Source organism: Triticum urartu, chromosome 1A, assembly GCF_056163025.1.
Source record: "Triticum urartu cultivar PI428250 chromosome 1A, HENAU_Tu73, whole genome shotgun sequence".
NCBI lineage: Eukaryota > Viridiplantae > Streptophyta > Magnoliopsida > Poales > Poaceae > Triticum > Triticum urartu.
The window spans coordinates 581,581,327-581,724,519 of NC_141873.1; the positions used below are offsets into that span (position 1 = coordinate 581,581,327).

The following is a 143,193-nucleotide window of genomic DNA, read 5'->3' on the forward strand; positions in this document are numbered from 1 at the left end:
TAACATCAAACCATAAAACCTAGGCTCGGATGCCACTGTTGGGTTTCGTAGTAATTTCAAAAAATTTCCTACGCACACGCAAGATCATGTGATGCATAGCAACGAGGTGGGAGAGTGTTGTCTACGTACCCAACGCAGACCGACTGCGGAAGCGATGACACAACGTAGAGGAAGTAGTCGTACGTCTTCACGATCCAACCGATCAAGCACCGAAACTACGGCACCTCCGAGTTCGAGCACACGTTCAGCTCGATGACGATCCCCGGACTCCGATCCAGAAAAGTGTCGGGGAAGAGTTCCGTCAGCACGACGGCGTGGTGAGGATCTTGATGAACTACAGCAGCAGGGCTTCGCCTAAACTCCGCTACAGTATTATCGAGGAATATGGTGGCAGGGGGCACCGCACACGGCTAAGGAATAGATCACGTGGATCAACTTGTGTGTGTAGAGGTGCCCCCTGCCTCCATATATAAAGGAGTAGAGGGGGGAGGCTGGCCGGCCAAGCTTGGTGCGCCAGGAGAGTCCTACTCCCTCTGGGAGTAGGATTCCCCCCAATCCTAGTTGGAATAGGATTCGCGGAGGGGGAAAAGAGGAGGAGGGGGCCGGCCACCTCTCCTAGTCCTAATAGGACTAGGGGAAGGGGGGAGGCGCGCAGCCCATCTAGGGCAGCCCCTTCTCTTTTCCACTAAGGCCCACTATGGCCCATATAGCTCCCGGGGGGTTCCGGTAACCCTCCCGGTACTCCGGTAAAATCCCGATTTCACCCGGAACACTTCCGATATCCAAATATAGGCTTCCAATATATCAATCTTTACGTCTCGACCATTTCGAGACTCCTCGTCATGTCCGTGATCACATCCGGGACTCCGAACAACCTTCGGTACATCAAAATGCATAAACTCATAATATAACTGTCATCGTAACCTTAAGCGTGCGGACCCTACGGGTTCGAGAACAATGTAGACATGACCGAGACACGTCTCCGGTCAATAACCAATAGCGGGACCTGGATGCCCATATTGGCTCCTACTATTCTACGAAGATCTTTATCGGTCAGACCGCATAACAACATACGTTGTTCCCTTTGTCATCGGTATGTTACTTGCCCGAGATTTGATCGTCGGTATCCAATACCTAGTTCAATCTCGTTACCGGCAAGTCTCTTTACTCGTTCCGTAATACATCATCTCGCAACTAACTAATTAGTTGCAATGCTTGCAAGGCTTATGTGATGTGCATTACCGAGAGGGCCCAGAGATACCTCTCCGACAATCGGAGTGACAAATCCTAATCTCGAAATACGCCAACCCAACATCTACCTTTGGAGACACCTGTAATGCTCCTTTATAATCACCCAGTTACGTTGTGACGTTTGGTAGCACCCAAAGTGTTCCTCCGGCAAACGGGAGTTGCATAATCTCATAGTCATAGGAACATGTATAAGTCATGAAGGAAGCAATAGCAATATACTAAACGATCGTGTGCTAAGCTAATGGAATGGGTCATGTCAATCAGATCATTCAACTAATGATGTGACTTCGTTAATCAAATAACAACACTTTGTTCATGGTTAGGAAACATAACCATCTTTGATTAACGAGCTAGTCAAGTAGAGGCATACTAGTGACACTCTGTTTGTCTGTGTATTCACACATGTATTATGTTTCCGGTTAATACAATTCTAGCATGAATAATAAACATTTATCATGAAATAAGGAAATAAATAATAACTTTATTATTGCCTCTAGGGCATATTTCCTTCAGCCCACACATCCGTTTTACCACACGAAGGGGCCGGTGTGTGGGCGTTTAGCAGTTCGCCCACACACCAGTTTTCAGTCACGCACAAGGGCTGGTGTGTGGGCGTTTGCCATCTCGCCCACACGCCCGCCTCCTCTCCCACACCCAAGCTGCCAGTTGCCATGCGTTTTGCAGTGTACATGGCAACTGCCCTAGTGTGATTGCAAGCAGATGGCAACTCTCTTTTTTACCCGAACATGTCAGTTGCCATATGTTTGGCATGGTACATGGCAAACTGCCCTAGCGTGCACGTAAGCAGATGGCAACTCTTTCTTTTTAAATGGCAACTGCCCTAGTGTGCTTGTGAGCACATGGCAACTCTCTCTTTTACCCGAACATGTTTTTTGTCATGCCTTTTTTTGTAGCGCTATATGGCAACTGCCTAGTGTTAGTATGTGGCAACTCCTAAAGTTTTGAAATCATGGCAACTGCAGTAGAACAGACCACACATGGCAACAGCCGTAGTTGTCCAAAAAATGGCAATCTGGAACTTTGACCTGAGATGGCAACTGCAGTTGAGCAAACATGGCAACTGTAGTTGTCCGACATGGCAACCGTAGTTCAGCGACATGGCAACTGCACTTAAACGAACATGGACAAGGGTCCGGCCCATGGCAACTGCGGGGCGCGCGTTAAAGTGTCACGCGGGGCGTCCGGGACCACGAGGTACGAGGTCTGACGTACCGGGCGTGTGGGCGTTATCTATTTCGCCCACACGCACGCGTGTAAGAGGGATCGGGAGAAAAAAAAAGAGGCGTGTGGGCGCTAATTGTTTTGCCCACACACAGACGTGTTGGCTGGTCCTTTTAGGCACCACACAGAACGTGTGGGCAGATTCCTTAACGCCCACACGTGTGGCAGTTAGCGGCGTCCTTATTTTTAAACTTCAAAATATGATTTTTCGCAAAAAAAGAAAAGAGATACCTGTCGTACTACATGACTGCCGGAGATTTATATCTTCATATGCTCTCACACATTTTGACCTGCATGGTAAATTATATTTGCAAATACCTTCATGCGTATGAACTAAGGTTTCTTTTGATATAAAACTTCAAACTTCAAAACATGATTTTCACAAAAGAAAATGCGGTACGAAGCTGATCGCGCCTCGGAGATTTGAAGTCGTTTTTTGCTTTCCGGACGGTGGGTGTGCAAGTGTATGTGTGCATGCGTTGGGTGGCGGACCAAGTACAGTACTGCTCTTTCCTGCCGGGCGGTGAGTCTGTCCCCCCACCGCACCCCCCTAACCCCAAGAGCATCTATTCGCCTAATTTAACTTAAGTACTCCTTATAGTATGCATTTCTGGCCCCTCGGGCATATACTCTCTTCGTACAAAAATACTTAAAAAAATGAATGTATCTAGACATATTTTAATTTAACATATATTTATTTTTATCTATTTCTCCGGCAGTATTTCAGGACAGAGGAACTACTATAAATGGTTCAACATTTTTAAGGGGTAACACGTCTTATGAATTGACGTGTCTAGTTTAAAAAGTTAGCTCGACGGATATTAGAGCATCTACAACTGAACTTGGCAAATCCAACCACTCAAGCGCCTGCGGACGCGACCAGGCGGGTCCGCGGACAATGACCGGTCACGCCTTATATACTTGATTCTATAATCGGACACCTCAGATTATAAACCTCAAATCCATATTATTACATTCAACGTAAATCGATCTTTGAGCGGACCTCGTGTGGCTTCGCCGTTCCCACGTCCGGCGGCCGACTGCGCTCCCTAGAGTGTTGGTCTAGTCGCCGGCAAGGTAGAGTAAGGCATGGGACACGAGCTGGCTCACGGGACTCAAGGCGCCGCCGTCTCCCATGCCCTACTCTTCATTGTCGGAGCACATAACCCTAACGGTGCCGGTGGACGTCAGGTCGATGATGGATCCGTCTTGGGACGAGCCGGCGACATCCACCACGACACACTTTGCGGCGCCCAGACTGGTGCACCATACGGGGTGCCAGGAGAATGTGACTTTGCCTCACCGATGTCCACTCCCGCGCCCGCTGCCTCGCACGATGGGCACGTCGCGCCATGTTTTCGTCGGACGATGCCCATGGTACGTCCATGGCCTCGTCGTGCCAATGGAGGGGTTGTGCGGCCGCTACCGCTCGGACGCCAGACGGACTGCACCGCCTCCGGTGAGGCAGCGACGCACACGTAGCACCGGATCCATGCACCATTTGAGCGGATGCAATGGATTCCCAACGGAAGCAATCCGAGCGCTGCCTCGCACGGGCCTCCTCCCGGGAGCAGCGACGCGCAAGATGGACGACCATCTCCTCCTCGGGGCTGCGTGGATGAGCTCGGGGTCGGTGGATCTGGAGGTGAAGGACTCGATCCGTTGCAGCCGTGCCGAAGATCGCCGGACGGGGCTTGGGTGATAGAGAGGAGTGGAGTGAAGTGGTTAGGGTTTGCTCCGGCGAGCGAATGAGGAGAAATATGTGTGGGGTCGGGCGGACCGGCGTGGGCCGGGTCCGACACAGCGGATGCGCTCGGGCGTACTCGGGAGCCTAATATCTGCTCCATATTTGGGCTGGATATGAGAGATGCATGTCAGTCTGAGAGTTTGAGGCCCGTTTGGGGCGCCTGTGCTGGTCGAATTTTCTTGACCGATCAATGATTGTGTCATTCATTTCGGCGTTTGAGGCGGGTTTGAGATACCCGACTATAGATGCTCTTATGGACTGCTGTAACAGAGTACATGATGCTATATAGTACAATATAATCATATACTACTTCATATCCCTCGCATGCGTGAGTTGCCTCTTGTGGCTAGCAGAACCAAACTAGTCCGTCCACTGCCCCCAGAGAGGTTTCAGTTTCGAATGTTCTTTTTTCTACTTGCAGACCGAATAAATATTGCAGCGTACACTCTTTCTCTTTTTGTTTTATAGTTTGCATGCTTCTTTTATGGTTTGCTGACCGAATAAACATTGCAGTGTCAATTCGTATGGCACGACGCATAATAAAAAACGTAAAAAAAATGGCGTGTCTGGAAATCATCAATTCATACGACGCGTCACACGTAACTTCAAATAAATTCACAAATGTCAATTCGTATGGCGCGACACACAGTCACAAACGTCAATAGAAATTGGCGTGACTGAAAAACGTCAATTCATATAACACGACACATACCCAATAACGTCAAAATGAATTGGCCTGACTCGAAAACGTCAATTCGTATTGGCGTGACTCACACACCATCGAGAAAAAGAAGACCATCGTTGAGGTTGCCATTGAGCATCATCTCATCAATCCTCCACGAGTGAGCGACTCCAACTTCATCCTAGACGGCCATTGACGAAGCCGTCAGTAGCTGCAACAGATGTTAGAGCAAATGTCGATCCATGTCAAACAGTTGACCACTCACGCCAACGGCCAGACAACTCCGGCTCTAGTGATGAACACTGTAGGAGAAAAAAGCAGAGCTCGTGCCGACCAGGCCCCGCAGCCTGCCATCCATCTCATGTCATCGTCACCACAAAGGCCCCTCCACGACAACTCCAACTTCACGACGATGCAACAACGCACGGGGTACCTCTCAAACACGTCGGAGAGAATCGACTATCAAAACTCTGCAAGTATCCAGCTCCGCACGTCACTGCCATCGTTGCCAAACAAACCACCACGCCAACAGATCGAGGGTCACCACCCCCAACATCCCCACACCAAGCAAGCAGCCACCAACGTCGACAAGCCGGCACTGAAACGATGCCTTCAAGAAGGGCCACGCTGCAAAGTGTGTCGCCATCATCCGTTCTAAGAGATGGAACATTTCCTCGATGCCCGGAAGGGGTGGACAGAAGCATCCCAACAACAACGCCTCCAGGGAGGTTCGCATCGGCCAAGGACGTCACGTTGCCGGCTCCGGCCAAGCTGGAGCTAGTTTTTCACCCCCAAGATGCCAAAACTTCCACCCCACAACAACGGTGGAAGACAACTGCAGCCTGCTTACTCGCCACCGAGCCAACTCTCATGAGCCAAAGAACCAGACCGCTGCCGCCTGCCGCCACCAACAGCACGCCAAGTTGACGAGTAGAGCCATGCGAGAGGCCCTCGCCGGTGCCAGATCCAGCCGCACCCAGCCAGTTCTGGCATCACTCACACGCCACAACACCCAAACTCCAGAGCAAAAAGATGCAGACAAGCGCCGCCGCCAAGCCGTAGGAGCTGCCGCCCGCAGCCGAAGCCTGCACATATCAGGATGCAGTGAGAGGGCGGGTTCGCCTTGAGTCGCCTTCAATGTGGAGCGGCGCGCTCTACAACGGCATGAATGCGGCCAGCTGTCGCCGGGCTGGAAGCGCGTGCGGGAGGGGGGAGCGAGTTTTTGTGGCCAGGGCGGTCTGAAGCGGGTCTATGATCGGTTCTCCTGCAAACCTCCTCACGTTTATCCTTGTTTGCAGGAGAAAACACGTCTAAATTACGCAGCGTTGGATGACTTTCACGGTCTCTACAGCGTGGTCTAAACGGTAGCGAACAAAATTAACTATGCTCACCAGTAGGGTGGACCAGTAGCAGTAGTGGTGGCAGGTAGGGTCGGCATGCACGAAGGAAAGGACAATGGCTACTGAATGCATGAGTGGCGCACTTCAGTTCGGTCGCATCATCGACACGGACAGCCGGATGGACGGACCATATTATACGGGTAATTGGATTGGACGTACGTGATTAGCCGGACTATTAGTAGTAAAACCCTATCTCCATCTTGCCTAATTAAAAAAAAAACCTATGTCCATCTCTTCCTCCTCCTCCCCCGCCGTCGCCGCACACGCTCTTCTCGTTTTCTCTTGTTCGTTCTGGTTCAGGCTCACCGGCCGATTCGTCCATGGCTGTTGATCTCTCCCACCGGTATAGCAAGCTCACCTTGCTCAGGCTCAGGTATGGCAAGTTTTCTGTCTTCCCCTCGACCGATTGATTCCCTTACCCGGCCGCATCGTTGCCGATTACTTAACGTGTGTTCTACTAGATCTGATTACTAGACGACCTATGAAGCTGCTGAGTGCCTCGATTTGCTCTGCTTATAGTCACCTGGTGACCGGCCGGCCGTGTATTGTTCTCATCTCGCGGCCGGCCGGCCGGCAGATGTTTCCTCCTGATCTTCCGATGGTGCACCGAGGTATGCTGCACATCCTGGGTTCTTGTTCCCCCCTCTGTTAATTACTACCGTAACTTCTGACTGGTTTTCCCTTGGATCTGTCTCATGCCCAGCCTCAGCTGGGCGGCGCCCTGATCCATCCATGGATATATGTCCGTCTTCTCCGGATGGATGGCGATGCACGCGCTAGCCTTGCTGCCCAACAGCTGGTGCCGTGCCCTTGCTTGTTGCCATCTCGCGGCCGGCGGTGGCTGATGTTTCCTTCTCATCTCCGACGGTGCACAGAGCATCCACATGACAAGGTATGCCGCATCTCTTAGTTTTTTGATTTTTTTTCCTCTGTTCATTACCATAACCTCGATCTGCTTGTACTAGTCACTCACGATCCATCTATGGATCACCTGTCTCGTGTCTCCACTCTCAATCACAGTCAAGCAATCTTAAATGTACTTATGTTAGGCTAAATTCCCATATTACTCCGTCCACCCCCATTCCTAGGGTGTAATCTTCCAGTTGCGCCACCTCTCTGCTCAATCTGTTTCTAGTCAGTCAAGATCCACCTACGGAGAGTCCAGGAGCGAGAATCATTTCAATGCTGCCAAGGGTCCATACCTCCCTCTGTCTAGTAGAGCCTAAGGGTCTCTTTGATTCAAAGGATCTTTATAGGATTTTCGAAGGATTGGAATCCTTAGGAATTTTTCCTACGTTGGTCGTTTGATTCGTAGGATTGAATCTTGTAGGATTTTTTCCTAAGGATTTATTTGTACTGCATTTCACAGGAATTCTAACATCCACTCCAACCTCTTGGAAGAAATCCTTTGCTTTCCCCATGCCACAATCAAACAAACTCAAATCCTATAGGGATCCAATGGACATGCCATTTCAATCCTATGTTTTTCCTATTCCAGTGTTTTTGCAATCCTACGAATTAAAGAGGCCCTAACACATGAAACCGTGTAGAGACATTGGTTTGGCACAATACAAGGTTAATTTAACTGGTTATTATGTAATTCTTCGTATTAAGTTTGCAGTTTGCACTGTTGATACTCTTTAGTACATCATGCTGCTATATTCATACTCTTTAGTAAGTATGAACGAGTCCCAGCTCTAATGTGTGATGCTCCTGTAGTAGCCACTGAAAAAAATAGCGCACTATAGCGCCTCTAATAGCACACTGTAGGCGTGTAGAGAATTGTCTCGCTAAATAAATCAGTGTATAGTTTCTTGTTAATAGCGTGCTAATTGAGAAATTCAGAGGGGGCAATTTTGCATAGCATGCTATATTTTCTCTTGTTAGTAGCACGGCCACACGATCACCCCCTTCGCCATATACAACGCCGCCTGCATATGAAAAGGGCATCTGCATCTCTCCTTGCTCTTTCCTGTCTCCTTGCGCTCTTCTCGGTTCACTCCCAGCCAGGGTTTTGGCCCTTCCCTGCTGTATATATCTGTAGCTAGTTTCCTTCCCTAGTGGGGTTTGATGTTAGAATCCCATAACCAGATTCTATCCAGTGTGTCCGGTGGTATACACTGGTTCTTGGCTCTCTACATCAGGCTATCTTTGTCTTGTCCCCTAGGGTTCCCTCCCTCCCTCCCCCGCCGCCACCCGCGAGGCGCAGGGGAAGGCCCCAAATCTCCGCCGTCGAACTCCCCTCCGCCTCCCTCCTCCTCCCTCCCCGCCGCCAAAGGGCACGGTCGTCGCCGGCGGCGGCGGGGCCTTCTCGTCCCCCACGCGTGGGGGTTGGCACGAACCCGATCTCGTGGGCGGGACGCTGCGCTCGGTGTCAGGCGTGGTGGCGCGGCGGCGCCCCGGAGCAGGCTGGCGATGGTGGCATGGCGTCGGGCGGCAGATGGCATGGTGGTGGTGCAGGCTGGTGTGGCATCGGCGGCGGTGTTTCTGGCAGCGCATCGGCGTCGCGTCCGGCGCCGTGGGTTTGCGGCTGACCTGGTCGCGGGCGGCCTCTCACCATGGTCTTTGGTGGGGGACGGCGCGGCAGCGGAGGTGGTGAGCTGCTCCCTCCCAGTCGGGCCCTCGCGGCTGGGTGGCGACGCTCTGCTCGGGCGGGTCCCCCTGGTGGCGTCTCTGGGCGGCGGCGGCGACAGCTCGGCCACCCTCCCTCTCCGGCCTCTGGCGGCGGCCGGTGCCTCCCGGTGCCCTGGGCCTTCGACGCGGGGGCGGTACTCGGTTTCAGGGGAGGAGCTGGAGCGGACAAGGCGTCGGTCGTGCCCATGGGCGGGGCGGCGGTCCTGGCGGTGGGAGTCGTGCGTTGGTCGTGGGCGGGCTGCGCGGCTCGGATGCGGGCAGGCAACCATGGCTGCTTGGGCGGCATGGCTGCGGGTGTTGACGGACCGGGGCGGCAGAAGAGGTGAAGCACCGGGGTACATCACCTACCTAGTCTGTGTACTGGTCGACGGTGACGGCGTCCATGGACGTCGTGTCCTCCTTGCAGGCTCCGTCGTGGTGCTTCTACCCCTTCCATCTTACTCCGGGTGAAAACTCGATCCTCGGATCGGACGGCAGCGACATTCATGGTCGTGCCCTTCCTGGAGTCACCGTCTTGGAGTCCTCGGTCTGGCATGTCCGTTACACATCCTCCCGGACGATCGCTCCTCGTGGTGGTGTTCTCCGTCGGCTCGAAGCGGATTCGTTTCTCATCTTTTAGGTGCTTTGTAGTCGTTGTGGTTGTGTGTCGGTGCCCGGCATTTTTGTATCTTGCCTTGAGTGTGTGGTGTGCGTTTGTATGGATGCTTTGTTGTTGTGGTTCATGCTTTATAATATAAAGCGGGGAAACCCTTTTTCTTATACACTGTGGTTCTAGCCCTGTCTCATTCCCTTTTCTTGCACTTATACAACAACAACAAAGCTTTTAGTCCCAAACAAATTGGGATAGACTAGAGGTAAAACCGTCTCGTTCCCTTTTCTTGCACTTATATGTGGCTGAATTCCAACATTGCTCCGTCCATCCCCATTCCTAGGGTGTAATCTTCTACTTGCGCCGTCCACCAAGGGGAGAACATGAGCGAAAATCGTTTCCCATGTTACCCAAGAAAAATCCCATGTAGCAAATCTCGCTCGAGGAGATTGCCTCCTTGTTCATGTTTGGATGCCACGCCCTCCATTGCCTTTGCGTCCTCCCACGGGCCAGAAATGTTCCCAAAGGCAACGCAAAAAGTTGTCCCGCCACCGACCAATCATCATGTCTAGCAGGATCAGCGAATGCAACAAGTTTCCAAGGAGGGGTGACGTCTTGATTTATTGGCGGGTAACGGCATTGTGCGCACATCGCTGGAGTTCCACATGTGACGCACCATTGCTGGGACCCACGTGTACGATGGAACCAACCAAAACCCTAATTTACTGGATGTACAAAGATACAAGAAGTCTTGTCTGTTTGACCAAGCGACGGCATCATTGGCTATCCATGTCTCCTCTGCCCCCCCCCCCCCCCCCCCCCCCCCCAGTAGTGCCCTAAGGCCCAACAAAAATCTGTGCACACCACATAATCCAAGACACGGGTAGTGTAGATAAAACAACATTCTTTTTTCTTACTCACTTTCCTTTACTACGACCCCTTTTCAAATAAGATCGTGTTGGAGTTACGTACGTCATTCTTAGTCTGCATATTAGATATCCTAGAAGTCAAACTTTGTAAACTTTGACCAAAGTTATATTAAAATTTATCAAGATCTACTATACCAAATAAATATAATATGAAAATATATTCTATGATGGATGTAATGATATTGATTTTGCATTATGAATATCAATATTTTTATATAAACATGGTCGAACTTCAAAGACTTTGAGTTCAGACAAATCTAATACTTGGAGTAAAAAGGAATGAAGTGAGTACCAATTGCCATGGTTAGGGTTGGGCTGGAAGAACATGTTGCTTAGGCTGCATTGGGCATCGAATGTTGATCCTAGGATGGCATTGGCGATGTTCAGGAAGAGCTGGAAGGGATGGAGTAGACCATGTGATAGGCCTATGTCGGAGCATCGGAAAGGTGGGCAACACATTGCCTGGCGCTGGGTGGGTGAGGAGAAGCCATGGACCGCGCCCCCCCCCCCCCCTCGTTGCCTTTTCTTTTGCACTTATATGTGGCTAAATTCCGACATTGCTCCGTCCGTCCCCATTCATAGGGTGTAAGAGCATCTCTAGTAGATCCCGCAAATCGTGGTCCTGCAATTTTCGTTTACTCTGTACCATTAACGGTATACAGGATGCCGAGACAAAACAGATACCATAAACAAACTCAAACACATACGACATATTCAAACTAGCAGCTCGCGCCACTTAAACATCACCGAAGTTCATACTAGCATAAACGAAAATTAAACTAGATCTACTTGTCATCACCATCACCGGACTTGTATATGCTGAGGTGGTGCTCCATAAGTGAGTTGGAGAGCATGAAGGCGAGGTCGCATTCCTTCCTCAACGCCGGCACTCGCGTCGTTGTAGCTTCGTCCCTGGCGGCGGCCGCCTTCTTCGCGTCAAACCACGCGCGCTCCGCCGCCCGGAGTCGCTGGATTATGGGGGAGAAGGTCCGGTTGAGGCGATCGAATTTGGTCCTGCGACGGTGTACGTACTGCTCCTGATGAACAATCCAGAATATCGGGGAGCACCAAAAGAACGCTAAAGAGAACCTCCAAGCCGTGTCTTGACAAACAATGCTCCCAAAAGAGGAATGATCGACAAACGACGATCACCTCCAAAGAGCAACAACTCCGAACGACTATCCTTGTCGACGCACCAACCTTCCTCGAGTGCCTAAAAAGAGTTGGCAGGTGGATGGCATGACTCGGACAACCCCGAGAAAGTCATCATTTTGGACTCACCTGCGACGGTGTACGTATTGCTCCTAATGAACAATCCAGAACATCGGGGAGCACCAAAGGAATGCTAAAGCCGTGTCTCGACAAACAATGCTCCCAAAAGAGGAACGATCGACAAACGACGATCACCTCCAAAGAGCAACAACTCCAAACGACTATCCTTGCTGACACACCAACCCTCCTCTAGTGCCTAAAAAGAGTTGGGACTCACCTGCGGCGGTGTACATAGCGCTCCCGATGAACAATCCAGAACATCGGGGAGCACCAAAGGAATGCTACATAGAACCTCCAAGCCGTGTCTCCACAAACAATGCTCCCAAAAGAAGAAGGACGCTGGCATCGGCTATCCGTAACTGGACCTAGGCTTTTGCCCGGAGGCAACCAACCAACCAACCAAGTAATAGAGAGCGAGGAGCGGACACACCATAGCGACGCCTCCAAGGAGGGGAACGACACATGGGGGCTGGCACCGACCGGTCAGCGTATTAATTTGTAGTCCCTCCATTCCTAAATATAAGTCTTGTTTAGAAATTCCATTCCAGTATAGACTACATACGGAGCAAAACAAGTTTTAAAAATATGTCTGTATACATCCGTATGTATCCATGTTGAAATCTCTAGAAAGACTTATATTTAGAAACAGAGGGAGTATTAAGCATGGTTAAACTTGTCAAATGATAAGTGTGGCACGAAGCATTCAAGCCCTGACATTTTTTACAAATAGAAGTTGCCATCCGAAAAGAAGAAGAAAACAAACGTATGTTACTTTCACTATGGGTAGCCTCGTCCTCCTCCTCCTCCAAGAAAGAAAGCTAGGGTTTCTGCCTCTCGCCGGCGCCGCTGCAGGTCCGCCTGGTCTCCTGTGGCCCTAGGGCCGTGGGGCGCGGTGGATCCTGCCAAGGGCCGGCGGGAGGGCTCCGTTTTCAGTCGTTTTTTCCTTATCTTGTTAAGGTTTGTGTCCTGCTTAGGAAGGCGAGGCGGCGGCGGCTCCCTGAAGATGGAATAAAGGTCTCCCCGCCTAGCCCCCGTTCCGGCGGTGCATCTAGCATCGTTTGTGGGCGTGTGGAGATGTGTCTCCGGCGGATCTATCTTTGGTGGATTTGCTCGGATCTCGTCGTTGTTGGTCTACGTTCGTGTGTCTTCGGGTTGAATCCTTCCAACCTATGTTATTCTTCATCGGCGGCGGTTGCTGTTCTGGTGCGCTGGTCCTATGGGGCCTTATCACGATGACTTCCCGCTGTCTACTACAACAAGTTGTGCCCTACTCCAGCGATGGAGGGGTGATGATGGCGGCGCGCCTTCGGCTTGCTTCAGTGCTTGTAATCGTCGCTAGGTGGTCTACGGAATACATGCCTATATACGGAATACATGCCTATATTACATTGATGAATTGGAGCTATTATGTATCGCTCTAGGTTGTGACTATTACATGGTGAATGTCATCCAATACAATTATCCATCACCGATCCAATGCTTACGATTCTCTCATATTGGTTTTTACTAAGTTATTATTGTTGTTGCAATCGCTATAAAACTGCTACTATTACTGTTACCGTTACTATTGCTAATCTTACCATTGCTATCAAACCATCATACTACTGTGCTATTGATCACTCTGCTGTAGATATTTAGTTCTCCAGGTGTGGTTGAATTAACAACTCAACTGCTAATACTTGCGAACATTCTTTGGATCCCCTTGTGTCAAATCAATAAATTTGGGTTGAATACTCTACCCTCAAAAACTGTTGTGATCCCCTAAACTTGTGGATTATCAGATATTTTGATGTTGGGTTAGTAAGTGGAACAAATTTGAAGTGTTAGTGGTTGTTATGAAGAGTACTAATTAACGAGTGAACTTGCATGCCTAAGCTTACAATGCGTGCTTCATTTGTTTATAGTATTGAATTTCTTAAATTGGTTTTATGCAAAATGCAGCCACGGCAGCAAAATTGTTGTCGTGGTTACAATTTTTTAATTTGCATGCCTAAGCTTTTAGTGGAGGGTGGTTTAATACACCCGCCACTGCAACAAAAATAAACAATGGCGGGCACATGCATGTTGCCCACCACTATAGAGACTCTATCAGTGGCGAGCGCCGTCCGCCACTGATGCGATTATAGTAGTGGCAGGCGCTCCTGGCAGCCTGGACCGCCACTGCTGGCATTTTTGCGGCCGCTACTGCTAGGCGTTCCTGTAGTAGCGGCAGGCAAACAAATAGATTTTGTTTTCAAGGCCTTAAGCCATAGGGATTCTGCCACAACGACCTTGCGTACCTAGCTTGTTTCGTACCTTTGCTCCAAGGAAAAAAACTTTATAGGTCAACCATAAAGAATACTCTCCATCAGCTACCAGACTCAAAATGAAGTAATTTTTTCTTTAGATAAGGAAGAATATTGATGAACCAAAGATAAATAAAAATCTGCGAGAGCTCCAAAAAAGGATAGCCTCTGCCGTAGAACACAATTTCGCTCGCCGTACCCGAGAAAAGGAGAAAAGTGATGCTCAATTTCTCGAGCACTACAACCAGCCAGTCATCTACTCCCTCCGTTCCACAATAGATGACCCAACTTTATACTAACTTTAGTACAAAGTTGGGTCATCTATTTTGGAACGGAGGGAGTATGATGCATGCAAGTAACTCGCATTAGATAAGTTCGGACAAGAGAGTAACTTGCATGCTGATACTAGATTTGTTCTGGCGGTAGTGACCAAAATGGTTACGAATAAAGATGAGCTAGCATTTCTTTATTCTTTTATTATATGAACTTGAATTGGTTGTGACCCCTTGTTAGTTGGGCTTTTTTCTTTTTTTTTGCCGGTGCTTGTTAGTCGGTTTGTTGTTGACAGAACAAGTCTAAACTCCATAGCACGATGCGATGCTAGAAGTCATGGTGTGCCATCTACAGTAGTAGTTACGAGAGTAGATATTTTGTGTAGAATACGGTGTCATGGCCATGGGGGTCATACGAAAAGTTTGAGATAGTCTACAGGGCATATTTCTGATTCCATTTTGCGCCGCACCCTCTTGTTTCTATGCCAGGGCCAATTAAAAGTGTTTTGCACATCCATGTCATATTCTTCTCTTTAATCATTCTTTCAAGATTTGATCCATCATGGCTCAACTCTTTAGCCCAAGCATGACAACCTCTGAGATCCTCCAGTGAACTCCATCTTGATCATAGTTGATTCAATCTTAATGCATAACTAGAATATTGATGAACCAAAGAGGAGGCAGAATATTGATGAACCAAAGAACGAAAAATTCTGCGAGGGCTCCAAAAAGGGATAGCCTCTGCCACAGAAAACAATTTCGCTCCTTGTACCTGAGAAAAGGAGAAAATTGATGCACTACAACCAGCCAGCCATCTATGATAAAAGTATCTAGCTTTGCATCACCGAACTTGAATCAAGTCGCGGCCATAGAAAACACAAGTTCCTCCTTAGATGTGTATGTTTCAAAAGGCGTCTTGATTGTAGAAGACATAGTGCATCTTGATTGTGCTAACAAAATTTGTCTAGTTTGCTCCTGTCTGCTCCCTTCTCACGTTGCCTAACACCCCTCCTACAATCTTCAATCCTTGCTAGGCAAGCCAGAAAAAATCCAACAATAGTACCTCTATTTGTGCCAAAGCTCATCGAATCTTGTGAGCGAACTTCTTTTTCTCCGAGAGCACACAAATCGTGTGCCTTGGATTTATGGAAGACAGGGGGTAAAATAATAGAAATTTAGGCAAGTTCCCACCACGCCCCGATGAGAAGCAAACACCACTCCAACTCGGAACACACACAATACAACTCCAAGGCACAAGGTCATGTCCTACACCTACCAACAAAGCCGCTTCTCAACAAACGGCGATCACCTTCAAAGAGCAACAACTCCAAACAACTATCCTTGCTGACACACCAACCCTCCTCTAGTGCCTAAAAAGAGTTGGACTCATCTGCGGCGGTGTACATAGTGCTCCTGATGAACAATCCAGAACATCGGAGAGCACCAAAGGAAAGCTAAAGCCGTGTCTCGACAAACAATGCTCCCAAAAGAGGAACGATCGACAAACGACGATCACCTCCAAAGAGCAACAACTCCAAACGACTATCCTTGCTGACACACCAACCCTCCTCTAGTGCCTAAAAAGAGTTGGACTCACCTGCGGCGGTGTACATAGCGCTCCCGATGAACAATCCAGAACATCGGGGAGCACCAAAGGAATGCTACATAGAACCTCCAAGCCGTGTCTCCACAAACAATGCTCCCAAAAGAGGAAGGACGCTGGCATCGGCTATCCGTAACTGGACCTAGGCTTTTTCCCGGAGGCAACCAACCAACCAACCAAGTAATAGAGAGCGAGGAGCGGACACACCATAGCGACGCCTCCAAGGAGGGGAACGACACATGGGGGCTGGCACCGACCGGTCAGCGTATTAATTTGTAGTCCCTCCATTCCTAAATATAAGTCTTGTTTAGAAATTCCATTCCAGTATAGACTACATACGGAGCAAAACAAGTTTTAAAAATATGTCTGTATACATCCGTATGTATCCATGTTGAAATCTCTAGAAAGACTTATATTTAGAAACAGAGGGAGTATTAAGCATGGTTAAACTTGTCAAATGATAAGTGTGGCACGAAGCATTCAGGCCCTGACATTTTTTACAAATAGAAGTTGCCATCCGAAAAGAAGAAGAAAACAAACGTATGTTACTTTCACTATGGGTAGCCTCGTCCTCCTCCTCCTCCAAGAAAGAAAGCTAGGGTTTCTGCCTCTCGCCGGCGCCGTTGCAGGTCCGCCTGGTCTCCTGTGGCCCTAGGGCCATGGGGGCGCGGTGGATCCTGCCAAGGGCCGGCGGGCCTGTCTTGTTAAGGTTTGTGTCCTGCTCAGGAAGGCGAGGCGGCGGCGGCTCCCTGAAGATGGAATAAAGGTCTCCCCGCCTAGCCCCCGTTCCGGCGGTGCATCTAGCATCCTTTGTGGGCGTGTGGAGATGTGTCTCCGGCGGATCTATCTTTGGTGGATTTGCTCGGATCTCGTCGTTGTTGGTCTACGTTCGTGTGTCTTCGGGTTGAATCCTTCCAACCTACGTTATTCTTCATCGGCGGCGGTTGCAGTTCTGGTGCACTGATCCTATGGGGCCTTATCACGATGACTTCCCGCTGTCTACTACAACAAGTTGTGCCCTACTCCAGCGATGGAGGGGTGATGACGGCGGCGCGCCTTCGGCTCGCTTCCGTGCTTGTAATCGTCGCTAGGTGGTCTACGGATCTGGATGTAATTTTTATTTCTGGTGTTCGTTGTACTGCCATGATTGAAGATGAATAGATTGAAAGTTTTTCAAAAAAAAAGAAAAACTCAAAGATGAATAAATAATTTTTTATTTTGAGCGAAGAAGGCACATCCTTTGTCGAGAAGAGAAGAAGCATGAAGTGGTGGGCTTTAAAGTGGATGATGGGCCGGTGGGCGATAAAAAGAATGAATAGCTCGTCCGCTTCAGTGTGGTGAGCGTTGGTGGCGGCGGCGCAGGGAAAGGGAAAGGGAGCAAGGAAGAAGGGAAGGGCGACGAACCCTAGCTCTGGTCAGTTTTCTGGTCCTCTAGCTAGATCCACAGGCAAGATGCGTCTGCTTGGTGCAGATGCAGGCCAACTCACTCTGACACCGCTCCGAATCTCCCCTCCCTCTTTTGCAGGCAGGTGAAGCTGATGGCTGCTGTGCTCCGATCCGCGGCGAGGCGGTTGGCCGGCGAGCTGCCGGCGGCTGAGATGGGGCTCCACCGCCTCCCTCTGCACTCCCAGTCCCAGGTAGGGCTCCAAAATCCCCATCCCCTGCTGTGACTGTGAAATGGACGGCTGATTTCTGTTGGATTGGTCGCTTGCACTGGTCAATCAGCTCACCCTTTTGCCCAATGGAAGCTCGGTTCTGAGTCCTCTTGTGCTGCAGGTCAATGTTTGGAGCGCCTCATCTGCTCCTGGCTCTGCCCCCTCTTCTCTGACCAAGGCAAGTCAGACACTTGAATTGTCTGGACTATCTTGAGCATCTTGTTAAACATGCACCACTAAAGTAGTGATCTTTCTTCTTATTGTTGGACACTAGTAGTAGTAGTTAAACACCACTGATCTTCGTTTTGTTTTATTTGTGGTCTTGATGCTGCCTGCTTATCTTAGATGTAGCAGTAATATCTTGAACATCTTGTTACATGTAGCATTCAAGTAATCATCTTTTGTTCTTATTACTCTTGACGAAACAGACCAAGGCGGTGATCAAGAGCACCCTTCTACCACAACTCATCCCGCGCCGCACAATGTCCTCCTCCTCCGGTCGCGCCGCCTCTCAACCAGCCGACAAGGTAACTAACATGATGCCCATGCTCAACTGTACAATGTAGTTTTGGTGCTGGCTAGCTGTGTTTGGCTTGACTGCATGCATTTTCAAAACTTGATACGGTTGCCTGTTGCTACGCGAGCCAGTGCCCAGGTTTTGTGCTTCCTGCTCATCCAGCAGAGTGCTACAACATGTAAACCACTACTAACATGCTTGATCCGAGGATCGTAGACCCCGCCGAACCTCTTTCATCTTATCTTCATTGGATTTTGTGAGAAACCGTGCTGAACATCCTGTTAGATGTACTGTAGCAGTTAAACACTGGCCTTTGCTTTGATTGTTGACAAACCAGACTAAGGCGGTGATGAAAGCGCCTTCTGTTTTAATTGTGGTTTTGATGTTGGCTGGTTATGTTATACTATTCGTGTTCAATGCGTGTTATATAGGGGCATGGTCTCATGGATGGATTGATATGCTTGCCCTGTTGTTATGCTAGCCTAGGGCCCGTCTTTTGTTCTTGCTGCTCATCTACAAGAGTGCCGTATCATGTAAATCACTAAGTTGCTTGATCTGAGGCCCTGCCAAACCTCTTTTAGCTTATGTCGTATTGATTGCTTTTACAAACCCTGCTGAACTGTGTTAGATAGATGCCTATGAATATCGTTTCTGCATCTTTGTGTGCAGTGCATTGCTTGCTTAAAATTGGACTGTTGTAAACTGCTGACACCGTTATTTTTAATTTTGTCTTCAGTTTTGGCTTGAGATAGTGGGTCACAGGATGAAAGGTCCGCAGAATCCGTGCCCGATGATTTTCAGAAAGCGAATCAGTGGTGTGGATGCCGACAAGGCTGAAGCAGTCTTCCTGTGAGTATACATCAAGGACCGAGCTGAACTGATGTTAGGTTCTTTTCTGTTTTCCCTGATTGTATTTACTTATGTGTCCATGTAGCGACGTGATGATGATGGCTAAATATGATGGGAATGTTCCACCAAATATGGTATATTCAACTCTGTTTTCTCCTTCTCATTTTGAATGCTTTCATATTCATTTTGCTAACCGCTGTTATGCACCCTTGATGTAGATGAGTAGTCCCGTTCGAGCATTGCTCCGGAAGGCGCTTATCCGATACATGAAAATTAAGTGGTTTATTAAAGAAATTGCTCTATCTCTCAAGATACGTGTCGTTTTTAAGCTGGGCAAGTTAAACTTTGTTGTCATCTGCGTGTTGCTTTACGTGACATACGGGAGGCCCCTATCTCTGCTCCGGAGGTTCTGGAAGATCCTAAATTCTCAAGGAGGCGATGACTCAGAGTAATCAAGCAGAGAATGCGACTATTGCAACAATGTAATAGTGATGTTGTGACTAAGACAAACATGCTTTTTTTTGTTATATTTGCCATTGTTGTGTAGTACATGGTTAAACGACCCGTAAATTTTCTGTTGGTGTTATGTCTGTTGTGATTATGATTTCTTGCATGATTGCTTCTGTTCTTTGGGATTCCCTTTATATACATTTCAGTTTAACTTTTTGTGGGAACCAAACACGGGTTAAGCGAGGTAATTCTTTTCTGTTAGTATCGAAATTTACTGACAAGCTGAATGTTGAAATTTTGGTCAATCTGATTGTTTAGAGTGAGATTTTCTGTATCTTTAAACTGAAAGTTCTGATCACTCTGAATGTTGAATTACAGACATTGACAGAGTTCTAAAGGTTGAGATTTTCTGTATCTTTTTTTAGAGTGAAATTTACTAACAAGTTGAATGTTGAAATTTTGGTCAGTCTGAATGTTTCAATTGAATGTTTAGAGTGAGATTTTCTGTATCTTTGAACTGAAAGTTTTGGTCATTCTGAATGTTTTAGTCTAACTTTTGTATAGATTCAGTACTATCAAATGTTCCTGTTGCATCATCAATACAAAACTGAATTTTGTACTCCATTCTTGATTTTGACCAAAATGTTCCTACTGCATCATCTATACGAAACTGAACTCTGTACTCCATTCTTGATTTTGACCAAAATGTTCCTGCTGCAACATTTCTTGATTTGTCAAACTGAATGTTCCTGCTGCAACATTCAGATTTTGTATATTTTTTTACGGAGCATAGTTTACAGTATACAGATTTTGTAAACTAATTTAGACAAATGTTTTGGTCATCTCTGAACGTTGAATGTTTTGGTCAATGTCATGCTGCCCCATTTCTTGATTTGACATTGACAGAGTAGACTGAATTTTGATCCTGTAAACTGACAGTAAACAGATTGATCCTGTAAACAGGGACATTGCCAAGTTTGTTTCTGAACATTTATAACCTAGCAAATTTTAGGGGTGTCAGATGTTCTGAAAATTTCTTTGAATGTGTGGCGTACACTGCATATTCTGAACATGACACAAATTTCTTTGAATGTGTGGCATACACTGCAAATAGGCAGACTCTATACTGCATCTAGCTGGCAGGATAATCTGTTGCATGACAAATGGCCAATCAGCATCTGGACACATAGCATAGACAAATAGTGGCGTGGACACGTAGAATAGACAAATCACAGTTGACATTGATCCTGACAAAATAAGATTACAGTGCCTTGTGAGCTGTGTTGGGCTGCATCTTTTGATGCCATGTGGATCAGATCATGGGTTCTAGTGACTTATCCTATTGGACCACACAAAATCAAGCAATATGTTACTGTCTTTTGTACTGTACTTGTGGATCAGATCATACGTTACTGTATTTGTTTTCTAGTTTTGCTTGCCCATCTTGAATGAGATCGTAATAATTATAATTCCAGTAACACCATCAGCTCACTACATTAGGACCCTAATTCTAGTTTTCCTTCTCCATCTTGTTTGCCTTCTCTTTTGCAACATCAAAGCAGTTACTCCAGCTTGGATAAAGGGGATAAGTAATACTCCCTCCGTAAACTAATATAAACGCTCTTATATTAGTTTATAGAGGGAGTACTGAATTACTGAAGTGTCACCGCCTGGTGAACGAACGACTATGTGTCTCTGATTGTGACTGTGTATGCTAACAGAAGACACACACCATCTTTTGTGCATATACAAGTCTTGAGATGAGAACAATATTCTCGTGAGGATAATTTGTTTTGCTCACTCGCCTTCCTTTTTTGCTAATCTCACGGCCGACCATACTACAGCTAGTGAAGCGAATGAAGGCCATCATTGTGGTTACCAGCCATGAATGTCTTGTTTCCATCAAGCAGCTCATAACACATGCTTGAAGCTCTTCGCCAGAGAGGACAGTCGGCGCGCCGCCGCGCTGTCCGTCGTTGCGCAGGGTTTTATTAATCTTTCAACCGCGCCCCTATTCACATACCGTGTTCCATGAGAGAAGGCGTAAGCCAGGAGTACACGTTAGACGTCAGCATCGTTTTTCATTTCAGAAAAAAGAATATTATGAAGAGCGGGTGAGCATTATATTATGTAACTTAACCTTGGCTCCAACCGGGGTGGCCGACGACGCGCTCAAGACCACCTGCGCATCCGACGGCATCCACTCGCCCGCTCCAGGCGCTCCTTCCTTGAGCTCTCTCGCTCGCTCTAGCCGATCGACAGCCATGGCCGAGCGGATCGTGGCGCCGCCGAGGCTAGCTGAGTGGCAGCGACGGCAGAGCTCGAGGGCGACACGGTGGCCGACATGATGGTGTCCTCCGAGTTGGGCAAGCAGTTCGGGAACATGCCGCCGGGCGCTGCTCTGCGCCGTCTCTGCGTTGGGAACCCAGCCTCCAGTGAGTCGTTCGAGCTGCCGCACCGCTGTCGTCTGCCCCGTGCTGCTACGAAGCTGCTCTTCGACACCCCATCTGCGCCTTGGCCAAGCTCACCCTGCCGAGACATTGTCGGCCCTGCTGGCCGTCGCCACCGCGTACGCGCCGAACCGTCCTCGGCCCTACTGGCCAAGCCGATGCGTGTACATGCTTGATGGCCGGGTGATCCTTCCTGATGGGTGATGGCCGGGAGAGCAGCATGGCCCATGCGAGCGGCATGCACAACACATGTTTGATATTTTGTCTCAATGGAGTTAACATAAGTGCTGCGTGTGTTTTTCTTTTCTTTTCTTTGTACCTAAAAGCTTGGCCTCATGTCATTTGGACCGGGCAAAACCATGGCGAGTCAGCCTAGATACCGCTCGAGGGATAAAATTAGTTTGCTTTTAAGGGTTGGGGGTGCAAGTTGTTCGGTTTCGTAGTTGAGGAACCAAAGACTTCACCAAGATTTGAGGGAGGAAATCTCTATGAGAATCAACATAATGTGACCCCTGGTAATGCAAAACAACGTAGCTTGTCAAATAAAGAGAATTCACTAGTAGAAAACCGGCCTTTTGTCCTGGTTCATAAGGGCCTTTAGTCCCGGTTCATGAACCGGGACTAAAGGGTCGTTACTAATACCTCCCCCTTTAGTCCCGGTTCAAACCAGAACCGGGACAGATGGGGCTCCACGTGGCCGCTGCCGGCAGCCCAGGCAGGGGGGCCTTTGGTCCTGGTTCATGACATAAACCGGGACCAAAAGGCTTCCACGCGTCAGCAGCTGGCTGGAGCTGAGGTTTTTCTTTTTTTTTAAAAAAAAAGTGGTTGTTTTAGGGGTTTAGGGGGTTATTTTTAGGTTGTTATTAGCTAGCTAATAGAGAGAAGTATCATCTCTTATATCTTCATCCTTGGTTTACCAACGCTACTGCTATATGTTCATTTCACCCGCAGATATATAATAACTCATGCATGCTCTCGCATCATACATCATCATATATAATAACAAGTCCTACTAATCAAGCATCATCATACAACTTCTACTCGTTATTAATTAATAATAAGTCATACGATCATCATCCTCATAGTCATCGAACCCAACCCTACATAATTGTTCTTAGCACATGATCATTAGTATCAGGTAGGACCTAAACACACTTAAGGTAAAATAGCATAAAACAATATAGACCCTGACTCTCCATTATGAAGAATGGAGATCATCCTGTCTCCAATTCTTGCGCCTCGCTTCCTTTTGCTTCCAAGAAGCTCATTACGACTGTCCATACATTTTTTCCATTCTTTGATTGTCATGTCTCCACTTCTTTTAGAAATCCGGTATGGACAGTTGAGATTCGTAGGATGACCTGGATAAATGTTCAAAACATGAAGGCTGCCGCCATTCTGATACATCAAATGAGGCACACAATCCTCTGAGATTCTCTGTTGAAAAACATAGTAATAACTTCGTAGTTAGCAATGATGTACTAGTTTTAGAAGTATGCAAAAAGATGCACGGATGTCGTAATAGTAAAAAATCTTACCAGGGTATCTCCATGGTAGTTACCGTAGTTCAACACGTGCACTAGTGGCACGTATTGACCATAATGTTGAGGAGTTCGATTGTAGATATTGTAATTCTCAAGATCATTACAAAATCCAACCAGATGAGTTTTCTCCTTGTAAGTTAACTCAGAGCCATCGGTGTAGTAAGTTCTATCTACCATCTTCTGCACATTCTTTGATACTTCAAAATAAGCTGTCAATGGAAATAAGCTGTCAACTATTTTGAAATGAACAATATAAATTAGTTAATAATTAACTATGTTTGAGAAACTCACATAGCGGTAGAACTGGAGGAGTATCAACAAGGACCCAAATGTCCATATTGTCTTGCTCGATTTCAGGATCACCAAGATCCATGGTGACAAGCATACCCTCATCAAAACCATACAATTTGTAAAATGCTTCCCAATTTTTGCAACCAAAATGGGTTACGCTCTCAGCATTATACAACTTTACTTCAAAATCCACATCATGATGGGTCCTTAGGTGAATTTTCTTCGTTTCAAAATTTCATGGTCTTCAAAATCCATCCTCTCCAAGACATAGCGTCTTGCATGGCATGGGATAAACTATACTCGAATTGTAAAAGATGAAAATTACACGTTGAAATAGTTGAAGTCATGCTTAATTATGAAAAAAAAACACTTGTCGTCGTTGCGTACCGTTTCAACTTCGAAGGTCTCCTCGAGCTTAATGCTGAAGCGCCGACCATCGTCCAGGTGAGGCCTGTCGCACTGACCTCGATCGTCGTGGCACCAGTCGCACTCCCCCGGGAGACTTTCGTCGTCCGATGATGACATTTCCTATACGTTCGTAATTCAAAGACTAAATTAGATCATTCAATTCGAGCATTCAATAAGAAAAATCAAATCGCAAAATAAAGTAGTATTCAAATTAGGATGCCTTCAATTATAAGAAAAACTACATCATCTCCATGTGTCCGTACATCGAATATTATCATTAATACACGTCGAATACTATATATCATACATATCGCCAGTACAGCTAGAACCGTAGCGCCCGACGGGTATCGGCGCGGGCGGTGGACACCCAAAGGGAAGGAACCATCACAGGATCATAGTGTTGGGGAACGTTGCAGAAAACAAAAATTTTCCTACGGTTTCACCAAGATCCATCTAGGAGTTCATCTAGCAACGAGTATTCAGATTGCATCTACATACCTTTGTAGATCGCGAGCGGAAGCGTTCACTAGAACGTGGATGATGGAGTCGTACTCGCCGTGATCCAAATCACCGATGACCAAGCACCGAACGGACGGCACCTCCGCGTTCAACACACGTACGGTCAGCGTGACGTCTCCTCCTTCTTGATCCAGCAAGGAGGAAGGAGAGGTTGAGGAAGATAGCTCCAGCAGCAGCACGATGGCGTGGTGATGGTGGAGCAGCAGTACTCCGGCAGGGCTTCGCCAAGCTCGTGACGGAGGAGAAGAGGTGTTGCAGGGGAGAGGGAGGCGCCAAAGCTTAAGGGTGCGGCTGCCCCCTCCCTCCCCCCTTTATATAGGCCCCCTTGGGGGGGGGGGCGGCCCTTGGAGATCTGATCTCCCAGGGGGGGCGGCGGCCAGGGGGGTGGAGTACCCCCCAAGGCAAGTGGGGCGCCCCCCCACCCTAGGGTTTCCAACCCTAGGCGCAGGGGGTGGGCCAAGGGGGGCGCACCAGCCCACTATGGGCTGGTTCCCCCTCCCACTTCAGCCCATGGGGCCCTCCGGGATGGGTGGCCCCACCCGGTGGACCCCCGGGACCCATCCGGTGGTCCCAGTACAATACCGGTGACCCCCGAAACTTTCCCGATGGCCGAAACTGCACTTCCTATATATAATTCTTTACCTCCGGACCATTCCGGAACTCCTCGTGACGTCCGGGATCTCATCCGGGACTCCAAAAAACTTTCGGATTACTGCATATTCATATCCTTACAACCCTAGCGTCACCGAACCTTAAGTGTGTAGACCCTACGGGTTCGGGAGACATGCGGACATGACCGAGACACCTCTTCGGCCAATAACCAACAGCGGGATCTGGATACCCATGTTGGCTCCCACATACTCCTCGATGATCTCATCGGATGAACCACGATGTCGAGGATTCAATCAATCCCGTATGCGATTCCCTTTGTCAATCGGTATTTTACTTGCCCGAGATTCGATCGTCGGTATCCCAATACCTCGTTCAATCTCGTTACCGGCAAGTCACTTTACTCGTACCGTAATGCATGATCCCGTGATCAAACACTTTGATCACATTGAGCTCATTATGATGATGCATTACCGAGTGGGCCCGGTGATACCTCTCCGTCATACGGAGTGACAAATCCCAGTCTCGATCCGTGTCAACTCAACAGACACTTTCGGAGATACCCGTAGTATACCTTTATAGTCACCCAGTTACGTTGTGACGTTTGGCACACCCAAAGCACTCCTACGGTATCCGGGAGTTACACGATCTCATGGTCTAAGGAAAAGATACTCGACATTGGAAAAGCTCTAGCAAACGAACTATACGATCTTGTGCTATGCTCAGGATTGGGTCTTGTCCATCACATCATTCTCCTAATGATGTGATCTCGTTATCAATGACATCCAATGTCCATAGTCAGGAAACCATGACTATCAGTTGATCAACGAGCTAGTCAACTAGAGGCTTACTAGGGACATGTTGGTGTCTATGTATTCACACATGTATTACGATTTCCGGATAACACAATTATAGCATGAATAAAAGACAATTATCATGAACAAGGAAATATAATAATAATGCTTTTATTATTGCCTCTAGGGCATATTTCCAACAGTCTCCCACTTGCACCAGAGTCAATAATCTAGTTACATTGTGATGAATCGAACACCCATAGAGTTCCGGTGTTGATCATGTTTTGTTCTAGGGAGAGGTTTAGTCAACGGATCTGCGACATTCAGATCCGTATGCACTTTGCAAATTTCTATGTCTCCATCTTGAACATTTTCACGAATGGAGTTGAAGCGATGCTTGATGTGCCTGGTCTTCTTGTGAAACCTGGGCTCCTTGGCAAGTGCAATAGCTCCAGTGTTGTCACAGAAGAGTTTGATCGGCCCCGACGCATTGGGTATGACTCCTAGGTCGGTGATGAACTCCTTCACCCAAATTGCTTCATGCGCTGCCTCTGAGGCTGCCATGTACTCCGCTTCACATGTAGATCCCGCCACGACACTCTGCTTGCAGCTGCACCAGCTTACTGCTCCACCATTCAACATATACACGTATCCGGTTTGTGACTTAGAGTAATCCAGATCTGTGTCGAAGCTAGCGTCAACGTAACCCTTTACGACGAGCTCTTCGTCACCTCCATAAACGAGAAACATGTCCTTAGTCCTTTTCAGGTACTTCAGGATACTCTTGACCGCTGTCCAGTGTTCCTTGCCGGGATTACTTTGGTACCTTCCTACCAAACTTACGGCAAGGTTTACATCAGGTCTGGTACACAGCATGGCATACATAATAGACCCTATGGCCGAGGCATAGGGGATGACACTCATCTCTTCTATATCTTCTGCCGTGGTCGGGCATTGAGCTGAGCTCAATTTCACACCTTGCAACACAGGCAAGAACCCCTTCTTGGACTGATCCATATTGAACTTCTTCAATATCTTTTCAAGGTTCTGCTTTGTGAAAGACCTATGAGGCATCTTGACCTATCTCTATAGATCTTGATGCCTAATATATAAGCAGCTTCTCCAAGGTCCTTCATTGAAAAACTCTTATTCAAGTAGGCCTTAATGTTGTCCAAAAGTTCTATATCATTTCCCATCAAAAGTATGTCATCTACATATAATATGAGAAATGCTACAGAGCTCCCACTCACTTTCTTGTAAACGCAGGCTTCTCCATAAGTCTGCATAAACCCAAACGCTTTGATCATCTCATCAAAGCGAATATTCCAACTCCGAGATGCTTGCACCAGCCCATAAATGGATCGCTGGAGCTTGCATACCTTGTTAGCATTCTTAGGGTCGACAAAACCTTCCGGCTGCATCATATACAGTTCTTCCTTAAGATAGCCATTAAGGAATGCCGTTTTGACGTCCATTTGCCATATCTCATAATCATAGTATGCAGCAATTGCTAACATGATTCGGACGGACTTCAGCTTCGCTACGGGAGAGAAAGTCTCATCATAGTCAACCCCTTGAACTTACTGATAACCCTTAGCGACAAGTCGAGCTTTATAGATGGTGACATTACCATCCGCGTCCGTCTTCTTCTTAAAGATCCATTTGTTTTCTATCGCTCGTCGATCATCGGGCAAGTCTGTCAAAGTCCATACTTTGTTTTCATACATGGATCCTATCTCGGATTGCATGGCCTCTAGCCATTTGTTGGAATCTGGGCCTGCCATCGCTTCTTCATAGTTCGAAGGTTCACTATTGTCTAACAACATGATTTCCAGGACAGGGTTGCCGTACCATTCTGGTGCGGAACGTGTCCTTGTGGACCTACGAAGTTCAGTAGTAACTTGATCCAAAGTTTCATGATCATCATCATTAACCTCCTCTCTAACTGGTGGAGGCACCACAGAAACATTTTCTTAAGCTGCGCTACTCTCCGGTTCAAGAGGTAATACTTCATCAAGTTCCACTTTCCTCCCACTTACTTCTTTCGAGAGAAACTCTTTCTCCAGAAAGGATCCGTTCTTGGCATATTTCCAACACATAGCTCCAGTGAGATCCCTGAAGAAACTGCCAGGTATTCTCGAACCTGCCCTCCAACGCAACCATGTAGCGACGGACGTGCTCGTCCTCCTCGCTGACACGGTGACGTACCACCTCCGCGGTGTCCGGAAGCCTCGGCACCGTCACTGGCCCACGCGACCGCCACCAAACAAGGATCGGGTCAACGACGGGCTGGCTCCTCACCAAGCTACGCCCCCCGGAAGGTAGCGCCTCCCAGTACCACCCCGGGGGAGCCCAGTCCCGGACATGGCCCATCTGGTCAAGCAGGTGTCGTCCGCCGCCGACTCGACGACGAGGATGCGGGATAGGCATCGTCCACGTCGATGCGGGAATAATTGCTTTAACTAAAAAAATAAACTAGTTCTATTAATTTTCTTGCTAAAAATAAACTACTTCTATAGTAAAATAAACCAGTTTTATTAAATCAACTAGTTCAACTACTAAGCACTTACTATAAATAGAATAATTTAGTACTTACTAAAAATAAACAAGTTTACCTAGTTCTAACTAATTCCATTAAACACTTTCTAAGTAGTACTAATTACTAAAAGTTATCGGGGAGGGGGGGTATGTCGACAACGACATACCCGATAACAAAAAATAAGAAGAGGAAGAAGAAGAAAAAAAGAGGAGAAGAAGAAAGGAAAAGGAGAAGAAAAAAAAGAAAAAAAAAGGAGAAGAAGAAGGAATAATAGAGGAGAAGAAGAAGAAGAATTCTTCTTCTTCTCCTCTATTCCTTCTTCTTCTCCTCTTTTTTTTCTTCTTTTTCATCTTCTTATTTATTTCTCCTGTTATTTCTCTCCTCTTCTTCTTCTCCTTCTTCCTCTTCTTATTTTCCTTTTTTCTCTCCTTCTTTTTCTTCTAAATATGAACATATACATAAATGACTTTGATCATACATAATTTTCAGATTCCTACACAATATGAACAAGATTACAACAGAAAAAATAATAAAAATTCTATGAACAAAATTACAACAAAAAAATCATAAAAATTCTATGAAAAAATTGACATATTATTTGCATATATATGAACACACTAACTTTTGCATATGCAACAATAATATCACCAAAAAAATGTATGAACAGAAAAAAATTCTAACTTTTGCATCTAAACTATACATCTAAATTAAGTACAACTAAATTAACTATACATCCTAACTATACAACTAAATTAACTATACATTCTAAATTAGGAAATTACGCAAGTCGGGGCGGCGATCGACGAGGAGGGGCACGGCGTCGGCGGCGAGGAGGCAGGGGGGCACGGGGCGGCGACGGCGAGGCACGGGCGACGGCGACGGCTCGGTGGGGGGCGATGGCAGGGGCGGCGGACGGCGACGGTAAGGGGCACGGCGTCGGCGGCGAGGAGGCAGGGGGGCACGGGGCGGCGACGGCGACGGCGAGGCACGGGCGACGGCGACGGCGCGATCGGGGGCGGCGGACGGCGTCGGGGCAGCCTGGCGGCGTCGATGTGCTCGGCGTCGTCGGGGGCAACTGCGAGGGAAATGTGAAAATTTCCCAAGTCTTTGCTTATATAGCAAAGCCATTGGTTCCGGTTCGTGGCACAAACCGGGACCAATGAACCCCTTTAGTCCCGGTTTGTGCCACGAACCGGGACCAAAGGCCACTTTTCGGCAGCCCAAAGGGCGGGAAGCGGCGGCCTTTAGTACCTATTGGTGCCACGAACCGGGACCAAAGGCCCCCTTTCATCCCGGTTGGTGCCACCAACCGGGACCAAAGGGCATGTACTGGAACTGCCGCGGTGCGTTGGGATGTTTAGTCCCACCTCGCTAGCCGAGAGGGGCTCGGAGTGGTTTATAAGCCCTGCGGAGCCGACCACTTCGAGCTCCTCTCTACTGCAGGCTTACGGGCCTAAATCCACTCTCTGTGCCTGTGGGCCTACTGGGCCTACTGTGGGCCTGCATCCTGGCCCAACTAGCGGGTTTCTAGTCATATGCAGGCTGTGGTGGCCCAGTAGGCGGCATTTTAGAAAAAAAATCCAGTTTTTTGTTTTTTACTAACAAATTATAAACTTTCTGTTAGTGCCATTAATTTTCCAATTTGAATTGTTTAAATTTGAATTCTTTGAAATTTATGTGAATCGCTAGTTTGTAACAAAAGAAATATTTATGATAATTCTTTTTGCTATTAAAGTTTCTTTTTGCTTATAATGTTTTGAACAGAAAATACTTTGATAATTTTATTCTTTGTTGCTTTTTTTTATTTTTTTCTACTTATAACAAAATATTTATTGTTAATATAAGTATTTTTTTCCAGATTTTTTGTTTTGTTTTCTGCATTATTCATTTTCTTTTGTTTTTTGCTTTATTTTTTAATTCTTTATGCTTTTAGTTTTAGAAAAATTATAAACTTTTTGTTAATGCCATTAGTTTTCAAATTTGAAAACACACTTTTTCTTTGTTTTCTTTGTTGCTTTATTTATTTTATTTTGTTTTTCTACTTATAACAAAATACTTATTGTTAATATAAGTATTTTTTTCCAGATTTTTTGTCGACGGCACAGTGGATCTCTCAATGAAAGCACCACAGCCGGTGTCAAAACCGGCACATCTCGAGTAGGGGGCCCCGAACTGTGCGTCTAGGATCGATGGTAACAGGAGACGAGGGACACGATGTTTACCCGGGGGGGGGGATCTAGGGTTACATGGAGTCAGTTAAACCTTCCCATTTTTTATTTTAGGTCACAAAATTTGTTTATGAATAGTTTAAATTTGAATTTTTTAAGATTTATGTGAATCACTAGTTTATGAATAAATTTACTATTTATTTTTTCATTTCTACTTAGAACTAAATACTTATAGTTTTTTAGTCATTTCTTTTTTCTTTTAGGTCACAAAAAATAAAAACTTCTCTGTTAGTGAAGATAGATGCACTTATAGATAAAATTAAACATAAATTCATAATTAATTTCTATTTATGAATTTAGGTCCAATTTCCTCTATAGGTGCATCTATTTTCACTTTGAGAGGAGTTCAACAACGCAGAGAGGGACGGGCTTATAAACAGGTGCGGGCGCCCTTCGGTTGGCGAGGTGGGACTAAACTCTGGGCCAACCCTTTAGTCCCGGTTCGTGGCATGAACCGGGACTAAAGGGGAGCCTTTGGTCCCGGTTGGTGGCATGAACCGGGACCAATAGTGGTGGCCCAGGAGCGAGGCCCATTGGTCCCGGTTCGTCCCACCAACCGGGACCAAAAGATCCAGACGAACCGGGACCAATGGTCCACGTGGCCCGGCCGGCCCCCTGGGCTCACGAACCGGGACCAATGCCCCCATTGGTCCCGGTTCTGGTCTGAACCGGGACTAATGCACTAGTAGAAAACAGGGCTATGGTCCAGGCCGGCTCAGCCCATTAGTCCCGGTTCAGTCTAGAACCGGGACCAATGTGGGCATTGGTCCCGGTTCGTGAGCCCAGGGGGCCGGCCGGGCCACGTGGGCCATTGGTCCCGGTTCGTCTGGACCTTTTGGTCCCGGTTGGTGGGACGAACCGGGACCAATGGGCCTCTCTCCTGGCCCACCACCATTGGTCCCGGTTGGTGGCTTGAACCGGGACCAAAGGCTCCCCTTTAGTCCCGGCTCATGTCACCAACCGGGACCAATGAGGTGCCTATATATACCCCCTCGCGCAAGAGCAGAGCACAGTGCTCTGTTTTTTCTGGCCGAGGGGGAGAGGGCTTTGTGGTGCTCTAGCTCACCTCCTATGCACATGAGGTGTTCGATGGAATGCCCGAGCCACACTACTTAAGCTTTCTCCTCTCGAAGCTCGACCTCCAAGCTCCATTTTCCTCGAGATTTGTCTAGATTTAGCGGTCCGTCACGCCCCGTCCCCGTCTTCACCGGCGTCGATCACCCGCGCCGATCTCATCACCGACACCACCGTGGTGAGCCTCTTGTTCTTATCTTCTTTCTGAAAGGAAAAATATTCTTACTTGTATGTTTAGATAGATACTTGTATCATTTTCTTACATTTATTATTGCATCTTATATAGTGCGATGGTTCTGGTATCCGCCCCCGTCAGCCCTCGTCCTGTCTATGATTCGGATTTGGTATGTATATTATCTTTATAACTATTGGTTCATTTATTGTTTATGAAAATTATGCCGACCAACGTGACATAGATTTTATTTATCTAGGATGTATGTGAATCGAAAATGCCAACCGACCCTATTGTCGAGAGGTTAAATTTAGTTGAAGAAGAAAACAATTTGTTGAAGGAAAAAATAAAAAAAATTGAGGAGGAGAAGATGATATTGGAGTTTCATGTTGCGGATGTCGTCGATGATCACAAGATCAAGATGGATGCAATGCGCTTGAAGATTAGAAAGATTAGAAAATATGCCATTCATACCGAGGCTTGGTATCATTATGCCGTTGGATCAATTGTTACCTGGGTTGTGATTATGATCGCATTTGTTTTCGCATTGAAATGTTTTACATAGTTTCAATGTATGGTTTAATTAATTAGATGCTCTGGAGAGCTATATGTTGTTAGATGAGAACTATGTATGCACTTTGGTTTTAATGTGATGATGAACTTCTATTAATTTGGACACTTAATTATATATAATGCACGCAGATGAACCGGCAATGGATGTACGGTGACAGACACACCCGCGGGTACATTAAGGGCGTGCATGAGTTTCTCGATGCGGCTGAGGCAAACAAGCAGAATGGTTTTATGTGTTGTCCATGCACTGAATGTGGGAATACGAGGTCTTACTCTAACCGGAAAATCATTCACTCCCACCTGCTTTACAAGGGTTTCATGCCACACTATAATGTTTGGACGAGGCACGGAGAAATAGGGGTTATGATGGAAGACGGCGAAGAAGAAGAGTACGATGACAACTATGTGCCCCCTGAATACGGTGATGCTGCAACGGGGGGAGCTGGTGAAGATCAAGAGGAACCAGACGATGTGCCCAATGATGCTGCCACGGGTGAAGCTGCTGAAGATCAAGAGGAACCAGACGATGTGCCCGATGATGATGATCTCTGCCGGGTCATTGTCGATGCAAGGACGCAATGCATTAGTCAAAAGGAGAAGCTGAAGTTCGATCGCATGTTAGAGGATCACAAAAAAGGGTTATACCCCAATTGCGAAGATGGCAACACAAAGCTCGGTACCGTACTGGAATTGCTGCAGTGGAAGGCAGAGAATGCTGTGGCTGACAAAGGATTTGAGAAGCTACTGAAAATATTGAAGAAGAAGCTTCCAAAGGATAACGAATTGCCCGACAGTACATACGCAGCAAAGAAGATCGTATGCCCTCTAGGATTGGAGGTGGAGAAGATACATGCATGCCCTAATGACTGCATCCTCTACCGCGGTGCATACAAGGATCTGAACGCATGCCCGGTATGCGGTGCGTTACGGTATAAGATCAGATGAGATGACCCTGGTGATGTAGACGGCGAGCACCTCAGGAAGAGGGTTCCTGCGAAGGTGATGTGGTATGCTCCTATAATACCACGGTTGAAACGTCTGTTCAGAAACGAAGAGCATGCCAAGTTGATGCGATGGCACAGTGAGAACCGAAAGAAAGATGGGAAGTTGAGAGCACCCGCTGACGGGTCGCAGTGGAGAAAAATCGAGAGAAAGTACTGGGATGAGTTTGCAAAGGACCCAAGGAATGTATGGTTTGCTTTAAGCGCGGATGGCATTAATCCTTTCGGGGAGCAGAGCAGCAATCACAGCACCTGGCCCGTGACTCTATGTATGTATAACCTTCCTCCTTGGATGTGCATGAAGCGGAAGTTCATTATGATGCCAGTTCTCATCCAAGGCCCTAAGCAACCCGGCAACGAAATTGATGTGTACCTAAGGCCATTAGTTGAAGAACTTTTACAGCTGTGGAATGGAAACGGTGTACGTACGTGGGATGAGCACAGACAGGAGGAATTTAACCTTAAGGCATTGCTGTTCCTGACCATCAACGATTGGCCCGCTCTCAGTAACCTTTCAGGACAGACAAACAAAGGATACCACGCATGCACGCACTGTTTAGATGACACTGAAAGTATATACCTGGACAAATGTAGGAAGAATGTGTACCTGGGCCATCGTCGATTTCTTCCGACCAACCATCAATGTCGAAAGAAAGGCAAGCATTTCAAAGGCGAGGCAGATCACCGGAAGAAGCCCGCCATGCGCACCTGTGATCACGTGCTTGCTATGGTCAATGATTTACACTACGTAATCTTTGGAAAGGGTCCCGGTGGACTAGCTGTTCCGAATGACGCTGAGGGACACGCATCCATGTGGAAGAAGAAATCTATATTTTGGGACCTACCCTACTGGAAAGACCTAGAGGTCCGCTCCTCAATCGACATGATGCACGTGACGAAGAACCTTTGCGTGAACCTGCTAGGCTTCTTGGGCGTGTATGGGAAGACAAAAGATACACCTGAGGCACGGGAGGACCTGCAACGTTTGCACGAAAAAGACGGCATGCCTTCGAAGCAGTATAAAGGTCCTGCCAGCTACGCTCTTACGAAAGAAGAGAAAGAAATCTTCTTTGAATGTCTGCTCAGTATGAAGGTCACGACTGGCTTCTCGTCAAATATAAAGGGAATAATAAATATGCCAGAGAAAAAGTTTCAGAACCTAAAGTCTCATGACTGCCACGTGATTATGACGCAACTGCTTCCGGTTGCATTGAGGGGGCTTCTACCGGAAAACGTCCGATTAGCCATTGTGAAGCTATGTGCATTCCTCAATGCAATCTCTCAGAAGGTGATCGATCCAGAAATCGTACCAAGGCTAAGGAGTGATGTGGCGCAATGTCTTGTCAGTTTCGAGCTGGTGTTCCCACCATCCTTCTTCAATATCATGACGCACGTCCTAGTTCATCTAGTCGACGAGATTGTCATCCTGGGGCCCGTATTTCTACACAATATGTTCCCCTTTGAGAGGTTCATGGGAGTCCTAAAGAAATATGTCCGTAATCGCGCTAGGCCAGAAGGAAGCATCTCCATGGGCCATCAAACAGAGGATGTTATCGGGTTTTGTGTTGACTTCATTCCTGGCCTTAACAAGATAGGTCTCCATAAATCGCGGTATGAGGGGAGACTGACTGGAAAAGGCACTCTTGGAAGAGACTCAATAATATGCAGGGACGGATATTCTTGGTCTCAAGCACACTACACAGTTCTACAGAACTCTACCTTGGTGACCCCGTATGTCGATGAACACAAGAACAGTCTGCGCTCCAAACACCCGGAGCAATGCGACGACTGGATTACATGTGAACACATCAGGACTTTCAGCAGTTGGTTGGAAACACGTCTCAGAGGTGACAACACTGTTTGTGATGAGTTGTACTTGTTGTCCAGGGGACCATCCTTGACTGTATTGACTTACAAAGGATACGAGATAAATGGGAATACATTTTACACGATCGCCCAAGACCAAAAGAGCACCAACCAAAACAGCGGTGTTCGCTTTGATGCAGCAACCGAGAGAGGAAAGGACACATATTATGGTTACATAGTGGACATATGGGAACTTGACTACGGACCTGATTTTAAGGTCCCTTTGTTTAAGTGCAAATGGGTTAATCTGTTAGGCGGCAGGGTACAGGTAGACCCACAGTACGGAATGACAACAGTGGATCTGAAAAATCTTGGGTACACTGACGAACCGTTCGTCCTAGCCAATGATGTGGCACAGGTTATCTATGTGAAGGACATGTCTACCAAACCGAGAAAAAGAAAAGATAAGGAAGCGAATACATCATACGATGAGCCAAAGCGCCACATAGTTCTTTCAGGAAAAAGGGACATCCTGGGAGTGGACGGCAAGACAGACATGTCTGAAGATTATGAAAAGTTTCATGAAATTCCTCCCTTCAATGTCAAGGCTGACCCAAGCATCCTGATAAACAATGAAGATTATCCATGGTTACGGCACAATAAGCAAATGACACAAGCGAAGAAAAAGTGAAGACTTTCTCCCGCAACTATTATGATGATACCATGCCAAATTTGTAACAGACGAACATGCTACCATTGTCCGTTTTGTACATGCACATGCTATGTGGGTGAAATTATGATACCATCCCAACTTTCAACTTTTTCAGAGTTCATTTGAAATGCTTTCATGTCTTATGGTTTGAAACTTTGATACTTCGAAAGTGATTGTCCATTTTGTACACGAAGTACATCAAGTTTTTGTCGCAACCCTCTCTACTTTTTGGAACATGCTATGTGGGTGAAATGATGATACCATGCCAACTTTCAACCTTTTCAGAGTTCATTTTGAAATGCTTTCCAATTTCAGAGTCATTTAGCTCAAAGAATGAATTAATAGCAAACAGAATAAACTACAAAACTTTTATGAAAATAAAAACAATCAATTAAAATATTATGTTATGATCAACTAAAATAAAACTATAATATTCTTCAATAGCAAAAAGAATATAATTTTTGTGACCTAAAATCAAACTATAAGTATTTAATTGTAAGTATAAATAAAAAATAAATAGCAAAGAAGAAAAAAAATTCTATTTTTATAGTAAAGTTATTCATAAACTAGTGATTCACACAAATTTTATAAAATTCAAATTTAAACTATTCAAAATTTTAAAACTAATGGCACTAATAGAAAGTTTATAATTTTTGTGACCTAAAATCAAAAAGAAATCACTAAAAAACTATAAGTATTTAGTTGTAAGTATAAATAAAAAATAAATAGAAAAAATTCTATTTTTATAGTAAAGTTATTCATAAACTAGTGATTCACACAAATTTTTAAAAATTCAAATTTAAACTATTCAAAATTTAAAACTAATGGCACTAACAGAAAGTTTATAATTTTTGTGACCTAAAAGCAAAAAGAAATCACTAAAAAACTGTAAGTATTTAGTTTTAAGTAGAAATAAAAAAAATAAAAAACCAAAAGAATGTAGAAATAAAAAAGAAAAAACCAAAAAAATGCCTCCCACTGGGCCTCCGCGGCCTGAATACGACTAGAAACCCTACATGGGCTAGGATTCAGGCCCGCAGAAGGCCCAATAGGCCCACAGGCAGTAGCAAGTTTAGGCCCGAAAGCCTGCATTAGAGAGGAGCTCGAATGGGGAGGAAGACCAGCGCTTATAAACCAGTGCCGGCGCCCTTCAGCTAGCGATGTGGGACAAAACTTTTGGGCGCGGGGCAGCACAAGGCCATTGGTCCCGGTTGGTGGCACCAACCGGGACTAAAGGGGGCCGCTTCCCGCCCTTTGGGCTACTGAAAAGAGGCCTTTGGTCCCGGTTGGTGGCACCAACCGGGACTAAAGGGGGGCATTGATCACGGTTGGTGCCACGAACCGTGACCAATGCTCCGTCTATATATACAGCACTTGTGAAAATTTTGGTTCAGTTCTTCAATCCCACCCCGACGACGCCCCCAGGCTGCCCCTCTGCTCGCCTCGCCGTCGCCGCCGTTGCCCCTGCCCCGCCCCCGAGCGCGCCCTGCCTCGCCGTCGTCGCCGACCGCCCGTCCACCGCTCCCGAGCACCCCCTGCGCCGCCGAGCCCATCCGCCGCCCCCGAGCACCCTCTGCGCCTCGTCGTCGCCGACGTTGCCCCTGCCCCGCCCCCGAGCGCGCCCTACCTCGCCGTCGTCGCCGGCCGCCCGTCCGCCGCCGCCGAGCGCGCCCCGCCGTCGCCCTCGCCCTCGCCGACCCCGAGCCCGTCCTCGTCGCCGTCGCCCCCGACGCCAGCCGCCCGCGTCTCCTCCCCTATCTCTCCGGGAGAGGTAGCTACCGCCCCATCCTCCCCCTTCCTTCCTTCCCTGCTCCTTAATTTGCAAAATATTGATATGATGTAGGTGTATGTATGTATGTATGTATGAGTTGGGGAGAAAGTTTATAATTTTTGTTCATATATACTGTAGATGTATGTATGATGAATTTTGATATTTTTTGTTCATATATAATGTAGATGTATATGTATGTATGGAATGATATCGATGGATGTATCTATATAGAACATTCGTAGAAAATATGACGAATCCGATATGACCAATATCCCCCTCCGGTTCACTCGGGAACACTAACTATCTCGGAGAAAAAAATGTTATCGGGGAAAAAAATGTTATCGGGGTCGAGGGTCGTCGATCATGAGAGGAAGAAGAGGATAAAAAAGAAGAGGAAGAAGAAAAAAAAGAGGAGAAGAAAGAATAGAGGAGCTTCTCCTCTATTCTTTCTTCTCCTCTTTTTTATCTTCTTATTCATCTTTTTTTTATCGGGAACGAGGGTCGTCGAGGGTCGCAGAGTGGTAGAGGAAGAAGAGGATAAAAAAGAAGAGGAAGAAAAAAAGAGATTTCTTCTCCTCTATTCTTTCTTCTCCTCTTGTTTTCTTCTTCTTCCTCTTTTTTTATCGGGAGCGAGGGTCGTCGAGGGTCGCCGAGGGGTCGAGGGTCGAGAGGGGGTCGAGGGTCGGCTAGGGGTCGAGGGTCGAGAGGGGGTCTAGGGTCGCCGAGAGGGGAGAGGAAGACGAGGAGAAATAAATAAGAACAAGAAAAAAGAAGAAAAAGAAGAGGAGAAGAAGAAAGGAATAGAGGAGAAGAAGAGAAAAATAGAATATATATTCTCTTTTCTCTTTTCTCCTCTATTCCTTTCTTCTTCTCCTCTTTTTTTTTCTTCTTTTTTTTCTTCGACACGTGCAGGGGGGTCGAGAACGCCGGACATTCATGAGAGAGGCGAGGAAGAAGGGGAAGAAGAGGGAGAAGAAGAGGAGAGGAAGAAGAGGAAGTCTTCTCCTCTATTCTTTCTTCTCCTCTTTTTTTTCTTCTTCTTCCTCTTTATTTTATCGGGAACGAGGGTCGTCGAGGGTCGCCGAGCAGTAGAGGAGAAATAAATAAGAAGAAGAAAAAAGAAGAAAAAGAAGAGGAGAAGAAGAAAGGAATAGTGGAGAAGAAGAGAAAATAGAATATATTCTATTTTCTCTTCTTCTCCACTATTCCTTTCTTCTTCTCCTCTTTTTTTCTTCTTTTTTTCTTCGATCTTCTCCTCTAGCTATTCCTTTCTTCTTCTCCTCTATTTTCTTCTTCTTCTTCTTCTTCTTCTTCTTAATTTTTATCGGGAACGAGGGTGTCGAGGATCGCCGAGGGGTCGAGGGTCGGGAACTAGGGTAGAGGGTCGAGGGTCGTTAAGGGGTCAAGGGTCGAGGGTTTCAGGGTCGAGGGTTCGAGGGTTCTATAGGGTCGAGGGTCGAGGGTTCCAGCAGGGTCGTCTAGGGGTCGAGGGTTCCAGGGTCGTCGAGGGTTCGAGGGGTCGAGGATCGCCGAGGGGTCGAGAGAGGTTTCCTAGTGTCAAAGTATTGAAGAAATCCATGCCTTCATCATTAGCCGGAAGTAACCAGGGCATGTTGGTACGAAGTTCTGCAAAGTTGTTCTGGAATGGAGTCCCGGATAGAATAATCCGCCTTTTGGTACGAATTCAGCAAAGGCCTTCCAAATGGCGATATTCGGAAGGCTCTTTCTGAACTTTGTACCAAAAAGCGAATTATCCTATCTGGGACTCCGTTCCAGAACAACTTTGAAGAGCTTCGTACCATCATGCACATGTTACTTTCGCCTAATGATGAAGACATGGTTTTGTTGAATCCTTTGACACTAGGCAACCTCCCGACCCCTCGGCGATCCTCTCGAACATGAGAGGAAGAAGAGGATAAAAAAGAAGAGGAAGAAGAAAAAAAGAGGAGAAGAAAGAATAGAGGAGTTCTTCTCCTCTATTCTTTCTTCTCCTCTTTTTTTTCTTCTTCTTCCTCTTTTTTTTATCGGGAACGAGGGTCGTCGAGGGACATAGATGTAGTGTCGTCGTTGTCGATATATACCCCCTCCCGATATCTTACTATGATTAGGTAGCTAGTTCTACGTTTGGCACTAATATATCCATCTGTCATGTTTGAATAATAATTGCCATGTTGTAAATATTTGTAGAAACTATGGACACCGCCCTAGACGAAGCAACAAAAGAAGCGTTGTTGAGGGACATAATCACAGAAGGAAGTGATGCCATCTCGTTGTTTCTCAACGAAACCGATGGTCTGGAAGGAGAGGGTGGACAAGCTGGCTACGGTGACCTAATGCCGGTGCAAGAAGAAGAACATGAGGACGGCTCTGGTGACCCAATGCCGGTGCAAGAAGGAGACCGTGATGACGGCTCCGGTGACCGAACCGAGTCCGGCCAGGTATATATATTAGTTAAGCCTATGCTGACTAGCTGATTGATGCATTCATTGTTTTGGTATGTACACATATTAATTAAGTCTTTGTTCTTTTTTCTAGCCCTCCGGATCGAGCACAACTTCAGTAAATAGACGAGGCCTGAAGAAAAAGTTGAGCTCGGATGAAAAGTTTGAGATCATAGCAATCGCGCCCGACGGCCAACCTATTGAACCCCTCCGGACAAAGAGCGCATTTGTTGCTCAGTGCGGGGTTCTGGTTAGGGACAAGTTCCCGATAAGCATCCAACAATGGTTTAAGCCGGCTACAGAAGACCCTGAGGTGTCTTATGTCAATGATATGCAGAAAAATAATCTTTGGACTGAGCTGAAGTCAAATTTCACCCTACCGCCAGAGGATAATCCAGAGAACCCAGTTAAAGAGAAATTAATCAAGTCTTTTGCTCTGAAGAGGATGGCAGAACTATTCAGGAGGTGGAAGAAAGAGCTGAATAAGTTTGTCGAAAATAATGAGACACCAGAATTCAAGGGCAGATATGAGAAGATCAGAGATCACTGGCCCGCATTTGTGGCCCACAAGACATCGGAAAAGAGTAAGAAGATGTCGGCGACAAACAAGCAAAATGCTGCGAAGAAGAAGCTTCACCATCGCACGGGGTCAGGTGGCTACCTCGTAGCCCGGCCTAAGTGGTCCAAGACTGAGAATGATCTGGTTCATAAAGGGATCGAACCAGAGACAATTAACTGGCCAGACCGTTGCCGGACTTGGTTCTTCGGGGCTGGCGGAACCTTGGACCCTGTAACAGGGAAGTGCATTTGGACGAACGATCAAATGGACATACCAGTCAGTAAGCTTAAGTAGTATATCGAAGCAGCGCAGGAAGGGACGTTCTTTCCAGACAGAGAGAACGACGAGCTCACAATGGCCCTCGGGAATCCTGAGCACCCTGGACGGACACGAGGCACGCCAGGCTCCATTCCGTGGAAGGTTGGGTTTCCGGACGCAGGCGGTTACAAATCCCATGAGAGGAGGAAAAAAGTGCAGCAGACCCAAATGCAGGCGCTGCAAGCAAGGGTAGACGCGATAGAGGAACGAGAAGCAAATCGCAGCAAACGTACTGCCGAAGCCTCCCCCGAAGCTACCCCGCCATCTCAGCGCAGAAGCAGCGTGGCTTCCACCGAGCTGCTTCAGCCGGAGCATGCCTTGATGGCTCCTGCCAGCTATCCCGTGGATGCTATCACGGAGTCTCAAAATTGCCACCTTATGACGCAATGGATGAATTTGAAGGTCAAGGCGGCTGTTGGCTCTGTTTATCCTACTGAACCCGGCGCAACTTTTCACTGCCGGCCGATTCCAGAAGGATATGCTAGGGTGATGGTGGATGAGATAACGGAGGGATTTGAGGACCTCCAACTTGACCACCCTACCGGTGAAGGGGAGACTCGGCTGGGGTCTGCTCTGAAGACTCCATGCCTATGGCGGAAGGAGCTCATCAACCTTCCGAACTGGACTCATTCGCCTCCTCCTCCTCCTCCGGCGAGTCAGGGCACTCCGCCTCCTCCACCGCCTCCTCCTCCGGCGAGTGACGATCAGGGCCCTCGGCCGGCTCCTTCTCCGGCGCGTGGCGGCACTCCGCCTCCTTCTCCGCCTACGCCGACGCACCCGAGCAGCCAGCCTCCTCCTTCTCCGCCTTGTCAGCAAGGGCGGAAGAGACCTGCCGCCGCTCCAGCTGCTCCGGCGCGTCGTAGTCCTTCTCCTCCGCCTCTTAAGCAAGTAAAGAAGACAACCGCTCCGTCTGCTCGGTCGGCGTCTAGCAGTACAACGAGAGGCGGGAGGACATACAGATTCGGTCCTTCTCTGAAGACTCCAGAGAAGTTACCATACGAGAGGACCTAGGAGGAGAACACCGAGATCGCGCGAGAAGATGTGAGGAAATTCTTTGAAGGGGTGAAAGCAAAGAAACATCCACCTCCGGAGGAGAAGGTAGATCGGGTGAAAGTGAAGCGCACTCTGGCTGCCCTGACAAAACCACCGAAGTCTGATCCGCCGAAAGGAAACTATGATCGCATTATTGGAAAGGAATTTGCCGAAGCGGAGCGGTCGGGAAGTACTGTCAGTGATCAAAGGCTGAAAGAACGACGAGCTGGGAAACAAATTGCCCAGCTCGGCGAACAAGCGAAGCAATCGTGCCCCCCGCTCAAGGTGCCTAGCCACAACGACGCTAATGATCCGAGGATGGTGCCCGGTTATAGCAATCTTGCAGATTACCTGCCCGACGAAGTACATTATGAACCCATGGACATGCAGATACAAAGATACGAGTACGGGAAGCCTCTCGTCAAAGGTGAAAGATCTCTATCAACGATGATGCGAAGATTGCATGTTTGGTACTTGAAAATCTGTAGAGACTCTGGGGGGAGGAGTACTTTGTATGTGAAAGTTAAAAAGGAGCATGACCTTGTTGGAATTGATCTTTTGCCTGTTCCATTTGAGGAGTTCTATCAGTTTTTCAATCAATTGGCCCTCGATAAAACAACGGTCACCTGCTACTGTCTGTAAGTAGTACTACTTCTGTCATTAAGTTTCTCTATATAGCTTAGCTCTTTCATTGCATGTATTTATAATCATCCTCACTATATTATGCAGATTGAAGATCGCCGAATTGAAGAAAAGACAAGTCGGTGATATTGGGTTCATTAACACATATCTCATAGATGCAACTGAGGTTAAACTTCATGCCGCAGCTACCGAGGCCAACTTGCTACAATCATTCGTAATAAATGAAAACAAAGATATAATACTCTTTCCTTACAACTTCAAGTGAGTGTTACTGTCTTGTGCGTATTCGGTTTCCCTTATATATTAGTCAAGGTTATAGTAATGTAATTGATGAGTTATGCATGCGTGTGCAGTTTCCACTATATTCTCCTAGAGATTAAGCTTGAGCAGGGACTAGTAACCGTCTTAGACTCAAGACGAAAAGATCCCCAGGACTATGCAGACATGACTCAAATACTCGAGAAGTATGTTAAATCGATCATTATCCACCATATCAGCAACTTTGTTCATTTCCTGATATATCAAGTAATTGTTTTCTTTGTCCGGCAGGGTTTGGAGAAAGTTCACCAGAAAAGCTCCGGGACTGCCGAAGGAGCTGCAATTTAGACACCCGAAAGTAAGTACTATAGTAGCATTTTAAGCGCATCTACTAGTCATTCAAGCGCTAGTTTCATCAATACCATTTGGCATTCTTACTTATCAGTTTGATTAACCTCTATTTCTTGTAAAGTGGTTGTGGCAGGAACAAGGGCATGATTTCTGTGGATACTATGTTTGCGAGTCCATCCGCCACACGACCTAGGCTCATCGAAACAGAGTGAGGCATTTTGGCTCCTAGGCTCATCTACACCTGCGCTGAATAAAAAATTCAAAACAAATAGCATGGTAGATAATTTGGTACGCAATGTCTGCTCCAAATTGCAAATCATTTGGACATTTGAGTAGTTCTCGGCAAAAAAAACAAATTTGCAGTCTGTTAAAAAGTGTACTATTTATATACTGTTCTGTTCCAATTTATCTTTTTTACTGAGAGCTACTCAGGTGTCCAAATGCTCTGAAATTTTCAGCGAACCTCACGCACCCCAGGAGGAAACATTTCACGTAGAGCGAAAAAAAATTGCTCTGAATCTACACATGGCGTGGACGAATAAAAAGAAATGCCGAGTGAAAAAAGAACTGTGTCCAAAATTCAACGACGCAACGTGGTTGGGTGAAAAAAGAACTGTGTCGATCATTGTGTGGGCTGTGCATGATGTAAGTTTTTTGGGACTTGATGAGCGGCAAGTGCTGATGCCTTGCCCAGGAACGCACCGACCAAGAGGAAGAAGCCATAGCTAGAGCTGTGTTTGAGTTGGGGATGGCTGGTATGCAATGCATCTGTGCTATAAATAGACAGGCTGCCATTGGCAACGGCATGAAATCTAAACGATCGGCTCAAACGGCTCTCTGCTTCGCACAGGAACATAACGACCGGGTCAATCCCATGTACTTAACCTGGCATCTTCGCTATGAACATGTGTGGCCGTTTGATGGCAACTGTGCGCGCTCCCCTGTGCCGAGTCCTCTAAACGAGATGTCACTGTTTATTTAATCGAGCTTGCTAAAACTCATCTCAGTCGACTGAGATTTAACAAAGCCTCAGTCAACCTTGCAACATTTTGTCCCATCATTTGCAATATTTCTACCTACTGGCTGGAGCATTTGTCTGGTCTTGTTGGTTGTAGCATGTCGTCTCTCATAGATTGCAGCACGTCATCTTACCAGTCGCAACATCCTCCATTAACGGTTGTAGCATTTTAATCAGGACGGTTAAAGCATATGTTGTCATTGTTTGCAGTACCGTCGCGATATTCTTCATCTTCGTTTGTAGTATCCAGCCGTGCTGATCGTAGCACCAAAACTATGCTGACGTCACTCGAGTGAGTTCTAGACACATCTTTTATTTAATTGCAATACAGGAGAGTAGAAAAAGCTTGTCGCTGAAATACGGCAAATACATGCATGCGTGACGCTGACCAACAAAACGCGTGACGGCACAGATAGCGCCTCCAGACGGTTGTATAAGGGCAGGTCACCAAAGGCATTTTATTCCTTGTCACGGATGTATAAGGGCATCTCATATGGCGCCAAATTTCCTCCCCATCCTACTGCGAGCGCGGGGATCGGTCCGCGGACACGGATACGGAGGCCGTCATCCTATGTTACCCGCATACATTTCAAACACTTTTTCAATAAACCGGATGAAATTCATGCAGACACATCAGATTTCATATTGACCAGACAAAATTCATTACAGTTTGGACATATTTTAACTAAAAAGAGCTAAAACTAGGTGCATGTTCGGCTGCGCGGAGCTTCATTCCCACGACACGGCTACACTACACCAGTCTACGGCCGGCCGCGGCGGATCCCTTCATCTTCCCCATGTCCGGCAGCCCGTTCGTCGGACTACCTTGACCCCTAGAGGTATATTCTTCCCCATATCTTCCTTATGTCTGGCTGCGCCGCTTATCAGAGTGGCAAAGGGGGTGCTTCGGCCGGAGGGGAAGGGGGGCTCCGCTTCCATGAAGCTGAGGCAGGGGTTGACGATGGTCTGCGTTGAACCGTGCAAGACACTGGCTGTGTACGTTGGCGTCGCCTCGGCGGTGGCCTTCATGGGACCCAAGCAGCAACGGCCTCCCATGTTCTACTTCTCCTCGATGATGGCGGCACGCGCAAACATGCTGTTCTCCGTGTCGTCGACCTCCGCCGGCAGGGCGCGGTCATGGACACATTCACGGCAGATGGCATGGTCACTAGCACGGGAGGAGCGGTGCGACACGGCGTCGTCCATGGCAACGAGGCAACGACGATGCCTGTGCCGTCGTGGTCTGCCGCGTGCCAGCCTGGAGCAACACGCCACTCCTCGGCAAGCTGACTCGGAGCGGCGAGTTACTGAACGATGGCCTGGCTTGGAGCTTCTGTCTCCGCGAGCTGGCCTCCAGCCGCCTGGACCGTCGATGGAGGCGGGACAGAGAGTTGCCTGGCTCGTATCTAGCGGGCTCGACAGACCACCCAGCCAGCTTGTATGCCAAAGAACTCGGCTTCCTGCTCGCCGGATGCCATGGAGCTAGTGGAGAAAATGGCGTGCAAGAAGGAGATGGGAGCGGAGTGTGATGCGATTTTTGGCCGGCATCTAGCATCGTTTAAATAGCGGGGGAACGGCCGGACCAACCGGCTTGTGCTTAATGGCGGGTGGCTCGCAAACGGACTTGTGGCCGGAGTAGGTTTCTCAGCGCATGCATGGGTTTTAATTGAGGACGGCGGGCAGTCTGTGGCCGTTTGAATGCTGCGAGGAGGCGTGTTCAGCCGAGTGAGCAGCGGGCGGCGCTCTCTCGGTCGACGCACCTCTTCAATGCTGTCAGTGAGAGGTTCGTCCGTCTGCACAGCCCTCCTATCCGGTCAAATCGTGGGCATCAATGCTGGTCGCTGCATGCTCTGGGCCGACATAATGGGAGGGGCGGTGGGTGGGTCAGGACGGTCAGACGCGGGCATGACAGCAGTCCGGGCGCTCGCAAAGCCCCAGGTTTTTCTCCGGTTTACAGGAGAAAGTGCGTCCGGACCGTCTCGTGGACTGATACATGCCTATGTTAAATCGTTTCCACGATTCAAACGTGTGCGGGCGGTCTAAGGATCGCCATTGGAGATGCCCTAAGAAAGTTGTGAGTGAGTACTAGAAGTGCCACACACCCTGTTTTCTAAACAAGACTACAAATGGATTTAGGGCCGTGTCAATTGCCCGCGAGTTGAAGGTTCGATTTATACTTTTTTCTCTTTATATACGAAAAAAGAAAATGTGGTTGGGTTGAGGCCCGACGAAGTTGATGTTCCCCTCCCTAGCGACCCCGACGAAGGGCAAGAGCCCGTCGACGAGCGACGCTCACGCTGGCCGCTGGCGTGTTGTACGTCCCCGAATCTACTCCGACGGCCAGTTCGATGAGGGGTTGAGGCACCTACAAGACTCTCTCCGCCGTCGTCGCCGTGACGCGCATGATCTATTCTACGCCCGCCTTCCTCGTACTCGTAGGGTGGGCCGCCTACGTCGCGCGCACACGGGAACGGGATCACGCCGGCGCTCTACTGGATCCAGCCGGCCGCGTACTTCCATTCCATGGGCGCTCGCTCATTGTCTCTTGCGCCAACGACGGTGACAGACGCAGACCGCCTCTCAGACCCAGCGCGCTCCCGTCGGTCCGGTCGTGGCCGGAGCACCCGGGCTACCTGTTGCGCTGGACATGGTGCGTCATCTGTCTCGGCGCTGCACGAGTACAACAAGCAAAACATGCCGGAGCCCCACGCAGTTCGACCACGTCGCCGTCGGGGCGGTCGTGCCCAACGAGGCATCTCCATCGAGCCCTGATCTGTTCCGGCGCCACGACGCGACGGGATACGTGGAGTGGCTGGACATGAAGCCGGCACGGTCCTTGCATTGGTTGGTGTAGAAAGCAGGGGCGGAGCTAAGAGCAACTCTAGCTAGATCCCTTAAAACCGCGACCCTTATAAGCGGGATAAGGGCCGAGAAAATCACGTTTTCAAGATCGAAACCAGCTGCGGCGGAACAGAGCCCGCAAATCCGAGTAGTAAAAAAGAATATACCCTCATACCGTAAAAGCACACAAATCAATTGACCGTAATTTTAAACAAATAAAACATAAATGCCGTGAATTCAAACATGATTTTGTCACCACCACACAGTTTTGGCGACATTTGAACATAGTTTCCGCACCACAACCCAAAAGGCATCACATCCATCATCATCATCATCATCATCATCACAAGATGAAATCTTCACCGCCACCATTCCCACCATCACTTGCCGAACCACCATTCTCACCGAACCTTGGCACCGCATGGCCTCTCCCGGCTAGCCTCCTCCTCTCCAAGATCTCCATCCTTGCCATGTCATGCCATTCTTCGGTGACCTCGTCCATCTCATTTTGGTTCATCATCATGATCTTGTTCCCTCTAGGAGTTTGGCCATGGCTTTGTTCTCGTCGGCCATGGCTCTTCTCTCCTCAATGGCGGCCTTGCGCATGGTCTTCTCCTTGAGTCTTCTCTTGAGGCTTCTTCTCGGCCAACTCCATGCTCACCGATCGGGGCTTGATCGATGTCGACGGTGTTGTCGTCCAACATTTGCATGAAGTCGGCAGTCGCATCATGCAAACCGGCATTGCAATTTCGCTCGTCAAGTCACGAACACGCACAATGCACAAAAGTGAAAAGAATTTGCAAGCAAATCGTAGCATCATACCTCGAGGCCATTCCGTGAACACCTCGGGGGCGGGGGCAGCAGCGCCATCGGCGGGCATCCTCGGGGCAGTTCTTGTCGGAGCTATCGGGGGAGGTGTTGGCGGGGTCGCTGTTGTGACGGTCTTCTTGCGCTTGACACCGGCAACCTTCCCTTTCTTCACTGGCGCGGGAGGCATCGGTTTCGCAGCGACAGGGGCAGCGGGCGCGCGTGTCTTTCCGGCGGGGCCTGCGGGAGCGCCGCCTTGAACTACTATGTCGCCCTGCCGCTTGCGGGGTGGCGCCGCGGAGCCTTGAACGGCGACGGGCGCGACATCGCCGGTGACGAGATCTGCTGACGGGACTGGCTCGGGGATGGCATCCGTGGTGACAGCCGACAGATGGGAGGTTTCCATGGCGGCAGAGGGAAGCCGGGGAAGGTGCTCCGAAGCGGGCGGAGGAAGGTGGTTGGCGGCGGAAGGGGAGGGAGGAATGAACTGTCGTGCGGAAATGTCTCTCCCGCCAAATCTCGTAGCGGATAGGGGTCAAGCTCGGGTCGGCCTACCACCCCATGAATCTAAAGGTTGAGGGCGAAGTTTTTCCGAGCCCCGCAAGTTTTTTTGCAGGTCGCGGGCCGATACGGTGTCTGCTTGCGTCACTTTTCTGCGAGAAACCATAAACAGGCGGTTATTTTACGGGTCGGTGCGTTTTAAGGGGTGTGCTAGAATTGCTCTAAGGGGGGGCAAGCGGGGGGCACTCCCGTAGCCTCCCCCCCCCCCCCCCCCCCTAATGGTTGTGGGGCCATGGTTGTGTCGCACGTTGTTTTTTTTTTGAGGGGTTGTCGCATGTTAGTTATGCAGGTAGCTTTTTTTTATATTTGAGATTAGGCTACATTGAATTGATTTAGGACCAATCAGGCCCCCTCAAGCGTGCCTCAAGGCTTGAAGCCCAGGAACATCACAAGTGAAAGCCCATGTAAGCCCACTAGGGGAAACAAAAAGCCATGTAGATGTAGTAGCTCTGAAAGCAGAGGAGGCCACGATCGATCGAGGGCATCGTCTATCTGGGCGCCGAGCCGCCGACGCACCACACGCACGCACGTTCGCTCCGCTCAGCCGCCTAGGGAAGTTTGACGAGGGCATCCGCACAAGCACAATGGATCAACGCCGGCGCGGCAGAATAATCCTGCGGTGTGTCTCTCCTTGATTCTTTCGTTGATTTATACTGTGAAATACAGATGAACAGGTCTGCATCTAGGTCTACAAGACCATTTTCCTTTTTTTGCTTCAGATGGAATTAATTAGGGATAGCAATTTCCCGTTTTATTCTCAAATATAGCTACTGTAAATTAGACATGCACTGATTCTATCATCTGGGTTTGTAGTTCAGGAAGATTAGAAATCGACATACTAGTTTGTATACATGATAGATTAAGTGTGAAATTAGTTGATATACAAATTATCAATCAAGTATTCTGGCACGAGTAAAATTTACACAATTAGCAAGAAGCGAAAGCGCACCATATAGGATTATCAACTTTGTTCTATGTGTTTTAAGCATAATTAAGAGCCACATTCAAACTAATGAAAAGCCTACAATTTTTCTAATTGAAGAAAACATACTATCTTGGACTCCTCTTTGTATGATCATTATATAAAAAATGTTCATTGTCTTTTCCGCCTTCCCTGTTGCCAAATCATGGCTCCGCGTGCCCCTGCGGGAAGGAGGCGACCGACCGGCCGTACCTTTGGGTGTGGATGTGGGTGGCGCGCAAGGGCGGGCGCGGTGGAGCGAGGCGAGCTGCAGCGGTGCCCAGAAAGTTGCCGGCGGCGGGGGATGGGGAAGCGAGTTGGTGGTCATAGCTTGATGGAGACCCATTTGGCCATTCGCTAAACTCGTTTGCAGAAAAACCGCTACTAGTCGTTTTTCGTAAAGCTCGATTTATCTGATTTACGAAAACCATTCTGGAATTTGCTACGCTAACCATACACGGTTTTAGGGGGAAAAACCTAGTATTTTGTTTGTACAATCGAATAATATAATAGTATACTCTTACTTACTTATCCAAGCAACCCCTTTAAGGTGTGTTGGTGTTTATGTATCAGCGATCAGAATTTGTAGGATACACACAACTCGCTCTTCTTATTAACATGGAAAAACTCGCCTCTTTTATAAGTAAGTAATATACAGTTGAGATGGACACCAGTAGTGGTGACTATCATTCATATTCAGGACGATGAAAAAAAAAATCATTTGGGAAAGTCAAATGCACGTTTCCCTTTTTTGTTTTTCGGTTCCGATCATTTTGTTTCTGTTTCACTTAATTGCTTGGTTTCTTCATTCATGGATCAGCACCGGTTGGTAACTGGTATCATCTGACATTGGAACAAGCTAGGAATGGGTGGGTAGCTCCAGCACATAGAGATATTGTCCGTCCGATTGTTCAGATACCGTTATAACCTCGTTAGGGTGAACTCAAAGTTAGGGTGGACATGGAGTACATTAAAAGGTCAACACATAAGTGGCTCAAAGTTTCGTTAATTTCAGCAACAGCCGAGATATAGCTAGGCACCCTCCTTGTCACAGCAAAGAAACTAAGAATCAAATCTTACGAAACCAATTAAACTTTGCAAGTTTCTTAGCCCTGCTAGGCTTGTCATGACCCCCACCGTTTCAAGGCTTAGAACATATCCTCTACAGGATTCTTCTCGAAAGGGGTCTTCTCCTCTCCAGGTCCAGGGGGTGGTGCGTGTTGGCCTCTTGACAGCTTCCAGTCTGAGGACTCCCCCAGGCCGGCAAGCAGTAAGCCACCAGGAATTAAAACCCAAGCCTTGTTTGAAAGGTGATCTTGGAGGTTCTCCAACTTCTGGACCCATGGCAGATTTTGTACCTTTTCCCATTCCTCATCGTATCTGGACTTCATATTTATGTATTCCATCTGCCGTGCACAGTGCACACAGATTACAGCAAGTAAAAACAAGTAACAGAAATATTTGGCACACTGCAGAACTACTACAAGTATTCAAGCGCGGAAGGGTGGGGAAGAAACAAATAAGTACCTCCTTTGCACGCTGAACCTCATTCTTCTTTACCACACTCATGAAATACCTACAGAAAACAAAAAACATGTGAAATAATGAAAAATAATAAAACAACGGAAAACATCCCAAAATAATCCAGCTTGGAGGTTACAGCCTCACCAGAAATCATTCAAACATTCTTCTTCACTTCTCACGAGAATTATCGTGCTAAGTACTTTTGAGCCTGGTTCTTGCATAGCTGTCATCCTCGCGCCCCTCAGGTAAAAGCAAAACTGTAGAACAAAATAAAGGACATATTAATGGAATCCAACACAGTTCAGCAGGTTTTGTCAAAAATTCGACGGGGTCTACGATCCCCAAATCAAGCATGTTAGATGAGCAGCAAGCGCAAACCATAGCCATGAATCCATGCCACTATATAAGAAGCTTTGAACACAAAAATAACATGACCAACCAGCATCAAAACCATAACATACAGTTCAGCATTGGCATCGGGGTCTGTGTTTGCATATACCTTGTCGGCTGGTTGATGAGCATCAAAATCAGTTCAGCAACTTAGTGATTTACATGATACGGCACTCTTGTAGATGAGCAGCAAGAACAAAAGACGGGCCCTAGGCTAGCATAACAACAGGGCAAGCATATCAATCCATCCATGAGACCATGCCCCTATATAACACGCATTGAACACGAATAGTATAACATAACCAGCCAACATCAAAACCACAATTAAAACAGAAGGCGCTTTCATCACCGCCTTAGTCTGGTTTGTCAACAATCAAAGCAAAGGCCAGTGTTTAACTGCTACAGTACATCTAACAGGATGTTCAGCACGGTTTCTCACAAAATCCAATGAAGATAAGATGAAAGAGGTTCGGCGGGGTCTACGATCCTCGGATCAAGCATGTTAGTAGTGGTTTACATGTTGTAGCACTCTGCTGGATGAGCAGGAAGCACAAAACCTGGGCACTGGCTCGCGTAGCAACAGGCAACCGTATCAAGTTTTGAAAATGCATGCAGTCAAGCCAAACACAGCTAGCCAGCACCAAAACTACATTGTACAGTTGAGCATGGGCATCATGTTAGTTACCTTGTCGGCTGGTTGAGAGGCGGCGCGACCGGAGGAGGAGGACATTGTGCGGCGCGGGATGAGTTGTGGTAGAAGGGTGCTCTTGATCACCGCCTTGGTCTGTTTCGTCAAGAGTAATAAGAACAAAAGATGATTACTTGAATGCTACATGTAACAAGATGTTCAAGATATTACTGCTACATCTAAGATAAGCAGGCAGCATCAAGACCACAAATAAAACAAAACGAAGATCAGTGGTGTTTAACTACTACTACTAGTGTCCAACAATAAGAAGAAAGATCACTACTTTAGTGGTGCATGTTTAACAAGATGCTCAAGATAGTCCAGACAATTCAAGTGTCTGACTTGCCTTGGTCAGAGAAGAGGGGGCAGAGCCAGGAGCAGATGAGGCGCTCCAAACATTGACCTGCAGCACAAGAGGACTCAGAACCGAGCTTCCATTGGGCAAAAGGGTGAGCTGATTGACCAGTGCAAGCGACCAATCCAACAGAAATCAGCCGTCCATTTCACAGTCACAGCAGGGGATGGGGATTTTGGAGCCCTACCTGGGACTGGGAGTGCAGAGGGAGGCGGTGGAGCCCCATCTCAGCCGCCGGCAGCTCGCCGGCCAACCGCCTCGCCGCGGATCGGAGCACAGCAGCCATCAGCTTCACCTGCCTGCAAAAGAGGGAGGGGAGATTCGGAGCGGTGTCAGAGTGAGTTGGCCTGCATCTGCACCAAGCAGACGCATCTTGCCTGTGGATCTAGCTAGAGGACCAGAAAACTGACCAGAGCTAGGGTTCGTCGCCCTTCCCTTCTTCCTTGCTCCCTTTCCCTTTCCCTGCGCCGCCGCCACCAACGCTCACCACACTGAAGCGGACGAGCTATTCATTCTTTTTATCGCCCACCGGCCCATCATCCACTTTAAAGCCCACCACTTCATGCTTCTTCTCTTCTCGACAAAGGATGTGCCTTCTTCGCTCAAAATAAAAAATTATTTATTCATCTTTGAGTTTTTCTTTTTTTTTGAAAAACTTTCAATCTATTCATCTTCAATCATGGCAGTACAACGAACACCAGAAATAAAAATTACATCCAGATCCGTAGACCACCTAGCGACGATTACAAGCACGGAAGCGAGCCGAAGGCGCGCCGCCGTCATCACCCCTCCATCGCTGGAGTAGGGCACAACTTGTTGTAGTAGACAGCGGGAAGTCATCGTGATAAGGCCCCATAGGATCAGTGCACCAGAACTGCAACCGCCGCCGATGAAGAATAACGTAGGTTGGAAGGATTCAACCCGAAGACACACGAACGTAGACCAACAACGACGAGATCCGAGCAAATCCACCAAAGATAGATCCGCCGGAGACACATCTCCACACGCCCACAAAGGATGCTAGATGCACCGCCGGAACGGGGGCTAGGCGGGGAGACCTTTATTCCATCTTCAGGGAGCCGCCGCCGCCTCGCCTTCCTGAGCAGGACACAAACCTTAACAAGACAGGCCCGCCGGCCCTTGGCAGGATCCACCGCGCCCCCATGGCCCTAGGGCCACAGGAGACCAGGCGGACCTGCAACGGCGCCGGCGAGAGGCAGAAACCCTAGCTTTCTTTCTTGGAGGAGGAGGAGGACGAGGCTACCCATAGTGAAAGTAACATACGTTTGTTTTCTTCTTCTTTTCGGATGGCAACTTCTATTTGTAAAAAATGTCAGGGCCTGAATGCTTCGTGCCACACTTATCATTTGACAAGTTTAACCATGCTTAATACTCCCTCTGTTTCTAAATATAAGTCTTTCTAGAGATTTCAACATGGATACATACGGATGTATACAGACATATTTTTAAAACTTGTTTTGCTCCGTATGTAGTCTATACTGGAATGGAATTTCTAAACAAGACTTATATTTAGGAATGGAGGGACTACAAATTAATATGCTGACCGGTCGGTGCCAGCCCCCATGTGTCGTTCCCCTCCTTGGAGGCGTCGCTATGGTGTGTCCGCTCCTCGCTCTCTATTACTTGGTTGGTTGGTTGGTTGCCTCCGGGAAAAAGCCTAGGTCCAGTTACGGATAGCCGATGCCAGCGTCCTTCCTCTTTTGGGAGCATTGTTTGTGGAGACACGGCTTGGAGGTTCTATGTAGCATTCCTTTGGTGCTCCCCGATGTTCTGGATTGTTCATCGGGAGCGCTATGTACACCGCCGCAGGTGAGTCCAACTCTTTTTAGGCACTAGAGGAGGGTTGGTGTGTCAGCAAGGATAGTCGTTTGGAGTTGTTGCTCTTTGGAGGTGATCGTCGTTTGTCGATCGTTCCTCTTTTGGGAGCATTGTTTGTCGAGACACGGCTTTAGCATTCCTTTGGTGCTCCCCGATGTTCTGGATTGTTCATTAGGAGCAATACGTACACCGTCGCAGGTGAGTCCAAAACGATGACTTTCTCGGGGTTGTCCGAGTCACGCCATTCACCTGCCAACTCTTTTTAGGCACTCGAGGATGGTTGGTGCCTCGACAAGGATAGTCGTTCGGAGTTGTCGCTCTTTGGAGGTGATCGTGGTTTGTCGATCGTTCCTCTCTTGGGAGCATTGTTTGTCGAGACACGGCTTTAGCATTCCTTTGGTGCTCCCCGATGTTTTGGATTGTTCATCAGGAGCGCTATGTACACCGTCACAGGTGAGTCCAAGACGATGACTTTCTCGGGGCTGTCTGAGTCACAACATCCACCCGCCAACTCCTTTTAGGCCCTCGAGGATGGTTGTTGCGTCGACAAGGATAGTTGTTTGGAGTTGTTGCTCTTTGGAGGTGACCGTTGTTTGTCGATCGTTCCTCTTTTGGGAGCATTGTTTGTCGAGACACGGCTTTAGCATTCCTTTGGTGCTCCCCGATGTTCTGGATTGTTAATTAGGAGCGCTATGTACACCGTCGCAGGTGAGTCCAAGACGATGACTTTCTCGGGGCTGTCTGGGTCACGACATCCACCTGCCAACTCCTTTTAGGCCCTCGAGGATGGTTGTTGCGTCGACAAGGACAGTCGTTTGGAGTTGTTGCTCTTTGGAGGTGATCGTTGTTTGTCGATCGTTCCTCTTTTGGGAGCATTGTTTGTCGAGACACGGCTTTAGCATTCCTTTGGTGCTCTCCGATGTTCTGGATTGTTCATCAGGAGCACTATGTACACCGCCGCAGGTGAGTCCAACTCTTTTTAGGCACTAGAGGAGGGTTGGTGTGTCAGCAAGGATAGTTGTTTGGAGTTGTTGCTCTTTGAAGGTGATTGCCGTTTGTCGAGAAGCGGCTTTGTTGGTAGGTGTAGGACATGACCTTGTGCCTTGGAGTTGTATTGTGTGTGTTCCGAGTTGGAGTGGTGTTTGCTTCTCATCGGGGCGTGGTGGGAACTTGCCTAAATTTCTTTTATTTTACCCCCTGTCTTCCATAAATCCAAGGCACACGATTTGTGTGCTCTCGGAGAAAAAGAAGTTCGCTCACAAGATTCGATGAGCTTTGGCACAAATAGAGGTACTATTGTTGGATTTTTTCTAGCTTGCCTAGCAAGGATTGAAGATTGTAGGAGGGGTGTTAGGCAACGTGAGAAGGGAGCAGACAGGAGCAAACTAGACAAATTTTGTTAGCACAATCAAGATGCACTATGTCTTCTACAATCAAGACGCCTTTTGAAACATACACATCTAAGGAGGAACTTGTGTTTTCTATGGCCGCGACTTGATTCAAGTTCGGTGATGCAAAGCTAGATACTTTTATCATAGATGGCTGGCTGGTTGTAGTGCATCAATTTTCTCCTTTTCTCATGTACAAGGAGCGAAATTGTTTTCTGTGGCAGAGGCTATCCCTTTTTGGAGCCCTCGCAGAATTTTTCGTTCTTTGGTTCATCAATATTCTGCCTCCTCTTTGGTTCATCAATATTCTAGTTATGCATTAAGATTGAATCAACTATGATCAAGATGGAGTTCACTGGAGGATCTCAGAGGTTGTCATGCTTGGGCTAAAGAGTTGAGCCATGATGGATCAAATCTTGAAAGAATGATTAAAGAGAAGAATATGACATGGATGTGCAAAACACTTTTAATTGGCCCTGGCATAGAAACAAGAGGGTGCGGCGCAAAATGGAATCAGAAATATGCCCTGTAGACTATCTCAAACTTTTCGTATGACCCCCATGGCCATGACACCGTATTCTACACAAAATATCTACTCTCGTAACTACTACTGTAGATGGCACACCATGACTTCTAGCATCGCATCGTGCTATGGAGTTTAGACTTGTTCTGTCAACAACAAACCGACTAACAAGCACCGGCAAAAAAAAAGAAAAAAGCCCAACTAACAAGGGGTCACAACCAATTCAAGTTCATATAATAAAAGAATAAAGAAATGCTAGCTCATCTTTATTCGTAACCATTTTGGTCACTACCGCCAGAACAAATCTAGTATCAGCATGCAAGTTACTCTCTTGTCCGAACTTATCTAATGCGAGTTACTTGCATGCATCATACTCCCTCCGTTCCAAAATAGATGACACAACTTTGTACTAAAGTTAGTATAAAGTTGGGTCATCTATTGTGGAACGGAGGGAGTAGATGATTGGCTGGTTGTAGTGCTCGAGAAATTGAGCATCACTTTTCTCCTTTTCTCGGGTACGGTGAGCGAAATTGTGTTCTACGGTAGAGGCTATCCTTTTTTGGAGCTCTCGTGGATTTTTATTTATCTTTGGTTCATCAATATTCTTCCTTATCTAAAGAAAAAATTACTTCATTTTGAGTCTGGTAGCTGATGGAGAGTGTTCTTTATGGTTGACCTATAAATTTTTTTTTCCTTGGAGCAAAGGTACGAAATAAGCTAGGTACGCAAGGTCGTTGTGGCAGAATCCCTATGGCCTAAGGCCTTGAAAACAAAATCTATTTGTTTGCCTGCCGCTACTACAGGAACGCCTAGCAGTAGCGGCTGCAAAAATGCCAGCAGTGGCGGGCCAGGCTGCCAGGAGCGCCTGCCACTACTATAATCGCATCAGTGGCGGACGGCGCCCGCCACTGATAGAGTCTCTATAGTGGTGGGCAACATGCATGTGCCCGCCATTGTTTATTTTTGTTGCAGTGGCGGGTGTATTAAAGCACCCTCCACTGAAAGCTTAGGCATGCAAATTAAAAAATTATAACCACGACAACAGTTCTGCTGCCGTGGCTGCATTTTGCATAAAACCAATTTAAGAAATTCAATACTATAAACAAATGAAGCACACATTGTAAGCTTAGGCATGCAAGTTCACTGGTTAATTAGTACTCTTCATAACAACCACTAACACTTCAAATTTGTTCCACTTACTAACCCAACATCAAAATATCTGATAATCCACAAGTTTAGGGGATCACAACAGTTTTTGAGGGTAGAGTATTCAACCCAAATTTATTGATTTGACACAAGGGGAGCCAAAGAATGTTCACAAGTATTAGCAGTTGAGTTGTTAATTCAACCACACCTGGAGAACTAAATATCTGCAGCAGAGTGATCAATAGCACAGTAGTATGATGGTTTGATAGCAATGGTAAGATTAGCAATAGTAACGGTAACAGTAATAGTAGCAGTTTTATAGCGATTGCAACAACAATAATAACTTAGTAAAAACCAATATGAGAGAATCGTAAGCATTGGATCGGTGATGGATAATTGTATTGGATGACATTCACCATGTAATAGTCACAACCTAGAGCGATACATAATAGCTCCAATTCATCAATGTAATATAGGCATGTATTCCGTATATAGTCATACGTGCCTATAATAAGAACTTGCATGACATCTTTTGTCCTACCCTCTCGTGGCAGCGGGGTCCTTAAGGAAACTAAGGGATATTAAGATGATTTATATAGTTTCATTCAATTTGACACATCTCAGCTTCACAATGGAATAATAAATTTTATCATTTTTGTACATGTTGCAGAGGATTTCCCAGCTATAAGTAGATAGGAAATAGACATTATATTAAATTTCACTTGTTATCTGCACTGAAATTGATTTGGATAAGACCAGTTAAAGTACAGCTCATACAGTAGTGGTTTCTGCATTGTGTTTAATATACAGTAGTGGTTTCTGCACAAGAAATTGATTTGGATAAGACCAGTTAAAGTACAGCTCATACAGTAGTGCAAGTGGTTTCTGTGGCTCATCCAATCATCTTTAAATCACCAACCTAAATGTTGTTCCTCCCCTGTTGTTGCATTGCTTAGGTTCCTGTTGGAAAGGCTTATTAATATTCCAATGAGCAACTACTTAAGCAGAGGCAAAAACAAGATATTCATCATAACTTGGTTTAAATCAACTTTCTTAATGGTCACATTCATCGCACATACCTTGGCAAGGGAATCAAGTTCACTTATGGATCTGCTGATGTAATTCTCCCCAGCTCGCAAAGACATCAACCAAGACGTGCTTATGAAGTCATAAGCTCATGTCGCGACACATCTCACTCTGAGTTGTCCTTGAACTTAGTAAATGTGGTGTACCAAGGAGAAGAGCTTAATGGATGTGCTGTAACAATACAATTCCTGTCAATAGAAGCATCCCCACCACTTCTCTCTTGTTGTAGGTTTTAGACACTAGACACCAATTGATATTGCTTTGTTAAACAAGATGTGATATTATCATTTTTTGCTTCATTTCTAATCATTGTGTCTCGGCTTATCATTTTATTTTCTGTAGATTCGGTGGGTCTTGGCTCTAGCTAATTGATCTTTGACACGGGTTTCATTGCATGCTAATTTTCCTTCCAAATTCCTCACTGATGGCATACCATGCACCAGAATTCATATCTTGATAAATAAGGTACATAGTTATGGTGTTTGCTGTCTTTTGGTTATGTTTCAAATTTGAATTTGTCAAGTTGAGTTGTTTTCTACATGAGATTGCAAGGTAGGGTTGCATATTTAAGTTTGTAGAGCATGAATATTGCGATTATGAGCTTAATTTAGTCATCTTGCCCATGAAATTTGCATATTATAATATAATCATATATATTATAACATAAAGTTGCTTGCTATAAGAAATGCTAATGGTACCTTCTGTTGTTGATACATTCTAAAGTCTCGCTGAACAGGGGCTTCCTTTAATGTCCTGTCACCTCCTTTCTACAGTTACAGTATCCTGATTTTATGAAACAAACAAATGAACATGGTAGTTGCATCAATAGAAAATATGGTCCTTCCAATTTCAAGTACACAAGAACAACAGAAAACAGAAAGATACAGATGTGCTCGAAAGCAGATTACTAAGCTCAACACTTCATGTAGGAAGGATATACATATAAACACATAACTGAAGGCATCGAGGTCCTCGACCACGATTGAACAAGGAACATGGAAGCATGACGGCTCTAGAGAGGGAATGAAGATGCACTGTCAAGGCATGCCATCACCAAACACTAAGGCCCTTGGCACGACACATCCATCCAAGTAAGTCTCTGAAGGAGGCCACAACCTCCTTGCCTGGATCGCAAGGCACCACACCGTCGGAAGATCAAAAAGTTCCCCAAGAACATGGATGGGTGGTCACTTAGATCGGATCAGGACACATCAAATGTGCCGAGGCTCTCCAAGAGCATGACGAATGCCACACAACCCACGGCCAGAACATGGCGGAGAAAAAGCACAAGTTTCGGCGCCACAATCCCGCCTGCACCTCTCCTGTGGCGGTGAGGAGGGAGGGTTACACTGGCGGGAGGGGCGACGCGTGGGAGGGGGGCTGTGTCCACATGTGGTGCTAAGTTATTTGTGGGTTGCACTGAAGCTTATCCTGTTCCTTAGTTGATTTAGACATCAAATATATAAGCTTTGTTTTTTGCAGCAAATAGGTGAACTAATAAAGGAAGACTTCTTACAGAAATAGTAATACATTTACTATGTAGATGATTTTGACAAGTAATCAAACAAGTCAGCATCTCACTTTATTATTTTACATAAATAGTAGTACATTTTCTTGAATCGCTCGATCGTTCAATCTATTTGTTGTTGCCATACAATGATTTTCTATTCTCTTTGTGGTGCAATCTTCGTTGATTCAGAAAGATGGCCTTGCTCATCGGGCTCAAGCAGCGGCGAGCAAGGCCAGCGACAACGGAAATGTTGTGGCTGGTGCCCATGCACCCCTACCCGACTTCAATGCAGCTTGGTGTTTTGTGAGTATATATTGTAATAATACGCAGATTCAGTTATCTATATGCAGAAAGTTTCCTTGCTTTCTTTTAGTAATTACGGAGAACATTAATATTCAATATTAGATGACACATTGGCCACATCATCTAGTAAATGTGTTAATCATAATAAATCATGGATGGTTGGTGATATCGGATATTCATAGAATGCTAATAAGTTACGTCCTTGAGTAATCTGAGAGTGTTTAGACTTTGGTGGAGCTAAACTATACAACATGATGCACAAATTCTTGTTGATTGCAGCATTTTAAAATGTCAACATTTCCCAGGTTTGCATTTATTTGGTAGTGTGCCTGAGGAACTTTGTGAGAACTTGAGTATTACGAGTATACCATTTTTGTAGGTAACCATTTTCCAACAATCTGAAGGTCTGTGCAGACCATCAGGTATGTAATAGCAATATCTTAGTATTTTAATATTCTTTAGGAACCATCTTTAAAGAATACAAGATATACTTATTGTTAATTCTTCGTTGACACCTACTGTTCTTACTGAACCGTAATTGTTAAGAATATGTACTACTGTAGGATCAATGGATAGAAGGTTCTGTTGTCCGGTTGATGCTACTAATTTTGGCCCTACCAAAGTATCTCTTCTGCAAGATATCTGCTTAAATATGAAAATGAGGAAGCCAGTATCTCGACAGCATGCAGGCAACTTAGCCAATGATGTAGGAGGATCCAGTTCTTTTGGACTCAATTTTTTGGATTGGTAGTGTATATTCTGCATTATTTTGTAAACAAATATGAGGAGTGGGAGAAGTCTGCAGTTGCAAAATTTACTTGTGCAGGTGGAGGTTCTGTTTTCAAGATCGGATTGTTATTTATTATTTTCCGCTATAATTGTTTACTAATTATGACATGCTTTTTTATTTCTTCTGGGTATGAACTACTATTTTTGGATTCACTGGAACAAGATGGAAGAGCTAATAGTTGTTTTACACCAGTACAAATGCTCTTGAGAGGTGGAGCACTTAGAAGGTGGGGGCATTAAAGAGCAGATCAAGTGGGCTGAGGCCCTCGTGGCTGCTCTGGAAGTTGAGAACAACAAGGCGATGGGGATGAATGGAGCGGTCTTAAAGGAGAAACTACAACATTTTGCTATCATTTTTTTACTGATTTGATGAAATGTTAAAATGTGGATGTTGTAAGTCCATGATATGAAGTTTGTGTTTGAGTCAAGTACTATTGTGCGCATGGATCTTCTTATGCTGACCATCTTGAAATGGAGAATGCAGGCCATGTCTCGGTTTACTTTCGTCATCACCTACTTCCCAAAGAAGTTTGGTGATGGAAGCCATCGAGTTTTGTACTAATCTTATGTGCGGAGATCATTGTTCTTACTCAGAAGTTCCATTAACTTTATATATGTTATTTAATCCATTGTTTTATTCATACTATTACATTGTTTCCCTTTAATGTTTTAGCTTTTGGGACATACTGTAGCCGGTGAATGTCAACACTGAGCGAGGAAGAGGAGAGCGTGTGTGTGTGTGAGAGAGAGGGGAGGGGGGAGGGGAGAGGGGGAGGGAGAGAGAGAGGTGGAGCGAGAAACATATATGCAATGTATTTATAGGTGTAATCGAGAAAACAAATTAAAAGGCCTGTGGCAATGCACGGGCATTCTACTAGTAACATATATTGATGGCGTCATATTAGTGTCATCGGAGGCACCTTGCCGCTAATTATTTTGTTGGCACATCATTACTAAGCAATCTTGGCCCCGCCCACAATCTTTTTGGTAAGCATCCCTGTAGTAGAATTAGAGAAAAAACTCTATATGAGACAACAATTGCTGCTTGTTTCAAGGGGGAAATTAGAGCAACTCCAACTCGCCGACCCAAAAGGACGCGCTTTGTTTGTTTGGGTCGGCCAGCCGCTGCTCGTCCGCCCTCTTTTGTGTTTGGGTCGGCAGTGCACCCAACACGCAGACCCATTTTCTCCCTCGGGACCGGCTTGCCATGGGTTTTCAAACATAATTCAAACAAAATACAAACATTTTACATAGTTTCACAAGCAAACAAATATATCATAGTTCACAAGCCAAATAAACATATCATAGTTTACAAATCAAATAAAAATAAAATTGTCTCAAATATATTTTAAAAAAGATACATCTATTGGTTGCCAATGTGCGCCCAATATATGCTCAACCAAATCATCTTGCAGTTGAATGTGAGTTTTCCAATCACGCATTTGATGATGAAATTGGATGAATTGTGCAAACTTTGTCGCTCCTCCATGCTCAAGCACAACATTGTCACCCTGAAACTGAAACCCTTGATCGTAGATACGTTCCAGACGCTCATCCTCTACGATCATATTGTGCAATCACACAAGAAGTCATCACCTCCCACAACTTCTTGGTGCTCCTAATTCTAGTAGGATACCGAACGGTGCCCCATCGAGATTGCAGAACACCAAAGGCACGCTCCACATCCTTCTTAGCACTCTCTTGCTCTTGTGCAAATCTCCTCCTCTTCTCTCCTACAGGATTAGAGATTGTCTTGACAATAGTAGTCCACTGAGGATAGATACCGTCAGCTAGGTAGTATCCTTTATTGTTGTGATCGTTGATGTTAACATTCACCGGCGGGCAATTGCCTTCAGCAAACCTTGCAAACACCGGAGAGCGTTGAAGCACGTTGATATCATTGTGTGATCCGGCCATGCAGAAGAAAGAGTGCCAGATCCAGAGATCTTGTGAGGTCACGGCCTCAAGTACGACAGTGCAAGCCTTGACATGCCCTCTATACTACCCCTGCCAAGTAGAAGAGCAGTTCTTCCACTCCCAGTGCATACAGTCTATGCTACCAAGCATCCCCGGGAATCCCCTGCTAGCATTCATCACCAACAAGCGGGCTGTATCTTCAGCATTTGACTCTCTCAAATACTCATGGCCAAACACTGCAATCACAACCTTGCAGAACTTGTACATGGATTCTAGGCACGCAAACTCGTGTTGGAAATATGCCCTAGAGGCAATAATAAATTAGTTATTATTATATTTCCTTGTTCATGATAATCGTTTATTATCCATGCTAGAATTGTATTGATAGGAAACTCAGATACATGTGTGGATACATAGACAACACCATGTCCCTAGTAAGCCTCTAGTTGACTAGCTCGTTGATCAATACATGGTTACGGTTTCCTGACCATGGACATTGGATGTCGTTGATAACGGGATCACATCATTAGGAGAATGATGTGATGGACAAGACCCAATCCTAAGCCTAGCACAAAGATCGTGTAGTTCGTTTGCTAAAACTTTTCTAATGTCAAGTATCATTTCCTTAGACCATGAGATTGTGCAACTCCCGGATACCGTAGGAATGCTTTGGGTGTGCCAAACGTCACAACGTAACTGGGTGGCTATAAAGGTACACTACGGGTATCTCCGAAAGTGTCTGTTGGGTTGGCACGAATCGAGACTGGGATTTATCACTCCGTGTGACGGAGAGGTATCTCTGGGCCCACTCGGTAGGACATCATCATATGCGCAATGTGACCAAGGAGTTGATCACGGGATGATGTGTTACGGAACGAGTAAAGAGACTTGCTGGTAACGAGATTGAACAAGGTATCGAGATACCGACGATCGAATCTCGGGCAAGTACAATACCGCTAGACAAAGGGAATTGAATACGGGATTTATTGAATCCTTGACATCGTGGTTCATCCGATGAGATCATTGTGGAACATGTGGGAGCCAACATGAGTATCCAGATCCCGCTGTTGGTTATTGGCCGGAGAGGTGTCTCGGTCATGTCTGCATGGTTCCCGAACCCGTAGGGTCTACACACTTAAGGTTCGATGACGCTAGGGTTATAGGGAAAGTATGTACGTGGTTACCAAATGTTGTTCGGAGTCCCGGATGAGATCCCTGACGTCACGAGGAGTTCCGGAATGGTCCGGAGGTAAAGATTTATATATGGGAAGTCCTGTTTTGGTCACCGGAAAAGTTTTGGGTGCTATCGGTAACGTACCGGGACCACCGGGAGGGTCCCGGGGGTCCACCAGGTGGGGCTACCTGCCCCAGAGGGCTGCGTGGGCCAAGTGTGAGAGGGGACCAGCCCCAGGTGGGCTGGTGCGCCCCCACTAGGGCCCAAGGCCAAGAGAGAAGGGAAAAGGGGGAAACCCTAGGCTCAGATGGGCCTAAGGCCCACCTAGTGGTGCGCCCCCTCTCTCCCCCCTTGGCCGCCCCCTAGATGGGATCTAGGGCTGGCCGCCACCCCTAGGGGTGGAAACCTAGGTGGGGGCGCAGCCCCTCCCATTCCCCTATATATAGTGGGGGTTTTGGGCTGCCATACACACGAGAATATCTCCTTCTTGGCGCAGCCCTACCCCTCTCCCTCCTCGTCTCTTGTGGTGCTTGGCGAAGCCCTGCTGGAGTACCACGCTCCTCCACCACCACCACACCGTCATGCTGCTGCTGGACGGAGTCTTCCCCAACCTCTCCTTCTCCCCTTGCTGGATCAAGGCGTGGGAGACGTCATCGGGCTGTACGTGTGTTGAACGCGGAGGTGCCGTCTGTTCGGCACTAGGATCATCGGTGATTTGGATCACGGCGAGTACGACTCCATCAACCCCGTTCACTTGAACGCTTCCGCTTAGAGATCTACAAGGGTATGTAGATGCACTCTTCTTCCCCTCATTGCTAGCTTACTCCATAGATTGATCATGGTGATGCGTAGAAAATTTTGAATTTCTGCTACGTTCCCCAACAACTCGCTCATACAGACGTACTAGATCACCGGGAACTCCGTATGCAAGCATCCGGATAGCTGCAATGCATTTCTGATAAGAGGAGAAGCCAATTTTTCCAAGGGCATCCTCCTTGCACTCGAAATACTTATCGTACCCGACAACTCCCTCGCGGATACGATTGAAAACATGCTTAGCCATATGAAAACGGCGTCGAAATCGGCGGTGTTTGAAGAGCAGGTTGGGTGTCTCGAAGTAGTCCTTCCAAAGAAGGAAATGACCGCTCTCTCGGTTGCAATTCGACGCCGGAGTGTGCCCTTGGATCGAGCCCCGGAACAGCGGCCGCTGCCTACTAAGGTGGTCATGGACGACCAACACAGCAGCCACCATCTCCTCATTGTCAATGAAGAATCATCCGAGTTGCAAAGAAATTGTGAAAAAAACTCGTCGGCGGAGTCCATTTGTACCTTGCTGGCAAACTGTCGAGCAGCTTGCGGGCCTCATCGAAGAAGTAGGCCGGCGAAGATACGCGCGCCTCCCCTGGACTAGGTAGCTATCCTGGCGGCGTCAGACGAGCGTGCCGCCGTTCTCGAAGGAGCTGGCTGGGAGCACGGGGGCAGAGGTGGTGCTCGCGCCGACGTGTGGGTGAAGCTGCGCTGCCCCGGCGGTGAGGCGGTGGTGGCTGTGACGTGGGAAGGTAGCTTGCTGCGGGGGAGGTATGTGGGTGCGGGCTGCTGGCGAGGGCACCGGAACTGGGAGGTGATGACGACGGGCTGAGGGGCAGTCGGGGGCTAGCTGTCGAAGGGATGAAGAGTGTGGCCTATGTGCCACCCACTAGCGGGCCAGGGGGAGGAGTAGGCGGGCGTCTCGCGCGTCCGCCTCATGTCTACGCTAGTGCAAATGAGGTCCAAATTTGGGCCAGGAATAAGTCACTCAACGGACGAAAAGCGGACGCGCATTCTTTTTAGGTCAGCATGTTGGCCCACTTTTATGTCCGTTTTAATTCAAATAGAATGGATGAGCGCGTTGGAGTTGCTCTTACTTTGTACAAATACAGTCGTGGAGCTGTAATTTCTTTTGTTTTTGTAGCAATCAACCCCCGTTCCTGCAAATCACCCGGAACAAGAGTTGAAAAGATCCGCCCGGAAGCTGTGGCCCCCAAATGCACAGAGTAACATCACTTGCGATGCACTTTGAATGGACACGGTGCACGGTGCACCTGGCGCGCATCGAGCGCTCCGCCGCACGCTGCGTCTGTACACCGGGTGTAGCCACCACCTACTAGCTCACACGCTGCAGCCTTCTCTAGCCCGGGGAGCGTGGGTGGCCTGGGATGGGATGGGAATCGACCCAGCCTCACCCGAGACATTGACCACTGGGCCCATGGTGTGCGGGTCCCAACTGTCGGCGAGCCATAGTAGAAGCGCAAGCTGTCATACTCGATCACGCACTCGTACGCGTCCGACGCAAAAGCAGTCTGCCCTGCTGCTTAAGGCTGGCAGGGGAGACGGGACTGGGCGATCGTAGGCTGCAGCAGGCGGAGAAGAGAAGGGGCAGCAAAGAAACAGAGAAGCTCCCTCTCCTGCCCTCGGTAATGGCCGCCGCATCTATTCTTAGGGTTCTATGTTTGGATCCCCCTGCTCTTCTTGTTCCCTCTGCCTGGATTTTCATTTGTTTATCTTCTTCCCGCGGATTAGCTTCCGTTCGGCCCTGTTCCCCTCTTCTCTTCTTGGTGGAAGAACAGGGTGCAAACGGTTCTTGTTTTTCATGTTACTCTTCCGGAATCTCTCCTTCTCCTCGAATAATTTTTCTACGGTTGTTGGGTGTAGTAGGGTTCTTAGTTAGCTTGCTGCGTGCATGTGCGAGTTTGAAGAAACCCAGGAAAAAAGCTTCTCTTGTTTTTTTTTTCATCTGCTGGGAAAAAGAAGAGATTTGATTTCCCATCTGCTGTCTTCTTTTTCATTTCGGTTCGTTCTGTTGTTGGGTACCGAGGACTTGGTGCCATCGTTGCTTCCTTTTAGGAGGTATATAAATCTCCTCTGTTCCATGGATGGAATGGAACCAACAAAAGGCATGCCTTTTTTTTTGTGTGTGTGTGTGTGTGACTGTCCATGTCGATCTGATCTTCCTGCAAACTTATTTTAGGAACGGTTCATATATTCCTGCCCTTCAATAGTTGCTAGATGACTTACTTCACTTGTTTATGTGCATATTTGGGTTCCTACACTACAAAACATGTATGTATACTCTGTTACCACGCTTGTACTTACTGTTTTATTATTTGTGCTCTGAGTGGAGTTCTTCCATATTGGTAGAGATGGAAGGCTTGAGTAGGGTTCGTGATGTGCATTCTCTTTGATTGTTAATATATTTGGGTACCGTTCTTGATGATGGAGTGCCAGCATTGCTGTTACCTTGTGACTTGTTGCTTATCACCTCTGTTTCCATGGAGGATTACTTTTTTGTGCCCTTGTTCGTTGATTTCAAGTTATTTGTCAAACTCTCTCTTTGTTAGTTTACTTAGTTGTAGAATATATTACTTTTGTACTCCCCACTTATACTACTGTTGGCTGACTTACTTGATGTTTTTGTGTGCAGATTTGTGTTGTGGTTTGGCAGCTTTGGGCCAGTTTCCCGGTTACCAGAGTAAGTAAACTCTGTTTTCATGTCTTGTGCTGCTTTCATTATTGTTCTCTTGGTATGGTTATGCTGTTAATATATCTCATGCCTAGGAGATGATAGGCTTGGTGAGTTTGTGAAACATGTTCTTTTCTCTTGTGAGATTGTTGTTGTGAAATTTGCATGCTTGGTTATTTCCTCTATGTAAAGATTCACTTATGTACGAGTTTACTGAGTCCCTCACAAACATCTTCTTTTCTCTTAGGCGATTGTTGTTGTGAAATTTGCATGCTTGGTTATTTCCCCTATGTAAAGATTCACTTACGTGCGAGTTTACTGAGTCCCTCACTGGAGTATCTTGTTTCTTTCCATACTCAGAAGGATGTAGTTTTTGCCCCTTCCGAAAAGTCTTACCAGTCAGTGCTTAATTTGCTTAAGATAATTATTAACAATAATTAACCAGCTAAGATTCTAACTAAGAATAAAGTTGGTAGGCCTTCCTTGTTTGTCTATCGATTTACTTATGACTACTTTTTTTTGGTCTATTGATTACTATGTGGACTGTGGTTTCTCAAACCATAGGTCCACCCGTCTGCTTATCATCTTTGTTTCCATGGAGTAAATAAAAAAAAATGGTTTCCCTCTGCGTTTATGTCTGGATTTGATGTTATTGGCCAAAAAACAATTCCTTGCTGTACTCGGTCTGTAGATTTCTATGTCGATTGAGGTTACTAGAGTCTTGCTAGGTCTATTCATCATCTCTATATCTATGGGGCGAATGAGAAAATGGTTGCCCTCTGTGCGTTTATTTATGGATTAAATTTCCCTGCTGTGATCGGTCTGTAGATTTGTATGCCGATAGTGGTTTCTAGATTTACTTATAATCTCAGTAAATAAAAAAAGAGAAAAGTATATTTTTCATCCCTCAACTTTTTCGATAGTATAGAAATAATCCATCAACTTCAAAACCAGCAAATCTAGGTCCCTCAACTTCTCAAACCAGATAAGTTTAGTCCCTCATACCGCTTTTTGTGGTTTTCATTCTAGTGGACATGGTTTTGACTAAAACTTGACAAGTCATTGGGGTTTGACTGCCACGTTACGGAGCTGCGATGGCACCCCACACTGTGTAAGTGCTCGGCTGTGGTGGCACTACATGCAGAGCACGGTGGCCTAGCTAACGGGATGCTCGACTTTCGCCATGCTCGCCGTTCAAGTCATGCGGCCGGCAGCGGCAGGGGTGCAGGCGCCGTGGCGGTTTTGATTGACGTACACAGCAAACTGGCTTTGGATTCTCACGTGAAAAGCTAGCTAACTCATCTGGCTAGACACGCACGTACTTGACGCTGTTCCCTTTGATTTGTACTGTACCGGCTAGAACACGCGAGTAATACACGTGTTCATGGTGCACGTAGTTGTGGTTGACCCACGGTGGTGACCCTCGACACGCTTGCTGAAGGAGTTAGTCCGCACGGACTAGCGGTGAGAAGGCAACGAGCAGCAGCGAGAGCACGCGCGAATGGGTGTTCGTGCACGTCACGTCCACGACGTGCTTGTGCCGTCCATGCAGGCGAGCATCCGTAGCTCCGACTTCTGATCATCCGGGACAAGGTATTCCACCATCCTGTGGCCGCTGCATACATACGCCTCCTTCTTCATGCGCGCGGTACACGACGGCGAACATCGGCCGGACAATGACGGTCCTGGTCATGCTCCACACAGGTCATGGCGGCATGCATGGTGCTGAAGTGGAAAGTTATGTGCCAGTCAAACCCGAATGACATATCAAATTTTTAGTCAAAACCGTGTCCACATCGGATGAAAACCACCAAAAGTGGTATAAGGGACTAAACTTATCTGGTTTGAAAAGTTAAGGGACCAAGGTTTACCAGTTTAGAAGTTTAGGGACCATTTGTATATTTTGGAAAGAGTAGAGGGACAAAAAATATACTTATCCCATAAAAAAATGGTTTCCTTCTGTGTGTTTGTTTCTGGATTTCATGTTATTGGCCAAAAGGTTTCCTTGTTGTAGTCCAGGTTGTGCTCGCTTATTAGTTATTACACAATAAACTTATTCATTTAGTAATGATAATGTTATGCGTTCCAACAGTAACCTTTAGAACTTTCAGCTTGCGCCATGGCAGAGAGGCACAATAAACTTATTCATTTAGTTATGATAATGTTATGCGTTCCAACAGTAACCTTTAGAACTTTCAGCTTGCGTCATGGCAGAGAGGCATAACCAGCCAGGTGTTCTTGAGAAATTCTTTCTCGCGGGAGGAGTTTCAGTGATATCAAAGTCTGCTGCGGCTCCATTCGAAAGGGTGAAGCTCCTGCTGCAATACCAAGAGGAACTTGTGAGGCTTGGTATTCTTCCTGAGCCATTCAAGGGGATTACAGACTGTTGCAAACGCCTTGTCAAGACTGAAGGTCTCCGGTCCCTCTGGAGAGGAAATCTTGCTAATGTGATGCGTTATTTTCCTCAGCAGGTAGCCCTGAACTTGTACTGAATTTGTAGCCTTATTTTCCTCCATGTTTCAATATTTTTCATTTGGCTACAATGTCTTGATTGGTGCTTTATTTTCTTTCTGACATAGTCCCTGGTCTTCTCCCTGAATGAGTACTACAACGCCGTTGTTCTTCCGGCTGTTTGGGGCAGGGCCCCGCCTAACAGTGAGGATCGATACTCCACACGGTTCTTTTGGCATGCTGGGTGTGGGAGCGCTGCAGGAGCCATGTCCCTGCTGTTGTTTTATCCATTGGAGGTCTCAAGGACCAAGCTTGCCAATGATCTTAAGATGAAAGGCAAATGGGAATTCGATGGTCACCTGGATGTTTATCGTCGTATATTGGGACCCAGAGCACACGTGGAGGATCTATACAGGGGGTATCTCGTCTCCTCGTATGGAGCAGGGATATACCGTGGCCTGTACTTTGGACTTTATGGCGCCCTCAAGTCTATTGTTCTCACTGGCAGTAGCAAGGTAAGGCAGTCACATTGCTTGTCAAAACTTGACAGTGTGAATATGATCACCTTTGCCCGAATTAATTCTCTTTGATTTGATATGTCTGCAGCAGGATGATTTCCTAGCCAATTTTGCATTAGCATGGATGACAACCAACATGTCGGCCTTTGCAACATACCCAATTGATACAATTAGGAGAAGAATGATGATGAATGGGTTTAGCTTCTCTGAGGTGTTGCTGGATGTGGGTGCCACCCCAAGGTTGCTGTACAAGGGAGCTGGTGCGAACATTCTTCGGTCAGGTGTTGCGGGAGCCTTTATGTTGGCTGGATATGATCAAGTGCAGGCATCTCTCACCAGCAGGGGGAAGGTCTGAACTGCATTCATGCTGATCTGATGTAGCAGCAGCAGCAGTTTCGAATCAGTATCTATATATCTCCAAACCAAAGCCAGTGTTTCTTGCTTATTACTCCTAGACTAGATGGTGGCAACCTCCTAATTAAACTACATGCATGTTTATTATTATTATCATGATGATTTTGAATCCAAACTGCCACGCATGAAGGCGTTGGATGTTTACTAGTTATGTCTGGAGTTTGTTCCAGTATATCTTATCTTTGGTGTTGTCTTTTATGTATGACCAGTTCATCATATTTGTTGGCACAAGTGTTGTTGCAAGCACAGGCGTGCGTGCGTGCACCTGTTTGCTTCGTCTTTTTTTTTTTTGCGGGACTGTTTGCTTCGTCTTTTTTTTTGCGGGACTGTTTGCTTCGTCTTGACTTGACAAGAAGAATGATGTGTCGATTTGATGTACCTGGCCGACTGATGCAGTGGGTTGCGTAGCGTCGGACGGGCAGAAGATCCTCTATCTAGGAGTAGGTAGTGACTAGTGTAGCTGTGCGTTGTGTGTGGTTATGCCGGTTTTCCTTAATTAACTGTGCTTGTTTGATTTTTGGGTCCGGTTTCCTTTATTAACTAGATCATCTCTCTTGTCCTTTTCTTCTATAATGCAATGCGGGAGCTACATGCCATGCCTTCTCTCTGAGGAGGTTCCGTAAAAAAAAAAGAAAAAAAAAGATAGTGTAGTAGTGTCTTGACGTACGATGCTCCAGAACAAAACTGTAGTAGTAGAGTAGTAGCAGTAAAACTCTTGCAGTGCTGTTTGAAATAATGGTCGTCCGGAAGCATCGTCACCGTCCAACGGCGGCCCAACAGAAGAGCCGAGCCGAGTGAGCTTGGACGGTAGGATCGAGCAGAGCGTGGCGACTTCGGAGGATCCTCTGTTTCGACCTCCAAGAGCGGATATGGAGTGCCCTCTTGTGACTAGGCGATCGATATCCGGGAGAGCAAAGCAACAAAGATGTGGCGTCGCATGCAGCAGCTGGCTTGCTGGTGCTGCCCCAACTCAAAGGGCGACCCTGTCCTGCCAATGGACGCGCTCTCCACCAGGGTCACCTCTGTCCGTCTCCTCCCGCCTCTGCCTGCGACAGTATTACGCCGCCTCACCTCGTCCACCTGCTTTCGAGGCTCCCCTGGACCTGGGAGCGTGAGGTCTCAAGGAGATGGCTCGGCTCCACTCTTGGTGCAGTCTGCAGTGTAGGCCACACGGCGCCGCCGTAGCTGCTCTCGGCCCTGTTCAGCAGACAAGGGCCAAACTTTGGCCGGGATGCTTCTCTCTTGGGCGATCCAGTGCTAGAATCAAAGCGCGACGCCACATTGTCTGCCTTCACGACACCAAAATGCCATGTGAGTATTGATCAATTCCTTGCTTGCTACTGTATCTATCTTGGCGGCAACCGGCTCAGTAGCTTTGCTCAATGCCACTCGTGGTGGTTACTTTAGTCATGCTCTGGGTGAGGTTTCAAATGTGAGGACCTCTGAATTTTGTCTCTCTGCCAATGTAGACGTACGTCCGCAGCTCTCATTCACAATTCTTCATCACATATGTCTTACGGCCCAACCGATTCCAGCCGGAAGAATAATTTTTTTCGCGGAGCTTGTTGCCCTCAAACCAAATGCCGGAGTCAAGTGACTTGCTCTCGACGCCTTTAACCAAATATACTGGGCAAGAGACAAAAAAAAACGTCAACATTAGCTGGATGAACCGTTTTAAAGCCATGTTGCAACTTTGTGAGCTCAAGGAAATCCACTTGCACAATACCCGTTTCACCTAGAGCAATGACAATGAAAGGGCAAACCCCACCTTTTGCAAACTCAACTCCTTCTGAAATTCTGAGTGGGACATACATTTTGATTCTCACATCCTGCATGCCCTGTCAATGGCACCCTCCTTCTCGCCGATGACAGTGGCCCTCGGCGGCCCGCGCCTTCATGTTTGACAACTTCTGGACTAAGATCCCTGGATTTTTGGGCGTTGTACAACCACTACTGGAATTCTGTTGTACGCCGGGTGCCACGGACACTCGGCAAAGGGCCGAAAACCGTCGGCAAAACCTTTGCCAAGTGTCCCCCTCGGCAAAAGCCACCCTGCGTACACCTCTCCGGCAAACAGGACTTTGCCGAGAGCCAGAACACGGGCGCTCGGCAAAGACTTTGCGAGAGCTAAACAGTACAACTCGGCAAAATAAAATAGCTAACGGATAACAGACGGGGACGACGGTTGCCACGTTGGCCAACTTTGCCGGGAGCACCACTCGGCAAAGAGAGCAAGTACAGGTCGACACGTGTCAGCTCCTGACATGTGGGACCAAGAGAACAGGCCGAGGGCTAACTTTGCCGAGAGCACCTCTCGGCAAAGAGAGCGAATAGGAGGCTGACACGTGTCATCTCCTGACATGTGGGACCACGAGAACAGGCTGAGGGCCAACTTTGCCAGAGGCTCACACGTGTCATCCCCCGACATGTGGGTCCACGAGAACAGGCCTACCCTCCAAAAATCATATTTCAGCTAAACATGCAACTTGAGAATTATACTGAGGTGTTTAACATGTAAACTACAATGAATTTGCTCAGTAGACTTAGAAACTTGATGTTTTGAGGCTACTCTTCAATTTTGTGCAAGATTCGCCACTGCTTTGGAGTGGTATGGTTAATATTCACCATATATATATATAATGTTTTTCATATTCTGATGGAGGCACTAGTAACTACCGGAGAGTCCCGAGTGGTAGGACTTAGTCATCCGCCTCCCATCAGGCCACTCCCGAGGACGAGTCATCATCAGATGGCGATGTCGGAGTGGACTTAGTTGAACCAGATCTGTTTGCTACCGAGTCAGGCGACATGGAGACCTCGGACGGCTCGGGGTCTACCTCGAGCAACACTTCCAAGAGGAAGAAATCCGGGCGTGGTCCGGGGAAGGTCCCAGAACCAACTACTGCCAGCAACCGTCCTGTCATTTGCCCGACAGGAGAGGGGTAAGCAAGCATTTCATTTGCATCATATTTTGGATGCCATAGCTTTGACACTCACATATGCTTGTCTTTTATATCATGCAGTCAGTGGACATTTATCCCGACACAACCTAAGGGGGCACGCCTGCCGAACCACGTCATCACCTCCCTCTGAGGAAGCACTTCCCTGGATTGTCCAAGCCGGGTGATGACGATCCGCCGTCGCCAGGTTTAACCTGGGAGCATTACCAACACAACAAGGATGAGCACAATGTCACCATGGCCACCCGGGTCATCAATGCTTTTTTTGTAAGTATCTTCACTCCGACCACTGCATTTTTCCATATCCAAATCCTTGCTTGCGTGGATGGTGAGAAGATGCCATATGCTTTCTTGTAGGAAACATTTGCTTGTGTGGATGGTGAGCAGCAGAAGGCGATCAAAGGTATCGTGAAATCTGCCCGAAAGATACTCTCTGACACCAAGCACACGCTGTGGTACAAAGCCGTGATAGTGTCGGCCACTCGATGACAAGGGAGAGAAGATGGCAAGGAATACTGCTTGCCAGACCAACTTGTCGCGAGAAGAATACCTATCAGTGGTAAGTGACTACATCGGTTACTAGTACTTTGATTCATCCCTATTGTTCCTCAATTATTCGATTTTGTCTGACTAGGTGAAGGAACCCTGGATGAAGGACGATTGTTGGGAGGCCCTGGTTGACATGTGGTGTGACCCAGCATGGCAGGCGCAACATGTGGAGAAGGGAAACGATCGAGCCAAAATGACAGGCCCGACTCATGTCTAGGGGAGCCGGAACCTAACCTCTCTCAAGCAACACATGGTATGTGGATTAAGATGTTAACTTTTTCGCACAGTGCATCTTGGTTCATTAAACTTGATGGTTAATTTTGCAGGAGGCGAAGGTTGGTCGCCCGGTCCACATCATGGAAGCCTGGAAAGAAGGCCACAAGGGGAAGACCACAAGGGGAAAGAAGGCCACATCTGCAACAAGTCGGCGGAGGAGAAGTGAGGGACCTTCAAAGAGGTCTTCCAGGAGGTGCACCGGCAGGAAGCCGAACCTACGTCCAAGCCCCTTGATCCTGAGCTTCTCATCATTGCTGGCCAGGGGAAGGGCCATGGCCGCCACCTTCTTTGCAATAGGGTGATCGCCACCTCCTCGCATCGCAAGCTGCACGAGATACGCGCGTCGAGCGCCAGCTCAACTCCGTCCATGCATACGGAGTCGCCCAACCGCCACATCCCATGAGATAGCGCATATCAAGGTTAGCATCCTAACCTTTCATTTATATCCATGCCTCGAAATAGCACCGTTCCAACCTATATGAGCCTAATGCCATGTTACAGGATTTAATGGCACATCGGGCTGTTGAAGAGGAGCAAAGGCGGAAGGCTGATAAGGAGTTCAGAAAAAAGGAACGGGCAGACACTAACAATAGGTTGAAGCTGCTTGTGGTTCAACTACAGATAGAACATTATCTAAACTAGAGTAGAAGATTCATTACATAGGGACGAACCACCCTCACGTGACTCTACTCTTATAGATTCTTATGCAATCTCGAAGCAGTGCAAGTGATGCCCCTCCTCCTCCGGAATGTTAACCCGATGGCCTCCCCTCCTCAAGATGATCTATATATGAACAAGTGTACTTCTATTGTGACGTGCACGTGTTTTGCAAGTAGTGACATGAATTTCCGACACCAGGCCACTGCTAGCACCGACTAAACGCGGCACCATCATGGAGAAGACACATAGCGTCACTGTCGTGTCCCTGTTTTTGTGGGCGCACCGTCCCCGAGCCGCACGGCCACCGCCGCCGTGCAGGTCGTCCTGCGGGCCGTTCCCGAGCCGCACGGCCGGCGCCCCCATGCAGGTCGTTCCGCGCCACCGTGCAGCACAGTGGGAGGCAGAGCTTGTCAGGTCTCTGGTGGCAAGTTGTTTTCTGCGCCGTCCCCTAGCGAGCACACCCTGGGTGAGCGTCTCCAAAGCGAGCACACGCTGGGTGTATGTGTATGAGCCGTCGCCATACGGCAGCTGGTAGCGGCACGCATGGCGTAGTAGCCGGAGGATCCGCCGGGCAGCGTCCGGAAAACACTGGAGCCACACAGCAAGGCGGCAAAGGACGCCGGCGTGCCCGCGCGTCATCTCTTACCGTAAGGCTGAGCACGGTGTGGCGCCTCGACGGACGGAGTCGCGGTGCAGCTGGAGCTGGGTGATCGAGAGGCCACTGTCACGGTGACCAAGGCAATGGCCGTGGTGAAATTGTATGGGTAGAAAATAGTGGAACCGTCCGTAGTGACGGTGAATGACGGCGATCGCCACGGAGACGAAGAGGATGATGAGGGAGAGAAGCACGGTGGTCTTTGCGACGTGCTTGATGCCTGTCGCTGTGAGGGCGCGACCGCGGCAGGCATGCGCGAGCCGACGTTCCACTGTCACCGTCGGCTTCCAATCCCCGGTCAGCCCAATCGAGTGCCCGTCCAAGAGATCCGGCCCCGCCAAGCCTCTATCGCCGCGTGGTGTCCTTCTTCCCTCCCGGCCCGACCTGATGTCTCTCTGCTACAGTGCTAGTAGCCGCTGTTAATTAGAAGAAAGTGTAGAAAGAAAAGGGTCACTGGACGTCGGCATGGATTGGTTAGAAGAAAACTGACCCATGATTGTGGATTGGCAATAGGGCCAAGCGCATCGAGATACATACTGACGATGCAACAATCTATCTGCGAGGGCACGACGCCTAGTCCACAATTTGTCACACAATCAACAGCCTGCACCTCCGATCCAGAGTCTGATCAACAATGAAGCATTCATTCATGCCATCTTCCAGCATTCGGTCACTGCTGAAAAAGAGCTCCTACAAGCCGTCCCTGACTGCATCCGACAAGTGCTGCTCCAGTTTGATGATGTGTTTGGCGAACCAACGGAATTACCACCGCGGCGCTCCTGTGATCATCGGATACCCTTCATTCCGGGAGCACAGCTGAACATCCCTCCTTATAGGCATAAACCAGAGAACAAGACATAGATAGAAAAACAAGTGGCAGAGCTGCTCCCCGCCTGTATTATTCAGAGAAGCTCGAGTCATGCATGTCTCTTCCCCCGTCATCTTTGTCAAGAAGAAGGACGATACTTGGCGCTTATAGACACCTCAATGCCCTCACAATCGTTGGAAAATACCCTATTCCAATCATTGAAGAATTGCTTGATGAACTTCATCGAGCTAAGTGGTTCTCTAAACTCGATCTCCAAGCGGGATATCACCAGATACGATTTGCAGAAGGAGAGGAATTTAAAATAGCATTTCAGACACACTTTGGTCACTTCGAGTTCAAAGTGGTGGGGTTTGGATTGGCCGGTGGTCCAGTAACGTTCAACAATGCAATGAACACAACCTTGCATCCCCTGCTCAGAAAAAGTGTCTTGGTGTTCTTCGACGACATTTTGTTTTTTAGTAAGACCTTAGAAGATCACAAGCAACATCTGAAAGTGGTTCTTCAACTGCTGAGACGTGATCATTGGAAAGTTAAGCACTCCAAATGTGCTTTTGGTCAACAACAGCTCACCTATTCGGGGCATATGGTCAGCGCTCAAGGGGTGGCTACAGAACGAGCAAGATCCAAGCATTTCAATGCTGGACAACCCCTAGTGCTGTCAAGGAAGTAAGGAGCTTCTTGGGGCTCGCAGGGTGCTGACTCGTTGGCAACTTTGGCATCATAACTAAACCCCTCTTCCAGTTGCTTAAGAAATGGGTTTTGTTCGTCTGGACACAATACACTGAAGCATCCTTCGAACTTCTCAAACAACAATTGATCTCAACCCCTGTGCTCGCGCTGCCAGATTTCTCCCTTCTGTTCTCTATCAAAACCGATGCGAGTGATAAAGGGGTGGGAGCAGTTCTCCATCAGAATGGGCACCCCCATTGCATTTATGAGTAAAGCTATGTCCCCTTGCTACCAAAGGCTCTCAACGTATGAGAAGGAATACCTTGCGATCATCGTCGCGGTCGACCAGTGGAGGTCGTAACTGCAACACTCAGAGTTCATGATTCATACTGATCAGCGCAGCTTCATTCACTTGGAAACACAGCAGCTCACGACCCCCTGACAACAACGAGCTTTCACTAAGCTCCTGGGACTGAATTACACTATCAGTTACAAGAAGGGCAAAGAGAACTCAGCCGCGGATGCTCTGTCCTAAGCTACTACTCCCTCCGTTCGGAATTACTCGTCCAAGAAATGAATGTATCTAGATGTATTTTAGTTGTAGATACATCATTTTTGTGACAAGTAATTCCGAACGGAGGGAGTACTTCGGAGAGCTAGATGGAGAGAGGACCACTGTTACCGTATCATGGCTAGACATCCACCAAGGTTCAGCTCTTTCCTACTTCACCTCCAGGGTCGAAACTTTGTGGTCCAAGCCTTCGTCCCGTGGACTTGACGGCATCGCATTGAACTCCAAGCTGCCATGTCCTTTTGACGTGAACAGCAGGAGTTCTGCTTTTGCATTGAAGAAGAATAGAGGGTTTACAGAACTCAGTCAAGTCCAGGCCAGGAGGAGAGCCCGGCCGACAGTCAGAGATTATTGGCTAGACATACAGAAAACGAAAAGGAAAAACGCCGTGTGCTTTTACATGCCCCCAGCGACCACCGCTCTGGTGGCCTCAAAGTACACCTTCACCTCGTCTCTGATCAGTCCAGCAATCAGTTAGCCTTTCTGCTCAAACACCCTGCGGTTTCCTTCTTTCCAAACATTCCACGCAATGTAAGCTGCTAGTGCGATTTCCTCCCTGTTCTTCTCCTTGAAGGCTGAGCCGCCATGTGCGCGCCGTCGCTTGCCTGGCTGGCTGGCTAATACTGGACGATCGTCCATCAGCCGGGAGGAGCTGCGTCGCATGCCGCCGGTCATGAGAACCTGAGCGCCGAGGCCGTGCCATCCCCATCCTCCCTTATTCCAGGATCTATTTCATCCAATGGGCGGGCTTGTCAAGTCGAGGCCTCGAGGAGAGTATCCACGCGTGAAAGGAAACGGAGCAGCTTGAGCTTGAGCGCAGTCGTCGACCAGGAGCTAGCTTGAGCGCATCCACAGCGCCTGCTCCAACGCCGACGAGGAACTCCTACCGCGTGGAGCTTCTTGCAGGACGCCGCTTCACCGCTTGCTCCCGAGCTCGCCGTAGCCAGCCAGCCAGGAGTTTACAGAGCCGCGTTCCACTACTCCAGAACAACTCGCGGCCGCTGTGCTCCACCATGCATCCACCTCCACCCGCCTTCATCCCGCCATCTATCGGCCTCCTTGCGCACCCAGATGAGTGGCTGGTTTGATGCCTGCGGTCCGGCAGCGAGCTTGGCGACCTGCGGCGGGAACAAGTGCACGACGCCGCCGAAGATTACGTAGAGCACGGAATGGGGCAACCACGCGTCCAGCCATGACACGACGAGGCTGGTGTCAACAGCGGCGGGCTGGGGTTCCCTATCACGGCGGTGATGTTTCGGTGTCGGTGTCCAGGAGGCAGAGGGGCTCGGCGTACCGCTGGACGAACGCGCCCTCAAAGCTTCACACGTAGGAGTACGTGTTGAGGACCAGGTGTTGGCCACTGTAATCCTGCCGCACATCTTCAGTTAGCTAGCTATAGCCTATATATAGCTTCCTTCAGTTTCGTCAGAGAATAAGTATGCATGCACATTGAGCCTGTTCACGTGCATGCCCGTAGCCTTTGCTTTCTGCATGTGGTAGCTAACTCGCCGGAGTGTTCGTTCTCGTGGGATGGCGCGGTCCTTAGCTCAAATCGTAGCCCCGGTTGAATAGGGCTTCTCTGTTGTTGTAACAGCCCGAGCGACGGTAGAAGTGATATAGACTTGCTAGTTTTGCAACGACACTAGGCCATATCCGTGGTCACCTCGGCATCGAGGACGTCATGTCGGTGCGTCTCTAGCCCCAGCGACTAGCTACTGGAAGAACTGCACAGCGAAGTTGCCCGATCCGGAAGTTTGGCGTCGGTGGTACATGCCGTTAATTCTTGGTCAGGTTATGCACACTTGCACCGTGAGGTCGACGATGCAGTTAGGCCTCAAGCGGCTCAGCGAGCAAGGACATCCGGTGGCAGAACAGCCTCGCATTCCTCGGGTACACCCAGCCATGAACTCAGTACCTCGAGCTCGTCGAAGTAGACGGCAAGCCCAGCGCGGCCATGCCCTTTTAATTTGTGCGGGAGGAGCTAGCATCACCAGCGAGGTTTCCTTTGAGGCAAAGCCTTGAATAGGTTGCTGGCAAATTAAGAGCTCTTCAGTATCATGCGTGTTTCCCTGAAAACCAGTTCCGCTGTTTAAAAACGAGCTAATAATTGTCGGATCAATGCTTTCTATCCTACCCAGTGATGGTGGTTAGATGTAATTTACTCTGATGACTTAGCCTTAAAGATAATGCTTCTTCGTAATTTACTCAGTGTTACAAGTTGTCACGTAGCATCCTCGAGAAATTGTTCATCTACCATTCATCCAGCCACGGTAACAATAATTTTATTATGGGAATCACCATATACTGTCACTTTGTAAAGAGAATTGCAAAACCCTACTAGCTAGTACGGAGTACCTCACTCACCATGAAGATGACTACCTAACAAGTTCAGTCGAAGATGATGGTGATGAGCAGAAAATATTTGGTTTGATTTTTTCTTGATGAAAAATCAGGTGAACGAAACCCTTTGATCATCTAACAAAAGATAACAAGTTCGTCAGCTCAGGCCTTTATTTTTTGAAGGTATATAATAGTTCAGCACAGTTCCTCTAGGCAACATGGAATGATTTGTCATAGCTCAAGACGTGGACAGTGAGATAATTAGAGCTCTTATGATAACTGAATAAGTATTGAGCAAGTACTAGTGATATGTATAGCTGAAGCGTGTGACGCACCTTCTGCTCTTCTTGCACCATCTCAGCCACACTGCACAAAGACAGCGTGTCTTGTGCACTAGACCGCACGGCCATGTATAAAGATCAATCAGCCTGCATCAGAAGAACGAACGAACACTGGTATTTAGCATAAAGCCGTCCGAAATTACCTGTCGGAGAAATAGATGTATTTTAGTTTTAAATATATTTCTTTTTATTCATTCATGCGACAAGTAATTACGGACGAAGGGAGTAATTTCTACATTTACTAAGCTCCTCGGTGCCATGATTCCCATTCTAACCTTATAACAAGTAGTAGCGACCTCTACAGCTAAAGAAACTGAAGCCATATCTGCCTCAATTCCTCTATGTAGGAAAAGGGAGCCAGAATGTCTACGGTAATGGTCAGGGACGTACATGAGGACCAAACAACAACCACATACTAGTTGATGATGCGCGTCAACTCATATAGAGATGGCGAGTGAGCGTGCACAACAGTCTTGTCTACCTCAGCTAGCGTGTTAGTTACGAGAATCCAGACATGGATGAGATAGATCATTGGAATCCTTCCATGCTTATGAGAGTGTAATTGGTAAGCCAAGAACACAAGAAGGAAATGTAACAACTTTGTTTGGGTGAGGAGGAGAGTTGTATATATGTGAGTGGAACAAATGACTGGTGGCACGGAAAGAGGAAGTATATATGGCATCTACAGAGCTAAGGATGTGTATCATCTCTCTTATATACGTACTGGGCAGTAAGGGAGGTAGGTGGCGGGATTGGATAATGTCGAATGTGTACATCAGCACAAACCATCTTACTAATAACTAAATGCCCATAATTTCAATCTTTATAGAAAGATATACAACTACAACATGTAAATAATGTGTAGAGTGGACAGTGAGATAATTAGAGCTCTTATGATAACTGAATAAGTATTGAGCAAGTGATATTCATAGTGCATTTGAACATTTTCCATGTCAAACACAAGACAATTTGTTCCGTTTTTAAGACGGAAGAGATGATATATATATAGTAGATAACCAGCTCCCATTTCTACAAGATCGATTTTTTTTCCATGTCAAACACAAGATCGATTTCTACAAGATCGATAGAGCCACTGAATAACAACTAATATCAACTCTAGTGCACCATTAAGTCTGTCAGGCATGCACAAATTAAGCATTGAAAGTAGGAGGAAAGCAGTCAACAAGCCAAAACAGGACCTGAAACAGCTAATTAATCATACTAGCTAGATCATATAGGAAAAACAGTCAACAAGCCAAATCAGGACCTGCAACAGCGCCAATATATATCATACTAGGTAGATCATATATGAATTAGTTGGACTGCCCAAAATCGTGAGATCACCACATAATTAAGCTGGCATAAGGTCGAAATAGCTAGCACAAAACAGGTACGACTACGATAGTGCTCAGCTCACAACATAATTAAGCTGGCATAAGGTCCAATACTTTGAGACATAAATCACTGTCCGCACATTGTCCAAAGTTTTTGATACTGGGTCTCGGGTGATGAATCACTAAGCGACTGTCTTGTTGTCCTTGTCGTGACAGCACCAGTAAACGAGCGGGAAGGAAGCCATGGAAAAAAGTGAGAACTTGAAGTCGAGGCAGGCTTCAAATCTTCTAATCCTTTGACAGTATAACCTGTGTGGATATCGAGTAGATTGATTCTAAGCTTGTCATCACATCTAGTGAGCAAGGTTGAAAGAGAGATGGCGTGGGTTTAAGATAATACTAGTATATACCGACCAGGTAGGGTCGTTGGGTTTCGCCTCGACAAATTTGGAAGCCTGGACCAGTCTGAATCTACCATAGTCGTCGAGCTTCATCAGGCGATGCTGCGCTGCCAGGACCTCGTACCTCCCTTCCACGCCCTTGTATGAACGGATAAGAGCCAGGCGTATCCCGAACTGCAAGAAATGGGCTAACCAATCGGAACTCCAACGGAATCGAATTAGAGCAAGGCAAGGAACCCACGCACCTCCGGTCGGACGAGAAGCCTGGGCGTGGGCAGTTGACGCCCCTTGCCCGCCGCCGCCGCCGCCTGCCTGTGGAAGAAGGGCAGGCCCCGCTCCTTGCCCGCCGCCGCCGCCGCCGCCTGCCTGTGGAAGAAGGGCAGGCCCCGCTCCTTGGCCGCCGCCGCCGCCGCCGCCTGCCGCCGCCCCTTGGCCGCCGCCCTGGAGCGCTGGATCGCGGCGCCGACACGTAGCGGCATGGTCTCCCGCTTCCTCGCCTCCAATATCAGTCCTAGGGTTAGTCGCCCCGCCCCGCCGCGCCGCGCCTCGGCTCGCCGCCCCGCTTTTGATCTCACACACTCTTTTTTTTTTGTTGAAACGGATACGCTCCTCTCCCTGTATATATATATATAGGCACGTCCCTGGGCCTCTGGCCGTAATCGGGCCGAGTCGGGCTGGGGCCATTGAAAAAAGGCACGATCCGATTTTTCACTCGTCCCCTCAAAAAAAAAACCCTCCGTCCGGAAATACTTGTCGTAGAAATGGATATAAATGCATTTATCTGGAACTAAAATACATCTAGATACATTCATTTCTCGGACTAATATTTCCGGACCAAGGGAGTACCTTTCTACACCCAGAAGCAAATGCTTCTGATGTGAATAGTAAAATAAAAAAAAATAAAAAAAACATTCAAAAAATTCTAATTTTTTGTGTGACTTACTTTGACAAATGTTTATTATGCATGCAAAAATTCACCACGAAATCACATTGGTGGAGGTCATGCCAAAAAAAAAAATCAGAGCTCCAACGTACTTTTGTAAGTAACATTTTTAGAGCATTGATCTTTTTTACCACGCCTTTTACCAATGTGATTTTACGATGAAATTTTGCATGCACAATAAACATTTGTCAAACTATACCACAACAAAAAGTTGGAACTTTTTATTTTACTGTCTCTACATCCGCTCGACTTGTGCTTTACAAAGCGTCGATGCGGCTGCCGGCTCACTGCTATATTGTTGCGTTGGATTAGCAGAAACGTACACACGCTCAAAAAAAGAAAAAAAGCAAACGCATACACTGTAAGATTCAGTTTGAACAATACATGAAATGTTTCGGTCAGCAAAGACCATGAAGACACAGCGCAGAAATCACATATTTGATCTCAGGGCGAAATCAAATCATAAAATGACCTGCTCTCGAAATTTTTTCACTCTGCTGACCCTTTCGTGTGGCGCCCGACAGCTAGGCGCCACACACCACTATGCAGCGCCTCTGCCTTAGGCGTCGCACCTCCTGCCAGCGTGGCAGCCCTGGTCCAGTTGCGGCCCCACAGGCAGCACTACAGCGCCTAAGGGATAGGCGCCACACTATGTAAAGTGCAGCGTCTATCGCTTGGGCGCTGCACATTGACTTAAGCCGCATCGGGTCAGCCCCTCCCAGCAGTTCTTCCCCCTCTGAGCAGTTGCTCTGTTTACAGAGAGCGGCGGCAGCGGCGCTCCCTTCGGATCCCCCCCCCCCACACCCCTCTCAGATCTGAAGTTTTGAGGCCCGGATTCGATCTCCAATCCCTCCTACTAGGTAAACTCCTCCGTTCCCTTTCTTTTCCTCCGTAAATGCGTTGCAATTTTAGGGATTTGCCCAAGATTAGGTGGAACCTTTGATTTGCTTGGTTTGGATCTTTGTTTGCCCAAGATTAGGTGGAACCTTTGACCCCCCCCCCCCCCACACACACACACACACACACTATATGATTCTTGTTAGTGAAACCTAGATTGTAATTTTTTTAGATATATATGAGATGCCTAGTTTTGTAGATAATTATGAGATGTTGAGTGTTGTAGCTATATGTGAGATGTTGAATTTTTTTAGATATATATTAAATGTTGAGTTTATTTGAAATATGAGATGTTGATTTACTTGAACACATATGACATACTAGATATATATGAGAATTTACAATCATTTATTCATTGTGTGAGAAGGAGATGTTGAGATTCTTGTAGATGAATACATATGAGATGTTTAGATGAACACATATGAAATGTTGAGTGTTTACCGATATTTGAGATGAACTCATATATGTTTATTGTTTGAAATTTGTAAGGATGGTTTGGCTTCTCGACGATGTCTACGACACGAAACACTGGGCCTACATGATGCGCGAGAAGGAGATGGTAATAACGAGTAATCTAAATATTTTGCAAATTTGCCTTAAGTTGAAATTTACATGCCCTAAGATTTGTCATTACTTGTTTTTTGTAGAAGCTTGAACCTTTGAAGATTCGGTATCACGGGGTCTCTAGTCCTGCCATGCCTTACGATGAGCGGTACACACCGTACATCAAGCAGGCAGGACTACTCCCGTGGATTCAGTTGGTCAGCCGGTCCACGCCGAATCTGAACGCTCCACTGGTGTCCGCTCTTGCTGATCGGTGGAGGCCGGAGACGCATAGTTTCCATCTTCAGACTGGGGAGATGACCGTGACGCTCGAGGATGTCTCGTTGATCACCGGTCTTGCTATCGACGGGAGGCCTCTCTGTATGAGCACCGATTCTGATGGGTGGCGCAAGCAGATGATTGCTCTTATCGGTATGGCTCCTACCGAGGCTGAGGCTGATGTAGAGGAGGGAGAAGAGAAGAAGAAGAGGGAAAGGAAAGCAGCCGGAGCTGCTTTTACGTGGATTCAAAATCACTTCGCGACGTGCCCTCCGGATGCCACTGATGATGTGATCCAGACACATGCTCGTGTCTACATGTGGTATGTTGTGTCGAGGACTTTGTTTCCTGACTCCACTGGCAAGAACACTCCATGGATGTGGCTGAAGGCGTTGACCGTCTTCGATAGCAAATGAAGCTGGGGTTCAGCTACTCTTGCCTACTTGTACAGACAGGTAGTTGGTCTGTTTTGTGATCAACTCATTCTTCATTAGCAATGCAAGCCTGCTGTTAAGTTAACATTGTTTTTCTTTCATATGCAGCTGGACGATGCGTGTCTGCGGATCACAGATAGTGCATGCATTGGTGGTAATATGCTTCTACTTTCTGTATGGAGCTTGGAGCGTCTGCCTGTTGGACGCCCGAAGAGCGTCAGGTTTAATCCTTGGTATCAAGATGAAGATGACGAATTACGGCGCCCCACTTGGGCTTACAAGTGGGATGTGGTTTCCGAGATGACGAACGATGTCAATCTCATGTACCAGAAGTACGTTGCCGAGTTGGACACGATTACGCCTGAGCAGGTAACGAGGTCATTACTTCAGTCATTTCTCATGTTTGCCTGAAAACAAGTCACCAATTTTGCATTGTTGCCCTATTTCATAGGTGGAATGGCAGCCATATGGCGCCGATGATAGACTTGGGTACACCCCGGAGTTTACCATCAACCCGATGTGCTTGCGGGATAGGGATCTCTGGCTTATGCGGTGCCCACTGATATGCAACTCACTACAAGAAATATGTCAACTTGTGACCACCACTATTGGTCACTGAAAGGTCACAAATTTCCATTTACGACCTTTTTGTGACCAAAAATAGAAGGTCAAAAGCTGGCGGTCGTAAACTGACTATAGCGACCTTTAACAAAAGGTCGTTGATCCTATGACCTTCTGTTTTGGTCGCTAGCTCTCTCCCCAGGCCATGTCGGATCCGACGTGGCAATCTGACGTGGCAAAATTGCGACGAATTGAAAAGGTCGTTGGTTAAAATCAGCCCGGTCCAATTGGGGGTTTTACATGGGCCGAGCCCATTAATTCAGCCTATTTGTGTTTTTTCCATCAATTTTTTGTTGGGTTCATGGGCCTGGCCCATTTTATTTTCTAGGACGTAGCCTTCTATAATTCATTTCTTTTGGGGGCCTCGGCCCTTTTTCAATCCAGTCTATTTTGGGCCTCCACAACATGCATTTAGAAGCTTGACATCACAAGGACAGATGGCTATTCCAGCTTACATCTCAGCATGTACGTATGTATCCAAACCATTTCATTTCTTTCAACACAAAGGATTCTTTCAACAGCCACAACAGTAAACAGTAGATACATTCAACAGAGACTGAATTAACATAGAAATGAAGCAACAAAGGGCAGACCGAGTACAGGAACTACAGCTACCATTTCTATTTCTACACGCTTGCAAGAGAGGGAGGGACTACCAAGGAGCTAAACTAACAGCGGCCGAGCTAAACTAACAGCGATCATCCATCATTAATCAGTGACAGTAGCAATGAGTGGCAGCGGCGACGTTCGAGAGACACCCTCCTCCTGCTGCTGCTTGGTGTGCCTGCTACTGCTTGGTTTGCTGCATCACTAGCTGCCCTGCACACAACAAGAATTTTAGCTTTACATAAGGTTTACAAGAACAGGACCCTGATACATGAGATTGACATTCACAAGCTATTTGCATTTATATTTAGAACTGCATCACACCATTTACATTACTAGTTATGTATTGACATACTTATCTAAAAGAACATATGTAGAAACATATGAATTTTATTTCTGAATACCATTACAGAAGTACTAAAAAAAGAAGAGCTCATTACACAAGAATCCAGGAAGAACCCATCAATTCTGCGCCGGAGCGAGAGATGTGCAGGCAGATCAAATAGTAGATTCGAGCAAGAAGGATGTACTACCTGAAATGGGAAATGAGGAGGCCGATCCGACGAGTCCCACCCAAGCTGTGGAAGGAGCAGCGGCAGCGGCTGCAGAAGGACTCGACGGACCAGACGCCATCGTGGACCTGGTAGGTGACGATGACGTGGTAGTGGTGGAAGCCGCTGCCGAGGCCGACTGCGCCTGCGGCGTCCTCGTCGTCCTCCAAGGTGATGACGACGGCCGGGTCGGCGTTGAGCCGGTGGTCGTGGTTCTGATAAAAACTACAGGAAACTTGATTACTTCTCAATACTGTGCAGTCACACTTTCAGAAAACCTGTCTATGTATATACAAACTTGAAAGATTAACCCTGCAAAGGTTCAGTGGATCCAAATAAACATGCACATCAGAAAACTAGAGGAACAGACCATCAACACGTATATACCTAGTCAATAAAATATGCATACAAAGTCGTACTGATGTATACATGCTCTCACATCAGAATTCAGAAACATCAGAGTCTCGCTGCATCTCAAAATCAAGCTGATCTAACATGTAGGCACTGATTAACAGATCCAATAATACTAATGCAATTGTAATCATACGGCAGAACAGATCGTTCAACATTTCCAGTGAAAGCATTGTACATAGCAAAACAAACTGAAACCCAATAAGACACTATTATAGTACAGGACGACGGCGTCTATTGCCCATCTGGAAAACAAGGTGACATAGTGCAGGTTCAAAAGTTTCCTATCAATCATGATATGTTTGTACAATGGTTGGTGTATGCTGAGCTCGGCACTGTATGATGTATAACAGATGCTGTATAATAGAGAAGAACGGCAAAATAAATTTGGTGGCATTGAGCTGTTGATAGAAGTATGCAAAAAAGCTACTCAGTTGCTAGCAAGATGAATCAACAAGAACTATGAAGGTTGGAGTCTAGAAAGGTATTCCCAGTTACAAATAGACTACGACAGCAGTTAAGCTATGCATCATTCTTGGCGCTGGATCTCATCCCTGTCATTTTTAGCAATCACTGCACGTGGAAGAAGTAAAGCATGTCAGTTGTACTGATTTTCAAACACACAAAAATGAAGGAGCAAAAGGCAGCCAAAATGTAACTGCAGGGCCCTCTTAACACATAATGCTTGTGCCTAATCTGTTAATCAGCTTCTGCATGATCAAGGAGATTTTACTACTCCCTCCGTCCCATAATATAAGAAATTGCTTGCACATAATGCTTGGAGATTTATAGTGGATTAATACATTTGTCCAGTTTAGTGGAGTCCTTAAACAAGCAATGACATTTTATCAATGTTGAACAAGCAACTCCAGTATAAATTTGAACAAGCAATGGTATTTGTCAATGCTGGAGATACAGTCAAACTGTAATCACAAAGCTTGTCAATGCTTGTTAATGCTTGAGATAAATTTGTCAATGCTGGAGATAAATTTGTCAATGGTATTTGTCAATGCTGGAGATAAATTTGAACAAGCAACTCCAGTATTTGTCAATGCTTGTTAATTCTACTGCTGAAGCCTGCCTAAATGCAGGAAGGCATCACGATTTAGGGGAGGCACATGAGTACTGAATTCTCACCATTGGTACGGGAATGGTGGTTCTCTGCAGCCGGAAGGTCTCGGAAGACCCTGACAGGGTACAGGGCGGCGACCTGGGCTACCATGGACTGCTGCCTCGTCCTGAGCAGCCTCTGCAGATCCCCAAGCCACGCCTTCTCCGCGGATTTCAACTCTTTGGCTTCCTGCGATCAATCAGGAGGAGACGGATTAGATATCGGACCAAACGCAGGCAGCCAGAATACCCAATGCATTCAGGTGTCGCGTGGAGAGGAAGAAACGGGCGGGCGGGCAGGTACCTGCACTTGGCGGTGCGCGGCGGCGAGGGCCCTGGAGAGCGGCAGCACCCGCTCGATCTGCGCCTGCATCTGCTCCTTGCGCGGTTCCACGCCCTCGGCGGCCCTCCGCCTGGCGACAGCTTGCTCGTCCACGCGCGCCCGCCGCCGCTCCAGCCGCCGGCTCAGCTCGTCCAGCGCCGCGCCTTGCCGCACCGACTCCCTCCTCACCTGCAGCAGCAGCAGGATCAGGCCACACTCGACAAAAGGGGGCACGACGAGCGGGGCGGAAGCAAAGCGAGCGAGCGAGAAGCATTCTCACCTTGAGCGCGGCCTCGAGGCGGCGCGCCAGGCGTGCCCGTTCCTCCTCCGCGGCCGCGAGCTCCGCGGCGAGGGCGCCGGCCCGCTCGAGGCTTCCCCGAAGGTCCGGCCATGCGACCGACTTCTCGGAGTTGGGATCCGGCCCGGCCCTGGCGCTCATCCCGGCGCGCGCGATGGAGATCGTACTAGTAGGCGGCCCGCGGCGGCGGTGGCGCCCATGGTCCTGGCCCGCCGTGACGAGGCCGGGGCCGAGGCGTGTGTCGTACTACTGGTAACTGGCGGCGGGATGGGGAAGGAGGGGGCGGCGACGGGGGGCCGTCGTCGTCGATCTGGATCGGGGTGAGGGATTGGGGTGGGTGGCAGATCTGCAGCGAAAGAATGGAGGCGAGGGAGGGAGGAATGAGAGAAAGAATGGAGGCGGGGGGGTGGGTGGGTGGAAAATGTCCATGAGGACAGACCTAGGGTTTCGGCTCGGGTGGGTTTGGGCCGTTGGATGCGGAAGCATCCTACGGTGGTTGATGCGTGATATGCCCACGGTCCAATCAGAACGCAGCAAACCATTTGATGACCTTATGACCATATAAATTGGTCGTGATCGATTCAAGATAAAAAAATTCATTCATTTTTCAGTGCTCAAAATGAGTTTTTTTGTGAAAGTCCATTCAAATATTTGTTCAAATAATCTCATATTGTGCACAATGGTGCATCTTGGAATTCCAAACAATGTTGCCTAAGGGAGTTTTCATTTTCCTTGGACGAAAAATTCATTTTCCATTTTTGAGTGCCCAAAATGAATTTTTTTGTGAAGGACCTATAATATATTTGTTGCAAAATTTTACTAAATCAATTTTCTAAAATACTAGGACATATTTAATGCACAATTGACCAAATGGTTGGGTGTAAAAAGTTTTGATCCACCTCTCGTGAAAAAGACAAATTTCCGCCGATTCAGCTGGAAGCGGGTCAAATTTGAACTGCAGCTGTCTCATAGTTTGCTATTTATTTTTTACAAAAATCATTTCTAGGTACATAAGTATCTATTTAATCATAGAAACACCAAAAGTTTTCCAAGATTCAACCACTAGCTAGGAACGGTCAAGCCCGCCGTTTTGACCGCATTTTGAAACGGGCATAAAAAATTCAAAAAAAATCAAAAAATTGGGAAACCTTCGCATTGTGTCATTATATGTGGCCAAGTTCTCAAGAAAAATAACAAACTTGTAATACGGCAATTATTTTAAAAAAGTGTTCTCAGAAATGAGCTATCATCTCTGAAGATTCATGGCTTTCAAGCCAAATGATCAATCTTATGGCCACATTCGTCGCATAGTTTGTTCAAATGATCTCATATTGTGCACAAGGGTGCATATTGGAATGGCAAACAATGTTGCCTAAGGAAGTTTTCATTTTCTTTGGACGAAAAAACCATTTTTCATTTTCCGAGTGCCCGAAAGGAGGTTTTTTTGTGAAGGAACTACTAAATAATTGTTGCAAAATTGTACTAAATCAATTTTATAAAATACTAGGACATATTTAATGCACAATTGACCAAATGGTTGGGTGTAAAAAGTTTTGATCCACCTCTCGTGAAAAAGACAAATTTCCGCCGATTCAGTTGGAAGCGGGTCAAATTTGAACTGCAGCTGCCTCATAGTTTGCTATTTATTTTTTACAAAAATCATTTCTAGGTACATAAGTATCTATTTAATCATAGAAACACCAAAAGTTTTCCAAGATTCAACCACTAGCTAGGAACGGTCAAGCCCGCCGTTTTGACCGCATTTTGAAACGGGCATAAAAAATTCAAAAAAAATCAAAAAATTGGGAAACCTTCGCATTGTGTCATTATATGTGGCCAAGTTCTCAAGAAAAATAACAAACTTGTAATACGGCAATTATTTTAAAAAAGTGTTCTCAGAAATGAGCTATCATCTCTGAAGATTCATGGCTTTCAAGCCAAATGATCAATCTTATGGCCACATTCGTCGCATAGTTTGTTCAAATGATCTCATATTGTGCACAAGGGTGCATATTGGAATGGCAAACAATGTTGCCTAAGGAAGTTTTCATTTTCTTTGGACGAAAAAACCATTTTTCATTTTCCGAGTGCCCGAAAGGAGGTTTTTTTGTGAAGGAACTACTAAATAATTGTTGCAAAATTGTACTAAATCAATTTTATAAAATACTAGGACATATTTAATGCACAATTGACCAAATGGTTGGGTGTAAAAAGTTTTGATCCACCTCTCGTGAAAAAGACAAATTTCCGCCGATTCAGTTGGAAGCGGGTCAAATTTGAACTGCAGCTGCCTCATAGTTTGCTATTTATTTTTTACAAAAATCATTTATAGGTACATAAATATATATTTAATCAGAGAAACACCAAAAGTTTTCCAAGATTCAACCACTAGCTAGGAACGGTCAAGCCCGCCGTTTTGACCGCATTTTGAAACGGGCATAAAAAATTCAAAAAAAATCAAAAAATTGGGAAACCTTCGCATTGTGTCATTATATGTGGCCAAGTTCTCAAGAAAAATAACAAACTTGTAATACGGCAATTATTTTAAAAAAGTGTTCTCAGAAATGAGCTATCATCTCTGAAGATTCATGGCTTTCAAGCCAAACGATCAATCTTATGGCCACATTCGTGGCATAGTTTGTTCAAATGATCTCATATTGTGCACAAGGGTGCATATTGGAATGGCAAACAATGTTGCCTAAGGAAGTTTTCATTTTCTTTGGACGAAAAAACCATTTTTCATTTTCCGAGTGCCCGAAAGGAGGTTTTTTTGTGAAGGAACTACTAAATAATTGTTGCAAAATTGTACTAAATCAATTTTATAAAATACTAGGACATATTTAATGCACAATTGACCAAATTGTTGGGTGTAAAAAGTTTTGATCCACCTCTCGTGAAAAAGACAAATTTCCGCCGATTCAGTTGGAAGCGGGTCAAATTTGAACTGCAGCTGCCTCATAGTTTGCTATTTATTTTTTACAAAAATCATTTCTAGGTACATAAGTATCTATTTAATCAGAGAAACACCAAAAGTTTTCCAAGATTCAACCACTAGCTAGGAACGGTCAAGCCCGTCATTTTGACCGCATTTTCAAACGGGCATAAAAAATTCAAAAAAAATCAAAAAATTGGGAAACCTTCGCATTGTGTCATTATATGTGAACAAGTTCCTAGGAAAAATAACAAACTTGTAATACGGCAATTATTTTAAAAAAGTGTTCTCAGAAATGAGCTATCATGCGTGAAGATTCATGGCTTTCAAGCCAAATGATCAATCTTATGGCCACATTCATGGCATAGTTTGTTCAAATGATCTCATATTGTGCACAAGGGTGCATATTGGAATGGAAAACAATGTTGCCTAAGGAAGTTTTCATTTTCGTTGACGAAAAAACCATTTTCCATTTTTCGAGTGCCCGAAAGGAGGTTTTTTGTGAAGGAACTACCAAATAATTGTTGCAAAATTGGACCAAATCATTTTTATAAAATACTAGGACATATTTAATGCACAATTGACAAAATGGTTGGGTGTAAAATGTTTTGATCCACCTCTCATGAAAAATACAAATTTCCGCCGATTCAGTTGGAAGCGGGTCAAATTTGAACTGCAGCTGCCTCATAGTTTGTTATTTATTTTTTTGCAAAAATCATTTCTAGTTACATAAGGACCTATTTAATCATAAATACATGGTTTGGTGGCGATACGTCGAGGTTTGGGTGGTGGCCGAGGGCCCCAACTCTAGAGCGCGTAAACTCGCATGCCCGTCGCGTGGTCACCACGTGACCGTAATGTTGCCATGTGTTCTGGGCGGCCTAGGCATGTCTAGTGGGTTAGGCACTCCCCAGGTTGGTGGTAGGAAGAAAATTACAACATAAGATTCTCACGAGGAGACCGATCGATGCTCAAACATGAATTAGCAGCCAAGTGTTTGATTAGTAGTACGGGAAATGCACATGGACAATGGGCATGAGTTTTTGCTGAGGATGATTATATACTAAGGAGAATGTCTTCACAAATCTTTAGCTCAAAAGGAGGATCCTAGGTGGTACTTGCTTTGCAAAGTACCACGCTGGACAAAAATATGAATGTTGAAGCTGGGCTCAAAATAATGAATGGAGTGAGCTAAAATTTTGTGGAGGATGGTTATTTGGGCATAGGAAAGCATTGTAGAAAATTGATACCATTTGGACATGCCAAAGAAGTACTTCCTTCACAATGCTCTTCTATGGACAGAAACTTGGGAAAACTAGTGAGAGAGATTGGATGAATGAAATGATCTCAAAATTGGTGTAGCTAAGTTAATTAGGTATGGTCATGCGCTGGTAAATTTTCAGATCATTTGGGTAAGCCTAGCTAGTACTTACTTCACAAAGCTTCTCTCGAGGTAGAAACTTTGGAAATTTCCCGAGAAAGATTTACTAGGAAAATTGAGCTGAATATTATCATGTGGCAATGATTTGGGTATGGAAGAGTGCCCGAAAAGTTTGAGGGTAATAGGAGGGGTCTATATAACACTTGCTTTGCAACGTGCCAATTTGGCCATAAAATATAAATTAAACATGGGCTCACATAGATGATTTGACTGAGCTGCAATTTGGAGCAGGTTGATAATTTGGGCATATGAAGGAACTGTATAAATTTCATGTCATTTAGAGATATAAAAAGGTACTTCCTTCACAATGCTTCTAGGTGGACAAAAACTTTGGAAATTTGCCGAGGAAGATTTGCTAGGCAAATGGAGCTGAATTTTGTCATGCGGTAATAATTTGGATAGGAAAGAGTGCCCAAAAATTCCGAGGGCAATCAAGAATATATAAATAGCACTTCCTTCATAAAGTGTTGTTGTGAACAGAATAGGAAAATGAATATTGTTGAATTAGTTTTGAACTAGGCAAGGAAGGATTTTAACATATTTGATGAAGATATGCCCCAAAGAATTTATGAGATTTTTTTGGGAATTTTTGGAATGATAGAAATATAGGTTGCTTCACAACCTAGGGCAAAAACTGCCACATGGACATGACACATAGGCAAAACTGATGAGATGGCGCCTAGTCATCACAACCCACCACAATCTACAAGGCTATGACCATCTATATTGGTCATTAACAACTAGAAATAAGGCAGCGGACTAGCACTGTTTGCTTTGTGACCATTTCGTGTAAGGAAATTACGACCTTTTGACCAAAATGGTCGCAATGGTTTAGGGTTTGGAGCCCCCTGAATAGCTTTTGAACAATTCGTCTAACATGGTCATAAATTTATGACCAATTTTTCGAGGGTCACTGACAGAAGGTCATAAGTTGACATATTTCTTGTAGTGACTAGGCTGTTGAGTTTCATTTGCCACATCGCGTGTTTCGTCAGTTCGGTCCGTTCCAGCCTCACCTGCCGGAATGGGTGGATACGGACAAAGCACTTCATAGGTAAGAGAGCGTATTGACTAAGCATCGTCACTCCTCCTTGATTTTGCTAATGTTTGGTATTGTACCATGCAGGTTGGACAGGAGAAAGCAGCGCAAGATAAAGGACTGGGACAAGCATCATGCTTCGTATGTCACCCGCTTCCAGCTTTGCGTGGAGCAAGCTCGTAGCACTGCACGTGCCCAGCTTCGTGAGCATAACCCAGTTGCCTTTGATAACTACATACGATGGCTTCTTCAAAATACTTGAGTTGAGATATGCCCGCCGGCATATAATGAGGATATTCTTGAAGAACCCATAAACTTTGAGGATCTATCAAAGGGGAAGTACAACAGAGATGTCAAGTTAGGGCAAGGAGTCCCTACTGTTCCGGTGATTAACTATGTGGTAAAGTGTTCCTTCTCTACTTTTCGAGCTTACCGGTGGTTGGTCATAGGCGTTAGTTGGAAGTGCACGATCATAAGCATAGTTCGGGCATACAAAATATCTCCGCCCTTCCGTCCATGATTTATTTCGGTCGGTGGATACCTTCACCTTGCAAACATCTCCACACCAACATGGCGGGATGTTGACATCTTTCTCCTTCACCTTGTCCAAAGATGTGTCCTCCCACTTGTTCGGCATGTCTTCTTGGTTAGCACACGGTGGCCTCGTCATGGAACCGGATGAAGCCATGCCTACAAAATCGATAATTTGTGGTTAACCCTAACCCCCACTTAACAATAATCACAACCCTAACCATATATAGCATAACCCTAACCATAGCATAACCCTGACACCACCAAATTAGCAAAGAAACTTAACATCATTCAACAAATATTTGCAAATCCAAGCCAAAACTAGGGTTTCCCCAAAGTAGCAAGATTTGAGCAAATGTGACAATTCCTATGGATGAAAACGAGGGGAACGAAGGGGATTACCTTAAGGGAGGGTTTGGCTTCAAAATCCACGGTCAAAGACTCCGGATCTGAGGAGGATTTGAGAGGGGGAGAGAGGAGGGCAGAGGGGAGGCACTGAGCTTCGGGTTTGTGTGGGGGTGGGGGTGTGTGGGGTGGGGATGGGTGGGAGGGGGTGAGTGTAGCAAATAGATGTCCAGCAGTGCAGCGCCTAAGGCAGAGGCGCCACACACCACGGTGCAGCGCCTACCCTTTAGGCGCTGCACTGCTGGACATCCCAGTCCAGAGAGCAACAGAAGCTTCCAGTATGTTTTCTGCCCAAAAAATTGCTAAGTGGCCGAGCGCCCAAGGGATAGGCGCTGCGCCGTACTGTGCAGCGCCTAACGCCGAGGCGCTGCATATTACAGTGCAGCACCCCTCCCTTAGGCGCTGCATACTTACTTAACAAATTTTGGAGTGCAAAAGCTACTGGAACGCTTCTGTTGCTCCATGGACTGGGATGTCCAGCAGTGCAGCGCCTAAGAGCGAGGCGCTGCACTGTGGTGTGTGGCGCCTGTCCCTTAGGCGCTGCACGGCTGGACATCCCAGTCCAGAGAGCAACAGAAGCGTTGCAGTAGCTTTTGCACCAAAAATTTGCTAAGTGAGTATGCAGCGCCTAAGGGAGGGGCGCTGCATGGTAATATGCAGCGCCTCGGCCTTAGGCGCTGCACTATCTGCTGTTTTCAAATACAAAGTGCTTTTTTTGTTTTGTGATTCACATAGATGGCACATAATCATATCCAAATCACATGTAGTAGTCCAAAAACACATATAGTAGCCCAAATCACATACTCATACACACATAGCAATAGAGTTGTCCAATCACATAGTCATACACAAACATTTAGCCAAAAAGACATAGTCATTTACGTCTCATATCACATAGTAGCACACATTTTGGTTCATAGAAAGGTCATGGTCCTTGTCCCTTCTTCTTCCTCTCTTCTTCTTCTTCTTCTTCTTCTTCTTCTTCTTCTTCTTCTTCTCCCTCCTCCGACCACCAAGGGAGCTCACCTTTCGCCTCCGTGTCCTCCACCCCCTTCATTGTTTCCATACCTATGAAAATGTCAATATAATAGTTAGTCACACAATGCAAAATAACAACACAAGCATTTAGCCAAAAGAACAAGATCATAGTAAGTCACATACGGCAATGGTCCATTGAGCCAAGTGAACATTCCTCCACCACGGCCGCCGCCAAGGCCAAGATCACCACCACGGCCTCTACCACCACCATGGCCTAGACCGCCACCACGGCCTCTACCGCCACCACGGCCTAGACCACCACCACGGGTTGTACCACCACCACGGCCAAGACCATCACCACGGCCTCTCCCACCACCACGGCCAAGACCATCACCACGGCCTAGGCCTTCACCACGGCCAAGACCATCACCACGACCTAGTCCTTCACCACGGCCTCTACCACCACCACGGCCAAGACCATCACCACGGCCTAGGCCTTCACCACGGCCAAGACCATCACCACGACCTAGGCCTTCACCACGGCCTCTACCACCACCACGGCCTAGACCATCACCACGGCCTAGGCCTTCACCATGGCCAAGACCATCACCACGGCCTCTACCACCACCACGGCCTCTTTGTTGCCTAGTGCCTCGTTGGCTTGTTTGACTTGGTTGGCTACTCCTTGGTTGACTTGGTTGGCTATCATTTGCTTGGCTTGTGCTTGCATCATTTTTCTTTGATCTTTTTCTTGGTTTGGGACAAGTTCTTGTGTTGTGTCCCCCATGACTGCAGTCCCCACAACGGGATTGCTCACGAGGCTCTTGGAATTGGCCGGTGCCGTATTCTCCACCGCCACCACGGCCCCATCCGTCCATGTCACCTCTAAGACGCTTTGTCTTATGTCTTCCCCGTCTAACGACCTTCAATTCCGGGTCCGGCCATAGTTGAACTCCATGATACTCCAGCCATTGTGATTGGTCCAAGTATGGTTGAAACCGGGGAGCCCATGTTTTCTTTACCGTCATGATTGAGAACTCGGACTCCCTCACGGTAAGAGGGTGATTGACGTCCACATTCCTAACACGGGCTGCATTTAACAAGTGCGAGCATGGGAGATGAAGCAACGATGGCCTCATGCAGCTGCAATCACACCGTGTTAGGGAGACTTTGAAAGCGCGGCCTCCGTGTTGGTGGCCTTCGTTTGTGGTTCCTCCTGGCTCTTTCACCTCATACTTCCACTCGTTGTCGTCATATAGTACAACTTCTTCTGATTCAGCCTTTCGTGATTGAAAGTCCAACCATTCTTCAACCTTTGGTGGGAAATAGTACTTGTGCTTATCCTTGTTCTCACCAGCAATCTGCTTATCTGTCTCCATTGAATACTTCAAAAAGTATCCATTCATCTTGTCAAATGTGTATTGAACTATTGCCGTCACGGGTAATGCACGTACACCCTTGAGCACCTTATTGAAGCATTCTGCCATATTGCTTGTCATTTGACCGTACCTCCGGCCATCTTCATCGAAAGCACGTGCCCACATATTCCTTTCGACAATGTTCTTAGTGAGAAATTCATGACCACCGGGGTCAAGTTTCTTGTGTCTGAGCAATGCATTGAACAATGTGGCAAACCGCTTGTTGGTGAAAGCGAGACAAACAATCTTGAAGATCATCGGCCAACTCCTTGATACCACATGCCCTATAGAAGTTTGCACAAAAGTGCCTCATGCACCATCGATGGTGCAACTTTCTATGTCTGGGAATGTCAACCACCACCGCATTTAGAATTCCTGGATGGCGATCCAATATGACACAAATTTCCCTTTCAGCCGGTAATACCCTTGTTCTCAATTGACGCAAGAACCACTCCCAGTTATCATTGTTCTCCACCTCAACCAAAGCGAAAGCCATCAACAGTGTATTGTATGTATTTCGCATTCTTGTGTTGGAAAGCCTATAAGCCAAAGTGATGCCATCCACATTCTTGTGCCGGCACATGTGATTTGGTAGACAACTCACTATGCGCCAAGTGGGACCTCCTTTGTATGGCCTTGCACGCACAATCCATGGACAACTTGGCACTTCACATTTGACCGTGTAACACACATTGACGTCCGAGTTGGCCACTTTATGTGGACGATAATGCGTAACCGAGTAGTTGTCGAGCCACATCTTCAATTCCAAGAAGGATTGAAACTCACAACCGGGATATATCCCGTTCTTGCCGTCTTCCAAATCACGGTGAGAACTTGTCCTAGCTCCAAGAGATATGCATTTGCCACCATCCACAACGGCTTCATCTGCGAGACTAAGATCCTTGAACAATGGTGTCTTGTGATCCCGCCCGAATACCTTCTTGAATGCTTGGGCCTCCTTCGGTGTGAACCCCTCCTCATCAACTTCATCATCGGGACCATCGTCAACCGAGTCCGATGCATATGCACGGGAAAAAGGGATGGATTGGTCCATTGTCTCTTGCACATGATATTGGTCGAGATCACCCACATTGTTGTCATGGAGATCAACTTCGTTGTCATCCTCCTCGTACTCATCATTCTCCTCTTCAAAACCTTCATTTTGGTTGTTTGGAGTCGGGCTCAATGTTGGCCAATCTTGTTGCGTGAAATGAGGTTCACTCATTTGATCTTGGTTCATGGGTGGTGGAGTGCTAGCAACCAACGGGGAGGGGTTCCGGTTCAAGTCCAAATTCAAAATAGACTCAACCTTCTTGGAGGAAAATAACTCAAGAGACTTGTCTAGAGATTCGGCAACCGTCTCCTTGTATGCAACCCAACGTTGCTCGGAGTTCACACACATTGTCTTCCAACGGATGTGATGTCCAAAACCAACATTATGCCTTCCCTCGAACTCAACAACGTCACTTGGGTCCATCCAATTCAAATCCTTCCTCACTTGGTCCAAGAGCTCCGCATAGCTTGGACTACTCTCAAGCACCATGTCAAGCTCATCCGGGTCCGGCTCCGCATTGCCTTTCAAAAAGGCCTCTGTATCCACATGATGAACATAAACACATGTTCTCCCCATCCCTACAATAATAAAAAACACACATATATCAAGTAAGTACTTAACAAAAATATTTGCACAAAATACATATGCCATAACATATATATGAATTAATAACCCTAACCCCCACTTAATAATAACCACAACCCTAACCATAGCATAACCCTAACACCAACATCAAACACACATAACCCTAACCCTAGCATACTATGAAAGCCTAACCAACCCAAATTAGCAAAGAAACATAACATGATTCAATACAAATTTGCAAATCCAAGCCAAAACTAGGGTTTCCCCAAAGTAGCAAGATTTGAGCAAATGTGACAATTCCTATGGATGAAAACGAGGGGATCGAAGGAGATTACCTTAAGGGAGGGTTTGGCTTCGAAATCCACGGTCAAATACTTTGGATTTGAAAGATTTGAGATGGATTTGAGAGGGGGGGAGAGGGGAAGAGAGGGGGGAGGGGAGAGGGGAAGAGAGGAGGGGCGCAAGGATTTGTGTGGGGTGGGGGTGTGTGGGATGGGGGTGGGATGGGAGAGAGGGTGGGGCCAGCCTAAGTGGAACACAGCCTGTGCAGCGCCCAAGCCATAGGCGCTGCACTTTACACAGTGTGGCGCCTATCCCTTGGGCGCTGCACTGCTGTCTGTGGGGCCGCAATTGGACCAGGGCCGCCACGCTGGCAAGAGGAGCGACGCCTAAGGCAGAGGCGCTGCATAGTAGTGTGTGGCGCCCAGCTGTCGGGCGCCACACGAAAGGGTCAGCAGAGTGAAATTTTTTCGGAACAAGGTCAATTTGTGATTTGATTTGGTCCACTGGTCAAATATGTGATTTCTGCCAAGACACAGGGTTTTGTCTTCCGGGTATGAAGACGCATGTTAACACTTGACAGTAAGCAAAGACACAGGCTAACTGTGCATGTACACATGATTACATAAACACTGGCATTGCTCGTTAATTAACAACTTGAGAGAGTGCCAGCATCAAACATCCAAGTTTCAGAATGACACACATCATTCTTTTTCTGTCCATGAAATCTTCGCATAGTTTGAAAGTAATAAAAGTACACATCTTCCATGTTTTGTGCTTGCCATCTTCAGAATCAGTGTGTAGTTTTCTTATATTATTAGCACATAATTAGACATAAATGATACTCCCTCCGTCCCATAATGTAAGAACGTTTTTGACACTACACTAGTGTAAAAAACGTTCTTATATTATGGGACGGAGGGAGTAGTGTTTTGCCCAATCTTTGGTTGAATAGCCCCTCCTATAATTCTGAATTTCAGAATGATTGAAATCATCACAGTTCTATAGGTCAGAATTTCAGAATGATGTTCCTTGTTTTGTCGGTGACCTTCACTTCTTCTTTGGCGGCGGCCTTGAGGGTCTTTCCACTTCTCTAGAGACCCCACATCCTACACACAATAATAAAATTCATGGCGCCAGCCGTGCCTAGTTTTGTCCTTCAGAGTTCTCCGTCAGATCTGAGTTTGGCGCCGATCTTCATGTAGCTTCACGCGTCTGCTATAGCTCGGGTTGAGTCGACGATCGCCTACGGCGAAGTCGGAGTCGTTTGCTCAGAGTGTAGGGATGGCGATGACGCCTCTAGGGGAGGAGTGATGACGATGACGCCTGCGTGCTGTCTCGCCGAGGCCCTCTTTGAAGTGGTGTGCGTGGGCTTTTTTTATGTGTGCCGCTCAGCGGTTGTGATGGTTTTCGCCCGGTTCTCCATAATCAACTGGGCAATCTGGTTTTCGCTCGGTTTTTCTTAATTAACCGAGCAACTCTCTTCTGCTTAATTAATCGATGAGGCAAAACTTTTGCCTCCTTTTTGAAAATAATAATAATAATAAGGATAAACTCAAAACCAACATTACAGATGGACCATCACAATCCTATCAGCAGCATGACTACAGATTACCAACAAGACCATTTTCCATGATTAAATAACAAATGAAAAGCAATAGACGACAAACAGCCAGTGAATGCACCACCTATGTGACAGATCTGAACTTCTCAAGCCTCCTTTTCTTCAGACAGCGACAGCTAGTTCAGCATGCGGTTTTCTTTCAACTAGTAGCAGCAGTCAGTGCCAATAGGAGTTTTTGCAATTGCAGCAGTTTTGTGTGTTTTGGTACCTACTCATGCGCTCCAACAGACTGAATTTCTTTCTACCTAGCAGACTATGGGCAGGGAAGTACAGATGTCCAGTTAATTCAGGTTTAGCATATGCAAAAACAGATTGAAGTCATTGTTCACTGGGTTTCTTTCTACATAGCTTAAGTTTTCAATTAGTACAGCTGATTTGCTCCTCTTGATTATATCCACTAACTAAGTCCATAAATAGCTAGCTTTTATGTGTATTATTAAGATCATATACCATAACACAAAAGGCTAAGCACAGCTTGTTGGTTGTCACAATGCAATCCATCCGAATCTAGAACATGTGGTCACAAAAGTTGGTGAAAAGACAAACCAAATAAGTACCTTGCTGGGGATCTTGACATGGCCTTTCACCCGTACTTGCCAATCCGCTTCGAGCCCCGTTGAGTTGATGTGGCTGGCTCAGCAGTGTTACGTACTTACTGAGCTCGCTTTGCGGGGCGGGATAGCGGTGTTGCAGGTTGTCCCGCGCCACTTGCATCCTCAATCCCATTACAAGCCTTAACAGGCATCAACAACATTTCCACAGCAGCTAAATTAAGCTAGCTCAACACTCCATACACGTCCAAGGTAGGGAAACAAAGTCCCAGCCAAGGGAGATGCAGCAGAACATGATAACTCTGAGAATCGGAGCGCTGCGCCGGTGACTCACCTCCAGGATTGCTAGCGTCCACGGTCCCAGCAGGAGTGAGGTTCTGCGTTTCTTCAGTGTCAATTGAGCCCGGGAACCTCCATCGCCTTTGCTTCCATGAGGAGCAGGCACCTGTCACAGCTGCCTCCAGCGTTTGAGTGGTCTCGAGTCTTGACAGCCATTGCCACATCACCTGTAAACCATTCGAGCAAAACATATGTCATGACACATCTTCCAGGTATACCATAGCATGCCAGCGCTAAACATATTCAGCACATCACTCTTCTTGTTGCTGAGACAAAATTTAGCCATAGTTTCAAAGTTAACAATTTCAGAGCACTGAAGGTATCAACAATCTACCTCCACATCAACCGGATCACGTCACAACTGAAAAACAAATGCTGACACGTTTTTTCCTCACATCAGAGTAAGCATGTCTCATCATCAACAGGGACACAAAAAGACATGAATCCTAGGTGGCACATGTAATTACCACATATCAAGAATGAAAACAGGGTTAACCCACCTAAGTTGATTGCCGCATATAGAGAACTTTGCAATATTAGCCCATACGTACTTTTGCCAAACATCGAGGATACCATTGCCAGTTGAATGGGTAATGCCCATTATGATTCATTCAGTAACCCCCTCTTTCTCATCTTCATGGACAGCATGCAAATCATCGGATAGTGTCAAGCCTAAATATGTGACTATGGTCTCAACTTTGTGCATAATAATGCAAGACAGATTGTTAACATTATTTCTACATATTATCATAAAAGTCACACAAAAAGAGAGATTTTGCATCCATATCAAAGCCCAAATACTAGAGAGGTGCATGTATATCTAATGCCTGGGAGAATGTCAAATGACCAATCTTTGCAACTATGCATGCACCAAATTCTGTAACATGTTTGACAAAACCCAGAGCAGAATGCAAGCAAATAAACTTCCTTTAAGCGCCTATACAAATTCAAAATAATATAATTATCTGAATAACTTGTCTCGCACAGCACTACTATCTCAATATAACATTTCACTTTTATTGCAAACGACTCATCCTGCTCGTATATAAGTTCTGTACTGATAATTACTGTGCTTATCTTTCTAAGAGAAATGATGATTTCCTTGATGAGAGGAACTCCAAGAGTAACATCTCTGTTGTACTTCGTTACAGAAATAAACCTCTGAAGAACATTAATCTAGTAAACTCAACATCATATGTTTATATTCCTGGACTTTGTATGCCATAGAGCCATACCATATCAATATAGCCATGGATTGTTATCAGTTTTAATCATATTCAATAAATGATAGTATATCATAAGAGTGGCAAATTTTAATATGCTCCCTCTTACCCCCTCTTTTTACATATGAGGTAAGAAGGTAAGAGTTAATCCGACCACTAATTAATGTGATCAACGGCTCAGATCTACTACATACTCTTACCTCTCATGTGAAAAGAAGGGGTAAGAGGGAGCATGCTAAAACTGCTCCATAAGAGGAGCCCTCTAAATGGTAAGTTTCAGAAAAAGAAAGTAAAGGTACAGATCAGCATCGCTAACATGCCACACCATACCATTTTCCTTAAATACATAGTAATGAAAGGATACTCATGCTAGCTACTCATGCAAAATAGAAGGTTTTCAATGTCCTTCGGGTCCCATGCTATCCAATACTCTGCAGTCCAATTGCCACAATTGATGCTCCTGCTTCACTTGTTTTTGAGTTATATCAAGAAACTCAAGTATCCAAGAAAACATGTGCCAAGTAAAAGGGTAATAAATCATACATCAGAACAACAGAAGAATAAAATGCACAAACAAACTAATATAAAACATGATGTCGTCAGCACAAGCACGGGCAACAAGGTGTAGTGGTTGAGTTCCGTTAAAACTACAATATGCTGTTACCGCAATGATCTACTTGATGTAACATTTTACTGCACAAAATTAATAGTTTCATCTTGCAGATATGTACTCTTAGTTGATGTGCTTAAGGTTACGATACTTTGGCAAAACAAATATGATTTAGTACATCCAAAATATGATACACACCTGCAGTTGTTTGGCAGATATGCCAAAAATATCAGCACCACTGCTGGAGTCCCTCCTTCCCGAACAATCTTCAACTAGTTCAAGTGATTTCCCTGCGCTTCTCAGAATTTTGATATGATCATCAAGAAATAAATTTCTTAACATTTTGAACTAATCACTACAACCACCAGACGTGGTGTCTTGTTTGGAGAGGTCATCGTTTCACATTTGAAGATTACCTCTGGAGATAACATGTCATTATCCCTTTGAGGACATGTGGCCTACGGAGTTAAATCGTCATTGGTCAATGGTCAGGGTTCAAGGAAGTAACACTTTCCTTCATCAATCTAACGAAGTATTCATGTATTTAAAATTAACCATGACTTTCATAAGCAATTGGTCCAAACTAAGGAATGACCACTTTTTCCTTCCATCATTATAGGATCCATGCCGTCATCTCCATGGACAAACTGAACTATCACTGCTAGCGTTACGCACTTCCTGACCATAGAAAAATTAGAGTTCTTTCAGACCCTTTAATCTACATGACATATATCCACTTTCTTATGTTTTGACCTATGATTACAAGTTTAAACCAAAGGAAGAAAACAGATATCAGATACCCACTGAAACGAAAATGATAAATGCACAGAAATGATTCAAAGTATCCAGTAGATATATGGTGTCAACTGGCAGTGCCCAACGGGTTCCACCCCAGTCCAGAGAAAATAAGACACGTTGTACTGCATCAATGCCATTTTTTTTGCCAAATCAATGTCTATGAATAGGCCCTCATAAATTAACATTATTAGTCTATAGTAAATATCAACCAGTTGCTCAAGTCACTCTTTAGTAGTTGGTAGGTTGCTGTAGATATCAAAAACAAGTGTTACTGTATATGCCACTCTAGGTGTTGGTAGTTTGATGTTCTGTTGTCTAACTGCACCTTCACTTTTGAGGGGCCTGAGAGCCTGGGATTGTCCTTCCCCTTCATGGAAATAACTAGTATGGCAGTATGCTGAGGGGTTATGCTCTGATCTTGTTTAACTTGCACAAGCTAAACTGCTAGGCTGGCCCAGTTAGAGAAACCAAATTATAGATCAGTCATAGAGGAAACTAATGGTAAGGAAGCATCCATTGAATTAACTGGTAACTTGCACTGCAAAGTAAAAAAAAAGTAAGCGGCCATAACAAATGAAGCAATATTTCGTGCTGAGATACGGTACAAACTTGAATACATGGAAGTATGCAACCAAATGATAGTCTAAGTTTAGACATACCATTGTGTCAACAAGACATTGTCCACCCATTGTATGGAAGAAAAACACAGTAACAGTCAAACCAGAATAGAAAGAATTAGCAAAAAAACCTTCACCTGCGGATGGAAGAAAAAAAATAACTTAGCCGAAGAGAAGATACAATTGCACTGTAAAATTATGCTGACCTCATTCACAGAACACAGATAATGTAGCAGTTGCCACAAGTTGAAGATAAGCAAGTTTCTCCAACAAAGATGTAGAATAGATTAAAATTACAAATGTCCTTTCATGTAATAGCATATGGAAAATACTAGTACTACAAAACAAATGACAACATTTATCAATATCATCGCAGAGAACACCGACATGGAAAATATCATCCAATGTGTCACGCGAGGTACATGTTACCCTCAACAAACAAAGTTCTGCATAACCATTCAGTAAAGTTTTAGCGCCATGGTATACGGCATACAAGAACAGAGCTAATAACAAGTAAGTGGTGCTCATTACGAAGTTAAAACATTCTAAGATTGCTATGTGTGGTTTTAGTATGTTCACAATATTTGCAAATTTTCTTTTACTAGGACATAATTAAAGGCAGAAAACACAAGAAATGATTGCCCACATGAGCAAACCATATTTCTTAATCATGTTATTACCACAGGGGCCTTTGAATTAATAAGAAAGTGGGGGAAGTGTTCGACTATAAAAGCGTTTAGGGTATGACATCCTCCAACTGAAGGTTGACCAATACATACAAACCATCTGACTGATATTGATTAGAGAATCTTTAAATCCATAGTGAGACTGACATAGCCAATGAGTTGTCTCTCCCGTGAAGTGTACTCATGCTGTTATGTGGAGTTGCAGAACCAAAAGGGTTTGCAGCCTTGCTGCCCAGGCGCAGGAAAGCTGGATAGGAAAGATCAATTTATTAGTTCCTTCGAGTTAGAGATAAGGTTAGTTTAGATTTGTACTTGGCTTAGCCCACAAGTTAGGGACTCTTGCAACTTTTTTTTATAAGATCAATACAACATTTCTCTTTGCGAGCAGAAACTTCAAACGTGTGTTCTTTAAGAGATGGTCACACAAGCTCAATTATGGGTCATACGCAAACTCTGATAGAAATAAGTTTTACATATACACGGGAAAAACAAAGTGCACATGCATCTGTTTGTTTCTACAAACAGTTATAACAAATAAATGCAAGAAAAATAGAAAATCATTCTTCACATTTTCTTACGATCAAACGTGGCTAAAGTCCTTCGGTACTAACAAAAAAGAAGCCCATATTTAGTAAAAGTTAAACATTGATGAGAAGCTAAATTATTCAGAGCCCCCGCAAAAAAAAACTAAATTATTCAGAAACAAGGAAAACTTGCCTTGTGATTCTGTTATATATTTCACCCTGCTTACCAGAACTACTACAATGAGACATAAGGGCTGGTCTGAAAAATGGAGTTAGCTACGTTGTCATGATTCTATTTTGTTTGCATAGATCATGCCATATATAAATATGTTAACCAAGCAAATATCATAATTCGAATCAAAATAAACAGCTATGTCTTTATTTGATAAAAGAATCTCGCATTTGTTTTTACCTCTGTTCTCTAAAGGATACTTCCTCTCAACAAAATATACGCAAGAAAAAGTGCACATAAGAAACAACATGTAACTATAGAATTTGTTAGCCCAGTTCTCCAATTTTCTTACCCATATGAATAACAGGAAAAGAATGCACTGCGGCAAACACAACAAATCAACTACTGCAAGCGAAAACTGAACCTACAACTCTCTGTTATCCAATTTCAGTCAAATATGAACTCTGTGCCTAGCAGCAAAGTGTTAGATGTGTATAGTCCCTTTTCGGTATATCCCCATTGTATAAGGGGTTCTCTGCACTTTGCCACACATGTATATGTAATGGCCTTTGGCCCTCAGTGAATACTAGTTGCTCACTTATCCAACATGGTATCAGATGCTAGGTTAGCCTCGCTTTCCCGCACGATGCAACTCCGTGCTCCTCCTTCCTAGCCCACCTCGTCTCCGGCCACTCCAGCTCGATTCCGGCCGATTTTTCCGGCCGCTCTCGACTGCTGCTGCACCCTCCGCCACCGCTTGCTCCTATCCAGGCCGTCGTGGCTGCACCGGCCCCTGCTGGCCTCCTCTGTCAGCGCGAAGGCCGCGCTTCGGTCCGGCCGCGCCGCCTCTGTCTGGTCGCGCCGCTCCAGCTCCTTGCTCCGATTCTGTCGCTCCCGTCCGGCCGGCGCGAAGCCGCCGCTCCAGGCGCTCCCGTCGCTCTCGATTGGCCGCCGCTCCAGGCGCCGCTCGAGCGTGACCTCTGCACCATCCGCCGCCCCAGGTCAATCCCCAGCTGGGCCGCCCCGCTCGGGGGCTCTGCTTCTGCTCGATCGAGCGAGCGTGCCCTCTGCCCGATCTTGATTTGGGGGCCTGCCTCGCGCGCGTGGGTCTCCTACCCGATCCCGATCTAGTTTCTGGATCCGTTGACTTAAAAAAAGCAGTTGTAGAGTGATTTCCTCATGTCTTCTTCGGGCTATGTCGCGGTTCCTCGGTGCTCGGTGATCTTTGATGGCACCAACTATTCTGAGTTTTTGGGCTTCATGCGCATCCATATGCGTGGACTCCTTCTGTGGGGTGTTCTCTCTGGCGAGGTCCCCTGTCCACCATGCCCGGTTGCGCCAGTGGCCCCAATCCCACCAGTGCCGCCGGTCCTTGCTGCTGATGCTTCTCAGGCTGACCGGGATGCTGCCAAGGCTCTGGATGATGATGCGGTTGATGCTTATGATCAGCAGGTATCCGCTTATTCCGATGTTCTCTCTGTGTACCGGGATGATCTGTCTGCTTACACTCAGTGGTGCAATGATGATGCTCGAGCTGCTGTTGTTCTCACTGCGAGTGTCCTCCCTCAGTTTGCCTCAGAGTTCATGGGACTTGGCACCGTTGTAGTGATGTGGTCTTACCTCTGTCAGCGCTATCAGCCCTCTGGTGATGCTCTCTACCTATCTGTGGTGCGCCAGGAGCATGCACTCCAACAAGGTGATTCTTCTGTTGACGAGTTCTACTCACAGTGCTCTGCCATCTAGCGCCAGCTTGACTCTCTTCGGACAGTTGTTTGTGGAACCTGTCGTTGCTGTCAGACTACTCGTTCAGATCTCGAGTTTCAGCGGGTCCATGAGTTCTTATCTCGTCTCCGGTCTGAGTTTGAGCCTCGACGTGCTCACTTGCTTGCTCGTGGTCGTGTTCCTATCTCCGAGATACTTGCTGAGCTTCGTGCTGAGGAGACCCGCCTTCGCTCTGCTGGGTTGCTTCTGGTTCCGTCAGTATTGGCCGCCCGGGCTCCTGTGTCGTCTGCTCGCCCCACTGCCCCGCCGCTCCTGCCTACTCCTCTAGGGGGGTGAGCCGTCCTCCTTATGCTGAGAAGGGCACGTCGCGGCGTGACACCATCTGTGGTTATTGCTCCCGGTCAGGTCACCCAGAGTCTTATTGTCGCCAGAAGAAGCGAGACCAGAGGCGCTCCTCCTCCTCCTCCAGTGGGACTCCTGTGTCTTCCTCGACCCCGTCACTCACTGACCAGGATATTGTTCGCCTCAAGTGTCTCCTTGCTTCCTCAGGCTCCTCGTCGACTGCTTCCGCTGCTGCTGTGACTGCATTCCCTTCCTCACCACCACCGGCATATACACAGTCAGGTACATCTTCGTGGGTTCTGGATTCTGGAGCCTCCTTTCATATGTCTTCTGATTCTTCCGCGCTGTCTTCTCTACGACCTCTTGATTCGCCTGTTAATGTTCTAACTGCCGACAGCACATCTCTTCCTATTGCTAGTCGTGGTGTTCTTTCCACTCCATCTTTTTATGTTCCGAGTGTTTCACATGTTCCTCGCCTTACCATGAATCTTTTTTCTGCTGCCCAACTCACTGATTCTGGTTGTCGTGTCATTCTTGATACCGACTCTTGTTCCATTCAGGATCGTCGCACCAAGGCTTTGGTTGGTGCTGGCCCCCGGCACTGTGAGTCAGAGGGCCTTTGGGAGGTTGACTGGCTTTGTGTTCCTTCCGCTGCCACCACTTCTGCCAGCTCTCATGCTCTTGCTGCCTCTTCGTATGCGTCCTTCCAGCAGTGGCATCATTGCCTTGGTCACATCTGTGGCTCTCGCTTGTCTTCTTTAGTTCGTCAGGGCCTCTTAGGGTTTGTATCTGGAGATGTCTCCTTGCATTGTAATGGTTGCAGACTTGGCAAACAGAGACTCAGCTACCTTATCCTACTAGTGAGTCTGTATCTCAGCGTTCTTTTGACTTAGTTCATTCTGATGTTTGGGGTCCTGCTCCCTTTGATTCGAAAGGCGGTCATCGCTATTATGTTTTGTTTATTGATGATTTCTCTCGCTACACTTGGCTCTACTTCATGAAATCTCGTAGCGATGTTCTCCCTATATACAAACGTTTTGCTGCCATGGTTCACACCCAGTTTGCCACTCCCATTCGTACTTTTCGTGCTGACTCCGCTGGAGAGTTTATCTCTCAGCTGTTGCGTGGTTTTCTCGCGAAACAGGGTACTCTTGCCCAGTTCTTGTGTCCTGGTGCTCATGCTCAGAATGGCGTTGCCGAACGAAAGCATCGTCATTTGCTTGAGACGGCTCGTGCGCTCATGATTGCTGCTTCCCTTCCACCCCATTTTTGGGTTGAGACTGTTTCAGCATCCACCTACCTCATCAACATTCAGCCATCGACTGCTCTGCAGGGTGGTATTCCTATGGAGTGTCTCACTGGTCGCTCTCCTGACTACTCAGCTCTTCATATGTTTGGATGTGTGTGCTATGTTCTTCTTGCCCCCCGAGAACGCACCAAACTGACTGCTCAGTCGGTTGAGTGTGTTTTCCTTGGCTACAGTGATGAGCACAAGGGCTATCGATGGTTGGATCCTATGGGTCGTCGCTTGCGCATCTCACGTGATGTGACTTTTGACGAGTCTCGTTCTTACTACCCACGTTCTTCTTCCTCGAGTTTCTCTGTGGACGACCTTTCTTTCCTTCTCCTTCCCGATACACCCTGTTATGTGCCCCATGTGTCACCCCTTCCTCCGGCACCTCTCCTTTCTTCTTATTCACCACCGACCCCGTCTTCTCCATCCTCATCCTCCACCTCTCCACCATCATCTCCAGTCCGCCGCCCTCTCTCACCGTTTCCTCTCCACTATACTTGTCGATCTCGTACTGAGGATGTCTCCTCTAACGAGCCTCCCACCTCTGGTGCCCCTCCTCCCACGCCTCCCTGGTTCACAACCTCTGTGCCCGGCCTCGCCCCTCGCCTGATCGCTACTCCCCTGATCGGTACGGTCTCTCTGTTATTGCTGAGCCCACTTCCTATCGGACTGCCATGACTCAGCCTAAATGGCAGCTTGCGATGGCCGAAGAGCTTGCTGCTCTTGAGCGCTCTAGCACATGGGATCTGGTTCCCCTTCCTTCCAGTGTCCGTTCCATCACCTGCAAGTGGGTCTACAAGATTAAGACTCGCTCGATGGTTCTCTTGAGCGCTACAAAGCTCGTCTTGTGGCCCGTCGTTTTCAGCAGGAGCAGGGGCGCGATTATGATGAGACATTCGCTCCTGTGGCCCACATGACCACTGTCCGCACTCTTCTTGCTGTGGCTTTTGTTCGTCAATGGTCTATCTCTCAACTTGATGTTCAGAACGCTTTTCTCAATGGCGAGTTGCGTGAGGAGGTTTATATGCAACCACCACCGGGGTACTATGCTCCTGATGGTATGGTCTGTAGACTTCGCCGCTCCCTCTATGGTCTCAAACAGGCCCCTCGCGCCTGGTTTGAGTGCTTCGCCTCTGTGGTGACTGCCGCTGGTTTCTTGCCCAGTGATCATGATCCCGCGTTGTTTGTTCACACGTCTCCTCGTGGTCGGACTCTTCTCCTTCTCTATGTTGATGACATGATCATCACTGCTGACGACTCTGATTACATTGCCTTCGTTAAGGCTCGCCTTCGCGACCAGTTTCTCATGACCGATCTTGGTCCACTTCGCTATTTTCTTGGGATTGAGATCTCCTCCACCTCTGATGGCTTCTACATCTCCCAAGAAAAATATATTCAGGATCTTCTTGCTCGCGCTGCTCTTGGTGATGAGCGCATAGTTGTGACTCCTATGGAGCTCAACGTTCAGCTTCGTGCCTCTGATGGTGACCTTCTTCCTAATCCCACTCGCTATCGTCACCTTGTTGGCAGTCTTGTCTATCTTGCTGTTATGCGTCCTGACATCTCCTACCCTGTCCACATCCTGAGTCAGTTTATTTCAGCCCCCACCTCTGTCCACTATAGTCATCTCCTTCGTGTTCTACGATACCTTCATGGCACGATCTCTCAGCGCCTTTTCTTTTCCCGCTCCAGCTCTCTTGAGCTCCAGACCTACTCTGATGCTACCTGGGCTAGTGATCCCTCTGACCGCCGCTCGCTGTCTTCTTATTGTGTCTTTCTTGGTGGCTCTCTTATTGCCTGGAAGACAAAGAAACAGACTGCAGTTTCTCGCTCGAGTACAGAGGCTGAGTTGCGAGCCATGGCTATGTTGACGGCTGAGGTGATCTGGTTACAGTGGTTACTTGAGGACTTTGGTGTGTCTGCTACTACTTCGACTCCCTTACTGTCAGACAGTACTGGTGCTATCAGTATTGCACGTGACCCGATGAAGCATGAGCTCACCAAGCACATCGGTGTGCATGCCCACTTTGTGCGTGCTGCTGTGCAAGATCAGACTCTCGCTCTTCACTATGTGCCCTCTGAGTTACAGTTGGCGGACTTCTTCACGAAGGCACAGACTCGAGCGCAGCATGGCTTCTTCCTCTCCAAACTCAGTGTTGTTGATCCACCATGAGTTTGAGGGGGGGTGGGGGTGTTAGATGTGTATAGTCCCTTTTCGGTATATCCCCGTTGTATAAGGGGTTCTCTCCACTTTGCCACACATGTATATGTAATGGCCTTTGGCCCTCAGTGAATACTAGTTGCTCACTTATCCAACACAAAGATCTTATAAGTCGACCAAAATCCAGATGTACAACAAGGCAACTTAGAAAATTAAATCCAGAACAGACCAAAATCGTGAAGTGAATGGTGATGTTGAAGGAAGAAAGCGAGAGAAGAACTACTGACCAAGTGATTAAACAAGAGCTTATGTCTTGGGAACTGTAAAATTCAAGATCTTCACATCCTGATAGGCCTTTTTTTTAGGTCTTGACCTTCTCAATTTGCTTTAAATACAAATGGACTGTTAAGAAGACAAAATAAAGGAAATGAGAAGACAACATTCAGAAACTTAAGGTAATATGCAAAGTTTGATGCCTGAACAACATCCATCCCTTTCACCACTCTACCAAACACTGTATGTTTATTATCTTGCCATGGAGTTGACACAGTGGTGATATAAAATGAAGAACCATTAGTATTCGGTCCTGTGTTAGCCATTGAAAGTGCAAATGGACTGTCATGTCTCAAGCTGCAATAGACCATCACTATTAGACTACAAGTGACAGGTCATCCATAAAAGGCAGTTCTCTCTTGGAGAACAAGATAGTGCCTACGGCAAAACTGTATTTACTCAACCATAAATATATTGAGATGAAAAAAGGACTCATTGTGCAAACGAGAAAAGGTTATCATGTAGCTAAAATACCTTTTGTGAAATTGATCTTCAAATTCCCTGCCCCAGAATCATTGCCAAGCAGTGTCAGCCCCCATAGGGTGCATTCAGCCATGCTTTGCACCAAGACTGTTTGACACGAAAAAGGAAGGAAAGACGACGCTCGTAAAAAAGATAGAGGTTTCATATAAGCGTCTCCCTTGACCCGGGGTACACAGTGTTGCGGGCGTGCCAGTGTACATAGTACACAAATACAAAGAGAAGAAAGAAAAGGTAAGGCCTGCTGGCGCGGCCGAAGTGATCAAGCGATCGTGGTCTCCTGGTTCCCGGGGGCCTCGGAAAGCCCCCGGTTAATTACTCCCGTGGATAGTACCGTGGGACACCTCCGACTAAGCTACGCAGTCGTCGTCTTCGGTCTTCGCTTCGCGTTCCTCATGCATGGTGGTGGTGTGTGTGTGGCGGCGGCAGAGGCCGTGTACGGAGTGGTACACGCACCGTCGAAAACGTGGCCTTTGCTCCGGCCACGCCCGCCTACACCGTCTTGCCTCGTCGGCCTTGAGCGGCGTCAATGTGGTTGTTGAAGTAGCATGCATATTTGGGCTTGGCTTGGACATCGTTGATGACATTGTAGATTCGCCGAGAGTGCGAGGGGTATGCCCCGCGGGAGAAGATGTCGATAAGAGAAGAAGGAGTGGATGGATGTGCGAGACATGGTGTGCACACATCCGTCGATGACCGCGTACACCGCCGCCAATAGCGGAGGAAGTCGCCACCTTGCACCGCTCAGCACGTGTGACACGTGTTCGTGCCGGCGAAGAGGGAGGCCGCAAGATACGCCTAAGCATGTCCCGGCCGTAGCGGGATGTTTTCTCCGCCGCCATAGCTACGACGAGTCATCGTTTCTCGTCGAGCGCCGCGCCGCCTCCATGGTTACGACGAGTCGTCGTGACTCGTCGAGCGCCGCGCCGCCACCGACGCATCGAACGGACCATGTCGCCGAGTCTCGGCCAGCCCATGGCGCCTCCATGGACCGGCAAGACAGCGATGAAGGAGACCTCGCGATGCGGTGAAGTGTCGCCCAGGCGCCGCCGATGGTGTAGGTAGAAGGGGTGGCGCAATGGATGGCGCCAAGTCAAACAACGCTTGTCGATGAGTCCCGACCAGTCCATGGCGCCTCCATGGACCGGTGAGACGGGCGAGTAAGGCCTCGCGATGCGGCGGTGCGTCGCCTTGGCACCGCCGATGGTGTAGGTAGAAGGGGTGCGCCGAGTCAATCGATGCGTGCCGCCGAGTCCCGGCACAATGATGTTGTTGCCGGCTGAGTCAGCGACGGAGGGTGCGCCGGAGACCGCGCACGGTCGACAGCCCCGGTACGTCGTCATTGTGTGCGGAAAGTGCGCCAGGGGCGCGCATGGGCGGCAGCCCCGACACGTTGGCGCTTCGCGGTAGTTGTCGTCTTGCGCAGAGAGTGTGCCGAGGGCGCCCAACCCCGGCACATCATCGTCGTGAGTGGCGGGCTCGCCGGAGGCCGTGCGAACATGGCGGTCCCTGCTCGTAGTCGCCGGGGGTCGCATAGGCGGCGGCCCCAGGGCCGCATCATCGTCTTCAATGGGATGAGATGGAACCGACGGCCCACCTCGACTCCGGCCATCCGGCCGCAGCTCCGGACACGGCCATGGCGTGGGATGCAGAGAAAGAAGAGATTGGACGAGAGGGAGAGATCAGTTGCGGTTCTCACCTTGGGAGAAAACGATTGGCATGATGGCGATCTTCGCCAGTGGCTCCGGTGAGCCTACTCGCCCAGCTGTGTATGCGGGAGTCTCGGCCGCATGCGCGAGCTCTCTCGTATGGCCGCGCCCGCCGGGAGTCTGACCTGGGGGCTGCTCCTGCTTGTTGCGTTGGCGTTGGAGGTGGATGGATGTATGCGTGGGTTAATGGATGTATGGTGCATGGACGAAGGATGGATGTGCTCCCTGCGTGCCTTTGTGCGTGCGTGAGTCCCCCGTCCGCGACCAATCCCTGGTGGCTGGCTCCCCCTTTGCTCGGCTGTGCGCCCATGTATTTATAGGCAGCACCCCAAGCCCATGACTTGACGCGGGCGTCGTTAAGAGTGCCGATATTTTAGCTGCTCGTTTTGATCCGATAAGGACTCTCGGTTTAAGTCTCTTTTATCTCCTGTTCCCGCATATCTCCTTGGTCGTTCTTCTTGGCATACACGGCTGCACATAAAAAAAAAAGAAGCAAATATCATCGCCCACGTACCCGGGCGTATGGCTGCCAATGGGCCCAGCCAAGACAATAGTGTACGGCGACCGCGTATTCTTTTTTGATGCTTTCCCGCCGGCCGGTATGCGAGTATTCGGATATATACATATACACCGACGGTCCGGGCGTACGAATATATTAGCCACGTACACGCACCGAGACATGCACGTACGTAGCGCTGCACAAGTTCTGGTGCATGCATGTGCGTTTTATTAGAATACTTTGCCATACATCCATTGCTAGCTATGCAAGGCATAAGCCATGCAATATTGCACCACCCCTCCAACTTATCAGCCTAGCATCTACGTATGCATGGAGGGCTCTTTGGAATTTAAATTACACGTAGTTGAGCACTCCTTGCTTCAAACGTATCTAAAGGAAATTGTCATCACAAATTATCATCAAACAAAGACCTGACCACTTGAATCTGAAGCAAGATGACAATTTTCAATAGTTAATGAAGAAGTTGAATACCTGAAATGTATCAAAAACTAAAAGATGTACAACATACATCAATCTTTTGACGTAGAAAATAAAACCATATAATCCTGTGTTGATCTTCAGTTTCTAAAACATTAACATATATTCAAGCTCCTACTTCAAAATACCAATATATAAGCTGACGTCCCAAATTACACAAAAGGTGTGTTCGCTTCGGCCATGCTTTGCACCAAGAAGTGACCACTTGAATCTGAAGCAAGATGCAAGTTTTATCTAGGACATGAGAAGGGTGCAGGGGACCTATTGCGGCGGTGTAGGCACATCAGACCTGTGCCGCAAGCTCGTACGAATTTGAAGAAAGAAAGAAGGATTGAGGAAGGGTGGTGAGAGCAACGAGGGTGTATACCTTGCTGCTGCTTGAGGGGGAGGCGAGGACCCAGGACCGCTACTTCCTGTTGTTGAGCCGCTGCTGCTTGTTGCAGGCGAGCTCCTGCTGGAGCTGGGGAGGATGCTTTGAGAGGAGGGATAGGAGGTAGGTGAGCTGATGAGAACTGAGGAGGCCCGAGCTGCTCAGATCGCAGCCGCCCGCTGACGGTGGATCGGGTAGCGCCGCCCACGAATCGAATGAGGCACGGGAAGAGCGAGGAAGACAACAACGATGCTTCGGAATGCTCGCCGTCCTCGGGCCTCTGTAGCCCGCGCGCTGAGGGAGCTCCGGTCCTTGCACGACCTCTGCGCTCTGCCTTCCCCTCCTCGTGGCGCCCCTGCAGCTGACGCCCTCGTCCATGAGACCAAAGGGGGAGACGAGAGTGAGGGGGTGGAGGCAAACCCTGAACCACGTCGAGCTCCTTGCTCCGGCCGGCGAGCCTCCCTCAACCGCATCCGCCGATCCACCAACCCCGCTGCTTCCGCCAGCAGGCGCCGGACTAGCAGCAGCCTTCTGAGTTCTGACCCCGCCCTGACCTGGCCGCTGCCATGGATATTTTTTTGGAGTCTACACGGATCTTTATTTTTACGGGCCAGGTCCGCCACGCTAAGTACCCGGGCATGGCGGCCCGTTTACCAAGCCACGGCATATCTCAAAAAAAAAGGGGGGGCACGGGTACCTAAAAAAAAAGGCACGGCACGGCACGACACGGCACATCCGCGAAGCGGCGAAGGTGCTGCAGTGCGCACCGCTCAGAAAAAAGAGAAAAAGGCGACGCAGTGCGCACCGTTGGCCCGTCTCCCATGAGTGAGTGGTGACCTTGAACTCTCACCGCTTTAGGATTTTTTCAATTCTCACCCAACGCATGACCGCTCCTGCGATTCCCCTCGCGCCCGCCCCCACCTCCACCACCGCCTCCGTCGCCGTAGATCTCGCCGCCGCCCCCTCGCTTCCGCCCCCTGCGCTAACCGCATCCCCGCGACGGACGTGCCCCCCTCCCCTCCCCTTCCTCTGAGATCCCGCGGGCAGCCCATGGAGCCTCCTCCCAAATCTACTAGGGAGTGGATGGAAGACAAGCAGAGGTACAAAATGCCTCTCCCGCATGTCTACCAAGCATTCCCGCGGCCGCTCAACTCCATCTTGCCGGCCGTTTAGAGGGAGACGCGGGGGAGGCAGTGGAGGGAGAGGGTGATGCGGATCCGAGACGACGCCCTTTCCTGGTCCCTGTGCTCCCGCGAGTGGAGGGAAGTGAAGGAGGAAGCAGATCTGGATTCAAATCCTCACTCCCGCAGGTACACTACTAGGAAAACGGCTATAGATGAAATGGACACTAATGGCGCACCACATGTGTGGTGCGTCATTAAAATGTAGCAATGGCGCACCACATACAGGTACGCCATTAGTAATATATTACTAATGGCGCACCTGGTGTGTGGTGCGCCATTAGAAGTTTTGAAAAAAAATTTGGAAAGGGATTTGTTACTAATGGCGCACCGTGGGTGTGGTGTGCCATTACTAGTTGACATAGCAATGGCGCACCACACTCACGGTGCGCCATTAGAAGTTTTGAAAAAAAGTAAAAAAAAATAAGAAAATTTTTTGTTACTAATGGCGCACCTGTGGACAGTGCGCCATTACTAGGTGCGCCATTACTAAGTTTTTTCCAAAAAAATTCAAAAAAAGTTTCAAATTTTTTTATATATTTTTTTCAAAACTAGTAATGGCGCATCGTGGGTGTGGTGCGCCATTACTAGTTTAACTACTAATGGCGCACCACCCCATGGTGCGCCATTACTAGTTTGCCCGGCTTCCACCGAATGCACCCTCCTTGGAAAAAAATAAAAAAATGATAAAAATGTCAAAAAAATAAAAGAAAATAAGTTTGCCATGTGATATGTGGTCTAGTTGTTGGCAAAATTTACAAATATAAATTTCGACTTTATTTGCAAAATCTCTCTGGAAATTTGTAAAATGGGCATAACTTTTGCATACGAACTCGGATTAAAAAGTTTTATATATGAAAAATCATCTACTCGAAAAGTTACATCCGAATCCCCAAAACATTTTCAAAATCCGGAACCCCGTTAAACATTTTCAAAATCCCCAAAAACCTAACACAAAAAAAGTTACGGGGCTTTCAAGATCTAGAGGCAAAAAAATTCAAAAGAAAAGGTTTTGAATTTTTTTTTCAAAAAATGATATGTAATATGACCGGGAAGTTTGAAATATTTTTCAAAATTTCATCATAGTCATGAACATGAACAAAGTCCTAGACATCAACAAGGTATAATAGGATTGATATACTAGATATATCAAGAAGTGCCTATGAAGTGAGTTGTTGCTAGGGTTGGATAGAACTCTGAAGTTAAGCGTGCTTGGGCTGGAGTAGTGTGAGGATGGATTGATATACCAGATACTAATGGCGCACCACATGTGCGCCATTAAAAAAAATCTAATGGCGTGGTGCTAGTGGCGTACCTGTAGTGCGCCATTAGTAGCGAAAACAGGTGCGCCACTAGCAGCCCTTTTTCTAGTAGTGGTATGCTTAGATGTGCAAAGCTCATGTGGATCGGGAATTGCTGAATCTAGCTCTACGAATCTACTTGGAGGGCGACTTCTCGAAGAAACGCAGAATGCCTCACCCGTTCATTGGGTGAAGGTGGAAGCGAAATCCGGCGATCCCCGCAGCACATCAAGATGGGAATGCCTGATTGGCCTCATGCCCACCAGTGTGCCACCAGAACTAGAGCAGGTGGATCCTTTGCCTTACCTTTCTCCCAAGCCGGCAGAAGATTGATGCCTGATTCCGCGTCTGCTGAACTCTCGGGTGGTTACTTCTGCTTCCCGAGGGATAACATTTGGATGCTTGATGAGGAGAGCCCCAATTCGCTGAGGAAATCTACTTATCGTCATGTTTCTGGCAGTGCACCTCGGACATCCTTCAGTTCTGTTGAGCCTGGCAGGATGCCGCAAGTTCTCCCTCCAGGTCTCTTGTTGCCGTTTGATCCAGGTGATTACCTTGCGAGCAATGTCTATAGTTTCCCCTGTCCTGTGCATGTTCCCATGGCGAGAGGTATTTCTGATCCGGCTGAAGGTGTTGTTTCTGCCATCCACCTTGCTATGTTGGTGCTGCAGCAAGGGGGAGGATTCAAATTCCTTCAGAAAGCGTGGAGAGCTGAGAAAAAGGTGCTGACAAAGCAGCCACTGAAGCAATCTCGTAGCCTTGCTGCCATGGTGACTCGGCTGATGCTTTTCATAGCCAGCTCTCGGCCCCTATAAATACCCTACCATCTAGAAACCCTAAGGATTCCTCCATCCTCCCCCCTCCCTCCACCGTTGCCACCCAAGAGCTTCCAACCATGGCGGAAAATGGGAGAGGGTGTGGTCGTGGTAAATACAAGGGAGGAAGAGGAGAGAGCAGCAACAGATGGAGGCAAGATCCTCCCCGCAATCTCAGTTGGGCGGGCCGCCGCCGTTCTTTGGCTATGGGTTTCAAGGTGGCCTCCCTCCGTGGGGTTTTCCTGGCCAATTCCCACCCCAATTTCATCAGCAGCAGTGGGGGGGGGGGTCTGATGACCCACAAGTATAGGGGATCTATCATAGTTCTTTCGATAAGTAAGAGTGTCAAACCCAACGAGGAGCAGAAGGAAATGACAAGCGGTTTTCAATAAGGTATTCTCTGCAAGCACTAAAATTATCGGTAACAGATAGTTTTGTGATAAGGTAATTTGTAACAGGTAACAAGTAATGAAAGTAAATAAAGTGCAGCAAGATGGCTCAATCCTTTTTGTAGCAAAGGACAAGCCTGGACAAACTCTTATATAGAGAAAAGCGCTCCCGATGACACATGAAAATTATCGTCAAGCTAGTTTTCATCACGCTCATATGATTCGCGTTCATTACTTTGATAATTTGGTATGTTGGTGGACCGGTGCTTGGGAGCTGTCCTTTCTTGGACAAGCATCCCACTTATGATTAACCCCTATTGCAAGCATCTGCAACTACAAAAGAAGTTTTAAGGTAAACCTAACCATAGCATGGAACATATGGATCCAAATCAGCCTCTTACGAAGCAACGCATAAACTAGGGTTTAAGCTTCTGTCACTCTAGCAACCCATCATCTACTTATTACTTCCCAATACCTTCCTCTAGGCCCAAACTGGTGAAGTGTCATGTAGTCGACGTTCACATAACACCACTAGAGGAGAGACATCATACATCTCATCAAAATATCGAACGAATACCAAATTCACATGACTACTTATAGCAAGACTTCTCCCATGCCCTCAGGACCAAACGTAACTACTCACAAATCATATTCATGTTCATAATCAGAGGGGTATTAAATATGCATAATGGATCTGAACATATGATCTTCCACCAAATAAACCAACTAGCATCAACTACAAGGAGTAATCAACACTACTAACAACCCACAGGTACCAATCTGAGGCTTTGGGACAAAGATTGGATACAAGAGATGAACTAGGGTTTGAGAGGAGATGGTGCTGGTGAAGATGTTGATGGATATTGACCCCTTCCCAATGAGGGGATCGTTGGTGATGACGATGACGATGCTTTCCCCCTCCCGGAGGGAAGTTTCCCCGGCAGAACAGCTCTGCCGGAGCCCTAGATTGGTTCTGCCAAGGTTCCGCCTCGTGGCGGCGGAGTTTCTTCCCGAGAGCTTACTTATGATTTTTTCAGGGTAAAAGACTTCATATAGCAGAAGAGGGGCACCGGAGGCCTGCCAGGGGGCCCACGAGGCAGGGGGCGCGCCCAGTTGGGTAGGGCACACCCCCACCCTCGTGGCTGGTGGGTGGCCCCCCTCTGGTATTCTCTTCGCTCAGTAGTTTTTATTAATTCCAAAAATAACTTCTATGGAGTTTCCAGGGCTTTTGGAGTTGTGCAGAATAGGTCTCTAATATTTGCTCCTTTTCCAGCCTAGAATCTCAGCTGTCGGCATTCTCCCTCTTCATGTAAACCTTGTAAAATAAGAGAGAATAGGCATAAGTATTGTGACATAATGTGTAATAACAGCCCATAATGCAATAAATATCGATATGAAAGCATGATGCAAAATGGACGTATCATGGTCCGGTTGCACAGTGGTACGGGCCGCCTCCTCCCCAAATGGGGCAGCAATCCGGTCAGTTCCCTACTGCCAGCCAGGAGCAATCTGCTGGGGGATCTGATTCTCAAACTAGTGGTCGATCTCAGAACAAGAATCAGAAAAAAAAGAAACATGACTCTCAGAAGTTTGCCCCTACCACTGCATGAGGTCTTATGGCTTACTCTGATGTGATCTGCTACAATTGTGGTTAGCCTGGCAATCATTTGGATAAATGCACTAAACCCAACAACTGCTTTATCTGCAAAATGGTCACCCACAAGGTAGATAATTGTCCTGTCAGAAGGAAGCCTCATAGCTCTGCTAGATATGTGGGAAGTGCTGCTCCTGGTTTAGGCTTCTATCACATTGATCCTCCTGAAGATAATGCTCAGTATCATGGCTCTCTGAATAATGTAGGCATTGTTCTTGCTGAAGCCGGTGAAGTGTCCAAGCAGGAGCTTGCCAATGAGTTTGCTGACATTTACAAAACTAACTGGCCTTGGCCTATCAATGCTCTGGATGAATGGACATTTCTGGTCAAGTTCCCCCCTGAGATGGATGTTGTGCAAGTTGCTGAATATCCTTGTTTTGGTCTCAAAAAAGAAAATGTGGTTGTCAATGTTGAAGTCTGAAAAGGCAGGATTGAGGCTGAAGATGATCTCCAGGTAACTTGGATGAACCCAAGATGGTGTGATTGGTCTATGCTTGACCAAATTGGTTCTACATTGGGTGTGATGCTGGATGTGGATTGGCAACATAATTTCAGGTCCTTCTATGAATCTATCAGGGTCAAAATCTCCTGCAAAGATCCCTCCAAAATTCTTGCAGAGAGGCTGTTTGGTGTGGATGGTAAAATCTACAGGCTCTTGATTGATGTTGAACCACCCTTGACTATCACTAAAACAGGCACTTCCACCAACCCTTCCTCTGGGACATATATGTCTGGTGCAGAGCCTCAGAACAACACCTCTGAAGATGCTGAGTCCAACAGGAGCTCTAGGGCTGATTCTGATAGAGGTCCTACTTCTGGTTCAGGGGCTCATAATATCATAGGGAAGTCTTTGGGGCACAGTCATTTGCTTGGAAATGTTACCCCCACATCAGTCTTGAAAACCCACCTACCTGAATCTCCTTATACTTCTCAAATCAGCAACCTGGAAAAGATCCTGAAGTCTGTACATGGAGATGCTGATGGTTTTAATCTGCTTAGGGAAATGGAGCTGCTAGAAGATGATGACATGATGGATTTTGAAGGATCTGTGGATCTACAAGAGGACCAAGACTCACTCTCTCAAGATGCTGATTTGCCAAACAATGTAGACTCACAATATGACTCTGATTTTCCTGCTCTTCCCAAGGACCTGCATCCTACCAAATGGGGCCATGTCCAAGCCACTAGAGCCAGTACTAGGGCGGCTGGTGACAAGAGAACTATCATTTGAAAAAGCTAAACAACTCAAAGAAGTTCAGAATCTTGAAGTTCAAAAACCCGTAGGTATGAAACACAAGTCCTTTTCTTTCTTTAATGATCCTTCTTTTAATGTCATTGCATCTAAGATTGGTGTAGACATTACCTCTCCTAATGATGATAATGAGTGCTTTTTGGTGGCTGATCTTCCACAAAACAGAACTAAAGGTTGTTGCTGGAAATCTTGCCTTTGATAGTAGTACTAGTTTTAACTGCATAGACCCTCCTGCAAATTATAGTGAGGGGCTCTGGTCTCTTATTTGCAAGCATAGGCGGGGCAAGCACCCAGGAACATAAATTCCCCATGAATGCCCTCTTTTGGAATGTTAGGGGGATTGCAGCTCCTCGGAGGAAAACTCTCATAGTTAACACTATCAATAAAACTCATGCTACTGTCCTAGGTTTCCAGGAAACTAAGAAAGAGGAGTTCTCTACCTCTTATCTTAAGTCCCTTACTGCGAATAGGGATTTTGAGTGGCACTCTCTTCCATCTAAAGGATCTGCTGGAGGCATCCTGATGGGTGTAGACTAAAGCATTTTTTATATTGTTTCTTGGTCCCACCTAGAGTTTTTTGTCAGTTGTCTAGTTAAATTAAAAACTACCGGGCATACTATTAGAATTATTACTATTTATGGCTCCCCCTACGAAGAAGGGAAAGGATCTTTTATCTCTGAACTTCATACCTTATTTCTAGATGCCCACATTCCCACTGTGATAGGTGGTGACTTCAGTTTAGTTAGAAATGCTGAAGATAAAAGCAATGGTGCTATTAATCATAAGTGGAGTGATAATTTCAATGCCTGGATTGAGATCTAGAGCTTACATGAAATTAAGCTCTCTTTTAGGAAATTCACTTGGCCAATAATCAAATAGATTTGATTATGTCCACCATTGATAGAATTTTTTGTGACACTGATCTAGATAAGATGTTTCCCCTTTCTAGTTGTAGAGCTCTGCCCAGATGTGGCAGTGATCATACACCACTTCTTTGGGATTCTGGTATTAACCAATCTCCTAAGAACAGTAGCTTTAAATTTGAAAAGTGGTGGCTCCTGAGAGAGGATTTTTCTGAATTAGTCAGAAAGATCTGGTCTGAACCCACTGGGAGTAGCTGCCCTCTAGAAAGATGGCAAATTAAAATTAGAAGATTTAGGAAAATTACCAAAGGTTGGAACTCCAATGAGGAGGCCAACCTTAGAAGGTATAAAAGGATTCTTCTCCTTGAATTTGACTCTTTAGATATTAAGGCTGAAACCTCAGACCTCAGTGAGGCTGAGCTTACCAGGTTGAACTCTGTTCATAATGAACTGAAGAAAATCTGGCTCCAAGAAGAGATTAAGGCTAAGCAAAGATCTAGAGATAGAGATATTAAGGAGGGGGTAGAAACTCTTCTTATTTTCATGTTGTTGCCAATCAGAGGAGGAGAAAAACCCTTATTCACTCCCTGGATGGTCCTAGTGGTCCTGTCACTGATACTAGTGATATGCTCAAGGTAGCCAGTGACTTTTATAAAGAGCTTTTCAAGAAAGAGAACCCCTCTGGTTTCTCTCTTCGTGAAAACTTCTTCTCTGCCTCTAACAAAGTTTCTCTTTCTGAAAATGAGCTGCTTGAAGCTCCATTTTCGAAAGCAGAAGTAAAGGAAGCTGTTTTTAGCTCCTATCCAGATGGATCTCCTGGTCCTGATGGAATTCCTTTCCTTTTCTATCAGCACTTTTGGGACTTGATCAAGAATAACATTATGAACCTCTTTCAGGCCTTCAATAGGGGAGAGCTAGATATATATATAGACTGAATTTTACTATGTTGTCTCTTGTCCCTAAAGAGCCTGATGCCACCTCCATGAAAAAATTCAGGCGTATTAGTCTGATTAACTGTAGTTTTGAAATTTTCTCTAAAGTTCTCACCACTAGGCTCTCTAAAGTATTGCAGAGATTGATTGCTAGCAACCCATCAACATTCCTCAAAGGGAGATATATCCTTGAAAGTGTGGTCACTGCACATGAAGTCCTCCACTCTGTCCATTCTAGTAATAAAAAATGCCTTGTCCTAAAATTGGACTATGAAAAAGCTTAACAAGGTAGATCTTAATTTCCTCATGAAACTCCTTGAGCTCAGGGGTTTTGGAAGGAAATGGTCTGGCTGGATCCATCAGCTCACTCATGGGGGGTCTGCTGGAGTAAAAATGAATGGTTGTGAGAGTGAATTTTTCCTAGATGGTAAAGGTCTTAGGCAAGGTGACCGTATTTCACCTCTTCTTTTTAACCTGGTAGTTGATGTACTCACAAAATGCTGAGCAAGGTTGTTGATCATAGCTTGATTGCTGGTCTTCGCCCTGAGCTTTGCCCTGGTGGGATCATCTGCCTTCAGTATGCATATGACACCATGCTCTTCCTAGATAATGACATTAATCATGCTAACAACTTGAAAACTATTTTGACTTGCTTTGAGCAAGTCTCAGGCATGAGAATTAACTACTCTAAAAGTGAGCTTATTCCCATCAATATAGATGACCAGGAACTGGCTGGCTTTCTTAACATTTTAGTTTGCAGTAGTGGTAACTTTCCCATTAAGTATTTAGGCATCCCTCTCCATTATGATAAGCTTAGGAGAGAGGACATTCAGCCCCTCTTAGATAAAATCATTAAGAGGATTGCAAGACGGAGAGGAAAACTCTTGTCTTATAGAGGTAGGTTGATCCTCATTCAAGCTTGCCTTGCTAGCATCCCTGTGTACCTCCTTTCCTTCTTCAAATTCAGTAAATGGGCTATTAGTCTCATCAACTCTCGGATGTCTCATTTCCTGTGGAATGATTTTGAGGGGCACAGGAAGATCCACCTATCTAACTGGGGGCTGGTTTCCATGAAAAAGGAGTTTGGAGGTCTGGGCATTCCCAACCTTCAAGAAATTAACATTTGTTTGTTAGGATCCTGGATTAAAATATATTATGAAGCAGGCCACAAACCCTGCAAGGTGCTTATTGAGCACAAATACTTGGCCAATAAAACTAACATCTTTGCTCCCTCCTCCAGCCAAAAAACCTCTAGATTCTGGAAAGGGGTGAAGTCTGTTATCCATGCTGTGAAATTTGGTTACAGATGGATCATTGGGAATGGGTGCAAAACTACGTTCTGGGAAGATACCTGGTTTGGCACCTCGCCACTAGCTGTCCAATTTTGCCCTATTCGTTCTGTAATGAACAAAACAAATGTGCTATAATGAACAAAACAAATGTGTAAATGAGATCTGGGATGGGCAATGCCTCAAACTTCCTTTCAGGAGAATTTTTAGTGACAAACTTATGGAACAATGGTTCGAGCTGGAGGAGATTGCTAAAAGTATTGTCTTCTCTGATGAGACACATTCTTTGATGTGGCAATTAGAAAATAAAGGACAATACTCTACTAGCTCTCTATACCATGTTATTATTTTAGGGAGGGTTCAGCCAGTTTTTATCCCAGCAGTTTGGAATCGAGAGTTCCCCCAAAAATTCATGTTTTTCTCTGGCTCCTCTCCAACAACAAACTAATGACTAGAGATAACCTTAGGAAAAAGGCATATCATCAAACCCCTTGAATGTGTCTTTTGTTTGGAACATGAATCATGCTGCCACCTTTTCTTTGATTGCATTGTTGCCAAGCACCTTTGGGCCCCTGTTGCTGATTACTTCAACACTCAAATTGGCTCTTATTTTGAATTTGTAGCTAGATTCTAGGTTGCTAACAAAAAATGCTCTGTTCTGAACACTGTTAGCTCAGCTGTTCTGTGGTGTCTCTGGAAATATAGAAATGCTATGATTTTTGATAACACCACTTGGATTTTTGTTCCTCAGGTCATATCTTGAACACAATGAGGAACTGGGCGATCCTCTCCTCGGGATCAGACAAGGAAAAGCTGATGACCTTTGTGGGGTTCCTCGCAAAGTCCCTTTAGAAACCTTTGGAGATCACAAGTGGCTGAACAAGCCTCGCTCTGCTCTAGGGCTGGACCCCTGGGAAAAGCTGAAGATCTCAGAAGATGAAGAAGGGCTCCTGTCGCCGAAGAAGAGAGGCATCCACAATGCTGTCCCTTCTAGTCCGGTGTCCCCTCTTATCGCCTGCTGGTCGCCACAAGCAGAAGTTGCCCCACGTCTGAAGACAATGAAGGTAGCATTGGCTTCTCCCTGTGTCCGTTGAAAAACTTGTCTCTTGAGCTCCTAAATGAGTCTTGGCCTGCTGGAAACGTTGTAATAATGCTACTCTAGTTAGTTCTTTTTCTGCTTTTGTTTGAACTGCTCTCTTGGAGCTTTTGTCACATAACTGTTTGTGTGGTTTCATTCTGAGTAATGGAACCGGGGAGGTGCTCCCTGTTCTTCTAAAAAAACCTTGAACTCATGGAGCTCAGATAAATTGAACCCCCAACTCCAAATCCCAGTTGTTGGCATACTGAACTTATCAACCCCAATCTAAACCGAACCCTAAAAAATTTTCACATAAAAAATATCGCAAATCGGATAATTTGCTACTCTAACTGACTGACTTGACCCACTTGTCATACATATCTTCCACCTTTAGTCTCTCTCTATATGTGATTTCTAAACTAGCAAATTTGATGTGGCATATGTGCCTCGCAAATTAACTGGACATCCCCGACCCCACGGAGGTTCAACAAGTGTGAAGTAGTGCCCCCCAGCACACACACCAACACACACACACACACACACTTTTGAGTCGGCGGGAGGGGCATCTCACCAAGACGTATTGTAACACTGACCAAGAATAATCGCCACCTTGATCGTATAACATCTCTCGTTGTTGGATAAAAGTGATGGACGCCCACACGTGGCCCCACAAATGGGCTAGCTTGTCACCGATAACAATGTGAAGTGTGCCTTGATACGTCACCATTGTATCTATAATTTTTTATTGTTCCATGCTATTAAATATTCTATTTTGGATGTTTAATGTGTTTATTTATACACCTTTATATCATTTTTGGGACTAACCTATTAACCCAAGGCCCAGTGCAAATTGCTGTTTTTTTGCCTATTTCAGTGTTTCGCAGAAAAGGAATATCAAACGGAGTCCAAATGGAATGAAACCTTCGGGAACGTGATTTTTGAAAAAAACGTGATCTAGAGGACTTGGAGTGGACGTAAGGTAATCAACAAGGAAGCCACGAGGCAGGGGGCGCCCTCCACCCTCATGGGCCCCTCGTGGCTCCACCGACCTACTTCTTCCTCCTATATATACCTACGTACCCCAAAACCATCCGGGAGCACCACGAAAAACTATTTCCACCGTCGTAACCTTCTCTACCCGTGAGATCCCATCTTGGGGCCTTTTCCGGCGCTCCGCCGGAGGGGGCATCGATCACGGAGGGCTTCTACGTCAACACCATAGCCTCTCTGATGATGTGTGAGTAGTTTACCTCAGACCTTCGGGTCCATAGTTATTAGCTAGATGGCTTCTTCTTTCTCTTTGGATCTCAATACAAAGTTCTCCTCGGTCTTCTTGGAGATCTATTCGATGTAACTCTTTTTGTGGTGTGTTTGTCGAGATCCGATGAATTGTGGGTTTATGATCAAGATTATCTATGAACAATATTTGAATCTCCTCTGAATTCTTTTATGTATGATTGGTTATCTTTGCAAGTCTCTTCGAATTATCAGTTTGGTTTGGCCTACTAGATTGATCTTTCTTGCAATGGGAGAAGTGCTTAGCTTTGGGTTCAATCTTGTGTTGCTTGATCCTAGTGACAGAAGGGAAAACGACAAGTATTGTATTGTTGCCATCGAGGATAAAAAGATGGGGTTTATGTCATATTGCTTGAGTTTATCCCTCTACATCATGTCATCTTGCTTAATGCGTTACTCCGTTCTTATGAACTTAATACTCTAGATGCATGCTGGATAGCGGTCGATGTGTGGAGTAATAGTAGTAGATGCAGGCAGGAGTCGGTGTGACGCCCCCGATTTAATCATACACTAATCATACACGCAAACGTGTACAATCAAGATCAGGGACTCACGGGAAGATATCACAACACAACTCTACAAATAAAATAAGTCATACAAGCATCATATTACAAGCCATGGGCCTCGAGGGCTCGAATACAAGAGCTCGATCATAGACGAGTCAGCGGAAGCAACAATATCTGAGTACAGACATAAGTTAAACAAGTTTGCCTTAAGAAGGCTAGCACAAACTGGGACACAGATCGAAAGAGGCGCAGGCCTCCTTCCTGGGATCCTCCTAAACTACTCCTGGTCGTCGTCAGCGGGCAGCACGTAGTAGTAGGCACCTCCGGTGTAGTAGGAGTCGTCGTCGACGGTGGCGTCTGGATCCTGGGCTCCATCATCTGGTTGCGACAACCAGGTAGAAGAAAAAGGGGGAAAAGAAGGAGAAAGCAACCGTGAGTACTCATCCAAAGTACTCGCAGGCAAGGAGCTACACTACATATGCATGGGTATATGTGTAAAGGGCCATATCGGTGGACTGAACTGCAGAATGCCAGAATAAGGGGGAGATAGCTAATCCTGTCGAAGACTACGCTTCTGGCAGCCTCCGTCTTGCAGCATGTAGAAGAGAGTAGACTGAAGACCTCCAAGTAGCATCGTATAGCATAATCCTAACCGATGATCCTCCCCTCGTCGCCCTGTGAGAGAGCGATCATCGGTTGTATCTGGCACTTGAAAGGGTGTGTTTTATTAAGTATCCGGTTCTAGTTGTCATAAGGTCAAGGTACAACTCCAAGTCGTCCTGTTACCGAAGATCACGGCTATTCGAATAGATTAACTTCCCTGCAGGGGTGCACCACATACCCCAACACGCTTGATCCCATTTGGCCGGACACACTTTTCGGGGTCATACCCGACCGCGAAAGATCAACACGTCGCAGCCCCACCTAGGCACAACAGAGAGGTCAGCACGCCGGTCTAAACCTAAGCGCACAGGGGTCTGGGCCCATCGCCCTTAGCACACCTGCACGTTGCGAACGCGGCCGGAAGCAGAACTAGCCCCCTTAATACAAGAGCAGGCTTACGTTCCAATCCGGCGCGCGCCGCTCAGTCGCTGACGTCACAAAGGCTTCGGCTGATACCACGACGCCGGGATACCCATAACTACTCCCGCGTAGATGGTTAGTGCGTATAGACCAAATGGCCAGACTTAGATCAAATACCCAGATCTCGTTAAGCGTGTTAAGTATCCGCGAACGCCGACCAGGGCCAGGCCCACCTCTCTCCTAGGTGGCCTCAACCTGCCCTGTCGCTCCGCCACAAAGTAACAGTCGGGGGCCGTCGGGAACCCAGGCCCACCTCTACCGGGATGGAGCCACCTGCCCCTTCAGCCCCCATCTCCGAACAGTATCACAGGTAATGTAACAGTGTAAAGTATATAGTATATGCCCGTGATCACCTCCCGAAGTGATCACGGCCTAGTAGTATAGCATGGCAGACGGACAAGAGTGTAGGGCCACTGATGGAACACTAGCATCCTATACTAAGCAGTAGGATAGCAGGTAAAGGTAACAACAGTAGTAGCAAGGACAGGCTATGCAGCAGTATAGGATTAACTGAAAGCAGTAACATGCTACACTACTCTAATGCAAGCAGTATAGAGAAGAATAGGCGATATCTGGTGATCAAGGGGGGGGGGCTTTCCTGGTTGCTCTGGCAAGAGAGAGGGGTCGTCAACACCGTAGTCGTACTGGGTAGCAGCGGCGTCGGTCTCGGTGTCTAGCGAGAGAAGAGGGGGAAGAAACAATAAATACTTAAGCAAACAGATGCATAGCGATGCATGACATGACAAGTATCGGTGCTAGGGTGCCCTAACGCGGTATGAGGCGATACCGGTGAAAGGGGGGGGGAACATCCGGGAAAGTATCCCCGATGTTTCGCGTTTTCGGGCAAAGGAGCCGGAGGGGAAAGTTGCGAGTTTGATATGTTAGGGTTGCGTGGCGGAAGAACGGGCTGCGTATCTGGGTTCGTCTCGTCGTTCTGAGCAACTTTCATGTACAAAGTATTTTGATCCGAGTTACGGTTTATTTTCTATGATTTATCAAAGTTTTATGTATTTCTAAAATTTATTTAATTAATTAAATCAAACATTATCCAGAATAGTGAAAGGTGATGTCAGCATGACATCACCATGACATCAGCAGGTTAAACTCAGTTGACTGGAGTCAAACATAACCAGTGGGACCCACCTGTCATTGAGACAAAGGTTAAATAGGATTTGTTTAAACTAAATAAGATTATTTAAGTGTGGGCCTCATTAGTCAGTGACAGATTAGTGTTTTAAGTAGCAAGTTAATTAATCAGGATTAATTAACTAATTAATTAATTATTTTTAGTTATTTTTATATATTTTTTAAATCTCTTTTTTTGTTAAAATGTTCTGGGCGTGGGGGCCCTTGATCAGTGGCCCTGGCTGGCCTAGCGGGCACTGGGCGAGCGGGTTAGTGGGCGGGCGCCCGTGGAGGCCGGACCTGGGCACGCACGGCACCAGGGGGCTCGGGCTCCACGGCTGGGCGCGGCCTTCGGCGAGGCCACCGGTCAGCGCAGAATGGCGGGGGGACCGCGGTCAGTGGCAGGAGCCCCGGACGCTGTGGAGCGACGAGGGCGGCGTCAGGGCGTGGCAGGAGCCCCGAGATTTAAGAGGTGGATGACGGGGAAAGGTCTGTTTACGAAATTCTAACGAATCTTCTCGGTCTTGGTTGCTCTTCTCGAAGTGGTCGATCCATTTTATTGACGTCTTCATTTTTCTGTTTCAAGTCATCAAGATGAAGTCGGTATCCTTTCTTCGGGGGTTCCATCGTACTTACGAAAGAATAAGGGGGGTATTCCGGGTGAACGAACCTCTACAAGGTTGACTATCTGGTCGATAACATCGGGGAAGGTGGCAGAAAGTAACTCTTGAATTGAAACTTAAGAAAATATCGAGAGCAAGGTAATGATGTTTCATTGGAAGTTTCGAGCGAGCAGGCAATCGTTCGATGCCTGAAACAAAGTGTGAAAGGGGTCTAGAGCAACGAGAATAAGTATTGTGTCTGATACCAGAATAGATCACTTGGCAGGTGGCCCGTGAATTACATAAGAAGTCAAGTGCGAGAATAACTTTGTCATCAGGGTGTACAAGAGAGTCAGGTTTCGATCCTGGGACCTGTGGGTTATGGGCCCACCATGTGGGTTAAAAGTAGGAGGAACGGTGACATCTTGCACGGTCAGGATAGGAAGGCATGTCAGAGGGTAGACTGTCAGTTATGTCGGCAACAACATCGGTACCAAGGGCGAGGGACGAAGAGAACCATTTTCCTGCTCGTTAAACGAGGCGGACCATTAGGCAAAGTTCTCGTCCATCGGTGGATACCGAAATGTCATCAACAATAGTAACAGGTTCTTACTAACAGAGTCGTACACCGAGGTGCTTACAAAAGCAGGAGAATATTACTGCTTAGATCATATAGATCACAAGGAAGATTAAACCAAACAATGGAAAGGAAAACATATGTATCAGATTAATCAGGACAATGGAAAGGATAATGTGTTTAAACACATTTTCAAGGGTATATCCTTCCCAAGAACAATCAGAGCATGATATCCATGACAGGATAGAAAGTAGGTAAGGGGAGAGGAATTTCAAGACATTACCCATACAACGGTGTTTGGATAATTGAGCAAGAAACATTTAGCATTGGGCTTCAAATGCTCTTATTGAAAATCGGAGTACCACAGACATGCTTCGAGATAGCATTGACATGGTCAACCGGTGAAAATCAGACTTTGGAAACAAAAAGGATCCATCAGGAATAACTTGTAGAATAAATCTTACAGTTTCCCACGGAAGAAGGGGTAACCTTGCTAAAAGGGGAACTATAACAATAGGGCCTCCGACCAGGTGCGCTAGGCACGAATCACCTTACCGGGTTAAAGAACAATGTTATAACTCTTGGAAATATGTTCCGACCATCATATCTGACCGAGGTGCAGATCTAATTGGTGTCATGATACCTCAGACTCAGGATGTCCGAGATGAAAAGGTGCAACACAAATAGTCGAAATGACATTGCAAGATTCTCGGGAAATGAACCATGGGAGAGGGTTCCTGGAATAATAGTTCATCATTAAACCAAGGAGGGGATGAGAAGGTGGCTGATGGGCTCAGCGACAACTCATCGAGAATTTCAAACGGAGGGCTTTCCACAATAATGTGAACAAGAAGATGACACTAGTCAATTCAAATGATATAATTTTGTATGCTCTAGGAAAACATACACCATCAATCATAGTTGAAAGGTGCAACCGAAATGTGGGCTTATAGTAGCATGATCAACGTTAGAATAGTGGTTCAACAACCGATAGGCTAAGAATGAATTATCGATCATTAACTCCAAAGCAATAGGGTTGCTAGAAGGGCAAAATCCAAACAGCACCGTTCACTTGTTGGTACCCCGATTGGAATCAGTACGAGGACCAAGAAAGAATGGTCATGGTGAGAAGTATCACTATACCAAGAATTCTTAAGTGGTGGAGCAATCCTCACAACATTCTTGACATCAAAGATGGTAATACTCTGCGGTAGAACATAACATAAGTTGGATAGCAAGGAACTCAAGGTACAACACAAAACAGGAACAAGTTTTGTGTTGGAGGGAATGCAATAATGTTGTCGATGATAACCCAAATCATCGAGGGCAAAGGATGCTATTTCTCATCAAGAATTCGATAGATATCTTGGAAGACCTCATAAGGTTGATGATGTTCACGACACATTTGTAGAGATTTCAAGATGTAAACAATCAGCAACGACATCGAGTCAAAGAAATGATGAAGCGGAAGGTCATTGGAACCATGGGTAGGACACAAACTTTAAATCAATCTTGTTGCTCAAGGTGAACTGATATGACGAGGAAGATCGATGTAAATTTAGCTCATCATCGAAAGTTGTGCTCCGAGATTAAGGACCAGGTAGCACAGTTAAAATTTAGCACGATAATGATATAGCTGATCAGGCTAGGAATGACTTGAAGGATTATTAAACTCGTAAGCAACAAGAATTACTTAGAGTTATTGAATCAGAGTGCAGAATCGATTCACTTATCGGTGTTCTCGAGTGACTAATATCTCAGAACCTGGGGGATCCGAGATCGGTGAGAAACAATACTAGATGAAGACTCGCAGGAAGCAACACAGTACTCGAGATACCAGAGGTTAATACTCGAGGAAGATCAAAAATAGAGGTTGCAGAGATGTATCGATCAACAAAAGACAAGTGCTTTAACTTGTCTGAGAAATGGAATCAAGGAGAAAATGTGGTCGGGATCATGATTGCAAATGATCAATACATAGGTACCAGATGATGTCATATCAAGGAAATAGTTAATATTGCAAGAAGCTTCTATGACAGGATCTACATCGTGTCCATGGGCATGAACACAAAGTTCAAGGTCGACTCCCACTTCTTTAATGCATAACCTTTCATTTACTTCTCGCCTTCAACGAAGTTGTGGTGTTGAAATTTTATCCGTCATAACACCAGTAGAGTATGACCCGTAGTAATTTCCGGGTTCACACAGATTAGAAAAAGGCATATGTTCAACCCGTCAGGGTATCATGGAAACATATACCACAAGCTTCAATAGTAAATACCACAAGCTTGAAAGCAGAGCATGGTTGGCCAATCAGAGGATAGGATTTACCAATGGAGAGAGAACTTCCAAAGGGATTGAATATGAAGGACGCTATCGGATAAAATCCAACAAAGGATCCGGTGGTCCTCAAAGGATCTTATGTGAGAATCGGTACTCAACCAGAAGAGGAAAGAATGCAAAGGCATTGGATTATGGAAACAACTGACTAATCCAGAGCACAAATGCAAATGAATTATGATTTTCAATTCAAGGGATCAGAAGCAATGTTCTGATTTGGGATGGATAAGTTGAATAGCCCTAGGGGTACAATTGACGGCAATTGGATTTGTTGAGAACCAGCTCTTGTTTAAAATGACGTCTGAGCCGGAAAGATAATTTAAAAGGATCAACTGATGATTGCATGCATTCGCACTCATGTTGAATCAATAGGATCAAAAAGACGATGCCTAAGGATACTAATGAATATTGCCAGACATATGGAAAGCATCCATAATGCAAGCAGCCAAGTATTGCAGAGCAATAAGCTAATAAGGATTTTTGGAGGATCGAGTAGTATGTCGATGACCATTGTGAAACACATGAACAACTGGGGGATGAGCGGATACTCAATAAGTGCGAGAATTATCCGTAGGGGTATTCAGGTGACAAAGAACAACAAGGCAGTAAGCTCAAAGGATTATCGAAACAACGACGAGTATTTCGGGGTATCTTGTAATAACAAGAACAACTGGGAATAAAAGTAAGAATGATAGGTGTAAGTATTTATCCATAGGGATTTTTCGGTGGTAGGGAATTGCAAAAGCAACATGCACAAGGTCTCGAGAAAATATCGGAGAGTATTGTGAGAATCTTCTGTTGAAGCAGTAGATCATCCGTAATGAAAGGGTTCTCCGGTAGGAAGTAGTAACGAGAACCTAGAGTTAGATTTTGCAAAATTCATTTAATCCGAATAGAAGAGAGTTCAGAGTCCCAGAGTAAGGATCGAGGAGTAAAAGATCCTAATACCACCCAGATGGCGACGTGGGCCCGTAAGGCACACAGCCATGTTAGTAAAAGTTTTTAAAATGTCTAGACTCAACTTCGGCCAAGGAGTGTGGAAGGGGGATTCCTACAGACAGTCGGCTCTGATACCAACTTGTGACGCCCCCGATTTAATCGTACACTAATCATACACGCAAACGTGTACGATCAAGATCAGGGACTCACGGGAAGATATCACAACACAGCTCTACAAATAAAATAAGTCATACAAGCATCATATTACAAGCCATGGGCCTCGAGGGCTCGAATACAAGAGCTCGATCATAGACGAGTCAGCGGAAGCAACAATATCTGAGTACAGACATAAGTTAAACAAGTTTGCCTTAAGAAGGCTAGCACAAACTGGGACACAGATCGAAAGAGGCGCAGGCCTCCTTCCTGGGATCCTCCTAAACTACTCCTGGTCGTCGTCAGCGGGCAGCACGTAGTAGTAGGCACCTCCGGTGTAGTAGGAGTCGTCGTCGACGGTGGCGTCTGGATCCTGGGCTCCATCATCTGGTTGCGACAACCAGGTAGAAGAAAAAGGGGGAAAAGAAGGAGAAAGCAACCGTGAGTACTCATCCAAAGTACTCGCAGGCAAGGAGCTACACTACATATGCATGGGTATATGTGTAAAGGGCCATATCGGTGGACTGAACTGCAGAATGCCAGAATAAGGGGGAGATAGCTAATCCTGTCGAAGACTACGCTTCTGGCAGCCTCCGTCTTGCAGCATGTAGAAGAGAGTAGACTGAAGACCTCCAAGTAGCATCGTATAGCATAATCCTAACCGATGATCCTCCCCTTGTCGCCCTGTGAGAGAGCGATCATCGGTTGTATCTGGCACTTGAAAGGGTGTGTTTTATTAAGTATCCGGTTCTAGTTGTCATAAGGTCAAGGTACAACTCCAAGTCGTCCTGTTACCGAAGATCACGGCTATTCGAATAGATTAACTTCCCTGCAGGGGTGCACCACATACCCCAACACGCTTGATCCCATTTGGCCGGACACACTTTTCGGGGTCATACCCGGCCGCGAAAGATCAACACGTCGCAGCCCCACCTAGGCACAACAGAGAGGTCAGCACGCCGGTCTAAACCTAAGCGCACAGGGGTCTGGGCCCATCGCCCTTAGCACACCTGCACGTTGCGAACGCGGCCGGAAGCAGAACTAGCCCCCTTAATACAAGAGCAGGCTTACGTTCCAATCCGGCGCGCGCCGCTCAGTCGCTGACGTCACAAAGGCTTCGGCTGATACCACGACGCCGGGATACCCATAACTACTCCCGCGTAGATGGTTAGTGCGTATAGACCAAATGGCCAGACTTAGATCAAATACCCAGATCTCGTTAAGCGTGTTAAGTATCCGCGAACGCCGACCAGGGCCAGGCCCACCTCTCTCCTAGGTGGCCTCAACCTGCCCTATCGCTCCGCCACAAAGTAACAGTCGGGGGCCGTCGGGAACCCAGGCCCACCTCTACCGGGATGGAGCCACCTGCCCCTTCAGCCCCCATCTCCGAACAGTATCACAGGTAATGTAACAGTGTAAAGTATATAGTATATGCCCGTGATCACCTCCCGAAGTGATCACGGCCCAGTAGTATAGCATGGCAGACGGACAAGAGTGTAGGGCCACTGATGGAACACTAGCATCCTATACTAAGCAGTAGGATAGCAGGTAAAGGTAACAACAGTAGTAGCAAGGACAGGCTATGCAGCAGTATAGGATTAACTGAAAGCAGTAACATGCTACACTACTCTAATGCAAGCAGTATAGAGAAGAATAGGCGATATCTGGTGATCAAGGGGGGGGGCTTTCCTGGTTGCTCTGGCAAGAGAGAGGGGTCGTCAACACCGTAGTCGTACTGGGTAGCAGCGGCATCGGTCTCGGTGTCTAGCGAGAGAAGAGGGGGAAGAAACAATAAATACTTAAGCAAACAGATGCATAGCGATGCATGACATGACAAGTATCGGTGCTAGGGTGCCCTAACGCGGTATGAGGCGATACCGGTGAAAGGGGGGGGGGAACATCCGGGAAAGTATCCCCGATGTTTCGCGTTTTCGGGCAAAGGAGCCGGAGGGGAAAGTTGCGAGTTTGATATGTTAGGGTTGCGTGGCGGAAGAACGGGCTGCGTATCTGGGTTCGTCTCGTCGTTCTGAGCAACTTTCATGTACAAAGTATTTTGATCCGAGTTACGGTTTATTTTCTATGATTTATCAAAGTTTTATGTATTTCTAAAATTTATTTAATTAATTAAATCAAACATTATCCAGAATAGTGAAAGGTGATGTCATCATGACATCACCATGACATCAGCAGGTCAAACTCAGTTGACTGGAGTCAAACATAACCAGTGGGTCCAGTGGGACCCACCTGTCATTGAGACAAAGGTTAAATAGGATTTGTTTAAACTAAATAGGATTATTTAAGTGTGGGCCTCATTAGTCAGTGATAGATTAGTGTTTTAATTAGCAAGTTAATTAATCAGGATTAATTAACTAATTAATTAATTATTTTTAGTTATTATATATATATATATATATTTAAATCTCTTTTTTTGTTAAAATGTTCTGGGCGTGGGGGCCCTTGATCAGTGGCCCTGGCTGGCCTAGCGGGCGCTGGGCGAGCGGGTTAGTGGGCGGGCGCCCGTGGAGGCCGGACTTGGGCACGCATGGCACCAGGGGGCTCGGGCTCCACGGCTGGGCGCGGCCTCCGGCGAGGCCACCGGTCAGCGCAGAATGGAGGGGGGACCGCGGCCAGCGGCAGGAGCCCCGGACGCCGTGGAGCGACGAGGGCGGCGTCAGGGCGTGGCCGGGCGGAGGCGGGGTTGGCACGGCTGCGCGCGGACAGCAGCCGCAGCAACAACGCGGCGAGGGCAATGGCTGGGCACGGGCGGCCAACGCGGTGACGGCGGCGCATGGAGTGTGGGCGCGCAGGGAGGTGGCCAGCGCGCGACAGCGGGTCACAGGTGCGGCAACCACGAGCTCCTCGGGAGCTCGGGCGCGACGGCGGGGGCGACCTACGGTGACAGGAGGGAAAGGAGATGGGGAAAAAGGAGGGGGCCTCACCGGGCCCTGTAGGTGTGCAATAGTGTGCGCGAGGAGGAGTCGGGGAGGCGCCGGAGCTCGAGGTGGCGGCGGTCGACGACGGGACGGCGACGGGGTGGCGATGACGACTGGCGACGGCGTCGGTTCGACGACGAGGCGAGGTCGCGGTCAGGCAGGTGTTGCGCAAAGGAGAGGAGGGCGAGGAGGAGTCCGGGAGGCGAGCATCGACGCGACGGGGTCGACAACGGCGGGCGTCAGGGCGGCGCGGTCGCCAGGTCTGCGCCCCCGATCTCGATCCAGATCGGGGGGGGGGGGGGAGGGAGAGAGTGGCGTGGGGAGAGTGGGTTAGGGATCGGGGAGTGGGGGGTTAGTGGGGTTATAGGCCGAGGTGTGGGCCGGCCTGGGGTTGGCCTGGTGGGATGGCCAACTGGGCCACGAGGCCCACTTGGGGAGGGGGGTTTCTGTTTTTCCCTTTCCATTTCTTTTATTTTGGAAAAACAGGATAGCTACTGTTTTGGATGAAAACAAGGCATCAAAAGAGACCTTTGTTGAATGTGAAATTTAGCAAATAATTCAGGTACAACATTGTAGTGTTGCCTAAAAAGTTTCAGGGCCAATGGAATTGTTCAAGCATTTTTAGAAATTGGAAAGGTTAATAAATATGTTGTTGGACCACTAAATACAATTCCATGGGCACTTGGAAATCCAAAAGTGGTCGGTTCCAACATGACAATTATCCAGGGATTCTTTGCCACACATTGAACATTTTAGCTATCATGTTTCGCAAATTTGAAATTTTGACTTAAATTTTTGAGTTGGAATGAGAACAGAGATTTGGATCAAGTGAGGATTAGCAACAGTAGGCGTGATGACCTGGCACAATTAGCAGAGGTTACTATAGCTTAATTACCCGGGCGTCACAGTCGGTCTACTTGTCGCGGACGTGATGCCTATATACATGATCATACCTAGATATTCTCATAACTATGCTCAGTTCTATCAATTGCTCGACAGTAATTTGTTCACCCACCGTAATACTTATGCTATCTTGAGAGAAGCCACTAGTGAAACCTATGGCCTCTGGGTCTATTTTCCATCATATTAATCTCCCGACAACCAGCTATTTCTGGCACCGTTTATTTTACTTTCTTTACTTTTAATATTTATTATAAAAATACAAAAATAATATCTTATCATCTCTATCAGATCTCACTTTCGCAAGTGGCAGTGAAGAGATTGCCAACCCCTTTAGCGCGTTGGTTGCGAGGTTCTTGTTTGTTTGTGTAGGTACGAGGGACTTGCGTGCGGCCTCCTACTGGATTGATACCTTGGTTCTCAAAAACTATGGGAAATACTTACGCTACTTTGCTGCATCACCCTTTCCTCTTCAAGGGAAAAACCAACGCATGCTCAAGAGGTAGCAAGAAGGATTTCTGGCGCCGTTGCCGGGGAGTCTACGCACAAGTCAAGACATACCAAGTACCCATCACAAACTCTTATCCCTCGCATTACATTATTTGCCATTTGCCTCTCGTTTTCCTCCCCCCCACTTCACCCTTGCCGTTTTATTCGCCCTTTTTCTGTTCGTCTTTTCGTTTGCCTTGATGTCTTACTTGGCTTGTTTGCTCGTTTGGTTGGAATAGTTGTTTATTTATTGCTAAACAGAGAATCTAAGATCTATGGATCCTCATCCGCTTGCTAATCTTTTTAAGAGATCCAATTATGATGAACCAATTGCTAGTGAGTTTTGTGCACTAGATTATCTTTATGAAGTTTTGCTTGAAATTCATGAATCTGAAAATTGTGATGAAGAAATTTATGAAGAGATTCATGATGGCTCCTTGAATAAAAAGCATGATTGCAATGATTTTACTATAAATTCTATTGATATCAATCGTGCTAATAATATGCAAAACCCTAAGCTTGGGGATGCTAGTTTTGCTATGTCTACTACTTGTTGCAATGATCATGATTGGGGTGACTCTTCTTATGATCTTGAAAATTTATTTAAGCCCAATGATGAATATGATATTGATAATAGTGTTTGCAATAATATTGAAAGTGGGTTTGGAAGAGTGTCAACTTTAGATTCCACATATTTGGAGAATGTTCAATCTTATGTTTTTTTGATAAAAGTGGGTTTGGAGAGGTCATGACTTTAGTTAATGTTAATCCCACTATTTTGGAAGAGTGTCAACTTTGCATGCATGTGGATCGTGTTGAGAATATTTTATGTGATAGCTATTTTGTTGAATTTGCTTATTATCCTACATTTAATTATTATGAGAGAGGAAAATATGGTTGTAGAAATTTTCATGTTACTAAATTACCGCTCGTTATGTTGAGATTGCTATTGTTTCTTTCCTCTTCCTTGCATATGCTAGTTCTGGCTTGCCTTGATAATTTGTTTACCTAGAATATGCCTATGCATAGGAAGTATGCTAGACTTAGATGTCATTTTCACATGTTTTATGATGCTCTCTTTGTGTTTCAATTACTATCTTTTATGTGAGCATCATCAAAATCTCAATGCCTAGCTAAAAAGGCTTTAAAGAAAAGCGCTTGTTGGGAGACAACCCAATATATATCCTTTCTGTTATTGAATAAATATTTGATCTAGCCTCTGTTTAGATGTGTTTTTATGTTTTAATTAGTGTTTGTGCCAAGTGAAACCTATAGGATCTTATTGGATAGTAATTATTTGATCTTGCTGGAAAAAATAGAAACTTTCTGTTCACGAAAACAATTGTTTAAAATCACCAGAACATGATAAAATACTGATTCCAATTGCAGTAGATCAATAAAAAAATTATTTGGATTTCCTATTTTGGTAGGAGTTTCAGAAGTTTTCGTTAGTTACAGATTACTACAGACTGTTCTGCTTTTGACAGATTCTGTTTTGTGTGTGTTGTTTGCTTATTTTGATGAATCTATGGCTAGTAATGGAGCTTATGAACCATAGATAAGTTGGAATACAGTAGGTTTAACACCAATATAAATAAAGAATGAGTTCATTAAAGTACCTTGAAGTGGTGTTTTGTTTTCTTTCGCTAACGGAGCTCACGAGATTTTCTGTTGAGTTTGGTATTGTGAAGTTTTCAAGTTTTGGGTAAAGATTTGATGGATTATGGAACAAGGAGTGGCAAGAGCCTAAGCTTGGGGATGCCCAAGGCACCCCAAGGTAAAATCCAAGGACAACCAAAAGCCTAATCTTGGGGATGCCCTAGAAGGCATCCCCTCTTTCGTCTTCGTCCATCGGTAACTTTACTTGGAGATATATTTTTATTCACCACATGATATGTGTTTTGCTTGGAGAGTCTTGTATGATTTGAGTCTTTGCTTTTTAGTTTACCACAATAATCCTTGCTGTACACACCTTTTGAGAGAGACACAAATGATTCGGAATTTATTAAAATACTCTATGTGCTTCACTTATATCTTTTGAATTAGATAGTTTTGCTCTAGTGCTTCACTTATATCTTTTAGAGCACGGTGGTGGTTTTATTGATCTCTCATGCTTCACTTATATTATTTTGAGAGTCCTTTAGAACAGCATGGTAATTTGCTTTGGTTATAAAAACTTTTAAAGTACATTAAAAACTAAGAGAAGTTTGATACTTGATAGTTGTTTTGAGATATAAAGGTGGTAATATTAAAGTTGTGCTAGTTGAGTAATTGTGAAATTGAGGAATACTTGTGTTGAAGTTTGCAAGTCCCGTAGCATGCACGTATGGTAAACGTTGTGTGACAAATTTGAAGCATAAGGTGTTCTTTGATTGCTTTCCTTATGAGTGGCGTTCGGGGATGAGCGATGGTCTTTTCCTACCAATCTATCCCCCTAGGAGCATGCGCGTAATGCTTGGTTTTGATGCCTTGTAGATTTTTGCAATAAGTATGTGAGTTCCTTATGACTAA

General features: G+C 46.6%; 6 protein-coding genes and 1 pseudogene across 8 annotated transcripts; 4 read left to right on the forward strand and 3 right to left on the reverse strand.

Moving 5' to 3' along the window:
* Window positions 1-6,406: 6,406 nt before the first annotated feature.
* On the forward strand, window positions 6,407-19,504 carry LOC147993039 (uncharacterized). 2 transcript variants are annotated; one of them, XM_087533334.1, is made up of 10 exons: window positions 6,407-6,695; window positions 6,784-6,933; window positions 7,026-7,214; window positions 17,135-17,320; window positions 17,432-17,543; window positions 17,683-17,739; window positions 17,990-18,088; window positions 18,815-18,927; window positions 19,013-19,061; window positions 19,146-19,504. In XM_087533334.1, exons 5-10 carry the CDS (start codon window positions 17,445-17,447, stop codon window positions 19,377-19,379), a joined length of 651 nt encoding a protein of 216 aa, XP_087389460.1. In that variant the 5' UTR covers window positions 6,407-6,695; window positions 6,784-6,933; window positions 7,026-7,214; window positions 17,135-17,320; window positions 17,432-17,444; the 3' UTR covers window positions 19,380-19,504. The 2 variants fall into 2 exon arrangements, with proteins under 2 accessions (XP_087389460.1, XP_087389464.1); XM_087533338.1 differs by having other exon boundaries at window positions 17,138-17,320.
* Window positions 7,234-10,343, forward strand: LOC147993040 (uncharacterized). Its single transcript, XM_087533286.1, has one exon. The coding sequence runs from the start codon at window positions 8,393-8,395 to the stop codon at window positions 9,404-9,406; it is 1,014 nt and encodes a 337-aa protein (XP_087389412.1). The 5' UTR covers window positions 7,234-8,392; the 3' UTR covers window positions 9,407-10,343.
* A 31,081-nt stretch (window positions 19,505-50,585) lies between the features above and the next one.
* LOC147993041 (uncharacterized) lies at window positions 50,586-54,144 on the reverse strand. The gene is made up of 7 exons (XM_087533327.1): window positions 53,025-54,144; window positions 52,802-52,913; window positions 52,606-52,662; window positions 52,257-52,355; window positions 51,326-51,438; window positions 51,185-51,233; window positions 50,586-51,063 (listed from the first exon to the last, which is right to left on the reverse strand). Exons 2-7 carry the CDS (start codon window positions 52,898-52,900, stop codon window positions 50,806-50,808), a joined length of 675 nt encoding a protein of 224 aa, XP_087389453.1. The 5' UTR covers window positions 52,901-52,913; window positions 53,025-54,144; the 3' UTR covers window positions 50,586-50,805.
* A 12,466-nt stretch (window positions 54,145-66,610) lies between these two features.
* LOC147993042 (ADP/ATP translocase 2, mitochondrial-like) lies at window positions 66,611-71,422 on the forward strand. 2 transcript variants are annotated; one of them, XM_087533305.1, is made up of 5 exons: window positions 66,611-66,742; window positions 67,750-67,797; window positions 69,988-70,259; window positions 70,368-70,754; window positions 70,849-71,422. In XM_087533305.1, the coding sequence occupies exons 3-5, from the start codon at window positions 69,996-69,998 to the stop codon at window positions 71,110-71,112; spliced, it is 915 nt and encodes a 304-aa protein (XP_087389431.1). In that variant the 5' UTR covers window positions 66,611-66,742; window positions 67,750-67,797; window positions 69,988-69,995; the 3' UTR covers window positions 71,113-71,422. The 2 variants fall into 2 exon arrangements, with proteins under 2 accessions (XP_087389431.1, XP_087389428.1); XM_087533302.1 differs by having other exon boundaries at window positions 70,846-71,420.
* Window positions 71,423-82,354: 10,932 nt separating this feature from the next.
* LOC147993043 (uncharacterized) lies at window positions 82,355-83,325 on the reverse strand. Its single transcript, XM_087533368.1, has 3 exons — window positions 83,002-83,325; window positions 82,770-82,930; window positions 82,355-82,664 (listed from the first exon to the last, which is right to left on the reverse strand). The coding sequence occupies exons 1-3, from the start codon at window positions 83,233-83,235 to the stop codon at window positions 82,538-82,540; spliced, it is 522 nt and encodes a 173-aa protein (XP_087389494.1). The 5' UTR covers window positions 83,236-83,325; the 3' UTR covers window positions 82,355-82,537.
* A 3,600-nt stretch (window positions 83,326-86,925) lies between these two features.
* Window positions 86,926-90,163, reverse strand: LOC125512744 (uncharacterized). Its single transcript, XM_087533343.1, has 5 exons — window positions 89,754-90,163; window positions 89,456-89,662; window positions 89,179-89,341; window positions 87,613-88,614; window positions 86,926-87,292 (listed from the first exon to the last, which is right to left on the reverse strand). Exons 1-4 carry the CDS (start codon window positions 89,910-89,912, stop codon window positions 88,571-88,573), a joined length of 573 nt encoding a protein of 190 aa, XP_087389469.1. The 5' UTR covers window positions 89,913-90,163; the 3' UTR covers window positions 86,926-87,292; window positions 87,613-88,570.
* An 18,593-nt stretch (window positions 90,164-108,756) lies between these two features.
* LOC147993044 (uncharacterized) lies at window positions 108,757-109,975 on the forward strand (annotated as a pseudogene).
* The last annotated feature ends 33,218 nt before the right edge of the window (window positions 109,976-143,193 follow it).

Excerpts from the sequence above, each read along its gene's own strand:
- LOC147993040 (XM_087533286.1), top strand. The coding sequence starts at position 8,393 with ATGTTAGAATCCCATAACCAGATTCTATCCAGTGTGTCCGGTGGTATA.
- LOC147993039 (XM_087533334.1), top strand. The coding sequence starts at position 17,445 with ATGGCTGCTGTGCTCCGATCCGCGGCGAGGCGGTTGGCCGGCGAGCTG. Across the intron at positions 18,089-18,814 it reads CCTCTCAACCAGCCGACAAG|TTTTGGCTTGAGATAGTGGG; the intron begins GTAACTAACATG and ends TTTTGTCTTCAG. Across the intron at positions 19,062-19,145 it reads GGAATGTTCCACCAAATATG|ATGAGTAGTCCCGTTCGAGC; the intron begins GTATATTCAACT and ends CCCTTGATGTAG.
- LOC147993041 (XM_087533327.1), bottom strand. The coding sequence starts at position 52,900 with ATGGCTGCTGTGCTCCGATCCGCGGCGAGGCGGTTGGCCGGCGAGCTG. Across the intron at positions 52,356-52,605 it reads CCCCCTCTTCTCTGACCAAG|ACCAAGGCGGTGATCAAGAG; the intron begins GCAAGTCAGACA and ends TTGACGAAACAG. Across the intron at positions 51,234-51,325 it reads GAATGTTTGAATGATTTCTG|GTATTTCATGAGTGTGGTAA; the intron begins GTGAGGCTGTAA and ends TGTTTTCTGTAG.
- LOC147993042 (XM_087533302.1), top strand. The coding sequence starts at position 69,996 with ATGGCAGAGAGGCATAACCAGCCAGGTGTTCTTGAGAAATTCTTTCTC. Across the intron at positions 70,260-70,367 it reads TGCGTTATTTTCCTCAGCAG|TCCCTGGTCTTCTCCCTGAA; the intron begins GTAGCCCTGAAC and ends TTTCTGACATAG. Across the intron at positions 70,755-70,845 it reads TTCTCACTGGCAGTAGCAAG|CAGGATGATTTCCTAGCCAA; the intron begins GTAAGGCAGTCA and ends ATATGTCTGCAG.
- LOC147993043 (XM_087533368.1), bottom strand. The coding sequence starts at position 83,235 with ATGCCGCTACGTGTCGGCGCCGCGATCCAGCGCTCCAGGGCGGCGGCC. Across the intron at positions 82,931-83,001 it reads GGCTTCTCGTCCGACCGGAG|TTCGGGATACGCCTGGCTCT; the intron begins GTGCGTGGGTTC and ends CATTTCTTGCAG. Across the intron at positions 82,665-82,769 it reads AAACCCAACGACCCTACCTG|GTTATACTGTCAAAGGATTA; the intron begins GTCGGTATATAC and ends ATATCCACACAG.
- LOC125512744 (XM_087533343.1), bottom strand. The coding sequence starts at position 89,912 with ATGAGCGCCAGGGCCGGGCCGGATCCCAACTCCGAGAAGTCGGTCGCA. Across the intron at positions 89,663-89,753 it reads GCCTCGAGGCCGCGCTCAAG|GTGAGGAGGGAGTCGGTGCG; the intron begins GTGAGAATGCTT and ends CTGCTGCTGCAG. Across the intron at positions 89,342-89,455 it reads CCGCGCACCGCCAAGTGCAG|GAAGCCAAAGAGTTGAAATC; the intron begins GTACCTGCCCGC and ends GATTGATCGCAG.